We start from the raw sequence: 144,179 nt of genomic DNA on the forward strand, positions 1-144,179 counted from the left end.
CAAACAACTGCTTTATGATCAATTGCAGCAGTTCTGCGCAAATTAATTGTGTTAAAAAAATGGTCACTTTTTAAACACCACAATGTATTAAATAAATACAAATGCTGGGAACCAATTCTTTTTTACATTTCTTTAATATTTTGTTCTATTCAGCTACACAAGCATCCTCTTTAAACTACTAAGAATTGTGCTATAAATGTGACTTTACCCGATTCTTATGTACACCTTAGTAATTTATTGATATGCCGCACAATGTCCTCCTTTTTGGTGCTATAGAAATGGCCACCCTAACTGCAGAGCCGCCATCTTGTCCTCTATGGACTACAACCTGGAGTGCATCGAATTCTCCAGCTGAGTGAGGCGCTCATTCATGTCGGCAGTATGTTGGGCAAGCTGACGAGACAGTCCGCTGATAGCAATCAGCAGTTTCTTCTCGTCAGTCTGCGGGCTGGCCGAAAGTTGTGGACTAAGAGCAGTTGGAGGCGAGTTGAACGCGAGACGTCGTGCAGCCATTGTTCACGTAACAACAAAATACAAACACGGTAACTGGAGATGAAGCTCTTCTGAGTATAGTAACACAAACATGTCTGCTAATATGCAGGTCTCGCGAGAAGTCGTAGTGCACAAAAGCTCACACGTGATTGGACGATGGGGCCGAAGGCTCATCAGGCTCCTCCAATCACATACGACGTCATTGTTATACGGAAGGACTCGCGAGAAGAGCTCGCGTCGCTCCTTTCTGGAAGGTGGCAGTAATGCACCTATAAATTGTTTGCAATTGCAATTGTTTGTCTCCATAAGATTGAATTTGAGCAGGTGGACATTAGAGATAATAAATGCAACAACAAGTTTTTGAATCAATATTCTATAAATAATATGTACCCAGGAAGAACAAAAAGCACAGCTCTCTTACAAAATTTTAAGAAATCTATGATAGTCAAAATTAGGACAAATTATTTGAAATTCCCAATTCCTCCTAAATATAAAGAATTACAATTTAAAATAATAAATAACATATATCCTTCAAATGAGTTTTTAAGAGAGAGATTTAAGTTTAATGTTGAGAATTGTGGCTTTTGTACAACTCAATTGGAAACAACTAAACATCTTTTTTATGAATGTAAAGAAGTATTAAACTTATGGGATCAACTTCGAACCTTTCTGTCTTCTAAAACAATAAATTTAGATTTTATTTCCTGGCAAAACATTTAATTCGGTTTATCCATTAAAGAAAAAAAAATTTGGAATTTTTAATTAATATTCTAATAATTGTAACAAAGTATTATATCCATAAATGTCGCTATGCAAAATGCTCCCTCTCAATCTCTGCTCTCAAAAATGAACTTTCCCTTTTCAAAAGATGTCTGAGAAAGATGCAGAATTTAAATGCAATTAAATTGTTTGAGTTAATTGAAGAATTTCAGTTGGTAGTCCCCACTGATTAATTTACTTTAACTACTATTATTATTTTATTTATTTTTATTTATTTTATTTTATACTTTTTTCCAGCCTGTGCATTTAATTTTATTTTTCAAAAGCAGGAGTTGTGATATTTCTTCTTGTATTGAAATATTTGTTATTGACTTGTTATTTGAGATTGTTATTGTTTTCTTATATATTCAATAACAAAAAAAAAAAAAAAAGTGGAAATCTAAAAAAAAAAATTAACCATTACAGCCAACTGATTCTGATTAAAACTAATTTTTGAAGTAAATTATTTTGTGTATTTTTTTTTTTTACATAACATTTGCATACACAGTAATCTAGCGTACTTTAATTAAATAAATCAATTCAAGCTAAAATGTAAGAGTCTATAATTAGGCTATACTGAGCCTGATCTATTTCTACCATCTATTTGGGGGATATTTATTGCCACACTTTGGGCCACTTAAAACCAATTTAGCATGCTGACCTATGTCCTTATGACCACAGTGTACCAATCTTCTGATGGCTACTTCCAACAGGATAATGCGCCATGTTATAAAGTGAATCATCTCAGAATCATTTCTTGAAACTTTTCCACTTAAGTAATTGTGAATTGAGCATATTGACAGACAACATTTTATTTTTTTATCTTAAATGCAAATTTAAAAAAAAATTATTACAGCTCTAAATGTATTGCTCTGTCAGCTAAAGATCTGTTTTGGTCTCTATACTTTAATTAAATAAATCAATTCAAGCTAAAATGTAAGAGGCTATACTGAGCCTGATCTCTTTGTATCAGAGATTTTCTTACCCAAATGCAGATTTTCAGAGATTTTCTTACCCAAATGCAAACCAGGGTTGCAGGGGGGGGGTAAAACCCCCCCTGCAACCCTGGTTTGCATTTGTATAGCTCACAGCATGTTCATTTACATGTTAAAGCCTCCCCTAGAATTCCATGGGGGGGAGGCATGGGGGGAACACTGCCTAAGAAATTCCACGTCAATTTCTGACAATTTACGGGAGTTTTCGTCGAAGCCTGCAAATTGCCGTAAACTGCCGCTAACCTGAAGTTCCACGACAATCTACAGTGCCGTATATTGACGAAAATCCCACTTTTCATGCAGTGTTTGTCAGTGAAACTGAGTGCTCCCACATCACATCTCTTCCTTCAGGGTGCCCATCTACTACATTAAGATCCAAAATTCTGAGACTGAAGTCAGAATTTTGAGAAGAAAGTCAGATTTCTAAGAAAAAAGTCAGAATTCTGAGATTAAAGTCAGAATTCTGCCTTTTTTCCCATATTAAACTGAAATAATATTTAAAAGTCAATTTTATTTTTTTCCAGTGGCTCTAATCCTCTTCAATAATCATTACTTGTGATCATATAAAAACTAATAAATTAGCCTATTGCTATATTAACTCGGATTTGTAGGTATTTTTTGTAGATTTTAGCTTGATGCGCAATGTTCTGTCAATTACTGTGTTCAGAAAATTTTGTCCTATTTAAAGCTTATTCCCAATTGCAAAATTAGCTCATTGATTGCTTCATAAAAAATAAAAATAAAAAGACCACTTAAAAAAAAAAAATCCTTCCCACCAATGCCATTATTCTTTCCCTCTGTCTCTCTCTACTCCGTCCCATGTGTGTGTACATTACTCCCTCCTCTTCTTGGATCGCAGCCTCCGAGCGTGTGAGAAGCTCTGCTTCTGTCCCAGTCTGCCAGCAGTCATCTCTGGACACTGGCTCAAATTGATGGCGACCACCCCGCTCAGCTGCACAGACCGAAGACCACTCAGGAGGCTCCGCTCCACGAGCGACATCCCGTATCTGGTTGAAGCCAGAAGATCCTTTAATCTGCGGACAGGTAGGATCACTCTGCCACTCTGCGCTCTGATCCTCAGTGTTAGATTTCCACGCCAGATGTCGCGGTGTCTGGACTGGGATGCATATTATTGTATTTTTACGCGTGGAAAAAAAATGACCGCATGTTGTTTTCCTTCTGGACTAATACAGCTACATAACAGTTATACAGTGAGGTTTATTCCTCCAGAAATTATCAATGGACAGTGACGCTCTTTAATCAGAGGGGATAGTGTGACTGAAATGTTACGCAACTTTGAGGACCCACAGTAAAAAAAATCAACAATTAAAAAAAATACTTATTTTTATTCTTAAAAACGTGTTTGTGGGTATTTCTGATATTACCATCACTGTTGCTGAATGCACTTACATAATAGGAAGAGGCGCTCCAACGTGGCCTGCAGTGGCTCAGACTCTTATGGTGCATAAATCTGGATTGGACAGGCGGCTTATTAATGTTTTTGTTTTAGTCATTCATCACAGCTGTCAACATTTCCCACATTATAATTAGAATTTTCAAGCTGCAACAAAGATAACGTGATGAATATCTGTCTCCATCATCCATGTGTATTGTATCCTCTGTTACCATGGTGACTTGGCATTTCATGCTGACTGAGTCCACAGCATTCAAGATCTTTTGCACTACACTGTAATTAGGACACATGCTGCATCCAACAGTCTGTTTGAGATCTCATGATGGTCTTTCCAGCGATTTACTCTACAGCACTATGGATTTTTCTTTGACTGAACTGAAAGTGTATTTTCTTGTCATCATCACATTGTGATGATCAGCGCCTATGATGCTTCTTTTATGTGAGCTTCTTAAATGCAGTGTATTCTTCATGCAGAAGTAGCTTGACAGGCTGAATTGGTAGCAGTACTATACAAAATGGCTTGGATTTTCACAGCATATTTAAAGAACAACGTTCAAGTCTTGCCACATATTGTCTTGATATAGAAAGTAAATCTTCACAACCTTGAGCATCTCTGTTACTCTTTGGTGATTATCTTGTATTCAGCTCCATCTTTTTTCCGATTAACCCTGGCTAATTTAGGTTTAGAGTGAGTTATCCATGGTGGGTTACCTGTAACTACGGCTGAAACATTTAAAGATTAATCATGATTAATCGATTATTGAAATAATTGTCAACTAATTTAGTAGTTTAGTCATTAAATTGAGTATAGTGACTAAAACATGCCTTTAGTGGAGAGAGCAAACACCCTTACATCAGAAATTATACCAAAACTGTTAAGAAAAAAGAAATCTTGCATTTAAGATAAAAACAACAACAACAACAAAAAAATGTTGGTACAGTTGGTAACATAACTACCAATTGTGCTGTCAAAAATCCTCCCACCTGAGCAGTCATTCTATGCAGCCCATCCAGAGCCAACATGGGAGTTTTGGCTGCTTATCAGTTTGCCCAACCTGTAATTTTATCCGAATGTTCACAGATGTGTCAACGTCTTTCTATTTTCAAAAATGGATCAAACAGCTCTTTATAAAATATTTAAAGCTCAGAAGATTATGTTATAATCTGTCTGAACTCTATGATGTTTTCCTGTCAGGTGTATGCACTACTCCATGTTGCTATTACATAAAACCGTGAATAAAGCCCTAAAGATTTGTTTGTAAGATACCATATGTTGTATATTGAGTGTTATTCTTTCAAAAGGATGAAATAGGATTTATGTTTATACAAAATACTGTATTTGCTACAATAATACAGAGGACTGTAGTAAATAATTTGAAATGCTGAGAAAAGAAACTAAATAATTAGGAAATTATTTCTTATCTGGTTTACTCTTATATCTTATTAGACGAACAAAGAAAATGTAGAAGTACATTAACCTATAGTTCTGGTACCGCTTTTTATTTACCAACAGTTTTTCAGCTGTTTCAAAGCTTTTGTGACTGCTATCCATGCCCAGGAATCGGTTAAAAAGATTTGTGCATTCTTGATCAATGAATGAAAGGATGCTTCAAAGCTTACTGTGCTGATGCCAGAGAGTGTTTTGCCTGCGGGGAAACACTGCTGTTGACTACAACAGACTGTCATTTGTCTCTGGGTTCCTGTTTTTGTTCCAGTTTTGTTCATGCTCCACAACTAGCTCATGCAAAAGCGGGAGGATGGTACGGGGGCGATTTGTACAACAGCTCAGTTGACTCACTTCCACCTGAAGAAGTGGAGCAGGATTTAGCATGCTTATTGCCAAGGTAACCAAAAGTCAAGTGGTTGTGGCGAGGTGCTTAAAAAATATAAGTAACATAGGCTGCTAGGGATGCAAGCAAAACAAAAAACATTTGATTTCACCTTTGAGCAATTGCTTTAGTTCCTGCTGATCTCTATTTCTTTAACACTGATCTGAAACCAGAATATTTATCTGCACAACTGACAAAAATAATGACCTTCATAAAGGATTTAAAGGTGAATCACATCTTTTATACAGTAGCTCAGTTATTACTTTTTGTTATTACATTACTGTGGAATACTGCAGTATTCTTGTTTGGAAAATTGGTAAAACCCCAGTGCATTTCTAATTAAATAGAAGAGCATGTATATTTATTGGAATGGCCTGTTTAGAGTCAAAACTGAACTAATTTCTTCAATAGTTAACCAGACTAGCACACAGACACATAGATATACAAAAGGGTAATATGATCATTTAGAGCACAGCTTGGAAGAATGGTGTTATCTACCATAAAACATAAAAGGCCAAAGATGACGATGAATAAACGACCAATTTAACATAATTTGATTGCAGTCAGCAGTGCTTATTACAAAGCTTTATATCATTAAAGAGCCCACACACCAATAAACGCACAGCAGCTGAGAACCTAAACTCTTTGTAAAGCTTGCCAGAGGTTTTAGATCTTTATTTTTTATAGAAAATAAAAGTGATATGGACATGACCTATAGTCAATTTACATTGTGTTGAATATGAAAATGTACTTAAATCTTAATTTCCCGTCAGTGTACTGCAGATGAGATACATCCTGATGCAACATTTCTTTTACTGGGTGAGATTGAGTGGTTTTATTTATCAACCTGTCAAAAGCTTATCTCACCAGCTGTGCTGTGTATTCCCTGCCTGCAGACTCGTGCTTTATATTTAAACCTCAACAAAGGACTCAGCAAAAAGTCTTAACAGTTTTTCTAGGCTCTCAAACGTTAATGTTAAAGTTTTTTAATTCAATTTAAAAACCCTTTATTGAGGCCAAAGACAAATTAAATGTTTTTGTAACTCATAAGGGTTTTTTGTTTTTTTTCCAACGAGTTGTCGTAGATGTTAATGCTTGCAGGTTTGTCTAATGCTGGATCTGGAGAAGCCTCTTACAGAAGACACTGTTGTTGGTCAACAGTCTTCTGAAGAGAAGATACTAAAGGTTGGCCATAATGTAATTCATTTTATGAAGATCAATTCTTTGTAAAATCATCTCCAGAGGTTCTACAGGAGTTCCCAGAACAGAGCCTGCCTTTATTAGATTAGTTGATTTTCTTTGTTGCCAGAAGAGTCCACTACCTGCGCAAAATACTAATAGCATCTTGCTACAAACACTGAAGGACCTAAACTGCTCTGTCCCTTTATGTAGATGGATTTACATTTAGAAAGTGAGGTATGTTATTTACTCTTTGCATGACACTGCTAATAAAAAGTATGTTTTTTGAAAAAACTTTAAAACTAAGTTATCCGTTTTAGCAAATGAACTCTATTTAGTAGGTTGTTCAGGTGAACTAGTTTTTTGTACTTCTCCAACGATGTTAACACCGTCTTCCTTGTTTTGTTAACATTCAGGATCAGATTACTGTTTGCACACCATGCCACCAGTTCCCTGTATTCAGCTTTTTTCTCTTATACACCAACAGAGCAGGTACAGAGGAAAGGACTCGGTCTTTTACAGGAAGTCAGAGGTGAACAGAGTAAAAAGGGAAATGTGAGAATACTTCCCAGTTCATAGTGCTCCTGTGCTTCCCACTACCTGATTAAATAAGTGACCCTTTAGCCTTATAAACAGTGTGTGTGTCAGGTAGACCTTGATCCAGGTGATTGTTGAGGCCTGAACCTGATTGTTTTGGAGATTTTGATAAAGAAAGTCAAGCTGAATTATGTTAAATACACTTGAGAAATCATAGAAGATGGTTCCCACAGTGCTGTCTGCTTTGTCTAAATAAAAGTTGATTTGTTGAAGCAGGTGTTTGATGACACCTTCCACCTTCAACACTAAGGTGAGAAGCAAACTACAGGGGGTGCTGATAGATGTGTGTTTGCCTGCAAAGGTAGACCAGGAGTCCTCTAGGACCACCATGATGCTGGATGTCAGGGAAGGAGGACTTTATAGTCATTGAGTACTGTTGGTGGCTGATTTTGCTTTGGTACTGGAACAAATCTTTTCAGAACTACCAAAAACATCACTGTTTGTTAATACCAGAATAATAAAACAGACATTTATGTTTCTGACTAGTGAGACAAAGTTAAAGGTTCAAAACCCTTCCCCTAAATTCTTTTAAACTGTATAACTTTTGTCCAACATTTTGGGTATCTTCACTCAAGCTTCTCCCAATACTTTGCTACCATTTTGGTTCAGTCCTTCTGACAGAGTCAATTAATCTTCCAAAGTCTGCTTTGTAGACCAACGTTTTTGCACATATTTTTAGTTCGGCCCACAAATTTTCTCTGGACCTAAAAAATATGCACACGCACAACCCTGAGAGGGAACGCCTATTAAACACGTGCAAGAGCATGCACAAGCCCATTTTTCTTTGTGCACGCTCTGTTTAAAAGTGGTTTTTCTCATAGCTCACACAAACTTACTGTGTCCGATTGTCCACCCTAACCCCTAAATGCCTCAATCACTATATAGAGCGTGGACTATGTTCTGGACTTTATATTGAAATCAGTTAACTTACTGTTCGGACAGATCATAACTGCTTTTTGATCCCCGTTGCTCACGTAACTCCTCCTCTACTAAGCGGTGCTTGCGCCATGTAGCGACAGCCTATAGTGACAGTGACCCGCTGTGACATCAAATCCCATACTGCCTTGCAAGGAGAGCTCTCCGCACAAAACATTCCGGGATATATCTGCCTCTGCTAAGGCCTTTTTTTTTCTTCTCATACATTTCGTAGACACTTTTTCTCCTATGACCCTCAGCCATTTTCAAAGAACCGCAGTGAGAAAGGTGAGCTTCAATGACTGTCTGAAACCATAGCTCACCACAGATAAACTCCAGAAAGTGCGCATGGTCAGAAAAAGGTAGCTAATGGAACGAGCACGTAGGATGGCCTTATGTAAACATATCACCGGAATTATTGACAATTAGGAGGACCACTTATTTAGATGATCCACCCGGGACATAAAAGATCGTCCTCTATACCTTGTGAAGATTTAACACAAAAGTATTCTGTTGTCTGGGACAGTAAACCCATCTTATCTAGAACAGCATGATGGGTGAACATTTATATGCTGTATACAGCTAAATATATTTGTTTGAATAGAGAAACATGGCACCTATAGGCCTCTGGAAGTGAACTGAAGGAATCAGATTTGAGGAGGTCCATAATTCTCTACCTGACATTTTGGGAAAATTTGTATGGATTTTACCAATAATGTTACACAAGAAACAGTTTAGAAGTTTAACTTTAAAGAAACATACAAAGTCCAAAAATGATTTTCTGAAGTTTTCCAAATTATGTAAATATCAGTATGAATATCTACAATTTGAAAAGTGTTACAAACTGTTTATTTTATTTATTTATTTTGAAAATATATCACAAAAAAAAAATCATCTTTGAGCAAGTATAGTGTTAAACTGTTGTTTAATTAAACAAAAGAATAAAGTAAAAATATTTATTGAAGGAATATATTTTATTCATTAGATTAGATTATATTCATTAGATTTTTTTGTGGCAGGGCAGGAGCTGTATATCCAGAGGCTTTGAGTCTAAAATGCATGTTAATAGTCTCTAGATTAGTCCGTCCCATGTTAAAATAATTCAGGATAGGTAGACCTGGTAGATATGACATTACACAATAAAAAACACAATCAAAAACATGATGAAAGCACCATTGTATATTTAAAAAAGACAACATTTAGAAACTATATAAAAAATCTACAAGTATTAAAGCACATGAAATGACAAAACAATATACAGTATACAGAAAAAATATATATATTGGATATTACCTCTGAAAATGACTTAAAAGTAAAATGCTCTAAAGAGACATGGAAAAGACACTTGGCCTTTGTATTTTAGCTAGCTTGTAGCTCTATTTTATCCTGAATAATTAAAGGTACCATGTTGAGTGTCTGTTTGTTTATGTACCAGCTGTGCAAAACATCTGGAACATGACTGGGTAAGTGTCAGAAGCCAGTGCTCCCTCTTGTATAATATTCTAATATGCTAAGCTGAATACAATAAAGAAAAGTTGTGGCCCAGACTTTTCACCACTGGAGCAATAGTAGAATTGAAGCATGAATTCAAACAGATACACCTGGAATCTATTGCACATTTTGTGTTGCAGCCACAACAAGCAGCAAGAAAAGAAAAAAAAAACATTTTATTCAACACCCACCTCTCACTCTTTCTCTGGCTCTGTCACTGTTTCACCACAGAATGAATTTGGCTGCCAGAAAGAAAACAATCAATACAAAACAGATGCATGTTTCATAGCACTGTGTATCAAACAAGTCAAGCTTATTTATGTAGCACATTTCAGGAACAAGACAATTGAAAGTGTTTTACTTGAATGGAACGCAAGAAAAATGGAAAAAGAAGTTCATGTTTTTGCAGATGCTCTTTGAGAAAAAATTTTGCCTTGCATATTCTCAGTTTAAAAATAAATCTGTAAAGTCTCTCTATGAAGATGACATACTGTATATAGTAAGGCTGGAGTCCAAGTCTTTCTCATACAGCTTTCTGACACTCGCTTTTTCATTTCTGACTGGTGGAGTGCTCCTCCACAGAGACTCGTTTTTTCCCAGAAAAAGCCTTCATTTTAAATGTATGGATAGAATCAATGAATGTTTCCTCTAGCTCATCTGCTGGAAGTAGAAGTAGAAGAGAGTCAGCATCTATAAAGATACATTTTCTTTTGGTGTCTCTTTGGCTAATGGAGTCATTGATGCTTTTAAATGTCCTTGGAAATGTTTGATGTTTAATGTTTAGATCAAGAATTTCTGATTAGTGTGCTAGAGAGGAGATATTTAGATTTATAAGGGTTTTACCTATTTGTCACGCCACTGTATGCTATTTACAAAACTGGTCAACAAAGTTTCCATAATTAGAAGTGAGGTATTTGTACACACATATGTAACCACTTAGAAATCATGAAGGGGTCTTTAATTGTCATCGTACGTACATGTCCACTGTTAGAGACATAATCTAAAAAAATTAAAATCCATAAATCGCAATGTATGATTTTTTAACTATTTATGTTTAAGATACAGCTCCAAATAATAATTTGAACACCTGCCTATCAGCTTCACTGCAAAAAAAATTGAAATCTACATAAGTCATTTTTTCTTAAAAAAAGGTGCATTAATTATTTAATTGAGGAGGAAAGTGAGACATTTTGCCAATGGAACGAGACAATTCACATTTAAAATAAGGAAAAACAATTGCATTGTCTTATTTCAAGTGCATATTATCTGATTATCTTATTCTAAGAGTGAAAATACTCATCCCATTGGCAAACTATCTGATTTACATACTCAAAATAAGGGTAAATACACTTAGTTTAAGAAATTTTTACTAATTTCTAGATCATTTTTGCAGTGTAGAATTCTGAACCTCAAAGACCTTTTAGTCTGCCTTCAAAATCAAATTAACTCTATTGATCATCTTAAATTAGAAGCATTTGTTTGAGGTCATTAGCAGCATAAAGTCACCTGTCCAGCCCATACAAACAGTAAGAATCCAACTAGAATACAACAGTGAAAAACTGATGGAAACATTTGACCTCTGTAATTGCAAACAAAGGCTACTTTACCAAAAATTTAAGTTGATTTTCTCGTATGTTTGAGTACTTAAAATGTTCAAATATTTTTTTTCACTATGTCTCACAGTGGACATACACATACGATGACAATTTCAGACCCCTCCATGATTTCTTAGTGGGAGAACTTGCAAAATATAAGGGTGTTCAAATACTTATTTTCTTCACTGTATCACTTCTCAGTTTAACTCTAGAATTTCTGTTTTGTTTCACATCAGAACTCCCGAAAAAGCAACTAACTGGCAATAATAAAGATGATCATATGAGGGACAGAAAGCACAGAAACCCTGCATCCAGCATCCATACTTGGCCGCAAATAGATCTTCTTGTACTGAAGCATCCTGAGTTTAAATAAAACATGTGGGGAAATCAGAGTGGAAAATAGCAGCACTACAGCAAGGAGCCTCACTACTCACAATTACAATCAACAGTCAGTGCCACCTGGCCAGAACATCAACCAACATCCGTAGCAAGGTTCTTTAAGCTGAGAGGTTGTTTAGTACAAGTTTGGAAAGGTTTTTGGCTGTGATGTGCTCTTAAAACTGAAGAGATATAAATGTGTTTTCTGAATGCATTCAAAAGCAGAAGAAAGCAGCATATTTATAGAAGCTATGAATGCACACCGAGTCAAAAAAAGGACAAAAAACCCTTTGAAAAGCTGCGAGAGAAGATAACATAATTCCTAAATGCTGCTCTTATAGAATTTAAAGCAACATGCATTTCATTTACTTAGGTGCAAAAACAATGAATGCCTTATGGATGGTAATAGTCTGACTGATAATTTCAGTAAGGGTAAAATAGATATTCTGTTTGCACAAGAATCTTGTACATCAGGCTGAGGTGATGAATGTTTAAAGACAGGCATTAGTTGCAGGTGTCACCAGTGCAGTCCCCATGGTGCAGCAACTCTTTAGGACCATTCTGCTGAGTAAGTGCCTTCACAGCTTCAGACTCCCCTCAATGCTGCTGCAAAACCTGAGACAAGTTCAATTGAAGCTGCACTGCACCATTCAGCACTCCCTCCAAACTGTACCATAAATTTTAGGATACACTTTAGCAGCAGCCTTATTTTTATGTGTATTGGGACAATGAACAATTTATAATATTCAAGGCAAAGGATGGATGATAGTTATAGTATCTGTATAGCCTACCACTAGCAAGAAATTCTTTAAGATAAAAGAATCTATTTTCTTTTCTGGTCAAATGTTATAAATCAAACCAGCTTGGATAATTGTGTGAAAAGTTTACATGCACTATTTATAGTTATTGCTAAATCAATGTTAAATTTAACAGAGCATTTAAATTAGTTTCTTGAGGACTAGGATCGTACCTTAAAAAAGCACAAAAATTGGAATTAGCTTCTAAATTTTTAATTTGTGTGAATTTTTTATTAAAGGTTTTCTCAAATTCACACAGAAGTTATTGATAATATATAAACAAATTTCAAGGACATTCCCGGTTACCTCTGTGAACAAGCTTATTCTGCAGCCTGTTTTTGGTTTATTTATTAAACACATGAAGAAATGGAGGGGCAAAAAAGCATGGATCGGCTGGTTCAGTCCCAAACAATGGCCTATACAAATGTGTCTCTGGTATCACACAAGAAACATCTCATGATGGGTAAATGTAAAGAGCTCTCTCAAGACCTTTGCAACCTTATTGTTGCAAATCATAATGATGGCATTGGTTACAGAATGATTTCTAAACTTCTGAATGTTCCAGTGAGCACTGTTGGGGCCATAATTCTGAAGTGGAAAGAACATCCTTTCACCGTAAACCGACCATGACCAAGTGCTCCTCGCAAGATTTCTGACAGAGGAGTGAAAAGAATTATCAGAAGAGTTTTCTAGGAGCTGAAGGCAACTTGTGGATAGTTTCATAAGGACTTGGAATGAGCAAGTACAATTGTTTCACAGAAACAATAACTAATGCATTCAACTGGCATGGCCTGTATGCATGCTCACCACACAAAATTCTGTTGCCAAAGAAAAAGCATGTTGAAGCACTGTTGAAGTTTGCTGCACAAAATTTAGAAAAGCCTGCAAAAAACTGGAAGAATATAGTCTGGCCAGATAAGACAAAAAATTAGATTCTTTGGATGCCAAAATACACACCATGTTTGGAGGTGAGATGCCATGGCACATCCCCCCAAAAACGCCTTACCAACAGTGAAGTTTGGAGGTGGGAACTGGTGGGAATCATGGTGTGGGACTGTTTTTCAGCATATGGTACTGGCAAACTTCAATTAATTGAAGGAAGGATGAATGGAAAAATGTACAGCGACATCCTTTATACAAATCTGCTGCCATCGACCATACCTAGTGGGCTGATGCAGAGACAACAACTTGATCCTGGACATGGAGAAGATGAAGGAGTATTATTATTATTATCATTCAAATCATTGTCAACTTCAGGAAGAACCAGTGTTCTTCAGATAAGCATACCCAGTCAGATCAGCATACCCATAATAATATGTATGCGTATGCATGCACAAAGGGACATTTAAACAACTTCTATTACATTTGTAGATCAGTATGACAATCAGACAGGTTAGCTGCTACATGAGGGAGTGTAGTAATGAACACAGAAAACGAGGCTGTAGATTCTGTTTACCTCAGACTATAACTTTTTGTTTATTACATCACGTATACATAAACTAGCATATATGACTTTCTATATGCTTTTCTGGTAAGTATGTGTGTTTACCTTCAACTACAACTTTTTGTTTATCATATCACGCATGAATAAATAAAGTAGCCTTGCAGACTTCCTTCCACTTATAGTGTCAGACATATGCAAATCTGACATCTTGCGCATGCATATTGACTATGGGTATGCTGGTCTGATGGGGTATGCTGATCTGACAGAACACCGGCCTAATCACGCTCCACTGCTCATGTACAGCGCAATTGTAGAGGTTGTCAGCAGCACCAAATTCCTGGGGGTACACATTACGGACAACCTCACCTGGACTGTAAACACCACCTCACTGGTCAAAAGGGCACAAAAGCATATGTACTTCCTGCGGAGGATGATGAGAGCCCACCTGCCCCCACCCATCCTCACAACCTTATACAGAAGCACCATAGATGGCGTTCTGACCAGCTATGTCACTGTATGGTGTGGAGGCTGCATCGCCTCAGACTGGAAGACCGTGAGAAGAAAGGTGAGGACAGCAGAGAGGATCATTGGGGCTCCTCTTCCTTCCATTCAGGACATTTCATCCCAGCGTGTCCCGAGCCTGTAACATCCCATCTCACCTATGAGGTGGGATGGGTTATCTCAGGAAAGGAGTAGTGCTCACAATCACAGATTTAAACTGGTTTGTGAACAATATTAGGGGGAAATGCCACGGAGCTTTGTTTTCCAAGTTTGAAGACATTTTGCTTCCCAACCAGGAAAGTTTTTTCAATTCAAAATGGGCATTTTCAATTTTGAATTTACATTTTTAATTTAAAAAGCTTCCTGGAAGTAAAGCAAAACATCTGCAAACTTGGAAAACAATGTTCATTGTTTTTTTTTTGTAATGACTTATACCTGGATGACTGAAAATTTTTACCAGCTTAGAGGGAAATGGTTATATCTTGTATGCAGAAAAAGCTTTTGATCTTTAAGTTCATCTCATTGAAAATGGGAGCAAAACCTAAAGTGTTGCGTTTATAATTTTGTTGACTGTATAATCTACTGCTATGAATTTTAAAGCAAATGTTAGTAATAATCCAAGTAATTCACAAAAAGCAGAATGGGACAGACAATAAGCTAAATAATGATTCAATCATATGAGGATTAACTAAATTGGACTAATTGGAACGTTGTGTTCAGAGAGATAATGACCTCATCACCTAAAAACGCCATGCCCAAAGTGAAGTTCAACAATATGAATAAAATGGTGCTGGAAAAAAAATTCTAAATATTAAAAAAAAAATATTAAAATTCCCAGAAAACAGTCCAAAATCACAGCTGTGCAAAAAAAAAAAATGATTGGATTGGTCCAGTCTATCATCTCCTTTGTCAAAAAGAACATAAAAGCCAATCGTACATATGCCAAAAAAAACAGCTTGATGATTGCTAAGACTTTTGGCAAAATATTTAGAGGACTGTAGATAAGGGTCAGTTTCAGCCTTTGGTTTTGCAGGAGGTCAATAATCATTTTTATCAAAGCAGCCTTTATTTTTATTATTTATATATAAATAAAACTGTGACAATAGAACAGCATACAGGTAACAGGCTCTGATATAGATTAAAGCTCTAATATATTAATATCTCCAGGACTTGGAATCGGGTTATGAGCACCATAATTGGATGAAGGAGGGTGTTACAGTACTAGAATATGTATTAGAACTTGTTGTAGTAAGAATTGAAATTATGGAAATACATTGCAGGAACCACAGGTCATTTGTAATTTAAGAGAAAAAAATAGATCATGCAATTTTGCCTGTGTTATGAAAGAGACATTAGCTTTAACAACAGTAGAACAAAATGAGGTCATAGGAGCTCTGAATTTTTGTTCCTCCCATTAATGTGTTTTTATTGGGCAGAATAAACTCCAGTTTATTCTGCCCAATAATTTCAGAAACGGAAGCAGCTCTGCAGATAGAGACAAAAAAGACCCGTTCAGATGAATAGGGCAGTTCTTTCATCAATACAAGCTTGCAGGAGGTTGCTTTCATTTTCAGCACTTTTTTGGACTCTGATTTTCGCTTGCCCCCTGTCAAGTACTGTGATTGCATGAAGATTTGCTTGCCTGGTTGCAACCTGTTTGGAAGGCTTTAGTAGCAGAGAAATAAGAAGGCAGAAGTGTTCAGTTCTATTTCATTGCACCTAACATCAACTGTACTCTTATAACAGAAATGCTATTTTCCTCATGTGCAAGTCAAGCTGCTGTCTGTGACTCTTAATCAGCCTACCATAAACTGTCTATCCGAGTTAAATCAATGAAAGCATAAAAGCTTATCTTTAAAATGCCGAAACACTATACAGATGAAGGCATTAACATAGACATTTTTAGAATAAAGTAAAATAATATGCACATTTTTAAGAGAGAAAAAACTTAGCAACCACTTTAAAGTAGCACGTTAAAAGAAAATTGGCAAACTCTTGTGGTTTACATGGAAGATTTTTGTTTCATAAAAAAAATAAAAAAAAGTTTTGTATAGTAAACTGGTTGCATGTTTTATTTTAGGCAACCCACTAAATTTAACAATCAAACAATGGAAGATAGATCTTTATGAACAGACTTGTGGCACTCAACCTTGACGTGGCTTAAGTAAGGAAAACTCTGAGGGGAGTCAACCCAAGAAAGGTCCCAGGCTCCAATAACATACCTGGGCAGATATACAAGAAGTGTGCAGATCAGCTGGCTGGTGTCCTCACAGACATTTTCCATACCTCGCTGGACCAAACCATAGTACTGTACCAGCATGCTTTACCATCACTCCGGTCTGCCACCATCACTCTGGTGCCAAAGAAAGCTCAGGCCACCTAATTCAATGACTACTGGCCTGTCAAACTGACTCCTATCATGATGAAGTGCTTTGAAAGGCTGGTTAAAGAACACATCATCTCCAGTCTCCCCCCCAAACATTCGAGCTGTTCCAGTTCCCCTACCGACGGAACCGCTCCACTGAGGACGCCATCTCTGCTGCTCTTCACCTGAGCCTGGCACACCTGGAGGAGAAGAACACCCACTTGCGGATGCTGTTCCTGCACTTCAGTTCAGCTTTCAACACCATCATCCCACAGCATCTGATGGGCAAACTGGAACAGCTGGGCTTCAGTACACCCCTCTGCAATTGGCTGTTAGACTTCCTCATCAACAGACCTCAGTCAGTCTGGGTTGGACAGAACACCTCTGATGTCATCAGTCTAAGCACAGGTTCCCCTCAGGGCTGCGTCCTGAGCCCCCTGCTGTTCACTCTGATGACACACGACTCGGTCCCCAGGTTCACCTCCAATCACATTGTGAAGTTTGCAGATGACACCACGGTGGTGGGCCTCATCAGAGATGACAACGATCTGGACTACAGAGAGGAGGTGGAGCAGCTGGTGGACTGGTGCAGAGATAACAGCCTGATCCTGAACTTGGAGAAGACAAAGGAGATCATCTTGGACTTCAGGAAGAACCGGCCTAACCACACTCGACTGTTCATCAACAGCTCAGCTGTAGAGGTGGTCAGTAGCACCAAATTACTGGGGGTGTACTTCACAGACAACCTCAACCGGACTGTAAACACCAACTGACTGGTCAAAAGGGCATAGAAGAGCATGTATTTCCTGAGGAGGATGAGGAGAGCCCACCTGCCCCAATCCATCCTCACCACCACAGAAGCACCATAGAGAGCGTTCTGACCAGCGATCTCACTGTGTGGTGTGGAGACTGCAGTGCTTCAGACTGGAAGAACGTGAGAAGAGTAGTGAGAACTGTGGAGAAGATCATCAGGGCTCCTCTCTCCCCCATAAAAGTCATCCCTGTGCTGCGTGTCCCGAGCCCCTAACATTATAAATGACACCTCACACCCCCACCAGGGAGTGTTCTCCCTGCTGCCCTCTGGGAAGAGGCTTCTGATGCAGGTCCAGCAGATTCCAAAACACCTTCTCACCCACTGCCATTAGACAGCTGACTGTTGAATAAAATTGAAAAAAAAAACAAAAAAAAAACTGAATGTTGGAAAATGTAAATCATGGGTCAGTGTTATGTTTACATCTGATCACCACTTTACATTTTATCACTGCTGCCCTTTAAGAAATGGAAATGTCTTGAGAGCTGTACTGAACGAAATGTTGTTTTGTATACACCCTGTCTGTCCAAAATGACAATAAAGTGTCCAGGTCTAATAGCAAAATGGATGCAAACATAGGTGCAACACTGCTCTCTAGTGGGCGTACTTTTTTATCACTTCCTCTACAAAGAGGGGTTATTAATCACACATACAGTACACACAGTATATCACTTGCATGTGATATTGACAATTAACTTCTATTCATATTACATTCATTTCTATGACCTAATTCAGACCTTTACCTGTACCCTAACCATTATTAACACAAACCTAACCTTAAATATAACCTAAACTTAATTTACATTATAGTCCTAAACCTAACCTCCACTCCAAGATCAGAACTTGTCCTGATGGGGGCCAGTCCTTGATCCTCTCAAATACTTAAAAGTCCCCAAAATGTAGCATGTTTTTGGGAAATTGTCGTCACGGAAACATGGCCATATTTGAGCTGTTTTTGATACTCACATAGGAAAATCAATTAACTTAATACTCTTTACTATTAAGATATGCAACTTAAAACATAAGAAAATGTCTGCTTTGCACAGTATGTATAAGGCGGTTAATACTAAGCATTTCTTAGTCAACAAAGTTTTCCTCTCTTCTTTTAAAAGTTTTGATTGATATGTAAATTTTTGTACCAACTGCAGAATCCCAAAGTAACAACTTCTGTGTGTAATTCCAGAAGCACTTTTCTTTTTTAGTGTGTTTAAAAAAGCACACACTCCCAACATTTGCATATATCTACACACATCCAAATAAAAACCCTTTAACAAATAGATCAGCATTTTTCAGAGCATGCTCAAGCAAAACTACATACCTATATATTATGTTTATTATTCTTCTTAGCGTGTTTTATATTTTCAATAGGTGCTTTTAACTTATGTGTGCCTTCAAAGCTGTGAGACTGCAAAATTGTTTTGTGGCATCATGATAACAATTTAGATTTTTGATTAGTTTGCGGCAATGTGATTATTAATCATTCATCACACCTAACTATGGGTAACATTTCTTGGAGGGACAAAATATTTTCTTTTTTTTATAAAAATCTTTTGCACAACCTTTAAAAAAAAAAGATTGATTCATATCTTATGAGAGACATTTCTAGCACATGATGAGATCTTTCATCGTAGGCAGAAAAGGTGTCAATTATGAGCACAGCTCTCAAGACAGAGATGCAAAGAACTGTGATAGACTCACAAATCTTAGCTTTACGTAACATGTTTAACAACAAACACCCTTTAATCACTCACATTTAAACATTACCAAAATCAATGTAACTGATTTTTTTTCTATATATATTTCCCAATGCCTCCATTAGCCAAATAGACATCACAAGAAAACTAATTTTTAGATGGTGCTACTGAAACTTTTAACCTCATGTAGTCTTCTACTTTCAGTAAATGAGTTAGTAAAAAAAAAACTTGCATTCTAAAATTTCAGACGCCATTGATTCCATTGCTAGAATTAAAATGAAGGCTGTTTTAGGGAATTGCTCCGCCATTCAGAAGTCAAAAAAGGTAGTACTGAAAAGCTAAAAGCAGGTGATGAAAGACTAGAATCCAGGTTCACTATAATGTTTGTAAAAAGAGACTTAGCAGATATGTACGGTGGACAACAAAAAAAATAAAGGGAGTTTTCTCTGAGATCTCATTCTTTTTGAGATCCTCAGCAGAAACAATCATTATTTTCATGCGTTATTTACCAAAGTTGACAGATTAACGAACCCTCCTGTGTCTGTCGCATCAATATTCCACCAAATAAACTACAAAAGACTAGAAAGAAATTATACACTAACAAAGATATTTTTCCTGTTGTCTTTATATTTTACCTACAGTACATTTATTGTCAAGAAGATCTTGCCTTTTATAATGCCTGACTTGACTTAAATCATAAATATTTCTATTATATGATGGCCCTTAAAACAGCAAATATCAAAATGCTGTTGATAATTGAATAAGCTGCTACTGCAAAACTACAGGTCTGTCTCACCTACCCTCCATCAGTCAAATTATTGAATAAAGCTATGCTCCAGCAATTTAAACCTTCCTAATAATTCAGTTCAATTCAGTTTATCTATATAGTGCCAATTCACAATACGTCATCTCAAGCACTTTACAGTTCAACACATCATATAGTCAAATTGATTCAAAGTTTTCTATCTAATTAAAACCAGTTTATTGCATCGACTCATTAACTCGAAGGCTATCCCTCACACTTAGCATGCTAATAATGACCAGCCACTTTATCTTGTCTTCCAGTCATGCCTCCACACATCCATAGACTGCACTTTTTAATGTGTTGAATGATTTCTGCATAAATAAAGATTGTGGAAGTGCTGGTATTTTTGGACCTTACTGCAGTATAAAATACGCTGATCACTCCCTTCTATCAGAGCACCTGGAGAACTGGGCTGGCCTTTCTGATGCAGCATTTAATTAGTTTAAACCCTACTTGAATGATAGGGTCTTATTTTGTGTAAGTAGTTCATGTACCTGGCATCAGAGACCGAAATAAACACATACATTAATCCGAAAGGGGGGACCAACTTAGGGCCCCTCTTTTTCAATATCTACATCCCACTACCTTAAATTAAAACAAACAACTGAAAAAGTTACCATAACTATACAGCCAGCACACAGCTCTACATTACAATGTCACCAGTTGACTAAACCACTCTAATTATTATGGATTTGCCAAGATTTCCTTCAGCTGAATACAAACAATACTGTGTACGGGCTTTTTCTTTCTGGACCTGGAGTCTCTATTTTATCTTGAGCTGTATGTGTAGGTATTGCTGCACCTCCTGGCACAACATGATAAAGGGTTTAAGAAAACAGTAATAATTTCAGAGGGCCCTGCATTATAGATAATCCCACTATATGATAACGGAGGCTATTATATTTAAATTACAGTTCTATAAAGATAAGCATTTTATCAAAATTTTAAGTTAAATAAAATTTAGAATATTAAATAATATAAGAATATTATTTAATATTCTTAAATAAGCAGCGGTCAAACAGCATGTAAAAAAGACAGCTTGATTGTAAATTAGGTACTTGTGTGTGTTTTAGTTCTTTGCTAACATTTGTAGAGAGCAATCTAAAAATATAAAAAGGGGTTGATTACTGAAAAATAACTAATTTCAGCTTTTGTTTCATACATGAGTTTTCTGAAACATATAGAATGTTGCTTTTATAGATTAACTGTTATTCATTGTCAGAATGTTATGTAGTATTCATGTTTAATTACTTTTCCCCTGCACATTCCAATATTTTTCACTTAGATAAAAATTTAAACCTTAAATATTTCAGATGCAATTTTCCTATATTTTAGAATAAAATAGAAAAGAAAATCTCATTATTGTTCCACAATGGGGAAATTTTGGTGTTTACAGCAGCAAAAAGATTATAGAAACACAAATGAAGACCATAGAAAAATTTATAAGAATAACAAAATAGTGAAGAGTAAAAAAAAACAATAAAATACTATACTGTTTTATTTTCTATGAATACTATATAACATAAATGTCCATAAATGGCAAAATATCTGTCCATAGATAATGTTTTTTGACATTTCTAAAATATCAGCCAAACAGATTGGTGCAATCGTCCAACAAAGGTCATGCATTGCTTGATAAATATGAACCGAAGCCACTAGAGGGCGCCATTGCAGTAGTCAGAGCATATATGATGCTGATCAGCACCACAGCCGGTAGAACCTTTCTGCACCATTTAACACTCTTTTTTTGTGTGTCCTTTTTTAAATTATTTTTCTAGCATTTTTATTAGCTATGAAGTATTTAGTCATGAATTACATTTTCAGTTTATTGTTTCTTACAATAAAACATGCACAGATGTGAATATTGGAAAGTGACAATCACTTGACAATCTTTCATTGAATTATATAAAATTAAAATATATTTTTTAAGCAAAAAATAACTTTATGTAAAAGTGAAGAAGTTGCTTGAGTTTATTTAAAGAAAATAAATATATATATACATTTTTACCAAGACCAAAGCAGAAAAACAAGAGAGAACCATACCCGAAAATAAAATATAAACGGCCATCTGTTTATAGCATTGGGGAACTGTAGTCACGGAATATTCTGCACAGTTTCTAACAGTTAGTGATTGTATTTTATATTTTTTTCTGTTGGTGGCAGTGGTGGAGCTGATCAATGTTCACGACTAAGAAAGTCAAGAGAGAGCTTTGCTAACATTTGTAGAGAGCAATCTAAAAATATAAAAAGGGGTTGATTACTGAAAAATTAGTTTTTTTCTGCTTTTGTTGCATACATGAGTTTTCTGAAACATATAGAAAGTTGCTTTTATAGATTAACTGTTATTCATTGTCAGAATGTTGTGTAGTATTCATGTTTAATTACTTTTTCCCTGCACATTCCAATATTTTTCACTTAGATAAAAATTTAAACCTTAAATATTTCAGATGCAATTTTCCTATATTTTAGAATAAAATAGAAAAGAAAATATTTTTTAAGCAAAAAATAACTTTATGTAAAAGTGAAGAAGTTGCTTGAGTTTATTTAAAGAATATATATATATATACATTTTTACCTAGACCAAAGCAGAAAAACAAGAGAGAACCATACCCGAAAATAAAATATAAACGGCCATCTGTTTATAACATTGGGGAACTGTAGTCACGGAATATTCTGCACAGTTTCTAACAGTTAGTGATTGTATTTTATATTTTTTTCTGTTGGTGGCAGTGGTGGAGCTGATCAATGTTCACAATGACTAAGAAAGTCAAGAGAGAGCTTTGAGAAAAAAAGAGCTCAATTTGCATCTCCTGGTTATTTGTTATCTTCCTTAAACTTCTGTTTAGTTCATTTACGAATTCTAACAGTGACGGGAAGGTTCACCGTCAAAACACTGAAAATGATAATTTTCTATTTACAGAAAATAAACTTTGTGTCACTCTTGCACTGTTATTCAATATAATTTAAAAACATCATAGAAATTAGATACCTTCTTAAATTGAGTTTAAATAACAATAATTTAGAGCCCAAGTAACAGATGGGAAGAGACAGAGAGAAAACTTGGCGAATGGCAACAGCAGATTCTCTAGTGACAGGCTGCTCTGTTGGAAGTTGTAAGATTGTTTTACCAAAGACCTATACCATAGCCATGGAAACCAGTTAAATCTGGAACCCTCAAAAATGAAACCAACCAAGAAGTAAATTTAGATTAGTTTTGATCAGTCTCAATAAGTCTCGTTTTAGAGTAAAGCAAACTAACAAACAAACATGTTTGAAAGAATCAATAGAAAACAACGTTGTGAGGTAGCGAACCTTTATGTTGGTAAGATAGCTTTAGCAATAGTTTGTTGGGGGCTTTTAGTGAGCTTTCTATTAGAGTATACATAGATTGCAATACACTAATTACCATTTTTAATTATTTGGTTGTGATGAATCTTAACAGCAATGTGGAATCAGAGGGAGTTCAGTGCCATAAGCTTCCAATTATTTCATGAAGCAAGGTGGTTCCAATGAAACCACAGAGGTACCCGTGTAAATGTCTGATAAATGGCATTTATATTCTCTTTCACAGTGTTATTTATGTGTTCACAAGACATTGTGGTTTCTACAGTGATTTTGGTTTTTGGTGCTTTTATTTTGAAGCGCACTGTCTTCTTCTTCTTCTACTGTTTTTGTGACGTTAAACTTCCTGCCATTGTCGTTACTATGCCGCGCCCACACATGATGAAAGAAACGGTAAAACTTTAAAAGTATATTATATTTATCGTGAAGTGGTGGTAGATTATCCGCCAGGTGTCTGAGGTGTGGCCACAGTAATGCTGTTTCCTTCGTTGGGACATAAGACTTGTCCACTGGGATAAAGTCACGGCTGTAGGCCTGCTGTAGTTGGATGTGGTTCTTGGAGTGTAGTCCTCGACTGTGATGTAGGTCTCCTAATTGGATATGACTGTCCATCAGCACTAGCTCCTCTTGAAGTTATCATTGGTGACAGAAATGAACCGTTTGCACAGAGATCAGAACTAGGATGGAGTATCATAGGCTCATCAAACCCCCACCTAGATAGACAGGGAAGTCAGAGATTTGTGCATCGGCTCACAGTAAAAGAACTGCCAATTCCAGCAGCGACAGATGTTCTAAAAGCCCTAGAAGCATACTTCACTGAGCGAACTTATGAAGATAAATATGTGTCCCAGAATGATGTTCATTACATACAGTTCCTCAGTGACAACATCACGCAGAAGAAAGACGGACATTATGAGATGCCCCTCCCATTCAAGGGCAACAGCCCACCAAACCTACCAAACAACAAAAGGCTAGCCACAGTTCGCCTGCAGTGTCTTAAGAAGAAATTAAAGACCAATAAACAATATTATGATCAATACAAAACATTCATGGAAGAAACTATTAACAAAGGTGATGCAGAGCCTGCCCCTACAACAGCTGAGGGAGAAACAGAGTGGTACCTTCCGCATCATGGCATCTATCATCCCAGAAAACCAGACAAGCTGAGAGTTGTATTCGACTGTTCAGCCAAATTCCATGGTGTTTCTCTAAACAACACTCTACTAACTGGGCCTGATCTTATCAATCCTCTGGTAGGAGTTCTTTGCCGCTTCAGAAAGGAAGCTGTAGCGATCATCTGTGACATCGAAAGAATGTTTTATCAGTTCTCCGTCACTCCTTTATCCCGGAATTATCTGAAATTCCTCTGGTGGAAAGATGGAGATTTGGAGAAGGAACCACAGGAATACAGGATGGCAGTTCATCTCTTCGGAGCCGCCTCATCTCCAGGATGTGCCAATTTTTGCTTGAAACATTTGGCACGACAACACAAATCTACCTATCCACTGGCATCAACATTTGTGGAGAAAAACTTTTATGTTGATGATGGGCTAGTTAGCGTCCCATCAGTCAAAGAGGCCAAGAAGCTGATCATTGAGTCACAGGAGTTGTGCAAAAGAGGAGGTCTTCGCCTTCATAAATTCAACTCAAATGAGGAAGCAGCTCTCGCCTGCTTAGATCCCTCAGAAAGAGCAGCAAACATCGAATCTCTAGGACTGGATCCAACCCTATCTGAGCGTGCGCTCGGTATTCAATGGTCAATTAAGACTGACACCTTCAACTTTAACATCAGCGTGAAAGATCAGCCTTCAACCCGAGGTGGCTGCCTGTCTGTCATCGCTTCTGTTTATGATCCATTAGGATTCATCGCTCCATTCAACCTAACCGGAAAGCGTATCCTTCAAGAGCTGTGTCACAGAGGCATTGGATGGGATGATCCACTCCCAGAAGATATGAGGCCACGGTGGGAGGAGTGGATAAATGGTCTTCACAAGTTGAAAGAAGTTTCAATTCCGAGATGCTACCACCCATATGACTTCCATAACATTGTCAGGGTAGAGTTGCACCATTTTTCAGATGCCAGCTGCGTGGGATACGGTGCCTGTTCTTACCTCAGGTACAAAAATGATCAGGATGAAGTCTATTGCAGTCTTGTGTTGGCGAAAGCAAGGGTTGCACCCTCAAAGGTCACAAGTATCCCGAGACTAGAACTCGCGGCAGCTGTGGTTTCTACAAAGGTCAGTGTCATGTTAAAGAGTGAACTTGACATAAAGATTGATGAAGAGGTTTTTTGGACAGATTCACAAGTTGTGCTTGGATATATCAACAATGATGCTCGTAGATTCCACATATTTGTTGCAAACCGAGTTCAGCTGATAAGGGATAACAGTGATCCCAGTCAGTGGCACTATGTGGACACCGCGGAAAACCCGGCTGATCATGCATCTCGAGGTCTTCGTGCTTCAGACATCCATTCAAGAAACTGGCTGCGAGGACCGAAGTTTCTCTGGGAGCGTGAATTACATCTAACACCCAGCTCTCCAACAGAATTACTTGTTGGTGACCCTGAAGTGAAGACAATTCAGGTGCTTGCAACGGAAGCCAAAAGCTGTAGCGACATCCTCAGGCGTCTGAGTCAGTTTTCTTCCTGGACAACAATTCTTAAGGTGGTTGCAAGAATCAAGAGGTTGGGTTCTAAACAGAAACAACACAGTGAGCATGTTACTGTTAAGGAGCGTGAGAAGGCTGCCGACGAAGTGATTAAGATGGTACAGCAGCAAGCCTTCCCCCGTGAGATAAAGATGCTTCAGGGAGAAAAACACCTTCCAAACTCAAGTTCTCTTTTCCGTCTCGACCCCATCTGGTCTGAAGGAGTCCTCCGTGTTGGTGGGAGATTGAAACAGTCAACGCTATGTCACAAAGTCAAGCATCCGGTCATCTTACCAAACAACAGCCACATCACCAAGCTTATTGTGTCTCATTTCCACGCTAAAATATGCCATCAGGGTCGAAGCCAGACTTTAATGGAACTTCGGGCCAATGGATTTTGGGTAATTGGTGGGAGCAAGTTGGTTGCTAAGCTGATACACACTTGTGTGTTTTGTAGAAAACTTCGAAGACCGACAGAAAGGCAGCAAATGGGCGAGCTTCCTAAGGAACGTGTCGAAGCCTCAGCACCTTTCACTTATAGCGGCATGGACTGTTTCGGCCCTTTCATTGTAAAGAAAACCCGCAAAGAATACAAAAGATATGGCTTAATCTTCACTTGTCTATACTCTAGAGCTGTTCATATTGAAATGCTCGAAGATTTGTCAACAGACTCATTCATCAATTCATTGAGATGCTTCATCAGCCTGAGAGGAGCTGTTCAACAACTACATTGTGACCAAGGCTTCAATTTTGTTGGCGCCAGAAATGAGCTTAAGGAAGCACTTAAACAATGTGACACCAAGCTATTGGAAATCTTCCTGACTGAGCAGCACTGTGAGTTTGTCTTCAATGCCCCCTCTGACAGTCACGCAGGCGGCGTCTGGGAACGCCAGATCAGAACCGTTAGAAATGTGCTGAACGCCACCTTGGCACAGTGCCCAGGTCGACTTGATGATGCCTCTCTCAGGACACTGCTATATGAGGCCATGGCTATTGTCAACAGCCGCCCATTAGCAGTAGATGGCATCAATGATCCTCATGCACTGGAGCCTATAACACCAAATCATCTCATTATAATGAAATCTAAAGTTTCTCTTCCTCCCCCTGGAGTATTTGTCAAAGAGGACCTGTATGCAACAAAGAGATGGAGAAGAGTTCAGTATCTTATCGAACAGTTTTGGAGCCGCTGGAAAAGGGAGTATCTGTTGAACATATCCATGAGACAGAAATGGCACTTACCTCAGCGCAACCTCAAAGTGAATGACATTGTCATTATTAAAGACGAAAACCTTCCTAGAAGTCAGTGGCAACTTGGACGAGTGATTGAGACTGTTCAAAGTAGCGACGGCCTAGTTCGTCGAGTCAAAGTGCAAGTTGGGGAGAGGAAATCTCATAAAAAGAAACAAGATCCTCCCTCTAAGCCCACAGTTATTGAGAGACCGATCAAAAAACTGGTGCTGCTTCTTGAAAACTGAATAGAAAGCAGCAATTGACAACACTGCACACTGCTTTATTAAGCATGATACTATAAGAAATCCTGTACAATCAATTTAACCTTTGCTTATTGTTCATTCATTGTACTAGGATTTGATGGGAGTGTAAATGTCTGATAAATGGCATTTATATTCTCTTTCACAGTGTTATTTATGTGTTCACAAGACATTGTGGTTTCTACAGTGATTTTGGTTTTTGGTGCTTTTATTTTGAAGCGCACTGTCTTCTTTTTCTTCTACTGTTTTTGTGACGTTAAACTTCCTGCCATTGTCGTTACTATGCCGCGCCCACACATGATGAGAGAAACGGTAAAACTTTAAAAGTATATTATATTTATCGTGTTCATCTGTTTGAATCCTGTAAAGTAATATTTGCATTGTGATTTCATGTATTATTTTTTGTATTTTTCGTACCTTTTATTCGTAAGAGCTTTGAGCTGTGAGAGCGTTACTAGCTAGAGAGCATGCTAGCGGATGGAAGCTACATTGATTAGCCCCCTTGGAGAGCGGAATGAGGTATGAAAAGATTGAACATGATTTATGTGTGTTATTTGTGAAACTACAGAGAAGCATTTTGTATTTCTTCTGTTTTTTCTCTAGTTTTCACGGTGTTCAAGGTGTAATGCATGGTGCTCGTTGAGGAAAAAACGAAATAAACCGACACCCGTTTGAAACTCTCTGCGTCTTATCAATAAATCCGAGGGGCCGCTACAACCCGCACCCCATCTTGGACAAGAAATATCATAGCCGGTTCTCCTCAGGTAACAAAGAATACTAAATGTTTATAAAATAAAAATAACTTTCTGGTCAAACTTGTGAGAAATATCATCAACCTACAGTAGATCTAGTCCAAGTACTGAACCCATCCAAAATGATGCACTGTACCAGCATATAGACTAACCTGACATTGGCTTAGTTTAATTTTTAACCACAAATCCTCCTGGACTACTCCATGACACCAAATTAATCTTTGATAATTTCCCTGTGTACTCATCTTTATGATGTGACTGTTCAATTCTTAATAGTTCAGTCAGATATTTTTGACTATGATTACCACAGTTCATAACAGCTATCAGGAGGTGTCTTATTTTCTATCATGTATCTTTACCAAAGTGTAGGACATGAAGATAGCTGAAGGAGAAATCCAGGGTTAAAAGTTTGGCTCAGGGACCCAAAGTAATTCTGAGTCCAAAGGGAATTTCTTACCCCCAAAAGTTTTTAAAATTGACCCAGCAAAAAGTGAAGGAAAAGGAGCAGCATTTAGAGTGAGGGGTTGAGTTTTGAACCAACAACTTCATATAGCTTATCCAGGGCATAAATTCCCTGCTTTCTATCCACAAGGCCACCATCTAAGAACTATTACTGCTAACAAATCTAGTTACCAAACTATGAGGTGTAGTGACTTGATAGGAATTAGGAATCTTCCCTACCTTTCCATACAGATGCCAAGGTAGGGTGGAGGTTAGTGTTGGAGCCAAATGCAAAGATGAAGAGGCAGAGATGAGTTTTGCTGATTTAATGAAGATGGCAACAGAAACACAAATCCAGGACAAAATACAGAAAACCAAAAACCAGGAGACGCCAGGGAAAAACATACATGTATATTTATATACACAACCAACGATATGGATACCCTTTCTGCTCATTAACACTTTCCTGTAGATAACAGGAAAGTGTTTTAACAGCTTACTGTTTAGAAAGGTACATATTTTTTGGTTATAAAAAACTAAAAAAAAATCTCCCTCTATATCATTACCAGTAGAGGATTTGTATAAAGCAGGTTTATCCTTCACAAAGGGCATCAGCTGAGAACATCTGATTAAATCTGACTGATGTGCTGGAGCAGTAGTTACGGCTGGCTGACACAGCGGTGACATAAGGACACAGCTTCATGCTATTATTGTTCTTAACAGCTAACGGATTAACACTTTTCATCTGTTTTTTTTAAAGGTCTATCTGATAAAAAATGAAAATTAAAGCTCCAGTTACACTACATAAAGAGCATGGTTAATGAAAAGAATTCAGTTTCAGTAACTGTTTGCAAAGCAATGCACATATTTGAGGTTCAAAATACATGGGGTCTCTACATTGCTCCACCTGCCAAGAAGTACGCTGTTGGATCAGTGATTTGGATACTCTAAAGTCTGAGTGTATGAATGCATGAATGTCTGTCCTGTGTGTCAGTGTGCCTTGTTGGTGACTGGTGACCTGGTGGGCGTGTACACCACCTTACATCCAATGACTGCTGACAACCCTTGCATAAACTGGTGGAGATAATAGATCAATAGTTAATGGAAACCCTCTGGTTCAATAATTGCCCAAAAAATAAATAAATAAAACACATTCAGAGATTTTGTAACCTTTTGATAGCTTCGAGTTTATGTTTATATGTTTGGGCTTAAAACATGATTCCTTTCATTTTATTTATTTTTTAATTAGGTCTATCAAAGTGTAGCAGTCTGACTTTGCATCATGTAGTAGGCAAGTGAAGTTTGTAAGGCAAGCACTGCACTTTGCATTGGGATGGGAGAAGATGTGTCTGCCTCTACTCCATTTTAAAAAGAGTTGATGTACTTCTGGAATAAGATGGGGCTCTCTGCGGAAACATCAAAGACTCCTCCTCCCCTGAAAAACCCCACATTATTTCTCATCACTGCTTTGCAAGAAATGTGGTTAGATATACTCTGGGGTCCTCTATCTTTTACATTATTATGGGTTGATAAACAAGTCCATTTTACATGCAATTATTACAGAATCTACACAAATAACTGGGGATCAAATTTTTGGGTACTTGAATAAAAAAAACGATGATTTAAAGAGAATGTTATATAATGTTATAAATGTTAATTACATTATTTTACTTCTTTGATTTTTAGCCTTTATTCCTCAATTCATATTTGCTGTCCTTGGCATGGCTTAGCATGAAAGGTTGTAGGCAGGCCTCAGATCATTGATCATGCAGTAACATGTGTGAAAATGAAAATGCTTCAAATTAAAAAAATAAAATAAAATACTTATTCACATAGTATTTGATGTCTGTCTTTGGCTCTTGTTGCATCAGAGTTTATAAAAGATTTCTTCATAATTCTTTTTCTGATTTCGACACTCCATAGCAAATCATATCAGTGCTGATGTACCGGAGTTGTTTCACTTTGGGCAATTCAGCTATTTCTAAAAGGAAATTTAACCATTGCTGGTAATAAAAAAAACTCTGCAGTTTTGTTCTCAAGCCCTTCTGCTTCAAACATCATCCTGGGATTTATCATAGCAGATACCTATTTATTTACATTCAAATATGTTTTCCATTTCCATGGGGATCTCATAGTTTGCTGTAGAGAAATTGAGTTATGTGACTCAAAATATAAAAAATTATAGATAGATTATAGTTGTCTGTGGGGCAAACTATATTTAATGGACATTAGATCTGATATGAAATCTTCATAAAATTATATTTATTTGATTTTGTCATGATGCGTGGTTGGTTTGCTAGCCCAAGGATGCAGAACTCCACAGACTCAGAGGCAGGATCAAAGTTCAATATTTATTATTTGGCTCTGGTCTCCCACCAGGGAGGCAGAGGGCACAGAAAGCAGGTTAACTCAGGGATCAAAAACTAACTCAAAAACTCACTGGTTCGCTGGTTCAGACAGGCAGAGTTCAACAGAGTCCCTGTGTCAGAAACGGGCATAGCATGAGGAAGCTATGACCGTACAGGGCACACATGGCTTGGGAGTAGAAGGCTTGGAAACAATGGCTAACACATGGCTGTGGGTAACACAGGCTACGATCCGGCCACGAGTGAAGCTGTCACACAGCTTATATGGGGAGAGGTTAATGAGCAGAGCTGATGGGAAACAGCTGTGCGCTGAGAACCAGCTCCCAGGAGAGGATCCATGGCGCCCTCTGGTGGGCAAACCTCTGGATCCCAACAGAAACAGAAGCCCAGAAGAAGGGATACAAACAGAAACAGAAGCTACAGAATGGGATCCACACTGCCCTCTGGAGGGCAACCCATGGATCCCAACAGATTTACATTTATTTTAACATTTTAGCTCATTACAATCAAGCAAAGATATTTTGATGATGGATATAATGTACAGGTTAATAATGGTGGGTCTAGAAAATTTTACTTAGAGGAGCAAAGGATGGTTGAAATTTCTCTTTTATAACTTTTAGGTATGGGCATAGGGAGAAAAATAAATGTTCTACAAAATAAATGAATAAATACAAAATATAAGTTCAGGAAATGAACATTATCATAACGGAATGATTGCAGCCATCACTTAAACACAGTGACTTGTAAAAGTATTCAGCCTCCGTGAACTTTCTGACCTTTTTTACACATTTCCAGCTACAATCATAAAGATAGAAATTTGTAATGTTTTGTGAAGATTCAACAAAAATTGGGACACAATCATGAAGTTGAACAAAATGTGTTGGCTATTTTAAATTTAAAGCCATATGGAAGTGTTATTTAAATGTCAAATCATTCTGGCTTAAACATGTATATAAATGTACTCTTTATCGACTATATTGTCCCAAAATTAGGAAAATTTCTATTTGAAAAAAAAATCCTGTCTTAAAATCTGTGTTTTTTTTCTGTTATCTTATGCAGGCCAGTTAGCTATACGTCAGCTTGATCACCTAAATTCGGCCAATCATATATCAATGGTCATCTGTCAATCAAATTATTTCGGTCATAGCATCTGGATTAATATGTCACAGCTAATATACGCAACGGTTGAAATAAGAAATAAGAATCTTTTACTTTATCATTGAGTTACGTCCCAGTGTTCACGGGGATGGACGTCTGTGTCTTCGGCAGGTGTAGAGCTAACATAACTCGCAGTGTTGCGAGGCAAGGGCTCAAACATGTACGGTTGTAAGCCTTCTACACCAAATGAAGCTGCTGCCGCCCTGGTGTCGTCTTCCACAACATCTTCGTCCCAACTTTCCTCCTCTAAATAAAAAATTTATGACCGAGGAGCCTCATCCACAACCTCTGACACAAAACTCTCCTCTTGCATGTTTGGGCTGTCCATAGAGTTCCTTGACAGTGTCGTTACTAAGTCACCAATTTAGTGCTACTTGGTAAATGTTAAATGTAATTTAACATTGGGAATCTTATAGGACTAAGTTGCTAACTGGTTGGCAAGATGATTCCGATAAACCAGCCACAATCAAACTTGCTTACAAAAACCTTCCACCACAACAATCCCACCCTCTTGATAAAGGACCATTTGTATTCACTTTATTCACCCGTGTAAAGTCGTGAACCACCCGGGAGAATTCGGAAATGCAATGGTTGGAAAGGCTGATTCCCTTCGACTTTAATCAAAACTTGGGTGCCAAACTATTCAGTCTCCCTGAGTTAATATTTTGTAGCACCACCACTGCGATTACAGCTGCAAGTCGCTTGGAGTATGTGTATGTCAGTTTTCTACACCAAGAGATTTAAATTTTTCCCCATTCTTCCTTGCTAAACAGCTCAATCTTCGTGAGGCTGGATGGAGAGTGTTTGTGAACAGCAGTTTTCAGTTCTTCACTCAGATTCTCAATTGGATTCAGGTCTGGACTTTGGCCAGGCCATTCTGACACCTAGATATGTCTATTTGTGAGCTATTCCATTTTTACATTTTGCTTTATATTTTGGATCATTGTCTTGTTGGAAGAGAACTCTACGTTTCAGTCTCAGGTCTTTGCAGACTTCAGGAGGTTTTCTTCCAGAACGCTCCTGTATTTGGCTCCACCCACCTTCCTTTTCATTTGAACCATGCACCCTTTCCCTGCTGAAGAAAAGCAGGCCCAAACCAAGACTGTCAATACCATGTTTGAAAGTGGGGATGGTGTGTTCAGGGTGATGAGCTGTGTTGCTTTTACACTAAACATAACGTTTTGCATAATTGGCAAAAGTTGGACATTGGTTTCATCTGACCAGAGCACCTTCATCCACATTTTTGCTTTGAAGTTTAAACTTCACAACATTATCTCAGACCTGCCTAGTGTGTTCCATGTTATTCCTGATTCTCTCTGCACTCCAAACAGATCTCTGAGACAATCACAGAACAGGTGGATTTATACTGACACACAGGTGGATTCTATTTATCATTGTAAGGCACAGAGCCAAAAAAACCCCCCGTCAGAGTAGCACAGGTAATTCTGAGGAAAAAATGGTAACAGATTTATTTACAACAAAATATATGAACTCTAAATATAAATCTGGGCGCAAAAAGAAAATGAGGTCAACAAAACCAAACTTAACACAAGCAACTTATCTATTAATTGACTTTAAAAAAACACACAAAGGGAACTTATATACTGGCTGATTAGGTCATTTTGACACAAGAGGGAACATTCATACATTTACCTAAACAAAACTACAACATAAAGTCCAAGCTAATCTATACAATACAAAATCAGCAACCTCAGAGAAAATTACGGTATTTAAATAATTAAACTCTCCAACTTTGATTACAACAAAAACATACCAAAATGGAAAAACGTAAAGGTATATTCAATGATGTTCTTCTTCTGGGTGGATCATCTACATAAGTGGTCCTCCTAATCGTCAATCATTCTGGTGATATGCTTACGTTCGGCCCGTCCTATGTGCTTGTCCCCATTTTCTCTTGCTAGTGGTAAGTCTAACATAGTGGAAAAAATTGTAAATCTTTGTTTGGAAAGTATATACCTGACCTATACCTGACTAAGGTTTATACCTTTAAACCTTCTTCTAAAATACGTGTAAGAGTCTAGTTAAGTCTCACTGCCACTGAGATTCTTTGCAGCTGGGACTCTTGCTTCACTATCCCAGCCAAGCCCACATGGCAGCCTCCCAGGGACTGGCAACTCAAAATAAAAGTATTAGTTTAAAATAAACCATACAAGCAAAATGTAGTAAATTATTCAACCAAATGTGTGCACCCAAATAGTTAACCAATTCCAAATCACAAGTAAAAAAAATAATCAAAATCAATATGGTTAACAAGTATAAAATGCTACATTTAAATAAAAAGAATTACCAGACCATTTATTGTTGGGCCGCGCATGCTGCCATTACAATCATCATCAGTCATTTAGGTCAACATTGCATTGTTCAGAAATCCTCACTGAACTTTTGGAGAGAGTTTGCTGCACTGAGAGTAAAGGGGCCGATAAATTTTGCACGCCCAACTCTTCACTTTATTTGTTAAAAAGGTTTAAAACCGTACTTTTGCATGACACTATTTGATAAATTGTTTGATTTAAAGGCTGCAAGGGGCTTTTGGGCAAACAAATGACATGCATATTAGTACAATAAAAGTACAGAGGCCACTGGGGGGGTTTTAAAGCAGGGGGGCTGTTGCCCCCTTGCGATTTGCATCTGTATAAATATTGTATTGTTTTCACATTATATAACGAAACAACTTTTATATGATGCTGTCCAACAACAACAAAATGATACATAATGTTTGAGTACATTAAGTACAAAGGATTTTAATATCAGTACAAAATGGAAACAGGTTGAGGCTAAACATGTGGTTACAAAATAGGGGGCAGGCAGGGTCGACTGTACAATTGTGTGGATTGTATTTATTAAGGGAGGTTTTCATCAATGTACAATTACAAGGTAAAACATGATATACACTAGAGCAGAAAAAGAGGTTTACAGAAAAAACATAGACTCTGAAAGCAGTTCTAATTGCAATATTTTTTTATTCCGATACTAGCTGCCTTAAAAAGTTAAAAGCAATGTAAATTTAAGATGATTTTCCTCTGTTTTTTATGTAGTGCTGATGTATGCCAACCAGTGAGTCTGCTCTGTTTATTTAAAGGAAAAGTCTGGTCACATTCAGAATTCAAACTTCTGAAAGTACTTTAATTATGAAATTATTACATACTGTTCAATAAATGATAAGTGCTTTTAATTAAGATTAATTTCATTTGTATGTGCTTTACTGTAGACATCCATGTTTGTCAAAGTGCACTACTGCCACCAACTTTGTGATGTCACAGTGTGGTATCGCCTCTTGAGCAAGTCCCAGTGCTGTATCTTGTTTTTCTCACTACGCGCTATTATCCACGATGGTGACAACCAGTGCACTATACAAAGCAGAGAGTAACGATTTAATGACTTGTTTTTTCTCTGGCCAGAAGTTGGTGGAAAATCCTCCCTCTTCAAGTTGGCAATCCAACAACGAACCAGTGGTGGATCATGAATTGGAAAGATGAAATAACAAATTTTTTTTCACTTTTACCCGATGTATTACAACCAAGTGCTATGCACGCAGGCATTGTCACTTTTATAGCTCTCGTGAATTTCAATGGTGAAGTCCTCTCGAAAAATCTTAAATAATTGTTGTTGATTGCAGGTGTGTCTAGTAGTTCCCTTTGATTTTGCTTATAAAGCGGGGAGAATGGCCTTCGGCTTACCGCACAGTGACGTCACTGCCGGATGATGTCAGAAGTGACATCATCGTTTTACTATATTTGGGCAAAAATGGCCATGCCCGCCACGAAAAAATATTGTTTTATTTTTTTACTGATTAACACTAAATTCATTAAATCATCGCTAACGTATTACTTGTAGGTATATTAGCGTTATATTTATTTTTGATGCCAGCACATATAGGGATTAAAGGAAATTAAATTGCAGATAATATTGCTAAGGAAGCATCACAAAATAAAACCATTGATATGATGATTAAGTTAAGTAAGAAAGAAATTAAAAGTATCATTAAACAAAGGATGAAGGAAAGGTGGCAAAAACAATGGGAAAAAGAAAGGAGAGTAAGATGGTTTTATAGGATTCAACGGAAAGTCTGAGAAATGAGGATAGCAGAAGGAAGCAGAACAGAGGAAACAGTTAATTCAAGACTTGGATTTGGACATACAGGATTAAATAATACACCATTCAAAATAGGGAAACATATGTCAGGCAAATGTGAATATTGTGGACAAGACGAAACAGTAGAATATGTAGTGATGTGTTTTAAGAAGCATGAAGAAGAAAGAAAGAATTTGGTTAGAGACCTAATTAAGGAGAAAGTTACATTTAATTAGATAGATATTCTGCAGAAAAACTGAAACAAAAGTTATCAATGCTTATTTAAATATTTAATAATAACAGGAATAATTAGGAGGATTTAGTATTTGTAAAGTAATATTATAGATATATATATATATAGATAAATAAATTTAAGTATGAATAGAGCCATTCTGATCCACACTCCTCACCAGTTGGTGGCGGTAATGCACACCGAAAAGTTGTTTGCTAACCGCCATTAAACGCAACAAGACAAGACAAGACTTTTAGGTATAAATAATTACCCATTGGTTATTCCTTGCTGACTGGACTTTTCCTTTAATCTTACTGTGAAGTGTTGTTATGGACTCTGTTCTTAGAGAGCCACCTTTATTTCGAACCCATTGTGTTGGATAAAACAATAGGCCTATTTCTGCTGCTGACTTAATACTGATTTCTTGCAGACAATATCTTAAGTGCAGACTTAATAGAATTGAAAATAAACATTATGCATAGCGGCTCGGCGTTCTGTACACAGGGGCGGAGCTAGATGGGGGGCTAGAGGTGGTCATGGCCACCCTTAGCCAATCATTGGCCACCCCAACCATTTTTTCCCTCTAATACAGACGGTGGAAGCAGTAATACTCTCAACTGGAGTATTCAAAACATACATTTTTTTTTTAGATTAATTATACACATCAATATACTAACATTAAAGATGATAAGTACAGAATTCATGCTCTTTTCAGAACTAGATTTTGTGTTATATGTGGTAAAGAGGAAAAATATGTGTCTCTGCCAGTCATCAAGGAGTCTTCAGTGAAAACAAAGATAAATAAGAATTTTAATAAAAACTTTTATGTAGATATTAGTGATTGTAAATGTAAATTTTATGCAGAATGTCTTTAATACATGTAGGTAAGTAATGACAATGGAAAAGATTTATGCCCAAGAACTTAAACTGGAATTTTATCCACTATACCTTTTATCTAGAAATTATGGATGTTTAAATATATTTGTTAGCAAAGGCAGTGGCGCAAAAACTGGGTATGCAGTGCATGCAACGCATAGGGGCGCTGCACTTGAGGGGGCGTCAAAAAATCCCTCTAGAAAATAATTTTTTCTAGTTGTCATTTTCTATATTTAACAGCATAAAATGATCAATAACAGAGAGACAGCACTGATTATGCGCCCCCTTTACCTCCCCTCCTGTCGCATTCCCTTCCCACACAGGTGGCTTGTGCACACGCCCCTAAGAGGCGCACTCAGGCAAGTTTTTTTTTTTTTTTATCCTCGACTACCACTCGTAGTGCACACTTAACAGCAAGATGAAGCGCCAGAAAAAACAACTATCCGGGGCGCAAAACAGAAAAAGAAAATGGGAGAAGGATAAAGTTGTTGGCGGGATGAAAAAAAGTCTTTCAATGTGGTTGAAAGACAGTAGGTAAGTTCTGTCAGTGTATCAACAACAGGACAGGAGGGTTGTAAATATTCAGGTTAGATAAAGCAAGCCTGATACGGAGTCGTCCCATATTTGGCTGGTAAATGTTGCCTCCCCTTTTGAAGCGATAAGGAAAGCGATTTGTTCCGTATTTCTAGGAATATCTGATACATAACTGTAACACACACATATCCACACACTAAGTGTAAGAATGACCGAAATAAAACTTGTGAAATATTAACACAGGAAAGCTAAAATGTCGTGTCCAGTGCCCAGCTATGGTCCAACGCTTAGCCCTCTATGCTGCAATTTATTCACTCATATGTATATTTCTTATTAGTGATTTTTTTTTATTAAAGATGAGTTGTACAAGTTTATGTGTGTATCAGACACATTAATCCAGTGTCATTATAGCCTTAGACTCAAGAAGGTCGGTGACCCATGTTACCAACTTTTTGGGCAGGGGGACACTTGAGTTTAAATGTTTTATTCGGTATTCAGTATCACTACAGTGGTGTTGTGGTGTATCTGATAAGTCAGATCAGATGCAGTATCCAGTCAGTAACTGCTATCCAACAAGAAGATCATTCAAATTTAAAGATTAATTTTTATTGTGGTTTGACTGCTGTATTTTTAACCCTACTTAACATAAAATTAATTTAATTCAGCTGTGCGCCGTGTGGGGCGCCGATTATGTGTTTTCGCATCCACCTCAAAAATATGTAGTTGCGCCCCTGAGCAAAGGCTGTAGGAAAGTATAGTTTGTTTTTATTTAGAAAATACGGATGTTTTGCTCGTTCATTTTCCTGTTGGAAAAGTGTAGATTGACCCTGTGTTGGCCCCCCCTCAGTGTACATTGCTTATTGCCTGGCCACCCTTATAGAAATGTTCTGGCTACGCCTCTGTCTGTACAACAGATGGAAAGGAAGCAACTTTTGCTCTGTGCGCGCGGGGTTGTTAAAGGAGCGCACTGCGCAGCCAATCAGCTGCAGCCATTGCTCAGCTCTGTTAATCGTGGATTAGCCACAACCGACTGCAGTCCACAGCACAAGGAGGAAGATAGTCACTGCCACTCACTACTCAGCCTCTCCATTATTATTAGCTCCCTGTCTGCAGCTGCGACTTTGCGCAACTGAATCTACCCAAGAGCACAATACGGATCTCAGGTAAAAAAAAAAAAAAAAAGGTTTAGAATAGCAGCAGGAAAATAAGATGGACCCATTCGCTAAGGAGTAGTTCAGGTAGGATTCATAAGATGGCCCTTTAAATTGAAACCCCGCATCTTGGAAACATCGCTCCGATTTTATTTTATTTTTTCCTTTCCGCTCCATATGTTCAAGACGGTCAATTATCCGGCGGTGGATCCCGCGTCCACCATCATGCACGGCGCCTGGCTTTCCACCGGGTGCCGAGAAAGCATGCCCGTGGCGGTGGAGAAACCCAAGAAAAAGGCGTTCAGCCTGGTCAAAATAATGTCCCTGACTAACAAGAAGGACCACGGACAGAATGCGCACCAGCAGCAGCAGCACCACCACAACAACAACATGCCGTTCACCATCCACTGTCACATCGGGAAGGAAATCAAGCACATTTGCAGCAACTGCAGCCGTGGAAACAACACGCAAGACGGTGGGTAGGATGTGTGACTGCGCCCTTAGCTGGCCGGGTAGGGTGGCTGTGCGCCTCAAGGCTCTGGAAGGGCGTTTGGTAGCAGATCTGTCACCGTGCTGAGCTCTAAAACAATTAACTGCATCATTTTGGGTGGTCTGTGAATAGAGTTATTGTAAAACACACCCGGTTGAACTAATCTTGGTTTGAAAAATCTTTTTTATGTTTTACTCTGTGATGCCATCCCTGTGGCATGCAGCCTTTACAGCGTGTTTGCTTCAAGCCTTTGCCAATTCAAAGTAAATGGATCATCACTCAGCCATCTTGGTAAACAAGTGTCTTTGATTAAAAGTTGGCCTAATGTAGGGATCTAACAGGAGTAGGATGTAGATAGCAGTCTTAAAGTGAGAGAAAATGCTGTGGTCACTTATAATCAGTCTTGGTAGGAACTCAGGTCTTTTTTTTAAAGTCCTAAATATATCATCATTTTCCTTTGATTCTTGCAAAGTGAGTCCCTGTCTCATCTGCCAGGATTTTAAGTAGATTGGAACATTTCCCCATCACCGAGATGGTTTTCTGTTTAAGATGTTCCAGTTTGTTTGTTTATTTAAAGAGACCTTTTCGTTGAATAACAAACAGAATGAACATTTTCATTACTTCAAACTGATTTCAGAACTACTCTAACAGCCTTTTAAGCTGTTTGATTTAAAGGAAAGCTCTATGTTCAAATCTATAATAATAATAATAATAATAATAATAATTGAACTTTATTGATCTAACATTGGAGAAATTCACTCTCTGCATTTAACCCATCCCCTTTGGGGAGCATTGGGCACCCGGTTAGCAGTGTGCGGTTAAGGGTCTTGCTCAGAGACCCAGAGTGGCAGTCTGTGGGAGTGGAGCTCAAACTCCGAACCTCAGGATTCCAAGCTCTATGGCCTAACAACTAGGCCACCACTCCCATAAAATCTTTAAGCTTTCTCTCTCCGATTCCTTTCTGAGAAGATATCACTAAGACAAACACTTTAATAACAGAATATGTTTCAAGTATTAAATTACTATGCAACATGACAACAGATTTTGACAGAAATTGTTATCATGCCCAGAGGAATTACATTTCTACTGTCAAACCTTGTCAAGTCCTTAAAGCTCACATCATTACATCATCCACGTTTGTCCATCAGGAGACTTCACTGGCTCTGGCCACATCAAGATATTACACTCTGTTCTTAAGGACATCCTAAATGCACAGAGACAGAACTATCTGTTAAGAATGATCCACTCTGTCTGTATGCTCCCATTTCCTTCCTGAATCTTTGTGACGTACATAATGAAGATGATTACTTTTTATCCTGACCAATTAACTGACCTAATTAGACAAACTGCTTGGGAAAACATTCGCTGTAACATGTAGCAGGCAGGTAATATTGGGGTTTAACAAGCACATACATGAATAATGAAAATAATCCTAACAGATGTGCCAAGCCATCCTTTGGGGTGTCTATAAAGTTTCTAAAAATATGGCATACCCGTCACGTGAGTGTTTGAAGTTACGCTGCTTCGAGTTGTTTTCTTTTTGCCTTTAGACCTTTATTAAAGGAAATGCAAAAATCAGCAGCGATTATGAAGTTATTTATAGACTGCCAGACAGGGAAGATTGCATTCAAGTACCAATCTGTTGGACAAATGTGTGCTCTGCTTTACTGTCGCCTCATTTATCCAGTTGTCCCTTTTCCTCAGGGAAGAGGCTGCCTTGTAAAGTGATTATTTCTGTTTTGGCAAATAGTCTTTTATGTTGGGATTAACTAAAAGGATGTCACGGATTGAAATCGGATCCTACTAGAGGTCATCTTGACTTTTAATATTATTATGGCTGTATCTTTTTAGGACATTAATATTTTGTTATGAATAGATCACAGAATCATATTGCAATTAAAGCCATAACTAGATCATCTTATTCAGCAGCCCAATCCTCTTGCATTGTAAAAATCAATCAATAGTACACAACTTTATGCAAAATGGTATATACCAAAAGAACATTTAAAGGTGGAATACTAATAAAGACTGGATATTTTATATTTTCCTTTTTAAATAAATAAATAAATAAATAAAAAACTTCTATCTTCATATGCTGATATATTGCCATTTAAAAACACCATATCAATCTCTTTTACTAATGAAATATTGCTATATGTCATCGCTATGCTACGAAATCCCCCAAAAATTCACAAAATTTTGCCATATTTTTATATGTTGATATATTGACACGGTATCGATCTATTTTACTAGCAAAATCTCACAAGAATTTGCAAAATATCACGAGAGTTTGTAACAGAGCGATGAAATTTCACAAGATTTTGAAAATAAAATAGATCGATACCGCGTTTTTAAAAATCAATTTGATATCAGCATATGAAAATATATTTGAGAATATTATTTTTGAAAGTGTCAGAAATGGATAACAAAACTGCTATTTTCAATGACTACTTATTTTTGTCCAGCTTTAACATCAGTATCGATATCGGTTATCGGCTACATGAGTTTTAAAATATCGGCATATCGGATATCGGCCAAAATCCCAATATCGTGCATCCCTAATTTAAACATAAGCATTTCCTTTAAAAAGGTATTTTCTATGTGTATATATTCACTTTAGGGCTGCAACTAATGTTTAATTTGCAAATCTATTAATCTGTTGATTGTTTTTTCAATTAATAAGTGGATAGCCAAAGGTTCCTTAAACAATATTTTTTTACTAAATTAACCTGGTGAAACCAAAACTTTTCCACTTGAGTTCTGGATTGAACATATTGACAGACGAAAAAGTTGTTTATCTTAAATGCAAAATGTTAACATATTTTTTTTTACAGTTTGGATATAATTACTGCTTTATATGGATTGCTCTGTTAGCTATGTTTTTCAGTCTCTATACTCTACTTAATGATTAATCGATTTCTGAAATAGTTGGCGATTATTTAAATAATCGATTAAATCGATTATTTCAGCCCCAATTCAATTTATACAATTTCTCACCAGACAACCAAGATAGATGAAAATACTAATGCCTGATTTTATAAAAAACAATTTTGTTAAAGATGAATAAAACCAAGCACTACGGAGATCTCATTATTCTACAGTACCCCTTGACTGAGTTTAAGCCAATCAAAAATACCTTGCAAAAGAAAGCTTTGTTAAATAACAACCATATGTAATTTCAGGGAACTTAATAGGATTGGCCAGGACAAATTTTTGTTTTTTAATATATGTATTGTTTTATTAAGCAAAAAGTCTAATTTGTGGATAAGCAGTTGCATATCATCCCCATCACACCAAAATAAAGGCAATTTTGTAAAGCAATCAAAGAGGGGTTATTTTTGAATGTTACCCCAACCTTATAGACATGACAGAAAATCTAGAAAAATGTAATCCGTTGATACCAAAACAGACGTTGCATGTCAAATTCTATATGATGCAAAAAAAAACAAAAAACTATGCCTTAGCCAACCCCCACAGCGGAAAAATTGTGGGAGCAGCATCATGCTGCGTCGATGAATTTGTCCCATAGGGACAGGAGAAGTTGGTCAAAGTTTATGCATGAGCTAAGGTTTAAAGTAGGGTAATCCTGTTAGAACACAGTAGGCATGCAGCAACAGTGGAGAGGAAAACTCATTTTAACAGGAAGAAAACAGCAGAACCAGGCTTAGTGTGAGTGTTTTTCTCTGGCGGCTGACTGTGAGTTTCAGGAGATTGTCAGACACACAAAAGTGACTTTGAATTGAAAAGAAGGCGCTTTAGTAAATCAGCTCTAGGCCAGGTTTCAGGCCACAAGGGTGATGGAGAGCAAATTTAGTTAGTTGCAATATAAGCTGCACCAGTAGCCAACTGTACAATTTGTATTTAAAGGAATAGTACACCCAAAACATGATTAGCCTTCATTTTCTACTCACCCCATGCTGAACAACACTCTGGAGTACTTTTTTGATATCTCAAATGCATCTGGAGATCTGGGAGGCTTCTTGCTGTCTGCTGACATTCAAATAATGGAGGTCTATGGTGCCTGAGACAGAAATGTCCATAAAAGTCCACAAAAAACGTGTCAATATTCCTCAATACTGCTCGTCCAATGTATTCCAAGTGTTCTGAGTGGGTAGCATCCAGAATTTACTCGAAACGAAGTCATTTAGAATGTTTTTAGAGCATAAACAGTAGTGTATAGGATTTCCTGAAAGCGCGCACATGTGCGTTCACGAGCCTACCACACTTATAGTATACCACACTCAACGTAGAATAGATGAAGTGAAGGAAAGAGTTGCCTTTGGAGATTAGAAAGAAAATGATAGACAAGCATGTTAAAGGTAAAGGCTATAAGAACATTTCCAAGCAGTTTAATTTTCCTGTAACTACAACTGGACATATTATCCAGAAATCTATGGTACAGGGGACTGGAGCATCCCATGATGTGGCCACAGGAAGATAATTGATAAATCAAATAGACGGTTTTATGTATGGTAAAAAAAAGACCTCACAAAAATTCAGAAGAGATTAAAGATAAACTCCAAGCTCAAGGGACAACAGTGTCAGATTGGGCCATCCAGTATTGTTTGAGATAAAATGGACTTAATGGGACCAAGTAGGACACCAAAGTTAAAAAACAATTCATTTAAAAAAAGTGGAATTTGCCAAACTACATGTTAACAAGCCACACATAATGTTCTATCAACAAATGATTTATAACTTTTTAACTTTTTACCTTGGCACATCAGCTCTTTGTTCACAGATGGGGGAACAATGAAGCATATCAGGAAAAGCACAACGTTGCTACTATGAAACATGAAGGAGGCTCTGTTATGTTTTTGGGCTACTTTGTTTCATCTGGTACATTGTGTCTCGGCAGTGTACAATCAAGACCATCAAGGGATTGCTGAGATAAATGTTCTGCCCAGTGTGAGAAAACTTGGTCTTGTTGCAACTTAGTCATGGTTCTTGCAACAGGATCATGACCCCAAAACACAGAGCTAAAAACAACCTATGAATGGATAAGAGGAGAACATTGGACCATTCTGAAGTGATCTTCATGGGTCCTAACCTCAATCCTATTGAGCCTTTTTGAAAGGAGCTGAAACTTGGCTTTTGGAAAAGGGCGCCTTCAAACCTGAGACATTTGGAGCAGTTTGCTCATTAGGACTGGACCAGAATACCTGCTGAGAGGAGCAGAACTCTCACTGACAGTTACAGGAATCATTTGATGCAGTGATTACCTCAAAAGGTTGTGCAAAAAAATATTAAGCTAAGGTTACCATTATTTTTGTCCAGAACTATTTATTGAGTTTTTCTGTTTTGAATCATTTGATTGAAGCATTAATTAAAAGCAATGTCTGATTTATTTATTTTTTTATTATTACTTTTGTCAGGTTCAAGTTATTTCTGTGTGGGTTTTTACTTAATTAAATGAGGGGTTGTTTGTCTATGTCTATAGCTCAGGGTAACCAAAGTTACTAGAACTATTAGCTTTATCAAAAAGGACAGTTTTAAGGCCATTCTTTAAAGAAGACAGGCTGTCTTCCTCGCAGACTAAAACTGAAAGTTAGTTTCACAGAAGAGGATCTTGGTAAATAAAATATCTGACATCCATTCTACTTTGGGAAATTCTAGGAACTAATTGTAAACCTGCAGTTTGCTGTTTTTACAACATAAGGAAGACTCAGATCTCTGATATAAGATGGAGCTTGGTTATTTAGGGCTTTATGTATGATGATGATTTGGTTCATTTCCACTGTGAAGCGGCACAAATTTTTGAGACCTCTGATTGGTGTAACTGTGTGTCGTTACCACCACAGTGAATAATGACCTTACTCGATTTAAAATTGTAAATGGCCTGTACTTAGCATCTTTTCAAGTCGGGGAACTCCAAATTGCTTTACAATACAATCTAAATATGTTTATATAGGATTAGAATATATTTTGCAGAGTAAAGAGAATAAAGATCAAATAAAGAATGTTTAAAATTGCGCACAGATCACCAAATGCAGCATCAGATGAGGACCTGTCACAATACAAATAAGCCTAAACATCAAGCCAGGGTTCAATAGAATGGTTTAGATTGAAACATATCCTTCTTAGAATTACCTGTGAAGGATGCTATATTTCTGGGTGGATCATTAAGGTAAGTGGTCCTCCTATTTGTCAATCATTCTGGTGATATGTTTACCGTATTTTCACGACCATAAGGCGCACCGGACTAAAAGGCGCACTCTCAGTTATGTGTCCCATTTCTGTATTTAACACACACATAAGGCGCACCGGACTAAAAGGCGCACTCTCAGTTATGTGTCCCATTTCTGTATTTAACACACACATAAGGCGCACCGGACTATAGGGCGCGTTTTTTATATACAGGTGCATGTCCTCTACTACCTTTAAATACCTCTACTGCGTATTTAAAAATACAGCGGGGGCAAAACTGAGTATGACTGTGCTTTATTCATGTATTTATTACAAAGTATTAATCAAACCTGGCAGCTGGCCGTGAGACAGACCAACATCGCAGATGACACAGTGCTGTGGTCACTCCTAAATTAACTTAAAATCCTGAAACCTGCTGACGGAATATGTTCGCTTTTATTGCCGGTATCCTGGTGCCTGCAGCTAAAATTATTTAGATGAAAAACACCTGCCAGCAGCCGCGGTGAACCCCAGGCTGCCCAGCCTACAGGCTGCTGATGAAGAGATTTCTGCTGTCAGCGCACCGCTGGTATGTGGGGGTCTGAGCGCCTCCGACAGAAATAGATAATCTGGATGAACTGACTGCAATTATTAAGTTTTCAGGTGGACTTTCTCACTTAAAAACATATTAAAACTACTTTATTCCCACTGATCACAGCAAATATAGCTGCAAGATTTAGATTATTTAGATGAAAAAACACCTGCCAGCCACCGCGATGAAAAGGAGGAGACGCGCCGGGGCTGCTGTTGAATTAAGTTTTCAGGGAGAAAAATACAGCGGGAGCAAAACTGAATATGATTGTGCTTTATTCATGTATTTATTACAAAGTATTAATCAAACCCATCAAAGTCATCATCCTCTGTTTCTGAATAAAACAGCTGCGCTAAATCAGACATGCCAGTTTCCCCTTCTTCGCTGTCAGTCACTTTCCGTGCAGCGCGGCTCCTCAGAAATAATGCCGGCTTTTGCGAAAGCTTGAACAACAGAGCCAGCAGACACTTTAGTCCAAGCATCTACAATCCATCCGCAAACTGGCGTAATCTGCCCGGCGCTGCCTTCTTATCCTGAAACTGTGGTCTCCGTCTGTCATCCATCGCTCCCACGCCGCTCGCAGCCTTACTTCGAACGGCTGCTTCACACCGATGTCGAGCGGTTGAAGTTCCTTTGTCAGACCCCCGGGATAACGGCGAGCACAGCGTTCATTTGATTCACCTTTTTTCACATCGGCTGTGAGATGGGCACGCAGCGATGGTGATGCGTGGAAAAAACCACCTAGTCTTCTCACATACACCTGCCTCAGCCAAGCATCCATCCAGCCTTTTCCATTTGCGTTAATATCATATGTCATCAGAGCGCTGTCTGTCTCGCTGGCAGCTCCCAGATCAGCTTCTCTGATTGGTTGATGCGGCGCGTCCAGCAGCAAAACTTCAATTTTTCCATCTCGAGCAGCAGAAGCGCGGCGCTTCAGATGCTTAAACGCTCCCGACGTGCTGCACCAAAATGCGCTGCGGGACCTTTTGCTGCACCTATATGCGCGTCAACCATTGACTTTGCATGTAAACTCGCTGCTTCTGCTGCACCTGCTGGGTCCGGTTCACACCGATGTCGAGCAGCGTTAATTTGTTTCCCCATGTTTTTCACATCAGCTGTGAGATGGGCACGCATGGAGTTACATATTAACAGCGATGGTGAGGGGTGGAAAAAAAACACCTGGTCTCCTTACATTCAGCCACTCTTTCATCATCTCCTCAATGAGGTGGTCTCAAAAGTCGCAGTTACAACACACATAAGGCACACCGCACCATAGGGCGCACCGCACATTTTGAGGGAAAAAAAAGACGTTTAAGTGCGCCTTATAGTCGTGAAAATACGGTACATAAGGCCGTCTTACGTGCTCGTCCCCATTTTCAATTACCGGTGGTGAGTCTGATATAGTGGAAAAATTGGAAATCTTTTGGAAAGTAAGCTTTTATGAGCGACGCAAACAGCAACTTTTAAACAGAGCGTGCATAAGGAGAAATTGGCTTGTGCACGCTCTTGCATGCAATTAATAGACGTTTTCTCTCTGGAGTGGGTACAGGGTTGTGCATGTGCTTTTTTTTTGTTAAATTGGAGAGGGTGCGTCTTTTCAAGAATTCGTGAAAATCTTCCATTATACCTTTTAATGCAAGTGGAAATCTATGGCAACAGTTAAAAGGAGTGGTAAAAAGTGGTCACTAGATGTCCAAAACTGTTAGACGTACTCTGTATAACTACAGAGAAAGGCAATTCTGTTTTATTTAAACTATTTAAAGGTAATGCATTTTTGAGTTTTTGGACATCTGTTAGTAAAAAAAAAAAATTACAATCCAAGGGTCAGGAGGTTGTAATGAGGATGCTGTATGTATGTTATCATGTCCATCTCACCTGTATCTTATCGGGGGTTTTTTTTTGTCTTGCTAAAATATTAGTTTCTTTAGTCTCATTAATTTGGGGGTTTGTAATTTTTTGCAGTTGCATCATTTTTTCTGTGTAACAGTTTGTGTTGGGACAAAATGCCGTTCATTCTTTTGCGTTTGATGTAAGACGGTTTAAAGTCGGTAGGCTGGGCATCGTGAATATTTCATGAAGAGCTGAAAAATTCCCTCGGTAATGAGTTGCTTGTCAGTCTGCTTAGTGTGTTTTTCCTCTTCTTTTTTCTGAGACACATCAATTGCTTGGAACGGGGTGCAGCCTCAAACTGTTTATACTCTGAGTGCGTTCTGCATAATGATATCTGACGTGCAGGTTTGTTTATGCCCTTTGTTCAGTCTCATTAAGTTACTACAGATTTCAAGAGGCCACTTGGCATGCATCTCTTACTGCTTGGAACTTTCAAAAAGCAAAATCATTTGTTTCTTTCAATTCCAGGTTTTTTGTTTGCACAACAGTTTAGCAGAACGCCACTCATTAATTCATTAATTTGTTTAATCATTTATTTACAGCTGAGGAAGTAGAGCGGCTGTCTGCCATGCGTTCAGAGTCCCTGGTCTCTGGCACACACACTCCGCCCATCCGTCATCGGAGCAAGTTTGCAACTCTTGGAAGACTCCTCAAGCCCTGGAAGTGGAGAAAGAAGAAGAGTGAAAAGTTCAAGCAGACATCTGCAGGTAAGTTTATTTATTTTTTCTTTCTAATTTAATAAAAAAAATGTTATTTCTACTGGATATTCTTTTATTTTTATATGTATTTTCTTATTTTGAGGTCCTCTTTAAAATGCAGCCCAGCTATATTCCGGCCTTAGTTGTGTCTGTGTGTATTTTTATTGCCAAACACATCCTGAATGCTGTAAATGTATTTTTTCAGACTGTACTTCCTAGTCTGGACAATGAACTCTTGCCTTTAGAGAGGCTGAGCAACTGATCTAATTCCAGGCTGAACAGGACAAGCTGTTCCGATTCTGTGATGCAAAATTTACGGTTCCCCAAAGTGAGTTTGCTGAGTAATTTGGCCTCAAGCTAATTAGATCATCTTCTCCTTATAATAACAGCTTTGATTTTCATTTCATGCCTTTCTCCCAAACAGTATTTCACCTTTTGGTCCACTCTACTTTCCCCCTAAACATTTGGCTAGATAACCCTTTTCATTGGCCAACACTTTTTTTTTAATCTGAATTGTTGAGCGTTCAGCTTGACAAAAATGAGCTGAACAAAAGCATTGGACAGCTTTAAATGCTTCTATTTGATGTTTTACCGTATTACACTAGAGAGAGTGCATGGGATAACAGTGTTGGAGTTACTGTAAATCCTTTCTTTGGTACATTTATGCATGCTCTATGATAAGAGCATCTCTCTTTTGTGGTGAAGGACAATAATCAAGAACTAAGCAACAAAAGATGCTTTTTATCCCTGGTGTTAATACACAGCAGAGCTGAGAGAAATGGCTCTTTTCATGTTTTTGTCATCCACTTGTTTTGTTTGCATAATGCTGCAGTCCCCAAATAATTTTGGTGCCTCTATTGTTCACATTGAATCCTCTTTCAAAGGCAGTTATAACCTGCCATGTCTAACTCCACTGCCTCAAAGTAAAGTTTTGGGTTTTTTTTGTGATAATTGGTCTCCCAAGTAGCTCCCAAAGCTCAGGCAGCTGCTAAGGCTGTGGTAGAGTTGTTGTGCTTCAACAGGGACAATACCCTGGCACATCGGTTTTAGACTGAAACATGAAACAAACTCTTAACCCCCCCGGCCCCACGTTGAATGGGATGTGACTCTTTTGCTTCCAGCAAGAAGTGGGCCCAGTGCTGCCTCTTGTTGCTATAGAAAGAATCCTACAAACTTCATTAAACTTACAAGAGATTTTCCAAAAACCTACTCGATACATTCCTGACATTTTACTACATTTTATCCTGGAATCATCCCTATGAGACTTTCTCCAAACATAGAGAATACTTTCTCTGAACTTACTAGTCTTAAATGCACCCAGTAACATCTGAGGAAGTTCAAGAATTAAACCAACAGATGGACATGGGGAAGGAAATGGTGCAGAAATTTCAGAAATTTTTTAGGGATTGTAAAGGCGTCTGCCGTTTAGGGGGCGTTCCACCAAAAGAGATTCTCAAAGTATGATGGCATAGAGTAAAAAAAAAAAAAAAAAAAGGAGCAAACAAAAAGCAAAAGCATTTAATTTAAAATGTTGAACATTATCTGAATAGTTTTCATACCTACTGCGGGTAAAATGATCTAACATTTTGTCAAGGTTTTATTGACATTTCTTATGCCCGAGTTAACAGTAAAAGAATTGACAAGTGCTAATGCATATCTTAGCCTTATAGTTTATTGAAATTCATGCAAGGAATGTAATGCATAAACTTCTAAACCTGAAAGTTTTGCAGAGCAGAAAAAAAAAAAAAAAATGGCACCTTGGTTTTCTAACAGTTATGAATATTTTGTCCCAACCAGAGTTTCTAACAGGATAGCTAAGTTAACGTGTTTAAGAAAATTATTATAATGTTTTGACATTTGGTTGGCTTTGTATCACCCAAAACAACTTTTCTAAACATTTACTGTATCATACTAGACACTGATTGCCTCGGTTCAATAAAAAAATATTTATTGCCTTCTCCTGATGTTCAATCTGCACTATCCTGCAGTTGTAGGAGATCGTGTGCGGATAAAAGTTTGAGATGAAATCTCCTATTTCAGAACCTGAGGGCTTAACGCTACAGTTTAATAACTAGTGCCTATAGCCAGTGCTTCCTAACCCTGGTCCACAGGGGACACCTGTCCTGCATGCTTTAGGTGAATCCTTGGTGCACCAGAAAAGAATGGATGAATAACAGGTTTCTGCAGCACATGATTGCAATGGAGGAGCCCTAACTTGAATCAGGTGTGCTGGAACAGAGGCATTTCTAAACCATTCGGGACACGGTTCCCTGAGGACCAGGGTTGGGAACCACTGGCCTAGGCTATGTGCAGCAGAGAAGGAACCCCTCCAGCTCCTGTCTCACTCACACAGCTCAACTTCTATACTACTACATATAGCCACTAAAGCTCAACCAATGCAGGCTTTTTAAGTTCAGTGGTAACACCAATGTATTTTTTTTTTATTGACCTCAGTCTTGCTGATACCTAAATTGTTTTTGTCTTCACGTTTGCCCTTGTAAACATAACTGTATATTAGAATTCCTGCTTGAACAGAGAGTGAACTAGCAGCCGCCTATGCAGATGTTAGTGTGGATAATTGGATGTTGAGCTCTATAGAGGATTATAAATGTGGCATGATATTAAGTTGATGAATTCCAGCATGGAGGGATCACAATCCTCACCTCAGGACAGATGAAGGAAGGGCCCAACTGTTGCTCCTGTGATCATGTCGCCTTGTAGCGGTTTGTAGAGTTTTCTCAGCAAGCTTGTATCAGGAATAGATCTAAGCCTTCAGATAACAGGCAGCTGGTTCGTCTGATGTTATCTCGGCTTCTTATTTTTAATCTCATTAGCAGATGAACAGCAAACACCAGGGGCAATGTTGTGCTGGCTTTAATAATACATGTGAATATCAATGACATATTTCATATGTTCAGTCTAATAATGTAACTATATGTATGTCGAAAAGAATGGCAGGTCTTCTGGAGGTGCAGAAGCTTTGCTTAGACAGAACTTATCAAGATTAGCGCTTTAGCTCCCTGTTGATAAAATACTCCATAAAAGTTTTAATGCAGTTTTTGTACCGCTTACTTTGAGCTACTCAGCCTCAGGGTTGGTAAAATATGTTCTATCTGGGTCACTTCACAGTGGAATATCCTTGCCTTTTTTTCCCTTTATTCTAAAAATCCAAGTGCAGCACTTAAATCAATAGAGAGGAGGTTGGATTTTGCGGCTGCATTTATTATGCTCTCAATAGAGTCTCCTCAGTAAGTGTCTTTTCTGCTCTCCGTAGAACAGATTTGATTTTCCAGTCTGTTTGACCTGTACACCGATTGAGTAATGGCATCCAGATTACCTTTTTTTTTTATGGTCGAAATATAAAGCTTTGATGCTGTTTGTTTCATTTTTTTTATCAGTTTTTTCATTTAGTTCAGTAGTTTACAATATCTTCCATTATTCTCCCTTTAAACCTTCAAAGTTTAGAAGCACATGGTTCATATCATTGCTTGAGGTGACATGGATGCACATCTGTAGTTTGTTTTTTAATGCAGACTGAACACACTGCTTCCTTCAGTGACTTGATTATAGAATGTACAGCCATCAGGTTTTCAGTACAAGACCTGATGATTTTTGAATCAAAATTATTTTTCCATTTTAATTATAACAGTATATTATGTAAAACATTCTGAGGAGATACAATAATTGATTTGAACCTCACTCTCAGGTGGGGCTGGGCATGTGTCTACTTCAATTTTACCAACTGTATCTTATCCTTCCTAAATGCACATGGTCTGTTTGTCCGATCTGAATGAGCGTTTGTGTTAATTATATTGCACATCCCTTGCCCATGACTGCTATGTTAGGAAATCTTTAACAATTGTTTTTAATTAAATAGGAAAAGAACAATTGTTTGCACCATTACACTCCAATTTATTTAATTTTCTACCTGCCCTTGGTTTACCCTAATTTGGTAATCTGCTCAGGTTTTTGCTTGGTTTTTCAATTAGTTTGCACTTATGGAAATGGGGGAAGTCTAATTTGCAGTTAAGGCATTTCTTTGGTACAATTTTGGTTGCTAATCTGGATTACCCCATTCTCTAATTGTAATGTAAGCTTGGATATCAGACATGTATATGTAAAGGAGTGAGTTTGAAAATGTGTCTAGCCCCTGAAACTGCAAAGCGGGACCCTGGCTCTCACAATAATGCATCATGTTGTTGTATAAAAAGAAAAATAGTCAAGTGGGGTCTGCAGAGGTTTACATGAATTCTTCATCCAGCGGTGCCATATGAAGGAGTTTGCCCAGAAACCGGTGGGTTGTCGGTTCAAGCCCTGGCTCCAGCGTACAGTGTCCTTGTGTCTTTGGGCAAGACACTTCACTTGATTGCCTCCTGATGGTGGTCGGAGGCACTGGAGGCAACAGTATACGGCAGCCTCACTTCTGTCAGTGAGCTGCAGGGCAGCTGTGGCTACAATGTAGCTTGCCATCATCAGTGTGTGAGTGAATGGGTGAATGACTGCATATGGTGTAAAGCGCTTTGGTCAAATCCTCTGGCTTGTGAAAGCGCTATATAAGTACCGTATTTTCACGACTATAAGGCGCACTTAAACGTCTTTTTTTTCCCTCAAAATGTGCGGTGCGCCCTATGTGTGTTGTAACTGCGACTTTTGAGACCACCTCATTGAGGAGATGATGAAAGAGTGGCTGAATGTAAGGAGACCAGGTGTTTTTTTTCCACCCCTCACCATCGCTGTTAATATGTAACTCCATGCGTTCCCATCTCACAGCTGATGTGAAAAACATGGGGAAACAAATTAACGCTGTGCTCGCTGTTCAACCGCTCGACATCGGTGTGAACCGGACCCAGCAGGTGCAGCAGAAGCAGCGAGTTTACATGCAAAGTCAATGGTTGACGCGCATATAGGTGCAGCAAAAGGTCCCGCAGCGCGTTTTGGTGCAGCACGTCGGGAGCGTTTAAGCATCTGACGCACCGCCAACGTGGTGCTGCTGCTCGACATGGAAAAATTTAAGTTTTGCTGCTGGACGCGCCGCATCAACCAATCAGAGAAGCTGATCTGGGAGCTGCCAGCGAGACAGTACAGCGCTCTGATGACATATGATATTAACGCAAATGAAAAGGCTGGATCGATGAGGAGATGATGAAAGGCAGGTGTATCTGAGAAGACTAGGTGTTTTTTTCCACGCATCACCATTGCTGCGTCACCTGCGTGCCCATCTCACAGCCGATGTGAAAAAAAGATGAATCAAATGAACGCTGTGCTCGCCGTTATCCCGGGGGTCTGACAAAGGAGCTTCCACCGCTCGACATCGGTTTGAAGCGGCCGTTCACAGTAAGGCTGCGAGCGGCGTGGGAGCGATGGATGACCGACAGAGACCACAGTTTCAGGATAAGAAGGCAGCGCCGGGCAGATTACGCCACCGTTTGCGGATGGATTGTAGATGCTTGGACTAAAGTGTCTGCTGGCTCTGTTGTTCAAGCTTTCGCAAAAGCCGGCATTATTTCTGAGGAGCTGCGCTGCACGGAAAGTGACTCTGACAGCGCAGAAGGGGAAACTGGCATGTCTGATTTAGCGCAGCTGTTTTATTCAGAAACAGAGGATGATGACTTTGATGGGTTTGATTAATACTTTGTAATAAATACATGAATAAAGCACAATCATACTCAGTTTTGCTCCCGTTGTATTTTTCTCCCTGAAAACTTAATTCAACAGCAGCCCCGGCGCGTCTCCTCCTCTTCATCGCGGTGGCTGGCAGGTGTTTTTTCATCTAAATAATCTAAATCTTGCAGCTATATTTGCTGTGATCAGTGGGAATAAAGTAGTTTTAATATGTTTTTAAGTGAGAAAGTCCACCTGAAAACTTAATAATTGCAGTCAGTTCATCCAGATTATCTATTTCTGTCGGAGGCGCTCAGACCCCCACATACCAGCGGTGCGCCGACAGGAGAAATCCTTTCGTTCACCGCGGCTGCTGGCAGGTGTTTTTTCATCTAAATAATCTAAATCTTGCAGCTATATTTGCTGTGATCAGTGGGAATACAGTAGTTTTAATATGTTTTTAAGTGAGAAAGTCCACCTGAAAACTTAATAATTGCAGTCAGTTCATCCAGATTATCTATTTCTGTCGGAGGCGCTCAGACCCCCACATACCAGCGGTGCGCTGACAGCAGAAATCTCTTCATCAGCAGCCTGTAGGCTGGGCAGCCTGGGGTTCACCGCGGCTGCTGGCAGGTGTTTTTCATCTAAATAATTTTAGCTGCAGGCACCAGGATACCGGCAATAAAAGCGAACATATTCCGTCAGCAGGTTTCAGGATTTTAAGTTAATTTAGGAGTGATCACAGCGCTGTGTCATCTGCGATGTTGGTCTGTCTCACGGCCAGCTGCCAGGTTTGATTAATACTTTGTAATAAATACATGAATAAAGCACAGTCATACTCAGTTTTGCCCCCGCTGTATTTTTAAATACGCAGTAGAGGTATTTAAAGGTAGTACAGGACTTGTACCTGTATATAAAAAACGCGCCCTATAGTCCGGTGCGCCTTATGTGTGTGTTAAATACAGAAATGGGACACATAACTGAGAGTGCGCCTTTTAGTCCGGTGCGCCTTATGGTCGTGAAAATACGGTAAAGACTATTTACCATTTCTGGATTATTTAGTGCCAACCTAGAGGATGGGCTTATTGTAATTCTAGTTTGATGTTCACTCTAAAAAAGTTAATACATTACAAAAATACAAAGAGAAATTATGTTGCGATAAAACATATTTCTTTTATTGTTTTGTTTTATATACTCAGGTTATAGGTGTTTATAGCTGTAGGCTGGAAGGATCTTCTGTAGTGGTCTGTCTTGGACCGGATCTGGAGAAGCCTCTTAACGAAGACACTAAGCTGTTGTTTGGCAGTCTTTTAAAAAGGATGCTCACTGTTGTTCATAATGTTCTTTACTTTATGAGGAATTCTTATTTGTTAAATAATCCCCAGAGGTTCCAGAGAAGTTCCTAGAACCCTTTGTTTTAATTTGAGGTTGGTGGCTCTCAACGTGTTCTTATGCTTTTAGACAACTATTTTGTAAACCTCTTCATACTGATTGATGGGACTGAGCAGATTTAAACTTTTCCATTTCATTGTTTTGATTCCAGTTTCTTTTGATTCTGGTGTCCAAGTTTTTAAACAGTAAGGGGGGGGGGGGGGGGGGGGGCGGTTGCTAACCAGAATCAATTCTGGGTGATGTTGATTTCTTGATGTTTAATTATGACAATAATAAGTGAAGCCTTATTTGGACTGGATAGCTTTTCTTTTTCCTAATGAACAAAATAAGTATTTTAAATGTAATATTTGCCTACTGATTCTATCTTTCTAATAGTATAATTGGTTTGATCTGAAAAATGTAATTTAAAAAAAGCTTAAATTAAAGTAACCTTAAACATGGGTAAATATTTTTTTGGCCAGAGTTTATTTTTTTTCTTTTAAATAGGAGAATATTGAGGGTATAGTGGAAGATGTTATTTTTCCCAGGTGAATCACCAAAATAAGGGGTCCTCCTAATTGTCAATCGTTCTGGTAATATGTTTACGGTCGTCGTACATGCTTGTCCCCATTTTCACTTACCAGTGGTGAGTCTGACATAGTGGGAAAATTAAAAATCTTTTTTGGAAATTAAGCTTGTATGAGCGATGTAAACGGCAACTTTTAAACTGAGCGTGCACAAGGAGAAATGTGCTCGTGCACAGGCTCGCACCTGTTTAATAAGCGTTCTCGCTCCGGAGCAGGTACAAGGTTGTGCATGTGCTTTTTTCTTTTTAAAGTGGAAACGGCGGGTCTTAATACAAAAATGTGAAAATCCTCCACTATACCTTTAAGGGAACACATCTGTTCCCTTGCTAAATTCGGTCTCTGCAGTGTTTTGATAAAGCAGTTCAGTCAAGTTACTGCTTCCCCGTCAGTCTAAAAATATGCTGTGTTGATTCTGGGTCAACTCTTTGATAACACTTTTTACTATCCCCCTAAATATTTGCTTCCCATGTGGGGCATAATCAATGTTTAATGTGGCTGCTTACAGGAAAATCTTAAAGCATCTGCAAAAAGGCACAATTTATTTAAACTTACATGGTTTGTTTTTGTTTAATTTTATTTACAACCAATGATTTTCCTTAAAAAAAAAAAAAAAAAAAAAAAAAAAAACAGGGAATAATTTAACTTTTATGTAAAAACTAATTTAAGGATTGGACCCAATCTAACACTGAATATGTTTGAAAACTTTTATGTACAAAAGGATGTTTGACATCTTTTTAGTTTTGATTCATTTCTAGTGCAGCATATTGTGCCGTTGCCATAAAATAGCAGGCAGAGTTACTACTCTTGGATCAAAAAGCACAGATGGCAGAAGCTGTGATCCTTCTCAGAAGCTGAAGCCAAAGTACATAGGCCTAGCGGGAGTCCTCTGTACACAGCGTTACACATCCTCATTTCTCATTCTCACCTGGTTCCTATGCAGGGATAGATGTGGTAATAATCAGCTCAGGTACCCAACAGGAGAAGAGCTACATTTTTTTAGGCCTATAAGCAAATCAGAGATGTACGGATCAGAACTTAGTGGCCCAGTCCCATATTTTTATTTGTTTTTCTGCAAATTATGGTTCTGTTTGAGAACTACAATTTTGGAAGGTATAAGAAAAACATTACCTGTTATCTTTTAGTTGGCCATTCTTGCCATGACTGATAATTTATTTATATTTTGTACAGAACTGGAATTACTGCATGGGTGTGAGAGACGAGTTACTGTAAAAACTGGTTTGCTAATATTATAAAACAAAGACAATATTATTATTGTGGAGTTTACATTTTTTTAATCTGCTTTTAAGCCTGATCAAACCAGATGTGCCTCAATAAGTCATAAAAACAAAGCTTCTACTTCTTAACCATTTAGAGAGAACAATATGTTTCTCTGTAAAGTTAATGTAGCCCTACAAAAGTTTCATCAGAGCTTGCAGAGTGGGGTTTTTTTAATTTTTGATTTATGGTTTACTGATTGGATGTGGTGCACATATTTTATTTTGTTAAAGTTTTGTGCATTTTTGGGGGTTTAAGCTTAGCTTCAAGAAATTGTATTTGAAATGCAGTTTAAAAAAAGAAAGTGGTTTGTACAGTAATTGTTGTATTGAAAGCACCACATGCACATTTTCCTTTAGTGTAATTCTTTTTTTCCATTAGGTTTCATTACTTTGTCTAAAAGTCCAATTGTCTATTTTTTTGTTCTTTCTAAAAATGTCACATTTTGTTACCACTTGTCAATCCTGATATAAAATTGTTGGTATGTATTTTAGGTATGTTTGTTGGCTCTGGTTCACTGAATTGGATTGTGCTACTGATGGTGTGATAAACCATCATATTACTGATCCCTGGTGGCCAGGTCAAATCTATTTTTCTGCCTGCTAAGCTCCTTAAAAGCACGGTAAAGCATACTGTGTTACCATGACAACCACAAATGGTGAGCTGCAGTTCATCTTTCTAGACACATCTAATACAGTTCTCTGAAATGCACTGGTTTTTATTTTGCTCAACATGTGTATGCAAACCAATTAAAAAAAAACTTGCTCTATTTCCACATCATATATATTTTATTTTTAAACAACAGAACCCAGATGTTTGATGTTGCAGTGTTCCTGCATGTGCTTCATGATAGAAACCTCAAACATATTTTAATTTAAATTTGAGTGCAAGCATGTTGTGATTTATTTATCAATTTATTTTTTTATGAGCGGATTTTTGAAATTCCTCAATTTGACACAGTTGGAACTTCAGTATGTAACTATTTAAAGAGAATATTTTGATCAGAATGAACTGTATGCAAGTAATCCAACCTATGTAATAGGTAAGGTAAGGCCTGTTTCCTTCTGATGGTGGGAGTTGTCAAATACACAAGTTAAACTGAACTAACACATAAAAGATAATGATGCTATGGATAGCGGGGTATACAAAGATCTTTAACCAACCTCTCCTTTATACTCCCAGCTTTGGAGAGGAAAATGTCCTTGCGACAGAGCAGAGATGAACTCATCAAAAGAGGGGTTCTGAAGGAGATCTTTGAAAAAGGTGAGCTGAATGCTAAACAACCTGATCTATTTATTTACTGTTTCATAAGTCCCTACTCTCTGATTTTTCTTTTTGAAATATTTGACATGGGGCATCAGAAAATATCATCTTTACTGGTTGAAGTTTTATCGAAACTCTGAAGCTTCTATAAGAAAAAGTCTGTATCTGAGTCATGCTAATTCTGTGCTACAGGGCTTTAAGAAAACAGTTGGCAAGGCTCTACAAGTCCCCATGCTCCTGCCAAAATGTGGAAAGTGATGATAAGGAAATTGTCTTTTTTTATATGTAATAAGAGTTAGAAATTAATTCCAATTTCATGCTGTAGTGCAGTGTCATCACATTGAGGCTACAGAGGGAGTACAACCAGATTTCTTCCATAGAACTTGCCTGAAAATCCTTGTGAGAGATTAATGCACAAACCTCTAAACAACAAATTCTTTCAATCCTACATTTGGAGACCAGAGAATAGTCACCATATATCGATTTAACTGACTCCCCGGCAAAGCTTTATGATCTTAGATGTTTATATTATTAAAAAATTCAGGTGGCTGGTTAGCTGCATCCCAATAAATAAGAATACCATCAAGAAGTTGACTTCTGTCAATAATTCTATTAGAGAAAGTTGGTGATCAGGCATTCATTATACACTTTATTCTATATTTGATTTTATCAGTTTGTTTATTTTTGTTCATTTAATTGTCTGTCAAAGCTGATGAAAACCCAGGCAGGCACACCAATGTTGGTGTAGATTTATCATCCTATAAAAGTATTTCCAAATACGCTACATCAGCATGTCATACTTGGGCAATGTTTCTTGGCATACATTTTAGAATCATTGTAGTATGATGTCGAAGTAATTATCCTGTAGCTTTACTGGGCTGTTGGGGAAACCCTGGTGACTTTCTTCTCTGCATTGTTGGATCTGGACTCTTTCGTCTTCTTAACATACTCCCTAGTGGCGTGGGACATTTTTTATTTATTTATTTTTTTTTATTTGGCCACTAATGGCTGACTTCTGACCATTTTAGCCCATCCCCACTGTTAATTTCTATCACAATTTGTGTTGAAAACCATAGCATACAATTTCCTTTATTTCCCAGGTTCTATCTGGGCAGTGGCATTTCTAGACCAAATTCACCAGGAGGGCAAGGGTGTGGCCAGAGTTGTTGTTATTTTTTTTTTTATTGGTGGGGGTGAACAAAAAGGAGGCTGCGATTGATGTATTGAGTGAGACACAGATTCAAAGAGTCACTTGTGAATCTGTAGACTCCAGTGAAAGCAAATAAAACGTAGGGGTGCAGTGATTTATAGGTCATGGTCTTTTCTAATTTTGGGAGTTCTGTGATAAGCAGATAATAAGATGTAAAACTGATTGTAACTAAACTTTAGCTCTATATTGTAAAGCACTATCTTTTGCAGTTAAAGTAAGCTTTTATGGTTTTACAGATTTTTCTCTTAAAATAAAATGAGATTAAAACATTCATTTCAGGCTATCCTGAATCACCCTATCTCCAAGGCAGTACCCCCACCCTTCAGAGGGGGTAGAGCTGGTCCACTGTTTCATGGCCAGGACGAAAACCACACATTTCCTTCTGAAGCCGAGGTTCGACAACCAGCCAAACTCTACTTTCAAGCCCCCTGGCATAGGCCTACCTGGGAGACTGAGAAGTGTTATCCCTCTATAGTTTGAGCACACTCTCCGTTCCCCTCTCTTATGCAGTGTAACCACCACGCCGATCCAGTCTGGCAATCCAGGAGCACTGTCCCCAAACTCCACCTGATGTTGAACGTGTTTTAGCCATGGCAGCCTGACAACATCCAGAGCTCTAAGCTACTCGGGCGAATCTTGTCCATCCTTGAAGCCTTGCCAGCATAGAGTCTTTTGATCACGTCATTGACTTCAGCCTGGGCGAAGAGCAAAACCAGCCCTGTTTACCCAGTCTCTGTCTTGGTCTGGCTGGGTCCTGTAAGGAGGAACCCAACCACCAGGCACTTGCCAATAAACCCCAACTCCAGGCCTGGCTCCAGGGTAGGGTCCCAGCTCTGCCATACTGGGCGATGTCACGTGCCTCAATTTCTTAGTCTTCATACGGGCTTTTTAAACTTTCTTTGTCTGACCTGTCACCCAGAGCCAGTCTGCCTTAGGAGTCCCTATCAGGAACTTTAAAGCCCCCAACAACATAGCCTCTGGGACCATCCGGGCACTGAAACCTCTTGACTACGTTAAGGTGGTGGTTCAACCCGGGGCTCACTGAGATAAGTCTGCTGGACCAGCACCTACTGATAGCTTGGCACTGCAAATAATCATTGACTGTAAAGTTTTACACAATTGGGAAGACAATTGTTTAACCATTTACGACCAATTTTTTTTACAATCCATACATGCAGTACTTGTCAACAACCCTAGTTTCCTTACCAGTAACTGCACCTTATCCCTTCTTGGATGTATATGATGAGGCCTGCAAAATCTGTGGCCTCCTCCTTGATTAGTTGCACAGTATACTGAAACTATAGTGATATTGTATTTGATAAACCAGATCCTAAAATGCAGATATAATATAATGTATGTCAAGATGAGAGAAAAAAAAGGGAGAAGAGTAAAAAATGGGAAAGAGGACAAACATTGTCATTGTATTTAACTGAATCATTTTAGCTATTTGGTAGCATAATGGCACTAATTATTTCTGCCACTTTTAATTTTTTTGGCCTACTTTCATGCTCTTTTTTTTCACAGAGATTTTTTTGGTTGCAATCCATTTATAAGCCAAATTCATAAAAAAAAATTATAAATGAATAAACACTCATATTATTAAACTTTCACTTAGATGAATTATACAGTTGTATTCTAATAACTTTAGATGTAACCCCCAATGTGACCCCCAAAACTAAAACATCAGTAAATACTTTTTGGAGACTTTTTTTTTTTTTTTTTAACCAGACATTGGGGCCAATGTGTTGTTTTGCTGCATTGAATGTTTTGGTTTTAATGAGTATCGTTGCTTGTTATGATCTTGTCTTTCTCTTAGCTACTGTTGAATTCCGATCCTCCATGGATGGCGGTATTTGTCCTCAGGAACCCTCCATAAAGTCATCTATGGTCCTGCCCACCAAGAAATCTGTATCTTTTCCAAGTGATCATCAGGAGACTCCAGCCAAACCCCCACTTTACCACAAGCAGCCACCTGCCCTGCCTCCAAAGCCTTTCACTAGGATCTCAAACCATAGCACAGGTCAGTCATTTGTTTTCTTTTGAATTTTCTTCTTTAGCTTTAAGCTTGCCTCATCATCTAAGCCTCAGTCAGGCTCATGAACTGTTTTTCATGAGCCTGACTGCTTATTCCTAATGCTGTACCTGCGTTGCCACACATGCTCATAGGATTATAGTAGTCTCATTAAAGTCCCCTGCGGTTAGCTCAGCTGGGTGCTCTCTGTCAATGACAAGCTGTTGGTGTAGGGAGGAGCTATTATTCTGGCCTAATTCCTACCCCTCTGCACTGACGTTGATAGTCATGTGCCATCATTATTAACCATTGTTAATCCAACTATGCTGGACATCTCAAATAATGTGATGTAGCTATATTCCCAATTCCTTATTTTCTCTTTCTCTTTTCTTTCTTCTCAAGATTCTTGCCAGCCAATGAAGTTGCCCTGCATGCCCGGAGCAAAGCACTCCCCACCCTTGCCTCCTAAGAAAGTGATGATCTGTGTGCCTCCAGGCGGGCTCGACTCCTCGCCGTCTCCGTCCCCCATTCCCCTCAACTCGCTCCCGCCAAAGTGTGCACCTCCACAGGGTTTACCACCTCACCACGGATCGCTGCTGCCCTCCCAGTTTATCGGGCTTTCCCAGCTCCACCAAAACCACGGCCACCCTTTCCAGCTCCAGTACGGCGGCCTTCATGCCCCCAGCCGCATCATAGAGGAGCTCAATAAAACCCTGGCACTATCCATCCAGCGGTTTGAAAGGTTAGTTTCTGCCTTGTTAAATCTGGGGGGGCTACAGATTAGGAGTGAACTTCTATTTGGCCTCCTATGCATAACCTGTTTTATCTTAGTTGGATTTGGCTGAAAGTGTGTTTAGTTACAGATGATTTCAAACTAAAGGTCAATGGAAGAATATCTTCGAGTTCCAGAAAAAAAAGTTTAAGTTTTTTCTGCTTTTTCTGTTTTTGTGTATTTATTCCTGTTTGCTAGCTCTGATTTAAGTGGTAACTTTTTTCTAAAGTATACTCAGTTTTCATTGAGGTCTCATCCTGTCAGCTCTGTTGTGCCGTTGCACAGGTCTAAATCAGCACACAGCCTCTCAGGGCACCCTGACCTGTTTTTTTGTTTTGTTTTTTTTTCCAAGTGAAATTTGTGTGCATGTGTGGGCACCAACACATGGAGTAGGCGTCCCTCCAGCAGTTTGGCCTGACATAACATGACCAGCTGCTCTTGACGAGAGCCGAGTTTCTTCTCCTTTTTTTTTTTTTTTTTTGGAGAAGAGGGACACAGTAGTAGATTGGAAATTATGTAACCTCTTGCATTAGGATCTCTTTTGCACTGGAGCTGTTTAGGCAGGGATAAGGAAGTAATGCTCCTGACAGAGCTCACAATTAGTCTGAAAGCTGGGAGTGGTTGCATAACAGTGGCTCATCATAAGAAGCTTCAACCAGACTGTTTATTAATCATTCTGTCAAATGTGCAGCTGGTTAACCTGAGATGCCTCCACAAATTGGGGGGGGGGGGGGGGGGAATGTATTTTTTAGGCTTTGTTTTCAGCTTGTTTTCATTGTCCCCTTTGTATTGGATTGGATATTACAGATATATGTGTTTGTTTGAAAATTGGCTATTTGCCTCATCAACCTCAGGGCTCCTGCTCTCTGGAAATGTTTTGGATACAATTTGAGCTTTTGTCGGCCCTGTCCAAACGTTATTTCCCATATTACCATCTGATTGATCTGCAGGTTAATTTCTTTGTCTTTCACCATATAGGTCAGTTTGTTTATTCTTCTGTTTTCATCTTGGATTATTTGTTGGTCTGTTCATAAATTTTTTTGGGCTCTCCATTCATTGTTTTTTTTTTTTAACCCTCTCTCCATGTATTTTTTTTCTTTTATCAGTCTTGTTGTTTGTCCGTCCATATAACCATCATTTACCACTCATTCATCTTTTTGTACTGCTGCCTATCCGACTGTCTGATGATCCATCCTTTTTTTCGTTTGTTCATCTATTTGTCACACTCATCTGTCATAGATGTTGGTTTTTTTCTCTGCCTTTTTCTTTTCTTCTATCAGCATGTTTACCCATCCATTTCTTTCTATCTGTCTATTTGTTTGTCTGAGTTTGTCTGTCTTCCCATTTCACCATCTGTCTGTCAATTTGATTGAACAGCCTTGTCAGCAATAATCATATATGTGCTGTATGTCCGTTGTGATATAGCAGTAGAATGATGGGGTAACAAGAACCAATGTATTTCAAAAGGATTTTAGATCGTTTATTGAGGATACTCCAGCAATGGATCTGAAATAAATGAATAAAAGCAAAATTAAAGGCTTACATTTTTAAAAAGTCCAGTATTTTGATAATTTAACCAAAGACTGATGACAGAAAAAAACTTAACTAAAGCAACACCAACTGGTTTACTCCTGAAAGGAAAAAATAAGTAATAAAATCTCTATTTTTCTATCTATAGCTGTGCACTACTGGGCAGTGTTCAGTGTGCTCCCCTGGACAGGAGAGAAGTGCCATCGGTGATAATAGACTACGACGACGACAAGGAAAACTTGCCTAGCGAGTCGGATTATGAAGACCTGCCCAGCATGTATAAGGACGAGGAGGATGATGTGGATGATGATGAGGAGGACGATGAAGATGATGACTCCTTATTTACAAGTGAGGGGACCTGGTGTTTTATATAAAATCTGTATACATATTCAACTAGGACTCGCATTTAAAGTAATTTGTTTTTTTTTATTAAAGGTACCCTGGCTAAGAAGGTGCTACGAAAAGATTCACTGGCCATCAAGCTAAGCAATCGTCCATCGAAAAGAGAGTTGGAGGAGAAAAACATTTTGCCTATGCAGACAGATGAAGAGAGGCTAGAATCACGCCAGCAGATAGGCACCAAACTCACAAGGTGAGATGTGGCTTACCTAAATATAACCATGCTACCACAATAACTTTTTTTTTAAACAAATCAAATGAGGGGCAAAAACAATGGCTGATTTCAGCTGAAGCTGGCATTTTGTGTCACGTTACGTGCAGCTCTATCCAAAATGGATGTCTTTTTTTTTCACATTCTATTTTCATCCATTTTTTTTTTTATCGTCTTCCCCTCTGAACATTTGATAAGGATACATGCTTTATCTCGTTAAGAAGTCTCTGAAAATGGAGCTGACCTAATTTCAGTGATGCATCCTCCCTCCCCTTTTTTTTTCTCCTTCTCTTGTCTTCTCTCCAGTGTGCTTTCACTATCTCTCTCCTCTTTCCTCCTGCTGCCTGACTTCCTCCCTCGCTCACTGAATCACCACAGTGATGCATGTGCCAAACTAGCTCCACTCCAGTTTTTCACAACAGTGCCATAAAAACCTTTTTTTCTTTTCTTCCAAAAACCAGCAATTTTACACCAGCATGATGCTGAAACTGGATCTACACATTGCACAAATGAGTATTTATATATGGAGTTCTTAAATCAGTGGTTCCCAAAGTGTGGGCTTCCCGCGCCCCCCCTTGCAGGGGGGGCGCGGGAAGCGGTATGGATGAATGAAGAAAAAAAAGAAGAAAAAAACAGCGCTTGCTTGACTGAGCATAATGGACAGTTGTGACACTGCAACCCAGATTTGAGAAGATCTACAGCAAAAAGCAGGCTCACTACAGCCACTGAAAAGATGGGAGGATTAAAGTACAAAGAAAAAACTCTCAGGGAGCTGTTCAATGTTTTCACTCCATTTTGCACAGAGGCTTTTTTAATGTATAGATGAAAGCAGAGTTAAATATTGTTACAAATAAAAAAAAAGAAATATGTTTAAAATAACACAGACAACAAATAATCCTCTTCTAATCTACAGTATAGAAATATAAAAAAAATACAGTTACACAAAAGTATTCCACTGTAAAGATGGTGTGTAGTTTGTTTTGTTGCAACCTGAAGTGTGAAATAAACTTCAGTGGAGTTTGAAAACAAAATATGTGTATAGATTTATTATATCTGGTTGAACGATGTGTGTGCCAAGTTTCATCTTTTTTTTTTTTTTGGGGGGGGGGGGGGTGTTGATGGGGGGGCGTGGAAATTTTATTGTAATCCAAAGGGGGGCCCAGAAGAAAATCTTTGGGAACCACTGTCTTAAATGATGATTTGATTGTTTGGTCCTTGGCAGGTTGTATTCATCATGTCCAGAGGCTTCAATGTCAGGGTCTACAATCATTTATTAGACTGAGGAATGTGTTTAAAGCAACTGAACGAGTTTACCTAATTGAAAGGCTATTAGGTGTACACAGAAATGTGTCAGGAGGAACTGGTAAAAGTAGCTCTCTCCTTGGGATATTGTCTTATTGGCAAATCCATACTTTCCAACCTGTTCTATTCTCTACCTTGAGGCCTATTTTCAAAGTAGATTTCTTTGCCTATAACTGTATCTTTCTGCAAGACTTGCCTAAGACATCCCCTGTGTGGCAGTAACATTAATGACTATGAAACTACAGTACGTGGGCAGAGAACGACAAGTTTTTTAATAAAGGGTGGTGCCAAGCACAGCAGATTAAAATCAGGAGAGTTTTCAGCAACAGGAGAAAGGAAATACATCTGTGCTTTTCCCCATTTTTTTCATTATCGCCATATTTATACAACTAGATGAGGTGTGTCTGCAAAGACTTGTCTATAAATGTTCTGATTTAAGTTGAAGACTTGAATGTGACTGGAAAGGATTCAGCTACCCAATGATTTAAATGTTCTCGTACTTGCATTATTTTGCATTCTTTTTTTCAACCAAAGTAAGATTGTTGACACAAAAGAAAAAAGGAAAACTATTACCAACATCTTCTCTATTTTATGTTCATTAATAACGGCTGATGAGGATAATGACGTTCCAGGAGGAGGTATATCACCGTCACACAGGATTACTTTACTGAATAAAGAGCTAAAGACCACTAAACAAAAGCTAAGCATAACAAAGGAAAACTGTCTGAGTCATCCAACCTAAACATGCAACTTCTTCAAAGCTTGATTGCTGAACTGTCTGCTCTATTCGGTCTAAAAATCAGGAGCAACTACATGATGCAATGGCGTTTCTTTGGACCAATATGAAAGAGAGTATTCCTGACATCTTGCACTTTTTTTTTTTATTTTTTTTTATTTATTTTTTTAGAAAGTCCAATAAAGCATTTGTTTGATTTTTAAAGGTGTTTTAACCTGATTCGACCTATGCTGGATTAAAGCAAGGACACCGTCTGGCTCTTTCTGAATTTAAGTACTGCATTGCGTTGATGGATTATAGATTTAGTGAGGTAGTATTCATAGCAGGGTGACACTATAAGGTATGCCTCTGTTGAGCTTTCATTAAGTATGACATTTAATCTTAAATGGTGTCATTTAAAGAACTCTATTTAGAAAACATTTGGAAAGTCAAAAGCTGAAGTACTGAGGTTAGTCGTTCTCAGTTTTAGAAGAGGTCTCTGAATTCCAACTAGTTAACTTTCTTGGAATTTACTGTGTCAATAAATGGGACAAATATAAGGTAGAGAAAGTTGCCAAGTTTTCCTGAACTGCACATAATGTAGCCCTTATCTACAATGTGTCAGGTTGTTGTTGACTTTGCTTTATTTGTTAGTATGAGTTTTGTAGAGGTCTCATTCCACATGATCATAAAGTGTTTAACTGAAGTTAGACTGCTGAAACGTATATATTTTGTGTTTTAGGAAACCATAATTTCACCCTGAAATGTGACATTTTATGAGATTCACATTTTGATCATAGTCAGCTCAATCAGCTAAAAACTGGAAAAACAACAATCATGCACATTAGTCACCTAAATCATGTAAGCAGGGTTTCAGTGACTAATGGGTACCTAAATGTTTATACACAACTATGTTCCTGTTATGAAAAGGTAAATATGTTGCAGAGAGGGAATGCAGGACTATGAAAAACAGTCATAATCAGAAAAAAACCCTCAATTGTGTACATCTGCAAATGTCCAGGCTTCTGTTGGCATTTCTAGAGATTTTTTCCCCTCCAGAACTATACAGAGAGAGAAAATAACAAAAGCAGTGTGAGAAAGTTAGGATTTCTGCTTGTTTGAGACCAGCATAGGATCCGTTTTTTTTTTAAATATTAAGTTTTAAGAAAGACATGAACCAAGGTTCTCCATCAGGGCCCTTTTTAACTTTTTCACATTTTCTTAGGTGACCACAAGCTTTAGGATTTGACATGAAAGAAACTTTTGTGTGCTTCACAGATCTAAATCCAAATTTCTTTTAAAAAAAATTTTGCATGCCATAACTCAATCATGGGTTGAAGCTATCTGTCAACAAAGATTTTGCCTACTATTTAAAGACTCAGAATTATGGGCGCTCCGAATAATATTTATAGAGTGCTTTACATAGTTGGACTATCTTTAAAAGTAAAAGATTTAAAATGATGAAAAATGATTAAAAAAGATTAAAAAGAAAGAAATAAAACAGTTTCATGGTTCAGTGAATCGAGGGAGAAAATCCCTGTTTTTTTAGGATGCGCACTAAGTCTCTTTGCAGACTTTTTTGATCATCTTTTTTTATATATATGTATATATATATATATATATATATATATACATGCCATATTGTTTAAATTGTCTTTTTTGGGGTTAAAGTATAAAGATTATCTGCATTAATTTCCACCCCCCTGCATAGATATATTTGTTCTTTTATTAATATTATTCTACTGTTATTTCAAATCGTCCAAGTATGATCTGTCATTCTACCAATGTATGTGAAAACAATAACTTACTTTCAGAAAGACTTAAAGATGCAAAAACTGTGGCCGCAGTTGAGTTTCCATTTCTAATAACTGCTTTGCATGTAGTAAATGCTTACATTTTCCTATCCCCCTCTCATTAATTAGTGCCGTTTGGTCGTTAGAATATGATCTGCATACTAATGAAGGCAAACAGGCAAAGCTACTTTTGCACTCAGCGTCTGCTGAACTGAAAAAAAAAAAAACGAAACAAATTAATTTTTCCCCTCTTTGAAGATCTGCTCTGTGTGTACAAAAACTTTTACTCATGTTTTATGAGACGCAGACCTTCTGAACAACGAGCCCTGGGCCTTCTCACAGATTCTCAGCTGGATTCTACTGTTGACTTTTTATTGTACAGTTGGAAGGTTAACCTTCAACTCCAGTGTTAAATGCATTCAGTTTTCACATTCATTCTTGGCAGCTTATCTGTCCTTAATAAACATCCATCCCCACAGCATCATGCTACCACCAAGCTTTCATTATTAAAATGGTCTGTCTATGCCAGGCTGTTGCAGCAGTGGTGACCTGCTCTGTGGGAATCATAATACTTTTATGGCATGTTTCAATGCTACCTTCCTAGCATCTCACCCTTAAAGACCAGATGTGTGTATGGTCACAGCGGTTACCTTGTTAAAAGATCCCCCCACCTGAGCTCTTACCTTCTGCAGCTCTTCCAGAGTTCCCATTGTCCTCTTGGTTTGTAGTTGATATTTTCCTTGAACCTGCTGTAAGATTAGGTGAGCTAACTTTCTCTGTAGATTTTCAACTTAAACCCCTCCAGTTTCAGATGATGAGCATGACTGTGGTCACTCATGCAGGGTGACAGACCCTCTATATTAAACACATGTGTTTCAAAGCCATCTAATTGTCTTTTCATAATATTTTCTATAGTTGAATCGTTGATTAATCTCTGCTTAATATTTAAATGTCATGATTAAATGGCAATTGCAAAGAGACTAAAACCTTTTGCCTTTTTAGCTGTTGGTTGCCGGACCTTTTGCATAGGCTAATGTTCTGACAGTGTATGTGTTTCTCATCAGGCGCTTGAGCCAGAGACCCACAGCAGAGGAGCTAGAACAAAGGAACATCCTCAAACGTAAGTGTTTTCCAATTTTCACTCAAAAATGTTATAGTTTCCAAAAAGTTACCGTTTCATGACATTGACATTTATTGTAGCTGTTGGTTCTGTGTTTTTTCAGTCATTGCATCAATTTGACATAGTTATTATATGACATACATTTGCCACTTGGTCTCTCCTTGGTCAGTGGTTTTCTGTGACGCAGCCATGCAGCAGGGCTCCCTGAGAAACCATGTCTACAGAGGCTTGTGCCTTAGTTTAGGCATGCACACTATCAGAGAGAAGCAGGTCTGTTGCCTGGGTCTTTGCAGCTTTCACATCAAAGACTGGCTTAGCAGCAGTTCCTGCTTTCCCAGAGGCTCCTGCCTGATAGGCAGAGCACAGAAGAAAAGCACAAATGAGTGATAAATCCATCTCTCCTTCAAACACCAAGAAAGATTTTTTTTTTCTCTCTCCTTTTTTGTATGTGGCCAGAATACAAAACTGCAAGCAGCAGTACATACAGGTTGAGCTGTTGCTGATGTCTGACCGGTGGAAATCTAGGATGATTCCTTATAGTTTTCTCAACAGAACCTAGAGTTCTACAATCTAGAATCTTACAATCTAGAGATCTGGTTAATTATCTACAGTTTAAAGCACTGCTAATGGGTGAATCACTTGATTCTTGAAATGGCACCTGAATCGCCTAGGGAGAACTTGGAAAGAACCTGATTGCTGTTTCCCCATAGCCATAGTGAACTGCAGCAAATGATGATTGAAACAGCTTAAAGCATTTTGAAGTCCTTTCTCCAGTTTAGTTTGGATCTAATGAGTTACATTATGCAAATAATGTTTGTATCTCTTCAATGATTTATTATAATTCCAAAAAGTGTTGATGATTTGCATGCGACTGCCCCCAAAGTAAACCAGCTCATCTTTTCGTTTTCTGCAGCCCGCAATGAGCAGGAGGAAATGGAAGAAAAGAGGGAAATAAAAAGGAGGCTGACACGAAAGGTGAGTCCAAAATAGCTCTGAAGGTGCAAACTCGCGCTGTTCAGACCACTGAGGGGGACAAATGAAAGGCCAGGGTAAACAAACACTGGAACAGTAAAAAAAAATAAATAAATCTCGTCTTTCACAGGGCCTAAAATGTGTGTGGTGTTTTTTTTTTTTTTTTTTGTAATTGTTTATTCAACAGGAGATGAATGTCCTTTTTGCCCTTGCTCCTTCAGCATGTTTTCTTCCAAATCATTTGATCTCATGGGGAGGTGTTGTTCCCCTCAGTGTCAATAAAAAAGTAGCACTTTCTGCTCACATGCAGCTTGTGATTAAAACAAAATCTCACATCTGTTCTCAAACTGAGGCGAGTGGATTAAAGGCAAAACAGATTAAAGATATATTAATTGATAAGCATTTTATAAACGAAGCAAAGCGTGTTGGTTTCCAAACATGATTTTCTATTAATTAGATGTGTGCACTGTAAAAAGAAAATATTTGAACTGAGTCTATATGATATTTCATTTGCACATCATTTTAGTTTTAGAATTATTTTGTGTATAACAGAAAATAAAAATTTTAAGAGGAAACCAAACAATAAAAATCTGCAAACAAGGCTTGAAGGACAAAAAAAAAAAACTGATGTAAAAAGTCTGCTCCTTCTGGAGCACTTAAATGAGGGGAAAGTGAAAGGTAAGGGTAAAAGAGTACGGTGCCCATTGAGCATGGCCAAAGTTAACCTGGCAGGCATGCAAAAGGCTGTGTTTGCAGGTTACTGACTGCAGTGGAACATAGTAGTGGTTGCATCATTTATTTATTTATTTTTTTACCAATAGAGGCTGAATTGATGCAAACATTTTTAAAGGCAATGGAATAGAGCAGGGGTGTCCAACTCAAATCTTCAGGGGCAGGTATCATGTGACTTTGAAATAGGTCACTTGTCCTACACACATTAATCTAATGGCTAAACTTCCTCACTAGCAGCATTTAACCTCTGCTAATGAGCTTATACTCGAGTTAGGTTCCATGACACCAACCATCAAGGATTAAAGTTTGAGACCCCTGGAAAAGACAAAAATGCCAACATGACCATATTGATAGACTTAAATTGCCTACAGCTCTTACCGTCGCCCAGGCCAACACATTGTTCAACAAATTAATACCCAATCCTAAGATGATTCCACTAGAGAGACATTTATTTTCTAAAAAAAAAAAATTACAGCTTTCTTTTCTGTGTTTAGATCCCCTTAGAATAGATCTATTCTTAATGATCGGTTTTATATAAAGTTTGCCTGAATTTGTTTTTTTTTTTTCTATGTATAATCTTTTTTTTTTGCTGGCCTGAGACTTTAAAATCAAAAAATATTTTACATTTGCAGTAATTTATCGTAACAAACAATAAATGGCTGATATTTATTCCTCCAAATTAAGCTATTACTTTGCTCTGTTCATTTGGTTGAGAGGAATTTGGTTTTCTTTTTAAAAAGTGTAATTTCTACTTTTATTTGAAAATTATTTTACCCAGTATTTTTCTTCTTTTTTTTTTTCTAAAATAGATTTTTAAAACATGGTGCACAGTATCAGAAATGTGTAGCTCTCGTTCCGATGCCTTTATATCCACAGCCATTGTCTAACATGCTTGCACTGAATACACCTAATGTTAAAGCTTTCCTTTTGCCTGCTTGATTGTATACAAATTTGGAAGTCTATCTAATCGAACAGCTTTAAGTGGATTTACTTGTTTTTTCTTTACTGTTTCATAAGCTTTTCTTCTTTTCCTGTTCCAGCTGAGCCAGAGGCCCACTGTAGAGGAGCTGAGACAAGCCAAAATTCTTATCAGATTCAGTGACTATGTAGAGGTTTCAGATGCACAGGACTACGACCGGCGAGCAGACAAGCCCTGGACCCGGCTCACAGCAGCTGATAAGGCTAGTATTTGACTGTTTTAAATATAATGATATAGTCTCTTGTGTCGAAATGTCTCTTTTTCTGTTTAAATGTAAGTAAAGCCATGCAATTTCTGCTACATATGAAGTAGCTTTTATCACAGAGGAGACACACTGCAAACAATGGGAATCTAAATAAATAATTTTTTTAAATCAGTGCATTTTTTCTTGAATTGAGGAGGTAAGTGAGACACTCTACCAATGGAACAAGACAATTTATTTTTAAAATAAGAAAAATATAATTGCATTGTCTTATTTCAAATGCATGTTATCTTATTATCTTATTTAAGGAGAAAATATACTCCTTCCATTGGCAAAACATCTTATTTCCCTACTCAAATTAAGGGTAAATACACTAAATTTAAGAAATGTTTATTTCTAGATTGTTTTTGCATAGCATGACTCAGTAGGATTTCATGTTTCTCCTGTCTTGTAGTGTCATGTTCCACCTCAGCTGTTTTGTTACCGTTTGTGAGTAAACACCCTGAAGCGGTCCGGCTGCTGACACTGATCTACGCCGCTGACTTTTAATGAGAGGCAGTTTTGTGCTGAGCACATCATCTGCCTTCCTCCCTTTAGAGCACCCAAGGTCACACCTGAGGAACTCTTGTGAACATCAGAGGGAATCGGTGTTTTTATTACGCAACTAAGTCCCTTATATAAGAGACTAATTGGATAAACCCCGCCTCAGGACCACTAACCATGGCACCGTTCTGCTGTTGTTTTCCTGTCCTTTTTCTTTCATTGGGTAAATAATTGATTTTGTTCTGCTGTCCTCAGTACTTCCTCCTAAGGCTAGAGATGTCCCCTTGAGTCATGTTGAATAGTGAAAGCAATAACGTCACCTTGCTGTATTGCCGTCACACATAATATCTCGAAATTGGATGTAAAGCCCCCCTGGTGAACTGATTCATGTACCGAACATTTTCACTGTCGAAGATCTATTTCTTAAAGGCAGTGATTCACCAGACATTGACATGTGATACTGTAATATGGTGCACTGTGTGTGAGCTAGGCTCAAAACTCCTCGACAGGATGGGTTATCGGGTGGGGGTGATGGAGATTACATGATTGATAATGGTGTCCTCTACTGAAACCATCAAACTAATCCAAGCTTTTAATGATTTCTTTCATGCTGTGTCTAAGAACTACAGTTCCTAACTAGTAATTTTATTTTATGAAACTGATAGTAAAGTCAGAAAAAAACAATAATACTGAAAATGGATGCACAGTCACATGTTATTTAAGTATTTCCATTTTATATTAACACAGTTTAATGCTTTGCTCCAATGGATCCACCGTCTAAATACAAATCAGGATACAAATCATTCTCCATTTTAATTGGCAATCCTTGAGATCTGTCAAAACCCTTGAAATATTTGTTTGTAGTAGCATCACCTCATGCTAAAAAATGTATATCAACAATATACAGCTATTTACACCCTTAACAATTCTAATAAATAATAAAAAAAACTGCAATCATCAAATGTAATTGTACTTATTACTGTTTTAATGTAAAATTGATCAATATTAAGGTTTCTCAGTTCCCAAGTTTCTTTAACCACCCAACAAAGTAAGGACCGAAAAATAAGAAAGTCAGTTATTAAAGCTCACTATTTAACACTTGTGGCCAAAAGTACTGGTTCGATATTTTGTTCCAGTAAAAAATTTGCAATTTTTTTGTTTGTTTTTTTAGCCTTTGTTTGTTTACTGGTCATTAACTATCTGTATGTGAGGCTGAGGCTTCAAGCTAAAAAAAAAGGAAAATGGCAGCCCATTTACTGTAATAAATAAATAAATAAATAAATAAATAAATAAAATAAAACCTGTACAATAACATCATGGATGAAGAAAACACTTATAGAGCAGGCAAAACTGTTTTAAGTAAAAGCATTGATTCAAAGAAACATTCTGAAAAAAAGAAAAACAGTCTGTTGTAAAAACGTACAGTGCCTATTGGTGGTAGTTAAGATCATGAGGTCAAAGTCTAGATATAGTCTATTTTTGTTTTCATCCGTTGAAACAAACTGCTGACCTGCCTGTTTTTTTTAAATAGCTACTTTGAGTTTTTTGGGGGTTTTTTTCAGACTTTCTAATTTTTTTTTAAACCTTACCAGTGCAAAAAAATACATACTTTAGGTCTCCCTCTTTTATTAATGGTTTCCTTGCTGCATATTGTTGTGGTCTGCACAATGTAATCACACTTAGAATTGGTGCTGGCATAAATTTTTATTAATCAAGGTCATGGTTGGTGAAAAAACTCAATCAAAAGCAACTGGACTTTCTGAAGTTCTTTAAGATCTTTTAACATTTTTCAAGGGTCTTATTTAGTTTAGGACTCAAACTATGGATAAAGTACTTATTGCAGTGTCTGAAAGGGATCTAGGTTTCTTTCTATGAGTAAATCTGCAGACTTGATGATGCCTAAAAACCACAAACATTGGACCAGAAGAAGGCTCCCTATAAAATTAGGGCTTCATATTGAAGGGAAATGTGAAGGTCTTGTGATGTTAAAAGAGAACTCTGCAGTATTCTTCATGGCCTTGAGTGAAGACTGAATAATGCATGAAGTGGACAAAAATGCTGGAGTTTTTCTTCTTTTTTTTTCTTCTCTAGTGATGGTTCTCTCAATGTTTTTATTCCTTGTCTGCAGGCAGCAATCAGGAAAGAACTCAATGATTTTAAGAGCAATGAGATGGAAGTACATGAATCAAGTCGTCATTTAACCAGGTAAGGAGCAGGAGAAATGGTAAAAACGACGACACATGCCTTAGTCGTAGCTCACATCTCTTACTTAAGTTACTTGAAAAAAGGTTTAATTACGCTTGAACTTTTGTACAATTTTTCACATTTTAAAAACTTTAATGTCTTTTAAAAGGAACGACCAACACAAAGTAGTAGAAAGAAAAGAAAGTGTTGCACATTTTTATTCAGCCTTTTTCTTGTTCTAGTAAGAATATTCTAGCACCTGTTTGCTTCAGCGGCCATCCAGTTGCTAAGTAGTTTACCTGTGTGTAATTTATAATCAGGATTAGTTCAGCTGTTCTGTGATGGTTTGTTAAAGAATATTAGAGAATAAACAGAATCATTAAGATGAAGGAGAGTAGAAATGTGTTGTTTTTATTCAGCTATATCAGCAGCAGGTAGGGGAAGTTTGCTTCATATTAAGCAAAGAAACAACACAGATTTTAAAGATACTGTACTGTACTAGGGTTAAATGAATCTGCAATTAAAGGTATAGTGGTGGATTTACTGGAGGATAGCAGTAACTGTTATAGCCATGTATAACTGTGTCAGCGGTTTGGAGGGCAGCTTTGGAATAATGCTCCTTTGTGCACCGAGGATGCAGCAATATTTCAGTATCTCCAACCCCTATGCATAAAGCTGTTAAGCTGCACTGGAGAGTTCAACCAGTGTCCGACATAAATGTTCATTTGGAGCATTGGTTTGGTTGTTTTAATTGGATCCAGCCTTCCAATCCAGTTATTTCTTTTTGGTCGATATCATACACAGCAATTCAAATATTGATCTAATAACTTTAAGTCTATGTTTGCAACATGCATTATGTCATTATGCAGAGCATGCACAGCAGCTTGTGATGAGCAAACACAACACGGTGTTTTTATCAAGCCCAATACTTTGAGTCACATGGTAATAATACTGATAATAATAATACTGTTGATTTAACAGTTTTATTAGATAAGTATCAGCTGATATTGTCAGGTATTGTATCAGAATAAACTGGATCGGTCCATCTCTTGTATAACAACACCTAAGGTTTAGACATCGGGTTGAGTACAACTACAAACCTAAGAGAGCACAACTACAAACAGTCTACTGAAGCTAGTCCCTGAACAAGGAGAGCAATTAATCAGAAGCAGCCAAGAGATTAATGCTTCTCTGAAGGGGGTTAAGCAGTAAATACACCAAACGAGTAACTGCGCATAAGCAAAGCAAAGTGGCACAGCTTTCCATTTTAAACAGTAAAATTGTTTACACTGGATGTGTAATATACTTGTTCAATGCCCATATATATATATATATATATATATATATATATATATATATATATATATATATATATATATATATATAGGCAAAGCTTTTCTTAATTTGGGAGGAGTTTCTAATTTCAGATGGGTAAACGCTCCAGTTTGGGTTAGGAAGAAACAGAAATGCGACATCCGGTTTCACAGTTCACTTCAGGACAAGGTGCATCTTCTACTTGTTGCTTTTTCAACAACTTGATGCCCAATCCCTACAGTTATTAATGCCCAACCAGCAGACATTGGTAGTTCTAACATGCTATCTAAATATATATTATATTTCCCATCAGATTGGTCTATATGCTGATTTTTAGGTGATCATGTATTATAAGTTCATGACTTTAACACAGTACTAATTTAAGTAATTTAATTACCCATGTCACAAAAGCTCAGAGCCCCATTGCCAAACCTGTTTCTTTTGAGCGTTTTCTTTTGAGCGTAAATTTCAGTTTTCAAACATATGCTCTTATGCCACTTTGCTTTGCTCACACGCTGTTACGTATCCGGTGTATTTACCACTTTAGAGATTTACAGATCAGATGGGAGAATATGTTGATAGAGTTGTTTTTAAATGTACAATTAAAAAATCTGGCCTGTTTAAGAAGAAAGTAATTGTTCAAGGAAAACCAAAAGTCCCATGTGCAATTAATCAGAAGACATTTTGTTGACAGCAAATTTGCAGAATAAGGTATTCTCCCATACTGTATGTGTTTTTTCACCTTATAATCTATAAGACAAAGGTTGAAAATCACATTTTATTCCCACAACACCTCTTGCACTACTTTGTGTTTGTCTATGACATATAATCCTGATGAAAAATATTGAAGTTTGAATTCACAGTTCATGAAGTTGCATCGAGTTTAATCGAATTCTTTCTGTTTTGTCTTTTTCAAGGTTTCACCGACCATAATAGACCGCAACTGTCTCGAGCAATTTAGTCTGCTCCTCTGGAGATCCTTAAGTGCTGGACAGTAAAACAGGTGCCCTTCTCTTCAATAAGGCCATGTATTCTGAAATGCCTTTTCAGGATTTACACATCTGCGTCAGCACTGCACACCAAGATGCTGACAGCCACTGTCCAGTCCCTTATAGTAGCACAAAACAACTGTAGGTAATGCACATGGCCCCTGTTAGGGGCTCATTCAACTGTCTCTTAAACCTCTCTGCTGAGCTCTCAGGCTGGTGCTCAGTGGCGTGGAGACTGGACAGCAGAAGAGTCCTCGTTTGCAGTTGATGGAAACTTGCGCCAAACCTACTTGGCGTCATCAGTAACACCAGTTGACCTATCTAAGTGGAAATATTTTTAATCCCTTCCCACCTTTCAGGCTGTCCCTAGGAACTCTGTTTAGCTCTTGTAGACAACCCTATGAGGGTGGAGAGTTGATCATTCTGAGCTGATCATATCAGAAAAGGCTCCATCTTTACTATATCTGCTGGGATTTTAGAAAGAAACAAAAAGGAAAAGCTTCTATCCATTGAATCACGTGCAATTTCTTTTTTTTCTTTTGCTAGACTATAGCGCCCCCTGGAGTTCTGTGAATCATCTTTAGTCTTGATACTGCTCCTCCATATGCGCAATTCTAACTGTAACCAGCAATGCTGTCATCTAATTGCTAACTGTGAATTGGAGAGTCGGGAAAACTTACCAGACTCTCTCCTGATGTACATTTTGTTGATACTGAAGAAGGCAGGTTATGTTTAAGAATTGAAAATGTTAATGTTTAAGCTTTTTTTTTAATGTCTTATGCTTTTGCAGGTCACAGAAATTTTCTGGTTTTAGTGTGCAACACTCTTTTTGTTTTTGATTTGACAGTTTTTACATTTTCATTAGAGGCACTTATTTGTTATGGACACCTGATTTGAACTTTTTATGCATTCCAGCGCTTTGAAGAGAGTATTAAGTGATTGCTTGCCACATTTCTTTTTTATAGATTTTGTGTGTATTGTTTACTATTGTTTATTCTTGGCGAAACATGTGCATTCTATTATACACTTTAATTTTATATACATGTCTCACAAGCTTTTAACAATGTAATACCCTTTGTTTGGAAGGGGAGGAATCAGGTACATTTTGGCCCCAACATTTTTTTTTCTATGGCCATAAAATGGCTTTCTTCAGGGTCAGACGATTTGTTTACTTTCAAAGTTTGCCTCAGAGGGTTATATTTTACTGCATATTTTACTGAAAGAGCTGCTTAAAAAATCTGCCTCAATATCTAAATCTACAGATTTGGTCAAGGTGCAATGAAATTATTTCTCCTAATGCATCATGAATTCAAAGAGACAGGCTCTGCTTTTAGCATCTTTTGAAAAACCATTTTTAAGACCTTTTACTGCCTTGTACTATTAGAGTTTTTCCAGATGTGCAAGTTATTTTTTTTCTGATAACTGATCCCCAAACAGGTATTCCATCACACGTACTTTATGTGCATATTTTGTTGTTTTCTTTTATTCATTTATTTTCTTTACTCATTACTGTTTTACTTCGGAAGTTGCAAATGAACTTTCCTTTAGATAAAGAAATGCAGTAGAGATTAAAGGCTGTCCCTGCTATTATTCATCTGTCTGGAAGGGACCATGGGTTCTGCAGTATTTCAAAGATCTAAGCAATGTTTGATAACATTATATCCCAGAATAGGGGTATTGTTCACAATCTAGATCAGTCATCACACTCTTGTAACATGACCTGTTGTAGAACATAAGCTTGATTTTTATGAGGGCCTCTAATCACAGAAACTTCAAGACATATGCAGTGTTTGTTGTAAATTCTCTTTTTGGTTGACGTTAGCTTGACCCCCTTTAAAAAAAGAATTCCTCACAGCTTTAGAATAATGGATCATTATAGTAATAAACCCATTTTCATATTGTTGTTTATCATGACCGGAGTCAGTGGATCAAGCATGAGGATTAGCATTTTGCTGGAATCAAGGAATATGATATCAGCAATAATCGGTTTCCTTTAAAAAGTTGGCTGAACGACTGAAACTAGTCCTTTTTTTTATTTCTGAAATTAAAAATACCAAGTTAGGAACACATCATGCCAATAAAATTCTATTTCTGAATGCATTTAAACTGTTTGCTTTGTTTTTTTTAGAAGCCTCCTATTTTTGTCATTAAATGTATAATACAATCTATGCTAATTTTCAAATGGCAACTTGGTGCAGTAGTTAATATACTGCATTGATACCAATGTCTTCAAATGAGCTAAACTAGATGGACCAGATGCCAATTTTACAAAATCAAGATAAGGGATTAAGCCATGATTTTCTGCATAACCTGCCTTAATTAAGCCTTTACTCAGCTTCACAAAAACAGTAAAACATTAGTTTCCACGGTGATTTAGTGTGTGCAGCTAGCCTGCTCCAAACCCGGCTAAAAACGGGCTCACTTAATTCTGGTGCTCTCTGGTATCTCTTCAGTCACCTATGTGAAATCATTGACATTTGTCAGTGTTTCTGTTTTCTTTTCTGCATGTTCATCTGTTTTTAGCCTATGAAAAACCACAAATTCATATTATTTAGTCAAGTTTTTAATAATTTTAAAATTAAGATGGCCTATACTTTTATTAGCTTTATAATTTTCTATTTAAGTTTTGTGTGTTTAAAGACTGCTGTTTTATGATCAGTGGAAAGGCCTTTAGTAGACTTTGCATGTGTTGAATGGATTATAGAAATGTCTGATAAAGAAGCAAAGTTATCTTCCATAAGGTAGCTTCAAACACATGTCTTCCTTCACAATAGAATGCCCATGTTTGAATTTTTCCCAGCAATTACCTGCATGAGTATTATCGCTTTTCTGGCAATACACATACTCTGCTGTGCGAGATGCTGGTTCCTAATTTAGCACCACACCAAACTAATGGAGCCATGACTTTAACGTCTCATAGATGACCTGTGTTAGGCTTAGATTGTCTGCTAGTGATACACTAGCAGACAATTTAACATGTCCGGCACCATCATAAGGATAAAAAAAAATTGGAAACATCTTCGTAATCTTCCCCGGCCACAGAAGAACAAACTACATCAGGATTCTACAATAGTAACATTATTAGGCTACATGTCACAAAATAAACTTTGAAACAGGTTGGCTACTTTTTCTTTTTGATCCAGGATTCTATAATTGTATTGAAGCTGGGCTGCACACATTAAGATAAAATGCCCCTCTAGGGCACAGGAAGGTAATTTTGTCAACATAAAATCTAAATGAACAGGTAAAAGTCGGTGGCGATTCTCATTGAATACTGGCAAATTACATTTCATTAAATCATTGGTAAAATTAAAATTTTCAAACTTTATAAAACTTTATAAATTACATATGAGCTAAATTTTGCCTGATTTCAGGAGTATGTTGTGCATAAATCAGCTGTTATTCCACACTCGGACGCAATCTCCCCTCCTATCTGGAGCAGCAGGTCGGTCTCTATGAGAAACCCCTGTGGAGGTTTGACTCTTCATCTATTGAGGTAAGCAACAAGAAAGTGCAACCCTGATTGGATAATCAAATCAGGGCTGCACCAAACGTATTCCAAAATACGTTCGCTTACAGTGAGGCTAAACCTCTTAGGGGGTCCATGGACCAGGAGAGAGTTATCTTTGCTCTAGTAATTCTAGTTTTTTTAAATGAAAACTAATGGTGTTTAACAAAAAAATATATATAAATCATATCTGCAGCTTGATAAAGTTTTCATACCAAATGCCATTCTACATTTAGTCAGGAACCATTCCACAGTCCCCAACTTTTAAGTCAAATTCTCACTCCAATACCTAAAATAAAGACTCTTGAGCAATGCCAGAAATGTGCTATGATGGGTCCTTTCTAAAATAGTTCTGGCAGGAAGGGAGCAAGGACCAATTCGTTTAGCACATGAACCTGCTGATGTCCCTAACCAACTCCAGGAACAATTCGGTTGCCCACAAACATTTGCAACTGGATGTATATAGGCACAGCCCACCTCACAGAGTTTTAAAAAATATGCATTATTTCATATGTACTGAGTGTAAGACATGCAAATGTCCTCACCTTCACACGTTTTGGGTTTTATTGTGGAGAGCTACAGCTGGTCACTATATTTGTGTAACATGTTTTTTTTTAGTTCTTTTCCAGAAACCTGTCGTACTAATTTGACATGCAGAATTTATGTGTATGTAGTGATGTCTGTGAGGCTGAAAGCTGTCTGAATTAAGCAGCAGTCCTGAACTCCTTTTGTTTGGGGAGAATATTTTATCAAAATATAGTCTCCCCATATTTCTCTACCCTGGATGGTGTTCTCCAATTGACCCCAAAGGGATAGGAGCTAGGCATAGAAGCTACATTATTTGGATTAAGCTAAAGACTTAATCCATTACACCACTGAATGGAAGGACAAGGAAGTGATATAAATCCAGTCTAAGATTTTAACATGTTACTATTGTTAGAAAGCCCATGTTGTTTAGATGTTTTCCATTGGAATCTGTTAGTTTATATACATCAGATCAGCACAAGATAAGTAACCCTGTGCCTCTGCCGACTCCAGCTCCTCTTCCCATGGTTATTGCTCCACCTGCAGCCAACCAACCTCCTGCTCTGCCTCCTACAGCCGCAGCTCCACCCTCAGTAAATATTGCTCTGCCTCAAGTGCTTCATGCAGCCCTACCTACCACAGCCTCAGTTTTGCCACCGGTGATGGTGGCTACGCCTCCCACTCTCCACAGAGCTTAGCCCGTTTTGGCCCCAGCTCCTCCTGCAGTGAGTTTAGCTACACCTCTCAGTGTCCTAGCTCTGCATGCTGCAGCTCCACCTCCAGTTAATGTGGATCCACCTCCAGGACAATTTACAACTTCACCTCTTCATCCATCATTACAGTCAGCTCCTCCTTCACCTTTGCTTCCTGGTTTAGCACTGGTGAACTACAACCTAGTCCCTGCTCCATACTCAGTTTATTCAGTGCAATGTCAGCCGACTCAGTCAGCCTTCGCATATCCTGTCAAAACAGCGTCCTACCATTCAGCCTTGCCTCAATCCACTCCACAATTACCACAGGCAGTGGATGTTTCTCGGCTCTTCTCCCCTTCCTATGGCATTCCCAAACCTATGATTCCTTCCTTTGAAAGTGGCAAAGAAAGCAACTTTGCCTTACTGAAGATAGCGCTCAACAATCTTCTAAACAGCCACGTTCACCTGAATGAGCAGTACAAATATCAAGTGTTTCCTGGACATTTGAAGCTGCAGAGCACACTCCAACTGGCTAAATCCTTCATTGGATCCAAGGCTGTATACAGCAGCTATGCAGGCTCTAGAAGATAAGTATGGTAAACCACTTCAGCTCCTCCAATGTGAACTGCGTGCCATCCTAAATGCCCCAGCACTAAAGTTTGGTGACTGAATCATTTGATGTCTTTGCCCCATCTATCCAATCACTAGTACCGTAGGCATGCTTAGGACCCTGGAGGGTCAGAACAGCTATGAGCTGCTATGTGGATCTCATGTCGACCGACTACAGAGCAAAATACCTTCAAGCCACCGAGATGGGTTTGTGGAACACTGTCAGAACCAAGGTATGCTTAGGAAAGGTACTGACCAAACTTACACCTGACCTGATCTGAGTTCCTGGTTACAGATCAAATCCCAAGCTAAAAGCATAGCAGGTCGAGCTGCTTCAATTTACAAATGTGAAACATCCAATCTACTGAAGAAGGACCAACATCCCTTCAGCCGATTAAAAGAGAAGTCAACGATATTCCCCCTCACTGCCAGTGGACACCAAAGCCCCAAAGAACAAAGGTTCTCAAAGCCAAACCCCTCATCCAAGCCTAAAACATATTAGCGACAGTCCATCAGCATCAGCGTTGGTAACTTGGAACTGGTTTTCATAGCAGCCAGAAACATTTCTGTCATTTCTTTGCAAGATTATTCTGTTATCTGCCATTTGCCTGGTTGAGGCTCTTTATTTTTAACTGGTTTCACTGCAGTGGGGGATTCTTTAGGTTTTGTGTAGCCTGAACAGGTTCCGGGACTGCCCGGTATTCCGTTTAGAGCTCTTGTCCCTTGGGAACCTTGACAGCAGTGGATCGTTTGCGCTTCTCAAATCTTTCATTTTCTAGCTTTAAAGCTTCATTGACCCTCTCTATCAGTTCTTCTTCTGTTATGGTATTCATCTGTTTTGAGGCAGTAGCTGATACTTAATGCTGTCACTGAGCAACCCAGTTTCAAAGGTGCGGAGGAACTTGTGCTGAATTGTAGCCCTGCTGTACAGTTTATCAGTCTCCTCGTTTGCTGCTTACCATAACAGTTTCTCTTTGAGTTCGATGGCAAGGAACACAGAATTTAGAACAGTTTCTTTGGGTTCTTTGGAAATATTAAAGCTACAGTGTGTAATAATTACAGGGATATAAAGTCAGAAATTGAATATATTATACATAACTATGTTACTTATCATCACCTATGAGCTCAGCCTTTTAACCATAATATTTGCGTTGCCTTAGAATTCGTTATTTATAATTACATAGGAGCGGGTCTCGCAGCCATGGAGGCTGACATCTTTGCGCTACGGCAGCGCAGAGGCAACAAACTAGCGATTGTGAGATCGCCCATTACGCTCGAAAGTAACTACGGCAAGTTGAGAGAGATGAACTGAGACGGTACTGAACAATAGATGGCAGTATTATGCCTGAAAAGCGTTAAGTCTGCCTGAAACCAAAGAAGAAGAAGAAGCAGGTATACGGCGCTTCAGTAACAAGAAAGGTAAACAAGGCGGCAGGCGTGAGTGACTTTGCAAACTGTTTGGCCAAACATCAGACGAATGGAGGATCATGCCTACTCTGTATCACAACGAAAAGCGGCGGACACCGAACCCCCGTCATCTAAGAAGCGGAAACACGACGAGAATAAACGCAAGCGTGACAAAAAACGCGGATCAACATTGGCACGGCATTTACACGATGGAAGTCACTGATGGAGGAAAAAGGTTTTCAAAGTGACGCTCAAGTCGCCAGTTTTCTGTTGGACAGGTAATTAATCCTACACACACAATTGTCTTTTTATACACGTAATACCCCACCCCCACATCCCGTTTCAACCAAACTATTGTCAAGATGTCTGGTAGCATTACCTAGATAAGGCCACAGCTTCATAAAATTACCACAGCTGATAGTGGCGTGTGTGAGTGTGAGAGAGACAGATATATGAAGCTGCATATTAGCGAGCTACGGATATATACCTCGGTTACTTCTCTCCGGCTCCTTTGGAGATCTTCAAGCCTTTCCTCCACTGCTGTAGGCACCTCTCCCTCGGCTGGCCCTAGCTGCACGCCCACCCCGGCCTCTCTGCCCTCTTCCTCTCCCTCTTCCTCGCCTTGTAACCCCCGTGCCACAAACAAGACTTAGACTCTGTAAACGGGGAATATATATTCTTCCAGCGAACACAATCTCGCTGTTAAACTAATGACTACAATTACTTCGTCTGTTTATATCACCATGCAAAGCAGCTCACCAAAACGTCACAACGATGTAGAAAAAATAACGGGTATATTTATTATCTAAAGTCTACATGAAATCTGTACCCTACACAGACTAATGAAATACTATCTGTAAAATTATCTATGTAAACAAACCTCATCACTTGAGAAAGTAGGTGATGCGGACGTCGTGGAAGACATTTTGTCCCGTAACGCTCGCCGTACAGTTGGGGGGGAGAAGCGGTGGGGGGGGGGGATGTTCATGTTGCTGCAGTCTGCAGTCTGAGCGCTAGATGTCGCTGAAAATTACACACTGTAGCTTTAAGAAGATGATTGTAAAACTCAGTGCGGCTGTCAACCATGTAGTGTCTCTTTAATATGATGAGCAGTTTCTAAGTGTTAGTCCCCTTTTTATTTCCCACATGTCCCTTAGCAGCATTCCTGGACTAATGGTCCTAATTACGACTTCCACTATTTATTTATTTCATAGTGCCACATGTGCAAGATGTGTAATTTATTCAAACGTACCATATAATGCTTGTTTGTTAATATTACTTAGTGGCGAAGAACATAGACAGGGGTGGAATGTATACGCATACCCCGCAGAAAGTACAGTAAGCAAAAGAAGTATTTGAACAACCTGCTATTTTGTAAGCTCTCTACTTAGAAATCCTGTAGGGGTTGGAAATTTTCACTGTAGGTGCATGTCCACTGTGATAGACATAATCTAAAAAAAAAGTCCAGTAATCACATTGTAGGATTTTTTTAAACATTCATTTGTATGATACAGCTGTAAAAATGTATTTGAACACCTGAGAAAATCAATGTTAATATTTTGTAAAGTAGCCATTGTTTATTTATTATAGAGGTCCAACGTGTCCTGTAGTTTTTCACAAGGATTGCACACACTGCAGGAGGGATTTTGGCCCACTCCTCCACACAGATCTTCTCTAGATCAATCAAGTTTCTGGGCTGTCGCTGAGAAACACATAGTTTAAGCTCCCTCCAAAGATTCTCCTTTGGATTTACAGTAGGTCTGGACACTGGCTACAAAACATCAGAACCTTGATATGCTTCTTTCAGAGCCACTCGTTGGTTATCCTGGACCTGTGTTTTGGGGTTATTGTCATGTTGGAAGACCCAGCATGAACCCATCTTCAATGCGCTAACTGAGGGAAGGAGGTTGTTCCCCGAAATCTCGTAATACACGGCCCTGGTCATCCTCTCCTTAATACAGTGCAGTCACCCTGTCACATGTGCAGAAAAACACCCCCATACTTCACAGTAAGGATGGTGTTCTTACCCATCATTGTTCTTCCTCCAAACACAATCAAAAATTATTATTTTCGTCTCATCTGACCACATGAATTTCTTCCAAGAGTCCTCTGGATTATCCAAATGTTTATTGAAAAACTTAAGACGGGCCTTGACCTGTGCTGGTTTAAGCAGGGGAACCTCCTGTGTTATGCATGATTTCAATCCACAACATCTTGTGTATTAACTTTGGTAACCTTGGAAACTGTGGTCCCAGCTCTTTTCAGGTCATTGAACAACTCCTCCCTTGTAGATCTGGACTTAATTCTAACCTTTTTTAGGATCGTTGAGACCCCACAAGGTGAGATCTTGCTTGTAGCCCCAGTCAGCAGGAGATTGACAGTCATGCTTAGCTTCTTACATTTTGTAATGATTGCTCCAACAGTGGACCTTTTTTCACTAAACTTCTTTGCAATTTTCCCATAGCCCTTTCCAGCCTTATAGAAGTGTACTATTTTGTCTATACTGTCTTTGGTCAGAGTTGGTCTTGGCGATGTTAGTAGTTGGATTCTTACTGATTGTATCAGGTAGACAGGTATCGTTATGCAGCTAACGACCTCCAACAGGTGCATCTAAATTAGGATAATAAAAAGAGTGGAGGTGGACGTGAAGGGGACTGGTGGTCGTTTATGAAAACTTTTTTTGCCGGGTTGGTGGATGGAACAAACTTGCAAGTCAGGTAGATGAGGATGAGGAAGGCTGGTCAACATTCTCAAATGGGAAAAAGAGAGATAGAGGAGGTAAAAGGGGAGAAAAGTGGTTTGAGAATTGAGGAAATAAACTGGAATTAGAAGAAAGCAGTACAGATGAAGAAAGAGCTGTGCAAAGGAAGGTTGTCAGAGAAGAGAGAGAAATAAAATTTAACAACAGTCATTTGAGCCCCATTTTAATCTCCAGAGAAATATATAAATAAATTAAAACTTGCTGGTGATTTGCAAAAATGAGGAGCAAAAAAAACTAAGCATTTGATGTTGATCACCTAGGAAAAGGAGGGGGCGTAGGTAAATGTCAGAGGAGAGAATAAAACAGTGAAAGGAGTAATAACAGGAATGCCGCATTATCAGGATTTAGATCGATTAACCATTAACATTCTGTGTGGCAAGATAAACAAGATGTAGGCTACATTCACACAGCAGCCTGAAGTGACCCAAATCTGATTTTTTTTTTTTGCCCATATATGACCTGTATCTCATCTTTTCATGGCAGTCTGATCCAATTTTTTTTTTCAATGTGACCAGAACACTTGGCTGAGTTCTGAATCCTATTTGAATCTGATCTTTTCAAATGCGACCTGTGTGTCAACGGCCATATTGCATTCACCCGACCTGAATGTCATTAATACTCAACAAAGGTCCCTATTCTGCGTCTCGCTATGCAGAAGCCGTGGAAAAAAAACAAAAACCACAGTCTTTAATTTTAACCAACTTGAAAAGATTGAGTTTTTAAGGTTGGGAAAGATCGCTAGATGAGCTCCAGCACTACTCTCCATGTTTACTTCCGTAAACACAGAGCACACTTGCTTGTGAAGTCATTGCGTCCTCTACAGTGCATGTGGGACACTTAAGTTGTATGAATGCAGTTCACACAGGAGATCACATACAAGTCGCATATATTAGGTAATGTGAACATCCACCCAAAAGAATCACATTTACACCAAAATAGGAATTGAGCATTAAGGCCTGCAGTGTGAACGTGGCCATAAATATTTGGTGGAAAGCACGTCATTGCTGATGAAATATTCAGAGTCAGTTCTACCAGAAAGACTTAAAATATGTTACATGAGTTTCCCAGTTAGGCCATTTATTCGACCTCTTTTCAGGTGCTACAGGTGTCAGTGCTATGGCCATGTGGCTGCACTTTGCAAAAAAGATGTTCAAAATGCAGAGAACACAGAATCAAAGAGTGCAGGGAAAATGCTTAAAAAAGGTGCTGCTATTGTGGTAGCCAGCACGAAGTTAGCTATGAAGGATTGGATGTGAGAAAAAAAGCAGTGGAAATATGATGCGTTAAAACAACAAAAACTATGAGGTACGCAGAAACAGTGAGTGAGTTCAGGATAAAGGACAGGAGAAATGAATCATGCACAGAATCAGAATAAAGTAGAAAGAGAAGAAACTCATTCTATTCATAGCATATGTCATCAACTGCACAGACCAAGCCAAGCATAAGACAGAGAAAACCAGGATCATTGAAAAAGGAGCTGAAATAAGTCAGGGGGGGACAGGAGCATCAGGTAATATTTAGGATATCGTTATTCATAAATAGTATTAATATCAGATAAAGATGGGGAATATTCGATTAATATATTTAGGATATAAAGTAAAACAGGTAAATTCCCAAGCTAGAATACTGTCATTTTCTTCCACAATCCATAGCTGGTGGTAATTCATATTCAAGTTTTTTGCCAACTGCCATTAAACCTAAAAAAAAAAAAGAAAAGAACAGATTTTCAAGACAGACTAACGGGTCTTTGAGGGGCAGAATTCTTGCTGATAGACAGGTGTTTAAATAGTTGTATGCAGGTACATCATACAAATAAATAGTTTTTAAAAAATCATATATTGTAATTTCTGGATTTTTTTTTTTAGATTAAGTCTTTCACAATGGACATGCACCTATGATGACAATTTCAGACCCCCCATTATTTCTAAGTGGGAGAACTTGAAAAATAGCAGGGTTTTCAAATATGTATTTTCCTCACTGTATGTAATTGCACCCCTGATAAAATTGTATAGAAAAAAAAAAACACATTGATCTTCCTCTCCAAACGTCAAAATCTTTTTCTATTTTTTTATTTGGTTGGGACAGTGTATGTAAATGGACATACATGAAAGAAAAAACATCAATGTAAACACGGTAGATAAAAGCCAAATGGTAGGGTCCCAAATGGTAGGGTCACACATGAGTCAGTGACAGTTATGCAGATAAAACAATACCATATCAACCAAATTGAATATTCTCCACAATTGAACACTTTAGGCATTGCACATCGCCCATAATTGCACACTTCCTGCAAATTGCACATATCAAACATTGCACCGTATCCATAGTTGCAATGTTCTCATTACAATTAAATCCACACATTTAAATCATGTGCATGACAAACCTACTCACACTTCCACACACATACACAGAATTATATCCTGGTAGAAAAATAATTAAAATCAATATAAAATCTGATCACCTTATTGCAGTTTGCAATTAATTTAAATTGTTTAATTTAGATCTCTTGTGCTCATGTCTTAAAATATAAAGGATATTGGAGCTTGAATGGGGTAGCCAGATGGTTTGCAGCAGATGTAAAATTTCCCTTATTTTAAAATCCACAGACAGACTCAATCTATCGATCAATCGATCAATCAATAATCCCAAGAGTAGTTTTATACTACCCAGGCCAGGGATGCCATAAATCTGTGAAAGAGAACACAGATCAGGTGTGGCCAATCAGACTGTAACACTGCACATTGCCCATCCCTACTCTAAAAGGGGGAACAGGTTGGTCGCAGCATCATGCTGTATATATATTTTTCTTAAGAAGGGACACTGAAACCAGTCAGCGTTTATGGAGCCAAACCTTAAACTTTGAACTGATACAGTGTTGAGAACATATTAACTACCCTACATTTATTAAATTTTGTAAAAAAAAAAAAAAAAAAAAAAAAAAGAAACAGATTAATGATGATTTAATTATTTCGCTTCAATTAAACAAATTAAACCTAACAAATGAGTCGAAAATAAGGGGAAACAATAACTTCCTGTCAATGAGCAAAAGAATTTAGTGTTTTTTTTTTTTTTTTTTTTTTTTTTACTTTTTAAGAGAAAAACAATTGATCCTCCACTAGATGGCAACAAATACAACAAAACCACAGTGTATGCTACTCTGAGCCGTGGCCTTATGAAATGGCGTCCTGACGAGATGGTGCCGAAGTAGTTTCCCTCGCCACCACTAGTCGCAACAAATATAACCTGCAACTAAGTTTATTCTCATTTTGATTAATTCTGATACAAGAAAGTAAACAAGCTATTTCTTTAGCTGGAGGTTTAACACGAGTGTGTTTTTCATATATTTAGAGAGCATATACGGGCATATGAGTGTCCATTGTAACCGAAAACAGCATTCATGTAAAAAGCACTGGAAACTTTTGCGTACAGCTGAGTTACGCCAAATAATAGGCGCTATGTTTACGCCTTTCCTCGCTCCACCGCCCAGCTCAACGTTACTGGTGGAAGGGTTTACTGGAAAATGTAGTCTTTACGTCGTTTCCCTTTAGCGGGACACTTGTTGCGGCGAACTCATTTCCCAGAATTCAATGCGTTGTTGTTAGCGACCCCATCTTGTTCCCTCCTCATGAATATATATCAGCCAGTATATGCGTAGGAGGTCTTCCGACGCATATTTCATATGCTAGTACTGTACTTTAGGAGGCACGGTACAGTCACGTCTCCGCCCAGCTCTGCCCCCTTAGAGCCCTGTCTCTTCCCAGCGAATATACTCGGGTACAATGTTTTTTTTTTTTTTTTTTTTTGGAGCTACGGAGAGCACTTCGACGGGGGAAAGAAGACAAGAAGTAAATGACAACTAAGGGCATAACTTGGCAACGCCGCCTACTTGGTGGGCATTTATCACGCTGGGGGACATTTTAAGGCTTTTAAATGTAGGGGTTCTCAGGAATAACCCACTGCGCACCGCTATTTATTAAGAGTGGGGGTACTTTTCCTCTGCTAGCGATGGAAAGTGTGCAGGATGCACCGTCAGACGGAGGCGCAACGAAGTTAATGAAGAAGCCCGGCGGACCGCCAGTCGCCCGGGGGATACCAGCGGATGATGGCGGTGGACGGTCGGCGCCCTCCCGCGCTGAAACGAAGAACGGTCTGTCTCATTCCGCCTCCTTGCCGGCGACTAGTGCGTCAAACCGGGCCGCGGCGTCTAACGGCCGGGGCTCTTCCAGCAACTCCAGCTCCCTCCTGTTGAGACGGAGGCGCTTAAAGAGGAACCTCTCCGCCTCAGCTGCGGCAACAGCAGCAGTGACTACCGCCAGCTCAGCTGTCACCGCGAAGATGAGTTCGGCCCTGTCCACAGCGTCTCTTCACAGCCGGAGTCTGGATAGGAAGACTCTGCTGAAGCACCGGCTCAACCTGCAGCTGCAGCCCGCGGACCGCGAGTGGGTCAGAGCGGATCTGCACCGCGGCTGCATCCACGTCCACGACAGGCTGACCTCCTCATATCCCAGGCCGGTCCTATGCACTATGGACAACACAGCCGGCGAGGTGGCGCTCCGTTTGAGTAAACTCTGCACCAAGTCGAGCTGCGTTATACGCAATTTCTGTAAAGATAGCTCAAAGACTGACCAAAATGGCAACTGCAAAGTGAAATGCGACTTTAATGACGATCCATGTCAAACGAAAGATGGCTCACTACTAAAATCCAACCTGCAGACTTCTTTGGAATCCACAGAGGTGGGTGGGCATCCTGGTGACAGGTTAAGGCTGCTGCTTATGGAGAATGCAGATGACAGGGAGAAGCAACAGGAAGTTGATGGAAAACTTTTCACCCCAGAATCAGAGTCACAAGACAACATAACCTGCTCCCTATCAGATCTAAACTCCAATATGGACATCCCAAACGACGAGGATTCGGAGCACAGAAATGGGGTGGACAGCTATGGATTAAACTCTGGCTCAGATGTGGAGAGCAGTGCATTTGATGATCTAAGTTCAGGGGCCCGGCTTAGTGAGCACAGAGACTCCTTGAGTGATGACATGATCCTGGGAACAGAAGCATCCATCCTCAGCCCTTGTTTCGACAGTGCCACAGAGGGCAATGATATGTATGGAAGTTCATCAGATGAGCTGGAGCTTGACTGTCCAGTGTCTGGCTCAGACCTGGACCTAAACAACAGCATCTCAGATGGTACAGGAAGGTACAAGCAATGCAGGATGGGACATTTAAATGAGAGGACAAAAAATATAGGGCCTGCCAGCAGACATAACCCACACAGTTTGGGCAGCCTGCCGCCCAGCAGTAGCGCTGACTCCTTTTCAAGACTCTGCTCCACAGATATCATAGCTGACATTCAAGACTGTGGTCAAGGTGCTGTAAAACAGGAGATGACAGCACTCCAAAATGGAGATTCTAGTGATTCCAGTCCTACACTGTATGTTCAGCTGCACGGTGAGGCTGTGAGGAGGCTTGGTCCTGATGAGAGGCCCCTGCAGATACAGAATGAATTTCTGTTTAAGCTTGGATTTAAGGACCCTTGGAGAGTTCAAGAGGAAGGGCTCAACACAGAAATTGGCTCCCTGTTACGTTTTTATGCAGGTAACTTTTTTTTTTTCCAAGTCATGTTTTTGCTCATCTCAGAGGCCTATTGAGGATGATTGTTTTTTTTTTTTCTTAATGGTGTTTTTACTTGTATCACTCAAATGCAGGTGCACATTATGATGATTTCTCTTCACGGCTCAGGTTGGCATATTGCTTGATGGATTAACCTGACAATGATAATAATAAAGTCGACTTTGCGTTGTAAAAATGTAACAAGTGGGGTTGGGGTGAAAAGGTTGTTGGCACAAAGCTACCGTACTTTAGGGTCTTCCTCTGATTCCCCAGCTTATTTATTTTTTGGGTCTTCCGGCTTTAATTGTCTTCTTGCCCTGTAGCAGCCCACTTTGCTCCCATGGACATGCATGACACCGCCACAAAGCATTCAGCTCAACTTATGGTGCGCAGACATGAGGGGCCCTTTCCGGCTTTTGGCCCATTATCATCCTAATGAAAAGGCTGAATGCTTTTGTGGTTGGATGGAGAATAGCGGTGGGAGCGGTATGGCCTGGGAGGACCATAAACCCCCCTCTGTGGACTCTGTGAGTTTTAGTCATTGAGATGCTGCGCGGGGCCCTTCCCATTGGCATCCAGCATGGCTACTGTCACACTCACTGCCTGCCAAGTTGAGTTAACGTGCTTCCCCTCTAAAACTGAGGAAGATTCCCCCTCCTCCCAGCCACTTTCACCAATATTACAACTGTTTTGGGAAGAGGAGCTGGGTGGTGGAAATGTGCGAGTCTGGTGATGATGTTAGTTAAGCAGATGATGATCCTTAAATTTGACATATCCAGAGCTGTCAGCTCCAAATGTCTGTTTTTGAGTTAATTACCTTCAGTCTGTGCTGGTCGTCAAGATTTCGTGCTGGTTTACAGGAATATCTTCATTATGGCCTTGGTGCATGGTCACCAAAAAAAATGAATCTTATGGGCTCTGGTTGGAAGATCAAACAATTCAGCAGACAAAACAAGGCTAAATGCCCATTTGCCTCTACATCCCATGTGAGGCAGCTTAATAACGGTCACCTGAGTCAGCCTCCAGCTACACTGCACCTGGGAGAACAGCTCAAAACCCAGGCTGTTGTGTCTGTAAGTGGCCTAACTCCACAGCACATCTGAAAGGAAAATAAAATGGCCCTTCCTGTGAAGTGAAAGAAAGGGCTGATGCCCTTGTGACATTTTCATATGCAAGTAGCTCATGAACATGTACCATTTCTTATTGCAGCTAAAGCATGTAAGGAATGTACGCTGGCTTCTCTAGAATGTTAGGCACGTCTGCTGAGCAGGAATTGAAGGGGATTTTGGAGGCGGGGATGGAAGAAGGGAATAGTATGCAGGCCCATGTTTTGTTTGTTTTGAATAGTTCTGCACAGATACGGAAGAGACCGGCCTTGGCTGACAGCACAGCTAACACAACCGTAGGTCCCCTGTCACTCCAAAGGGCTTTTTTGTCTGCCGAGAGACCTGTGATACAGGAAGTCCAACATACAGAATTTGTGTTATTGCTCAGTAGTTCAACTACAGTGCTTTGCAGATTTTATTGGTACAAAAGATAAAGCTATTTGTAAGGCAGAATGCTGTTATGTTGCTGATATGAGTGACGTATAAAGCAGTCCTCATGATTAGGTCAGCAGTACAATGATTTGGAGAGCTTGTTAAATTAAGCAGTTGCCATGGTGCCTCCTGCCAGGTCATCTGGGCTATCCAAAGACCAGTTTTACTTAGAATAGGTCAGGGCATGCTTGGAATAAACGGATTCTCCAGAGGCCAGATGATAAAACACTTTGCCCCTCACACACACGCACACATGTACAGAAGGTTGGTCAGATCAAAGGGCTGCTGTCCTCTTTGGCAGGCCGATGAGGGATCCTTTCAGTACTGCCCACACAGGAGTCTCTTGTAATGCCTGGACAGCTTTATTATAGAAGAAAAAAAGTGAAAAAAATGTCAAAAGAAAGCTTAGATAAAATGAAAGACTTTGATTAATTCTAGACGGATTAACAATGCAACAACTGTATAGTCTGTTCTTCTTTAGATTTGATTATTTTTTCTTTTACTACTCTTTCAATATCTTTAAACTAAGACCAGATGCCATGTTTAGTAAGAGAGAAGTTGTGTAAAACAGGGTTTTACTATTGAAAGACAAAATGATTATTAAGTTGACAATATACGCTGGCTTTGGGATCTTTTTAGATTTTGCTGTCATTAAGAACTAAATTCTGTGTGTAAATCTTATAGAATGTAGAATTTAAGCAGTGCTCTGCTTTTCAAAAGGTTACCAACATGTAAATACATTTAAGGATGGTCCTTGATAGTAAAGGTTAGAATCTTATTATCCTGAAATCTTTGCCAATATACCTTTTCTAACCTTCATGTTATGTCTTCAAAGTATTCTTCCCCCCTCTCTTTTCAGATCCTTCAATCATTTGCCAACATACCTTGGGATTATTATGAATAACATTTAAAAAAGTAGGCGATTCGTTTTTTTTTATTGTCATTGAAACATCGTAAAGCAAAATTAGGTGCAGTTTTCCAGATAAAAATGCTCACATGTTCATTTATGAATTTATTTGAAGCAGCTGGATGATATCAAAAATTAAAACGCCTTATCAGCAGGATGGGGTCAGGGTTAATCAAGCCTAAAACTCTTTTAACTGGCTTTGGAATTCGACCAGAGTCATATAAATTTAATGAACAATGGCCTAGGCTGACCTAGAAACTTATCAGGTTTTAAATTCGCTGTGTACCAAAGCTGATGCCAAATTTGCAACGTGTCATATTTTTTTAGGCGGTCCCTATGCTGCTTTCACAGTTTACCAACAACTTAAGCTTGATTTGAATAATCAATTTGTAGCAGAAAGTGGTAAAGCAGAGTGAAAGTTCTCACGAATCTTCCTTTATGAGAGATAAGTTTGCTTTCTAACCACTAAGATCTGTTAATAGCTCTGAAACTTAATACTAAAAATATCAGGGGCCATACTTGTGAAGCCTGGTTTCTCCAAATAACATTTATAGTGCATTATTTTTATTACATAAAAAAATCATTTCAGTTGCCCTTGACTTGATATAAATAACACTTTAATACTTGTTGGCTCCCTGTTATTGAACCTCTTACTCAGCAAATCCTGACAATAACTCAAGTTTATTGCTTTGAGCCAACGGCAAACTCCACAGCAAACATTTCCAGGAGCATCTGGGTTAACTCCAAATGCATTTGTGAAAATACGAGTTTGATATCTAAGAGGAATCTAAACAGCATTTCTGTCAAGTTCTTCGCTGAAGGAACCAAGAAGAGATGAGCAGTAAACCTCTCCGTTTAAAATATACCTCCTTCTGTCTGTTACATGAAATGTCTGTTAAGGTTTTAGGTTTTGAATTAAGATGGAAATGATAACTGTAATAGATTTGCATCCCCAATGCCGTTTATGCATGTAAATTCAAAGCAATTCAGTTCCCTTCATATTTTATAGGTGTGTAACTTGAACACAAATTCAAGATATCTTTGCGTAACTGTAGCAAATAGTAATATTTAACTCCTTAACATCTTATTGATTATTTTAAAAAATGGAAACAAATGAGACTTACTTGTGATGATCTTGGTAAAATATCATCCCCCGACATACATATTTCCCTCCTTTGCTCTGGGTCTGTGTGAGGAAGCAGCAGCCAGTGGCGTGATGACTTAAAAAGTCTCTGGAGGGTTTAAAGGCTTAATGAAGCTCCCGGCTTTTTCCAGCAGCCTCTGTGGCAGCTATTAAGCGAAGAACCGTTCACTCGGTCTTGTCTTTGCCACGCTGCTCCATTTGTACAGTCAGTGTGCCAGATTGCTCCCACACTCACACTTTTTTGCTTTTCTACAAAAAGAATTGTCAAGAACTGCCTTCCACTGACATTCCCTCATTTTGCATACATTTGAACATTTTTGGTATGTGACAACTACTGACGGGTAACTTAACAAAATCTAATGTCCAGGTGTGACTTAAAACTAGATTGAATGGATTGGAATAATGAAGATGAATAATGAAAATAATGAAATGATGGCATCCTTTTGTATGTGAGAAACTCTGCAAAGCTCATTTGCTGAATTAAAGCAGCCTTAATAGTACCCAAATAGTATTTTACAGTCATTTTCTAATTGTGTAATAAGATGTCACAGTTTTTGGAGCTTAAGTCTAATTTTTGTACCCATGTCACTGTGTCTTAGTGAAAGGTTTTCTCTCAGGAAAAGGAAGCAGAAGAAGCATTATTTTGGAAGAATAAATCCACTTGATTCTTCATGAGGATCTTTGTATCTAATGTATCAGATTTGGAGAGTATAGCATTGTCAGCTTCTAGGTGTTAAAAATAGAGCTTTTTTTTTTTGTCCAATCTATATTCCCTTCATGGGTAATGCCCTGTCCCTGCTCTACTCCCAGACCAATTCTTCCTTCCTTTCTCAATTTCTAATATGATCGATCCATTTCCTTCTCTATATCTTTTTTCACATCTCCGCCTCTCTCAAATCATCTCAGATTCCATTTTAGTTTTTCACTGTCTGACTTTTTCCCTTGCTTATAGCTTTTTATTCAAAGATCTGCTGCTCATTCTCATCACACATTTTTTTCTAAAACGGTGATAAAGCTATAAAATAACTTACTCAGTAAAAAGGGTCCAAAAGGTATTGGAAGGCAACAGTACATTACTGTATTTCCACAAAATTATCTAGAATATTCTAATTTTATGTACTTGGATCAGAAAAACACTCATACTTTCTTCTGTTGCTAGAATAATACTGATACATGAACTACTATTAGTGCTGTCTGTGATATTCTTTTTTATGACATAGATATAGATATTAGCAAAAGATGCAATACCAAATATATTAATTTAAAATGTTCATTGCACTCAATATTAAGCCTTATTTTTATGCTCTTTGTGCACATGTATAGCAAAGTTATTTAAGCTAATTCGATTGTCAGGCCATCAGCTCCCGCAGCCAGTCTGTTACTTTACAGCCACCAGTAGTTTAAAATCAGCGCAGTTTTTATATACCTCTCAGACTTAAAGCCAAACTTACATAAAACATAAAACATATTTTCACATAAATTTTTAATTTGGTTTGCTTTTTATTTGGAAATGCTTTTAAGAAACTAACTTCAAACTTCAATAAAAATTCAATAACCATTGGAAATAAATGTATTACCTTTAAACTGCTATGACATTTTTTAAGCTGGCTAAAAAGCAAGTATTTATGGTTGGAAGATTACCTTTCTGTCCAGTTGAACCGGTTAGGTGATCATGGCTGCATATAAAATATAATCTGAGGTATTTTCATAATTACAGCGAATAGTGATTTAAATTCTTAGTTAAAATAAAAGTCAGCTGTAGTGAAAAAAAAATGCCTAAGCATTTAGAAAGTAGCAAGTGTTTCAGTAATGAATAAATCTGCCTTGTTTATAAGCCTTGTTTTCTTTTGGATAGCTCAAAAAAGGAGAGGCAGTTTTTAAGTATTTAAATTTTTGGTTTTAAAAATGGAAAAACGGTTAAAAAAAATATTTTTGTTTTAATTTTGCTGTCTAATTTTGAAACCGAAAAACCAAAGTGCGAGCCATACACGGATAGTTCATGCACTTTCCTGCGTACTCTCTACACACAGTGTTACATTTTTTAACTGTTAATGCAAAACCAGCAGAATATAGTTGATAAGCATAGATATCAATCAAATGAAAAGCTTCAATATGGAACATAACTGCATTCATGGTTATTTATGTTCTCAAGAGGATTGTATCCCCCACTTGCTTCAACCTAAGCATGCATGTTACTAAAATCTTGGCAAGAGGATCCTGAAAGCTGTGAAAGTTAGCTCGGAGGGGAAGAACCTTCCTTTGCCTCGTGGGAGAATCCTGACCTCTCAGCTGTCTGTCAAGCTGCCCTTGCCAGCTACTCCCCAAAACTTTCACATAGTTGTTGCCCATCAGCAAAGGCATTGAAAAGATTCCCTCTATGGTGAAGACCCACTTTCCTGGAGCTGTGCTTCAGCTGCAGTCCTGACTGCTTGCATGAGGCAGGATTAGAGGCATGCCAGCAGGGGCTCGCTATCCACAGCTTTGATCAGCAACAGCGCGCCTAATACCAGACAACATCTGCAACTCTCAGCATTAAAGAGGCCCAAAAATTCCGATTAGGGAACATGAGGCCTGCGAGCCTGCTTGTGAACAGGACAGAAGTGTGTCAGTTCCTGGATGGGAGGTTTTTAAATACCACCACTCCACTGGTGCTTATGTTGATTTGTTTTATAAAGCCGCAGCCTCTAGAGAGGCTCTTTGCGGTTTTGCATCTTTGTATTTTGATTTTCCTAACATTCCCTGAGCATCAGCAACAAACATATATATAAATGTACTTTCATTGTTTTGTACAGCTGTGTTAAATATTGAGTCATTGAAACCAAAAACAAAAAAAGTTCTTGTTTTCAGTCACAAACAAAAGACGAGTTATTTGGTTGAGCAAATATATTGTCAGTGAAGTGTGTGGAGACTGGCGCCAACTCTTTGTTTGCATCATCAGGATACAGCAAGATAAGCTGTGTTTGGGTGGCGCTTGGGTCATGTTCCTAATAAAGTTAGTATTGTTAGTGTGAGATGACCCAGTTTAAAGTTCATGTGTCTCAGAAAATGCTGAAGTAGAAGACTACTGCTTCCTCATTGGCCAGAGTGTAAGATAAAGGGTTTAAAAGGAGCTGGTGTAGAGCAGCCATATTCCCAGGAATGCAAATTTACATATTTAACAGCTGCAAAGGACTGAAGCACACTTTGCATCTTTAGGTTCTTACATAAATGGTTGCCATGTATATTTTTTATCATCTCTGATATGCAAACTTTATTTGATTAAGTCTCAAGAGAAATTTTGTTTAGATTCCTAAAATGTGGGGCAATGCAGTGTTGATACAAGGAAATGTTCTACATTTAAAAGCAGTTTATATAAAACCCTAATATGCTCTCCAAGACTAACATAGTTCCTGAAAATGTAAGTAGTGCACCTGAAGAGTGTGGCATTCTTTTAATGCTCCTTTTGGTGCTGCAGTTAGATAAGTCCTTTTGGCAACAGTGTTGTTCAGATGGTAACATAAGGGTATAAACTTGGTAGGTTCATGTATGTGGGTTTAGTTAAGGTTTTATTTTATTTTTAATGTTAGTCTGACTGTCTTCTGAGGTTACCATCCACAGGCATGTCCTCTGAGGACAGTTTATAAGCACCATTGAAATAAAAAAGCACACTATACACTAGGTGCATTTCCATCAGGTTTTTTTAGTGCTAATTTTGATTTATAGAATTTGAAAAGCCTGATGGAAATGACAGGTTTTGAAAAAACAACCTCAGAATTTTACACTTGCTGGAGGTTGGTTTTGCGAAAAAAGGGTTAATGGGAAAAATAGAAAACTGAAACACTTTTTCCGGATCAGTTCTGACGAACTCTTACCTCATGGCTTCTGATTATGTCTTCACAAATGTTCCTGTTAAGGAGAAAAATCGCCATTACTAGCTGACATGTTGACTTAAGAACTTGCCTGGACTTCCAGTTTATTACAGCAATGGGTGACGACGTAATGTGGGCAACGGTGCATGATAACAGTGTGGTTTGGTCATTTGGCTTCAAACTATATGGAAACACTGCAAATTCCATTATCTTTACTTCAAATTTTTAAAAGTTCACTTAAAATTCACGTTTCAGTTGGATGGAAATGCAGCTACTGTAGCTCTCTGTATTTTTCATGACCGGGAATATTTCCACATATCTGATTAGAGCAGCCTCTATCAGCCAGCTATCTGACAGAACAGCAACATAAGGGGGTTAGGCTGTGTTGGATACCTCAGGAGAAAAGTTAACTCACCTCTAAACCTACCAGGCATTTTTTTACAGGACTTTAAACCACACCTAATTATTATGTCTTGATATTTAAATTGGAATGGAGGACAATTATCTTTTTTTTTTTTTTTTGTTCACTTTTAAGAAAATCTAAATGGGTTCTTAGGCTCTGCTATAATACCTCATCACTTAATATTAAAGTTTGATAAATTACTTTTGGGGGCTACGAAATCAGCAAAACTAAAGTGAGATCACACTTTAATTCATCCAGTGGCTTTAAGCCAAATAAAACACTTTGCAGTTAATTAGCAAGTTGCAGCAAGCCAAATGTTTTCTTTCACAGCTTATTATTACAGAAGGAAAAAAAAGTCCCCCTTTTTAAGATTTAACATTTGATCATAAAACTGCTTATACAAAAAACAAACAAAAAAACCCCAACTTGTTAGTCTGTAGATTTGAAGAGTGAAAACATTTCATGTAATCAAGAATATAAGTGCTAAACGGCACAGGGTGGATCCAGTAAGTTGGCGTCTGCTTCAGTGTGTCTGAATCCTGGAGAGGTATGTTTCATCCAAAATACAGTGGAGAAAACACTCCTGCTGGTCTCAATCATTAACGTGGAAATTGGCTTGTCTCCCACTGCTGCTGTTTGATAATTACCCAAGTTCTGGAAAAAAAAGAAAGAAAAACTTACAGGCACCTGTTGTACCAGGAAGTATCCTGTCACTCTCCTTTACCATGTGATTCTCGGTGCACAAGCTAAGTCCTGCATGGTCCGGCCTCTAAATGCAGTTTTTTTTTTTTTTTTTTCATAAATACTGTTTTTTTTTCTTTTTCTTTTTTTTTCATAAATACTGTTTTTTTTTTCCACTTTTAAGGGAGGGGGGGGGGGGTGTTAAGCAGGGGCTCGCTGGTCTGTCTGGTTGAAAGCTTTCTTGTTCTGGATTTTCACTGTCACTCCATTTTACTCTTGCACCCCTTAGCCCCCCCACCTCTCCCTTAGTGCCACTTTGTTCACATGGCCCCTGCATGTGACACAAAGCTGTGCCAGAACACCCCGGATGCCCGTCTCAGCCCTCCGCTGTTCCAAGCCTTGTTCAATTTTAAACTAAACAAAAGGAAAGGGAAGAAGGGAGAAAGGAAAGAAGGAAAAAAGGGGAGCATGTTGGGCCGGGGGAATATGCAGCAACATCACAACCTCATTCATTCACTGGCTCTGTCCACTATGAATCATCAAGCAAGCAGGCCTCTCTCTTTCTCAGTCTCTCTCTTTTTGCTTTGTGAAAGTCCTTCTCTAGCTTCTGGTTGCTTCTGATTGTGGTCTTAACCACAGATCTGGGGTCTGATTACTTTGTAGCTCATCATTTGGTGGTATTTAAGAACAACTGCCTCTGGAGCTTCTTCATGCATTGACAGCTTCCTTCTTATTTAAAACAGATGTTTAAATATAACAGTTCAGAGGCTTAAAGAGATTTAGTTTTTCTCATTTCTTTGTACTCCACTTACCTTATTCACTTTGAGAGAAATTGGTCTGTTTGGCAGCTTAATGTCTGCAACATCTCTTAAGTCTCAGAAGGTAAAATAAAACATACATTGAAACATTGGAAAATAATGTGTAAAATCTGAAGCGGAACTCACAGTTTATTAGGGGTGGGTATTGCCAAAGAAGTCACGATTCGATTCGAATCACGATTCACAGGCCACGATGCGATTCTATCATGATGCATCACGATACTTGAATTATTGCGATGCATTGCAATATTTTCTCCTCCATGTTTTGTTTTTGAATGACTCGGCGCAGCATCCCGCAGCCGGAAATGCTTGTGACACAAGGCAAAGTGAGTCAACACATCCGCAGCGACATCTACTGGACTGGAAGTTGTGTTACACTTGTTTTTGGCTGATGTTCGCCAACCATTCATGCAATTTTATTTATGCATTTTTTTAAATTAATAATCGATACTTGGCGTCAAGAATCGATGCAGTAGATCACGAAAATTAGAATCACGATGCATCATCATGACGATTATTTTGCACACCCCTACAGTTTATAAGCGTGTACAACCAAGTTCTGCTGAAAAACAATAAACTTATAGTTTTCTCTATAATTCTATGTCACTTTTCTGTCAGATCTGCTGTTCTGTGGGTTTATGAGCATTTGTTCATGAACATCACTCTAAAAAAACATTGTTTTTTTTTAAGGTCTTACCGGCATTTCACCCAGGTTGAGATCTTTACTTTGACTGGGACATTGCAGAATTTAAAATTCCTTTCTCTTTTAGCAACCCTGACAGTTACTAACTAGTTGGTATAAAATGTTCGTGGGGGGTGGGGGGTTGTGTTCAGCACAAACAACAAGCTGACATCACAACAGGAGGAAGTAGAAAACATTTACAACTTTATTTCAGTTTCTTTACTGGAGTTTTTCCATAATCTGTTTATGCTGGTGATATTTATGAGATGTCTGTAGATGTTTACATTTGTGAACACTCGCCAGCAGGAGCTCACTTGACATGTTTTCTGTGTAGATCCGTCAGCATAGAAACAAGTATTACTACATGCTTCGTGCAGAGTTTCCACACATTTTCAGCAAATATTTTCTGCGTGCTCCGTGCAGAAATTCTGCATTTGTAACTACGCTGACCATGCGGAGAGGAAACCCCAAACGGACATAATTTGGTCGCACGGATCTCACTGGAGCGTCAAGCATAGAACAAGCATTGGGAGATATTCTTATCAGGAATGGGAAAGTGGGCGTGGCTTATATGCTAACAGCCTTTGAATGCGGCCAATTTTAGCGGGAACTACGGAAACTGATATGCCTGGTAGAAAATGTTTTTCTCTACAGACTCTAAGAAAGATGATTAATTTGATTACTAGGTGGCACTGTTTTGACAAAAAGTTCATTTTGGTGTATTTCTCTGCACCATTTTGCTACATACACATTTTCTCTATCCCTTTATGTTTGATAGATGTTGAAAACAATAGAACAGTTATGCTTAGTGCTACCTATTTTGCAATATACTCTGAACCTATTTTTGTTAACTCCTCCAAAGGATAAAGTTGTCTTAGTATGCTCCAAGTCCAATTGAAATTACATTTTTTTGTTGAAAAATGTCAAAAAGACAGGGACTTATCTTAACACTCGTAGTGTTTATGTGTCCCTAGTGTTCTGAAAATATTTTTTGAATTTTATCATTAATTAGATTTTCAATAAATTTCTATATTCCATTCTTTATCTGACTGTGACTGGCTGGATGTGCTCTCTTCATCCTCTGACATGGGAGCTGGCTCAGAGTTTGTGTGCCAGACGGGGCCGCCTTTTACAGTTCCCTTTTGTATCTCTGCTTCTGTCTTCTTGAACCCCTGTCGGCCTCGGCAGAGGGCCGCTCACTATGAGTTTGGTTCTGCTGGAGGTTTCTTCCTGCAAAAAGGGGAGTTTTTCCTCTCCACTGTCGCTACAAGCACGCTTAGTATGAGGGATTGCCTTTGAGTCAATGAGTCAACTGGTTTTCCTTAGATAGAAAACTTTGAATCAATTTGACTTTATGATCTGGTGAACTGTAAAGTGCTGTGAGATGACATGTGTTGTGAATTGGTGCTATATTAATAAACTGAATTAAATTATTTGGTTCTGTTCCATACAGAAGAATTACATTTTTTTTTATTTTCTTTTGAAGAAAAGAATGCATTTAGGGACATGTTGAAATCTTTTATAACTTTGCAGACATGACTGTTGTAAATAATATTTTGATAATATTTCTATAAACTATGTATTTTTAACAATGTTCTTAACTTTGATCAGGTACCACCAAAGTGACATTATTTTTGGTGTAAAAAAATCACAAGGCAGGGAGCTCTATGACTAATCATAGTGTTTCTTTGTTCAGAAAGCACTTAATGTAATAAATGTGGATTTTTCGCAGGGACGGGCTTAGAACCCGTTCATAATTGCTTGCAATTCTTCTTTTATTTTTTCATAATTTCTTCCTTTAAGCTTGTTTAGCAGAACATTTATCAATTAGTAAGGGGTAAAAGTGGATACATGCTTAGATGCATTAATGGGAATGGTCATATAACACCTTGATATCTGTTTGATTCCAAACTGTCACCTTTTTCTGTGAAAATGTGATTTATTCTTTAAATTGAAATGTTGCAGTCGATCAAATTGGAATCTGCAGTTCAGGCCTTTAAAAACATTTATTTTATTTTATATAGTTGTCTCTCCTTTTGGAGTTTATAAAGCTAATTTTTCCCCCACAGATGTTTCAACCAAAAGCATCAGATTATACCTGCCAGAAAATGTTATTCTTATTCCTACTGTATGATTTAGTGAAGAAAGTATTGCTGAGTAATAACTGGTGGGGGAAAAAAGTAGCACTAAATAGGATTCAATTATTTTATTGCTTTTATAACCTATAGACAATCATGATGCTGTTACAAAGAGCACATAAGCTTTGGCAGTACTTATATCAAATGGCACTGTTTCATGCCTGTATTCCTGTTTGTGAGGAAAACAAGTTCAGAAAAAAGCCTGAAGCAGGCTGCAGCATTCTGTTCATCCCACTGGTCCCACTCACTTCCTCACTCTGGATTTCTACAGTGTGGTATTTTCCTACTCATTCCTGTGCTATTCCATATAATACAGTTTTTGTTTTATTACAAACTAGGTATAGTTCTCTATGAAAACGTTGCTGTTGCATACTTAACTCAATCCCATTGTGCTAATAAAGACTATTTCCTTTGATTTGAAGCACACCAATGGCAGAATCTTCTGTCTTCATTCTGATCATTGTGTTACTCAAGATTACTTAGCTAAATTAACAGCTGTGCTGCGCTACAATATGGAATAAAAAAAGAACCCAATCAACAGTATTACATGCACTAACAAATACTAAATTAAACAGGAAACGTTGGCTTTCAGCTTTGACCTGCTTGTGACTCCATTGTTTCTGTTTATGTATTACAGCCTCAGTCTTTGAATTATTGTTGCATCAGGTAGACTGACAGATATGCACATGCTTAGATCCTATTTTGATCACAAAAAAACTAATTGGTGAGAGCAGCATTTAAATAGGCATACGTTTGACTGCTCATATTGTTTGTCTCAGAGTGTCAGCTCTGACGTACCCATAATTAGAGTTCATGTAGTTCAAGTCTCTAAATATTTCCTGTCTAAATTCTTTTAAATATTTGCATCCTGGGATTGACAGCATTAAAGTCTAATTACTGAATGTATAATTTACACCAATCAGAAAAGATCAGTTTTGCTCATTTTGATCGTTTTAAAAGATCTTATTCTAATTTCCATTCACATTGTTCCTTTAGGCAACCTGCTCATTAGGTTATTTAATTAACGATATCCAAAAAGGCCTAATTGAGGGTCCTGCTGTAATAGAGAGAGCATAATTAAGATAATCACTTCAACCTTTTAGATAACTTAACTTCCTCTCTTAACAGAATTCGTTTTTGAAAACAGTTTACTGTTAGAGGGTGAACTTTTGCTCTCTGACCACCTTAATATTTAGAGGCCAGGTGCAGTTTTTGTGGTTATAAAATGAAAAACAGGGAAAAAAGTTTTTTTTTTTTATGTTTACCTGTTATTTATACTTGAAGACAGTATTTTTAATTGGTAATAAATACAAATGTAAATAGCAAAATTACCATGCCAACAAATACAAAAATAATTATCAAATTATGTTGAAATAATCTGTCCCAGGAACTGACATTAAAGTTGTGTCCGTTTGCCATTTATCAAAAAAAAAAAAAAAATCAATCTGCAGTGTTGTTACACTTCCATACCATTTTGAGTTTTTTTTTTATATATATATATTATTTTATTTCCTTTAAATTAAAGTTTTCCCTGCATTTTTCTGTTTGTACATTTTCTAAAATGTATTATCTTCTAACTTATACCCTTATAATCTATATTCTTGGTCTTCTCTGATAAACCTGTGCAGGTAACATACTGATAGGATGGGAAAAAATTTAACAAAATACAGATAATATCCTTTGTACTATATTGGATTGGGCCCTATACCAGTGTCAAGTTCTCATACTCTCTCTGGACTTATACCATTTTCATTTTTGACAAAACTTTTATTAAAGAATATAGTGCTGTTTAGTTGAGCTGTCAAGAAGTTAATCCCCGACGCAGAAAAAAGACCTTTCGACTGCATCTCATCTGTAATGGATTCAGGTTAAAAGTCAGTATACAAAAAATATCTTCAACTCTTTGTTATAACTAAGCCTCTATTTAGCCATCGTATCAGTACGCAGTATCTGCAAGCACTAATATGTAAGCAGTGTTCTCCATTTAAAGTTGTCTGGTTTCTGTGCACTTAAAAAAGAAGAGCTACCATCCTTTGTACTATAATATAATTTACTTGATACACTTTGTGGAAATATGAGACAAAGGCTAGAGACATATGCATTAATCTTTAAATATGAGAAATATTGTTTATTTTGTTAGAAAGAACCTCCTTTATGTCTTTAAGCCATCAAAGGAAGTCAAAAGTAGCAGGAAGGGGCCAGATCAAAAAGTATGAATACAGATAATTTTATTATGTATTAAATATGAAACACAAAAGTGTCATGTGCATCCATGTTCTGTTGCCCACGAAGAGCAGAAAATCAACACTGCACTGACTCACCAATTAGCGATCTCATCTCACCTCTTTAGCCTCAGTATCAGGAGGAGGTGTTGTCAGCCTGTTTCTTATCACTGTTCTCCCGTCACCGATGCTCTCATGTTACATCCAGCCCTGATGTGCTTCCCAGGGTAGTAGGTCTAAACCTCTAATGGTTTAGGATAGTCCTTAAGATGACAATAGGCAATTCCAGCCTCATTCTATGTGTATTTAGGACCTGCTCTGAAGAATGAGGCACCCTGCTTTATTAATGTTATTTACTAAAGACAGGGTGCTGCTGAATACAGGGTGAAAGCAACTTCTCCGTGACAAACTGCAGAGGTTGAAGTGACACAGCGATGCTGCTGATGATCAACAGGTGTCCTGAGTGAAAAGATAATATGTGCTGGGGGAAGCTCTTAAATTCAAGAAGAATTGATAAAAGATCTTTAGTAGAATGATTTTTGTATTCGTCAACAGCTATTCCTCAAGTTCCAACCTCATTTTAATTAGATGTATCAATTATTTACTCAGGACTGGAATTGGATGATTTTCAGCTTGATCAACCCGACTGTTAACAGACATCAGAAACCTAAAGATTAATATTTTACAGATCGAGGACTGTGCAATAAATCAGCACCGTCTGGTCATTAAAATAACACTCTTCTACTGTTACTGAGTTAGGAAGACTCAAAGTTGACTATTTTTAGCAGCAGTGAATGTCAAAGGAATCAGAGATGTAAGAAGCTATTTTAAGGACAGTATTCTATACAGAATAAAAAAATATATGTCTACGATTCGGGGTGCAAGAGAGCAGAGGACTTTCTGCAGATAACGGGAAGGCTGATAAAAGGAGCCCTGTTTTATTTTACTTCTCATATATATATATATTTATTATTATTTTTTTTATTATATGTCTTTGTTCAGAGCAAATGCAAATCAAATGTGACATGCCTTGCCTGTGTCCTCACACTTGGTGATTAAAGTGGATACAGATTAAAAAATAAAATTCTCATAATCAATATACATTATAATATTTAATATTATAATGGGAAAGTGCATGTTAATGAATGAAAGATAAACATATGAGATTATAGCCAACACAAATTTATATCTCCAGTCTGTCAGTTCAATCTGAAAAACTCACACAAAGAGAAAAGACAATTAGGAGAAATGTATTGATACCAGGCCTGACACCCGTGGTGGAGTGGAGATGGATAAAGTGTGTCAGTCTGTAGACTGCTGGTTCGCGAGACAGTATGCTGAGCTATATGGGGAGATCCAGTGGGCTGCATGAGCTGATGCTAGAGCTTCAATCAGGACCTGGAATATTAAAGTCCAGTTGGATAAAACAGGTTGAGAGCACCTGTCCATGATGAGTAAGCATTAAACAACAGTGGAGAGGAAAAACTCCCCATTGGGAAGAAACCTCTGGCAGAACCAGGCTCAACATGGCGGTTTTCTGCCGGTGTCATCTGGATGAAGTCACAGCACATCCGCTGCCTGCCCAAAGGAGCAGACAAGTTCATATCTGAGGCCTTTTAAGATGAACTTTGGAAGCAGATTGGCTTTCGTGGAGGTGTGGTTCAAAGCTGATTGGCTGTGTCACAGGTGGATGTATGAAAAGCAAATGAGTTTCTTCAGTTGAACTTCCGCCTAGTCTCCATAAGGCAGAGCTACCCTCAACAGAAGAGTACATTACAGTAAAAGAAACAAAGATATTAAGATGATATTAAGATCAGAAAATGATAAAAATGCACCATTACTTGTGTGTAGGAAAGAAATGGCTTATAATTGTGCTCATAGGTTTACATACTGTGGTAGATTGATTATTTGGCACATTTTCAGAAATGTTTTTCACTCTTTTAAAAAGATTTTGTTGATTAGGCTATTTATTTCCTCCAGGGATTAAGTTGCCCCGTGATAAGGTAAACAGCCTTCAGTTCCTGTAAATACTCTGGCGTAAAGACTGCCCAGGTTTAGCGTCTTCCCAAAATGATATTGATGGCAGGAGAGCTGGCCACTCCAGAACCTTCACTTTGCCTTGCTGTTTCCAATGACAGGTCAACTTTGCAGTGTACTTTGAACCATTGTTTTGTTTAAAGGTCTAAGTGGGCTATTTCTGACCACATGCTGTATTTATCTTGCCATCAGCTCTGAGCAGTTTTTCTGTAGCTCACATATCCCCAAAACATCAAGGATCCACCCCGTGTTTAAAGGGAGGAATGTGTACCTTTCATCATAGGCCTCGTTGACCTCTCTCTAAATGTTTATGATTGCTGCAGCTTTGCGTACCGATGGATAGGCTATTGGCCCTATACAATATTTGTATAAATCATACATACTTATAAGAAAATTGGATAATTATGTGTGCAGGATGCTCCTTGTTATTTGTGTTTTCCATCTGGTCTCCTTATGGTATGACCCCATATGCTATACTGCAGTGTTACAACCTCATCAGCATAAAGTATAAACAGTGCAGATGTGTGCCACATATTCTAGTTTTAGAATCTCCCCACAGGCAGAGGCCATGACACATTGTCTTTGCTTTCTTTTGCATTCATTTCGGACTCATCTGACACAACACATCCTGCCTTTGCTTTAGCGTCATCCCCAAGCCTGTTTTCTAAGCCTGATTGTGTGTCCTTATAAGTTAGTGAGAGGAATGTTAAAATAAGGGCGAGCGCTGCATCATTCATGAATTTGTGCCACCCTGTGACTACAGTGGCCCATAGCTGTCAGCAGCGTATCCTTGAGCATGATGGCACAGGCTGTACGGAGGACACTCTGCAGAGCATGCTGTGGTGTGGAGTTTGTGGGAGGGGCCAGTGGCTGGGTGGGCCCATCTCGGGGGTGTGCATATAAAGAGGACATTGCATTGCATGACACACATGATCTTGTTCTTGCTTCTTTATGCCTTTTTTTCCCCGTAAAGATTTTTTTCCATCTGACAAGATAAGCTGTAGCTTGTATTTGTCTACAGAGGTCTGCAGCTTGTGCTGTGTTAAAATAACTCATCAATTTTTACCCTTAGGGAGCTCATTTCAAACTAAGTACACTTAAAATAAAGCACCTAAAGATACTTTGTTCTCATGCTCCAACCCTTTTGCCGTACTACAGTACTACAAACATGAACAGACAGACAGTTAAAACTTAACTTATGACTTGTGTGTTTTAGAGAGAGAGTAACGGACATATTACATAACTATGCTGTGGGTCTGCCGCCAGTTCAGTAGCACCCAACCGTAACTCAGTTCACTCGTGTCCAGGCCTAGTTCTACTTGTGTGTAAATATGCAATTTATACTTTTTTCCAATTCACGGCCTTAACATTTCTTACTGCTCTTTGTAAAGTAGCTTCTATCTATTTTTCTCTTTGTTAAGAACGGCTAATTATTCATTTTAGGAGTTGGCATGTGAATGATGAGACAGTTTGGTGGAAATTCCTCCTGTTCCTTATGCTGTGATAGAATATGTTGACGATAACTGCAAGTGACAGCTTCCGTAAAGGTTTTTCTGACCTGATTAAAACAAAAAAAAACAAAAAATGGATGACTGAAATTAGCTTCACCGGTTTGCTGCTTTTAAAAAAATTATTAACAGTAAACTATGTGATTTATTTTTTTCCCATCATTCAGTATAAATCAGGTTGTTCCGGGTAAGATACTCACATCATATCTGTGACCGAGGGCATCCTGCTAAACATCCACCATCACACAGGCTAGAAGATGCATTACAGGCCATCCTGATGGCCAGGATTGATATAATTTCAGTCAAGTAGTTGAAATAATATGGTAGATGTTGGTCTTATAGATCTATGTGACTTTGTGCGCATTTTTATCAGCGGAGGTTTTGTAAATAAAAGGCAATAAATTAATGAAATGAATGAAAAATAGTTCTGTCATTGTGTCCATCTCATATATTGTGTGAAATATTTCATCCTAACATAAACGTAAAACTCTACGTGATAAAACTGTGTATATTGGAATCAGAAAAGCAACAGCTCTGATTTTGCTGAAAACACAGCATTAATTATATCATTAATAATGTCTGTATCATGTATTTCATATTTTCCGGTGCTGAGCACAGCTAACCCAAATTTTGGCTTTGGTAAGTCAGGTTCAGCTAACTGAAATAACAGCTCAGCTACAGTCAAAGCAATAAACATATAAAGAACGATTTTGCAAATTGAAGCTGACCGTTATCAGCTGTCATACTGTCAAAAACCCTGAATGCACATGTAGAGCATGACGTTTGCACACATGCAGCGCTGCATGTTTCTTTTAAAATGAATAGTTGTTTAAATTCAGGATAAATTACTTAAATTGCAATTTTCGCAGCAGATGATGCAATTAACTATACTTTATTCCACTGTCCTTGCTTCTTAAAAACTAAACAGAAAAAGGGTGTGCTGGAAACCAGTCCTTTTCCCACTAGACCTCTTTCACAAATGTGCAATAATCATGACTTTAATTGGGTTCTTTCTCTATTATTGATAATATATTAATGTGTACACATGTCAGCTGAAAGTAGAGCCTTAAAAATCTTTGGCTCGTTGGACTGTAAAGGTTGCAGACCTCTGACTCTGGACACCAAGGTTATGACGGATAAAAGATGAGGCACCCTATGTTAATGTACCTAATGCTTTCGACTTTACTCTGCGACATTATTTAATTCTTTCACATTTTAGGTAAGGAAAATAGGTTGTAAACTAATCTTATTTGGAAGGAACATCTATCTTTGTTATACTTTATTAAGTATACTTTTGCTATCTTGTAATGACGGATCTATTAATGCATATACACCTTCAGAACCCCCAGCATGTATACTGTAAACACAACATGTTGTTAAGGGCCTTTCTTTTTTTTTCTGCATTGCTTACTTATTTATTTTGTTGCACACATTTCAGCAAACATGCTTGCTAATTCCCTTTAGGCCATTCTGCTGTTTATCAGCTTCTGTGATCGTAATCACATTTACTTCTAAGTATTCAATTAATTTCTAGCGAAGTCTCACACAAACAGGCTGTTTGAAGCATTTGCATCCTCTGTCTTACACACTCACATAAGCAACTGTTAAACAATCCCCAGAGCTCCTGTGTGAGCTCTGATTTAGCTGATCGGTGGGCCTGTGTTTTCCAGTACAGAGTTTCATAACAACAGTCATTACATAACGGCAGCAGGAGTGGAGATGCAGAGAGAAAGGCGGGAGAGGGGGACCTCACATCATTGTACGTCAGTGGACAGGCCATCTTAAGGGAAACCTTCCTGTTTTCACACATCTGTGCCAGATCCTATGTTCTCGTTTTAAAGCAATAGTGGTTCTTCCCTGTGCATGTGTTTTGAGAGTTTATTTTCTGTGGTTTTATGTTTCATCAACTTAGCGATAAATCATATAGAAGTCATTAAGCTGGATGGTGCTGCTGCAAAAGAATCCCTTCATTTCCTTGTCTTTAACACAATGTTTGATAGCTGAGAAATTTAATGCACCAGCATCTTGTGATACTTTATAGTTCTTCATTTATGCTGTCAGGCATATGGGTTCAGGCTGCTTACTGTATGTCATTTGCATTTGCTTCTGCTTTAGCTGATAAATTAAGATTTGCATCCGGTTAACATGTATCTAAGGGTGGAGCTTTTGCCCTTCAGCAAACAAAACTTAAATTTACAGGTGCTGGTCATAAAATTAGAATATCATGAAAAAGTAGATTGATTTCAGTAATTCCATTTAAAAAGTGAAACTTGTATATTATATTCATACATTACATACAAACTCATATATTTCAGATGTTTATTTTGTTTAATTTTGATGATTACAAATGACAACAAATGAAAATCTCAAATTCATCATATCAGAAAATTAGAATATTACTGAAGACCAATAAAAACAAAGGATTTATAGAAATGTTGGCCAACTGAAAAGTATGAACATGAAAAGTATGAGCATGTACAGCACTCAGTATTTAGTTGGGCCTCCTTTGGCCTGTATTACTGCAGCAATGCGGCGTGGCATGGAGTCGATCAGTCTGTGGCACTGCTCAGGTGTTATGATAGCCCAGGTTGCTCTAATAGTGGCTTTTAGCTCTTCTGAATTGTTGGGTCTGGTGTATTGCATCTTCTTCTTCACAATACCCCATAGATTTTCTATGGGGTTAAGGTCAGGAGAGTTTGCTGGCCAATTAAGAACAGGGATACCATGGTCCTTCAACCAGGTACTGGTAGCTTTGGCACTGTGTGCAGGTGCCAAGTCCTGTTGGAAAATGAAATCTGCATCTCCAAAAAGTTGGTCAGCTGCAGGAAGCATGAAGTGCTCTAAAACTTCCTGGTATGTGGCTGCGTTGACCCTGGACCTCAGAAAACACAATGGACCAACACCAGCAGATGACATGGCACCCCAAACCATCACTGACTGTGGAAACTTTACACTGGACTTCAAGCAACGTGGATGAAGTGCCTCTCTTCTTTTCCTCCAGACTCTGGGACCTTGATTTCCAAAGGAAATGCAAAATTTACTTTCATCAGAGAACATGACTTTGGACCACTCACCAGCAGTCCAGTCCTGTTTCTCTTTAGCCCAGGCAAGAGGCTTCTGACGCTGTCTGTGGTTCAAGAGTGGCTTGACACAAGGAATGCGACAGCAGAAACCCATGTCTTTCATACGTCTGTGTGTGGTGGTTCTTGAAGCACTCACTCAAACTGCAGTCCACTCTTTGTGAATCTCCCCCACATTTTTGAATGGGTTTTGTTTCACAATCCTCTCCAGGGTGCGGTTATCTCTCTTGCTTGTACACTTTTTTCGACCACATCTTTTCCTTCCCTTCGCCTCTCTATTAATGTGCTTGGACACTGAGCTCTGTGAACAGCCAGCCTCTTTAGCGATGACCTTTTGTGTCTTGCCCTCCTTGTGCAAGGTGTCGATGGTCGTCTTTTGGACAACTGTCAAGTCAGCAGTCTTCCCCATGATTGTGTAGCCTATAGAACTAGACTGAAAGACCATTTAAAGGCTTTTGCAGGTGGTTTGAGTTAATTAGCTGATTAGAGTGTGGCACCAGGGGCCATCAATTTTGAACCTTTTCACAATATTCTAATTTTCTGATATGATGAATTTGAGATTTTCATTTGTTGTCATTTGTAATCATCAAAATTAAACAAAATAAACATCTGAAATATATGAGTTTGTATGTAATGTATGAATATAATATACAAGTTTCACTTTTTAAATGGAATTACTGAAATCAATCTACTTTTTCATGATATTCTAATTTTATGACCAGCACCTGTATATCCTTTATCCATTTGTTTGTTCATAATTTCCTTCTCACCCTTCTAACTTTGCTTGGTTCTTTATTTAGGGTTTCTACATTCCATATATAAAGCTTGAAGACTGTAGAAATATTGGTCCTAATTCATTCTGCACTCTTTTATTTTAAAGTTATATTTAAAAAAATGTAATAAAAGTCAAACAATGTGTAGAATCCATGGCTATATAGCACCAGAGATAGCATCCTGTCTCCTGTGCTTATTCTCCCCACTGCCTCCTCTGTTTATAAGTAGTACTGTGATGACCTGAAAAATAGAACTGCATAATGCATTTAATAGCGGAGAGCTGTGTAGTTCCTTCTCCCCTGGGGCAAAGGGTAATAATAGTGGGATAGGGAAGATGCTACAGGCTGTGACCTCATTTGGATTCAGGATTTGTTTCACCGACCAGAGGATTTCTTTTGTGCATCAACTTGCGTCCGTGCGCTTGTTTCTGTGTAACGGTGTCCTTCGGTGTGACAGGATTGAAAGAGATGAGCTATCTGAATTTAATCATCCATCAAACTATTAATTGCCCGCTTCATCCCCTCTCTGGGGAAATAGACTCATGGTCAGAGGCAAACAGATAAATTTGCTCAGCATCTTGTCTCATTGCCCTAATCATTAATGCTTGGAGGAGGCGGGGCTGAGGGGTAGCACCCAGGCTGTGCCGCTAAGGCTGAAGGATACTCTGTCTCTCACAGACGACATCTGCATAAAGAGCACCGAGTGTTGCTCAGCTATTCCTCGAAGGATTCAAAGGACTCTTCAGTTCACTCTTGATAAATAAGTACTCTCACACAGACTCACTGTGACTTGTTCACTAATTACTCACTGTTAAAAACGCATGAAGTAGGGATAATGTAAACACACTACAACAGGAGTAAGTATATAATCTGCATGTTTGCAAAACAAACAGTTTAAAGCTGTTTAAAGTTGTTTTTATATTTACATCTCAAGTGAATTTGGATTCATTTTATCCGAGACAAATGCATCCGTTCTATGAAGTCTTGTGGAAGTGATGTTATATCAGTTTATGATTCAATTTCCCCCCCAAAAAAATGACTTTTATTTCCACCTTTTCTGGTCTTTACATTTATCAGCTCCATGTGTTTTGATCCATAATTCTAAGTAGTTTATATAAGACTCTCTCATAAGCTCCCTAAAGTGTGAGCGTGCTTGTGCAGGGTTGTTGATAACGTCTGTTGTGAACCCTTACGTCCCAAGCTAGCTATACATTTACATAAAACTTGATCAGAAACATTCTGGTCTCTTGCATGGCTTGTTTGCTACAAAGAACACTAACTACTTCTTTCTTTTTTTTCTTTACTTTTACAGGGAGTATTTGTTTCTAAGACCGTTTATTATTTTAATTAACCGTTTTTCAGCATGAAACAAAGCTACCGAAACGCACTTCATTGTGTCCTTGAACAGTATTTCGACTGCTGAAGATTTTAGTTTCAGTCTAACTTCCCGGTAGTCAAAATATTAAAAACCTCAGCCTTGTATTTTTTCAAACATAGAGGCAACAGTGCAGTCGAGCATATTTACGTCGAGCTCACCCCATGCAGGAACACACCGGTACCAGAGATGAAGATGTGCAAATGTGGCGTCACACTGCGATAATGGAGGAGCATTTCACTAAGTTACCATGCAAATGTTCCTCATCTTCTTATCACTTTTAGACAAAGTACAGCTTGATACATTTCACACATCAGCACATCCTCAGTCCCTGAGGGGGAGCTGCCCCCCTTTTGCTGCATTGACCTGTTTGTGTGAGACCGTATGTGAATTTATAAAGGGCTCTTGTATGTTTCACATCCTGCTAATTAATGAGCTCACATTTCAGCAATGAGGTATTTTTAAACTGTGATCCTGAAAATTTCTTTTTTTTTTTCTTTACATGTTTGGTGATTTTTAGTTGAAGACATGCTTCTGCCTGGAAGGTGCAGAGAGGTAAAATGTAATGCAGGGAAAGAAATGTGGAGCACTTTAGCTGAGTGCAGTGAGCGGCCTGTCACCCATGATGGCTTTTGCCACCTTCTTGCAAGGCTCGTCAACCCCTGCCAGGCAGCTGGCCTTGCATGGTCTGTCACTTTGGATCTGTGTAATCACCTCAAATCAACTAAAGGAGCAAAGAAGTAAATAAAGGACTGGCATACTCCAGTTTGTTAATAGCTGCTTTCTCTATTAACATCAGTCTTGTTATTCTTTTCTTTCTGAATCCAAAGCTGCACTTTATAATATAAGCTTATTCTTCCAACGCCTTCCACACCTATTATTTGGTGATAGATTTTCCTTTGTACTTTGTCCTCCATCAAAGAGATGCTAACGCTTATAATTTAGGCTTTCTGTCCACCATGTCACACATGTTTATACTGTATGTAGTTGGTTAATACTCTGTTGTGACGTATGTGGGTCATAGATGCCCTAAGGTATGGCGTGTCCAGTCCTGTAATGGAGGTGTGCTAACGTCAGGTTGCATTTAGCAGAGCACTGTGATTAATCAGGGGTGTATTCTTCTTGTTACATATAAGCTCCAAAGTACTGAAGTATTGCCTGGGTAAATTAAAGATAAATACATCAGTCTTGGATGTGCACTGATGATGTGCTACATCTTACTCTGTAGTAAACATCCAAAAGTCTTTTATTTTGGTTATATTTGATAAGCTACTCAGATTAGCTGCTGCTATACATCTGCATGCTCATGTTTTTACTTGTAAAGCCACGTACCATTGAGCTGTTGTGTACGTATCATTATGTTCAGCATTATTCATATCCCTTCACCTTTGTCACAAGTTTAAAATACAGACTTTGTCATATTGAATTGGAATCATATGTGAAAGAGTAACACAAAGTGAAGCCAAAGGAAAACATTGTTATTTTTTTCGACTGAAAGATTTTGTAGATGTGTCATAACATGTAATATGTATTCAGTCCTCTTGCGTTGAAACATTTCTCCAACCTACATCTGGAGAGCTCTTTTGAAAATAGCTAGATCTCAGGATTCTACTGGGCTGTTCTTAATGAATGATTTAAATAACGTGTCAAAATCCAATCCTCTTAACTCTGTGTCCTGCAGCCTTTAGATGTTCTCCTCTGGCTCAACACACTTAAATCAAATAATTAGGTCCTAAGTATGAACTTGAATGTATGCTGAGGAGACATTGCAAACATTGATTCAGGTCTGAATCAGGGACACATCAAAAAGTTATGGGGGAAAAAACAACAGTTTGTTTCCCCAGATCTAAATCATTATATTGTAGCTCTGGTTGTAGGTTTAGGTTTTGTTTGACTTTTGCAGCCTTTAATAAGTTTTCTTCTGTGAATGTCCTTCCATCTTATCATTTTTGACCATCTTCCTTATTTCCTCACCAATAGTTGATGGGTGAATGGTGATAAATGTTAATTTTTTGCACAAACCTTTTGGCATGAGGGCCAAAACGTTTAGATTATTTCTAACTCATTTTGTAAAATGTTTTCTGTTTCTCCTAAAGCAAACAGGTCTTTTTACAGTGTGACTTTATTTCTACACTGATTGTCTTATTGCAATAGTTTTGTAATTGCTTTCTTGTCAACAGATTGTAAGCTTTGGATATTTCCAACTCCCCTAGAGTTACCTTAGACCTTCTCTAATTAATGCAGTTTTCACTTTGCTGAAATGCTGTTTCCACACCTGTACCCTGTTCATTCTGTTTTTAAAGCTTGATTAAAAACAATGAAATTAGACTTTCTGAGATTTTTTTTTTATGAAAAAAAATCTCTAATTTTCTCCTAGCTTATAATTTTATTTGTGAAAATACACCGCAGCATGTGTTTGTATTGTGAAGAGGTGGAACAAGCCCAGAGGTGTGAATATTTCTCCAATGCTCTGTATGGATGAGAGAAGATCCAGCGTAATGTTGTTGTTTGCCTGCTGTTTGAACATAACTTTGCCATCTGATTGCAACCTCTTCATGATTGTTTGATTTGAAGGTCAGTTGTATAAGTCAGGTTTTTTGGGCCTCAGATAACTGATCATCTGTCTCTGCTGTTCAGGAATAGCGTTGAGTTTGACGCTATTCGACGCTCTGTGTCCTGCAACGCCGTTCCTGACATTTTTAATTGAAAAAGCTTCCTGGATGGGAAGCAAAATGTCTTCAAACTCGAAAACCAAGTCCAGTGGATTGCTTTTAATTTTTTTATTTGGAATAAGTTGTTTAATATTAAATATGTCATTTTATATTTCAATTAGGGATTGAGTGGTGAATTAGTCTTGCAGCAGGTGGCCATAAACCATCCACTCATCTCTGATGGAATAAAAACAAAAATCTAGAATTCAGTCTGAGCTAAATAGGGCCAAAATTGTCAAGCCACTTGTCCCCATTGTTTCTTACTGTCCCCTCACGGATAAAACACATTAAAATAACCAACATCTGAAATCTATTAACATGTAAATACCTTTATCAATTTGATTACATCTAAATTTTCAATCACAAAGAAATCCAGATTGGTAACGAGTAGATTTTTTTCCTCATTGATCTCGTTCATGTTTGTTGTGAAGCAGCAGGGGTGAACACCCGTCGTTATCGGATCCCAGTGTGGAAGGGAAGCCATCACTTCCTATGCCTGGGGGAAAGGAAGGAAACTATCTTTAGTTCCCTACACACGTAAACACACACTGTACGCCTGCTCCTTCATAGTGTAATTCTCAGAATAGATTGGCTCCTGCACTTGAACACACACACACAAGCATTCTCTTTGCAGGCCCTTTACTATTTTTACTTCTACTTCTTATGCATCCTTCATAGATTATGGGATGGCTGACTATCATGACTAACATCTTTGGCTCTCAAAATATTCCAAGCGTAGGTAGGCCTGTAGTCCATGAGTTCAGAATACAGCACATGTCTATTATAATTTCCTGCAGGATCACTATGCTGTTCTCCCGCTCACAGAGCAGGATTCCCACCTCTCCCACCATTTTCTCCAGGTTGCATTCCCACGGTCCGACTGTTTCAAGTATATCCCCTACCATCCCACGTCCATGTCAGATAGTTGTAGTGGTGTCTGAATGTGTGGTCACATGCAGAGGTGTTTGAAGAGGCCTAAGGGGCGTGTGTCTGCTGTCTTTTTGCATATGCTTGTGTGGGAGTGAGCATGCTCCAACAAAAGCCTAAAAATAGGAGGAATATGCCCATGTGACTTACTGAGGCTAAAAGCTTGTGAATAATTTGTCTAATGCAACACATTCTCTCTTCATAAGATCGGTCATGCAAATATGCTCCTGCTGGTAACCTCCGGCAGCCAGAAAGTTGGAAGGGGGGGTAACCAGTCTGTTCAGTTAACACAGTTGGGTTGTGTCTCTGTGTGAAAGAAGACATCACATAGATTCTCAGACAGAAGTCACTGTACATATATATAAACACACATGCCTATACAGTGGATATAAAAAGTCTAAACACCCCTGTTCAAATACCAGGTTTTGAGATTGAAAAACAATGACAGCAGAACAAATAATTTAACACTTAAAAAAAAAAACAATCTAGAAATATGTCAACATTTCTTAAATTACACTATATTGCCAAAAGTATTTGCTCACCCATCCAAATTATTGGAATCAGGTGTTCCAATCACTTCCATGGCCACAGGTGTATAAATTCAAGCACCTAGGCATGCAGACTGTTTTTACAAACATTTGTGAAAGAATGGGTCGCTCTCAGGAGCTCAGTGAATTCCAGCGTGGAACTGTGATAGGATGCCACCTGTGCAACAAATCCAGTCGTGAAATTTCCTCGCTCCTAAATATTCCACAGTCAACTGTCAGCTGTATTATAAGAAAATGGAAGTGTTTGGGAACGACAGCAACTCAGCCACGAAGTGGTAGGCCACGTAAACTGACGGAGCGGGGTCAGCGGATGCTGAAGCGCATAGTGCGAAGAGGTCGCCAACTTTCTGCAGAGTCAATCACTACAGACCTCCAAACTTCATGTGGCCTTCAGATTAGCTCAAGAACAGTGCGCAGAGAGCTTCATGGAATGGGTTTCCATGGTCGAGCAGCTGCATCCAAGCCATACATCACCAAGTGCAATGCAAAGCGTCGGATGCGGTGGTGTAAAGCACGCCGCCACTGGACTCTAGAGCAGTGGAGACGCGTTCTCTGGAGTGACGAATCGCGCTTCTCCATCTGGCAATCTGATGGACGGGTCTGGGTTTGGCGGTTGCCAGGAGAACGGTACTTGTCTGACTGCATTGTGCCAAGTGTAAAGTTTGGTGGAGGGGGGATTATGGTGTGGGGTTGTTTTTCAGGAGCTGGGCTTGGCCCCTTAGTTCCAGTGAAAGGAACTCTGAATGCTTCAGCATACCAAGACATTTTGGACAATTCCATGCTCCCAACTTTGTGGGAACAGTTTGGAGCTGGCCCCTTCCTCTTCCAACATGACTGTGCACCAGTGCACAAAGCAAGGTCCATAAAGACATGGATGACAGAGTCTGGTGTGGATGAACTTGACTGGCCTGCACAGAGTCCTGACCTCAACCCGATAGAACACCTTTGGGATGAATTAGAGCGGAGACTGAGAGCCAGGCCTTCTCGTCCAACATCAGTGTGCGACCTCACAAATGCGCTTCTGGAAGAATGGTCAAAAATTCCCATAAACACACTCCTAAACCTTGTGGACAGCCTTCCCAGAAGAGTTGAAGCTGTTCTAGCTGCAAAGGGTGGACCGACGTCATATTGAACCCTATGGATTAGGAACGGGATGTCACTTAAGCTCATATGTGAGTCAAGGCAGGTGAGCAAATACTTTTGGCAATATAGTGTAAGTGCATTTACCCTTAATTTAAACAGGTAAATGAAATTTATTTGCCAATGAAAATAGTATTTTTACTCTTAAAATAAGGTAATTGGATATTGTGAACTTGAAATAAGTCAATGCAGTTGTTTTTTCTTATTTTAAATGTAAATTGTCTTATTCAGTTGGCAAAGGGTCTCACTAACTTCCTCAATTCAAGAACAAATGTACACAACTGTACACAACTTAGTCGTTCACAAATGTTCACAACTTAGTTGTGCACAAATAAGTGCACAACTTTTTCCACCATTGATGTGACCTATAATCTGTATAATGCAGTAAAAAAAAGCTGAAACCTTTATTGAGGAAAAATCCAGACTAAAAATTTTAAAAGACCCTGGTTGCGTAAATCTGCACACCCTTAAACTAATACTTTGTGGGATTTTAGCGGTTAGGAGCCGATCAGCGTGGCACATCTTGTTGTAGCAATGTTTGCCCATTCTTCTTTGCAAAACTGCTCTAAAGCTGATAGATTTAAAGGGCATCTCCTGTGCACAGCCGTCTTCATATTAATCAGATGTTTGATGGGATTCATCTGTATACTCTCCTCCTGAGCCACTCTAAAGCCTCAGTCTTACTCCAGTGAGGCCATTCTTTAGCTGATTTAGATGTGTGCTTTGAGGTCAATGCTGTGCTGAAAGATGAAGGTTTTGTTCCAACACTGACTGGTATTTGGAAGGGTTTAGAATCCCCTCCACTCTAATAAGACCCCAAGTCCAGTTAAATAAAAATAGTTCCAAATCATGATGCTACCACCACCGTGCTTAGCTCTAATTGCAGTTTTCTTTTGGTGCTGAACACCAAACATATCTTTTGGAATTATGTCCAAAAAGTTTAACCTTCATTTTCCCAGGTGCGTTCCGGAGATTTCAGATGTCCTTTTGCAAAATTCAGTCGGGCGTAATAAGATAAGGCTTCCGTGATGCCATCCTACCACAGACATGGGCATACTACGGCCCCCGGGCCGTATACGGCCCGTTAGGCTTTTTAATCCGGCCCGCCGAACTTGTCCAAATTACCCTATTTTCACGACTGTAAGGCGCACATAAACGTCTTTTTTTTTCTTTTTCTTTTTTCCTCAAAATGTGCGGTGCGCCCTATGTGTGTTGTAACTGCGACTTTTGAGACCACGATGCAGAACTCCTCATCTCCTTATTGAGGAGATGATGAAAGCGTGGCTGAGGGAGGTGAATGTAAGAAGACCAGGTGTTTTTTTCCACTCATCACCATCTCTGGTAATCTGTGACTGCATGCGTGCCCATCTCACAGCTGATGTGAAAAACATGGTGAAACAAATGAATGCTGTGCTCGCTGTTATTCAACCGCTTGACATCGGTGTGAACCGGACCCAGCAGGTGCAGCAGAAGCAGCGAATTTACATGCAAAGTCAATGGTTGACGCGCGTATAGGCGCAGCAAAAGGTCCCGCAGCGCGTCGGGAGCGTTTATCTGACGCGCCGCAAACGCGCTGCTGCTGCTGGAGATGGAAAAATTGAAGTTTTGCTGCTGGAAGCGCCGCATCAACCAATCAGAGAAGCGGCCGTTCAAAGTAAGGCTGCGAGCGGCGTGGGAGCGATGGATGACAGACGGAGACCACAGTTTCAGGATAAGTGGAAGGCAGCGCCGGGCAAGTTACGCCACCGTTTGCGGATGGATTGTAGATGCTTGGACTACTATGTGTCTGCTGGCTCTGTTGTTCAAGCTTTCGCAAAAGCCGGCATTATTTCTGAGGAGCTGCGCTGCACGGAAAGTGACTCTGACAGCGCAGAAGGAGAAACTGGCATGTCTGATTTAGTGCAGCTGTTTAATTCAGAAACAGAGGATGATGACTTTGATGGGTTCGATTAATACTTTGTAATAAATACATTAATAAAGCACAATCATACTCAGTTTTGCTCCCGCTCTATTTTTCTACCTGAAAACTTAATTCAACAGCAGCCTCTGGTCTCCTCCTCCTCTTCAGCGCGGTGGCTGGCAGGTGTTTTTTCATCTAAATAATCTAAATCTTGCAGCTATATTTGCTGTGATCAGGGGGAATAAAGTAGTTTTAATATGTTTTTAAGTGAGAAAGTCCACCTGAAAACTTAATAATTGCAGTCAGTTCATCCAGATTATCTATTTCTGTCGGAGCCGCTCAGACCCCCACATACCAGCGGTGCACCGACAGTAGAAATCCCTCTAGGCCGGGCAGCCTCCGGGTTCACCTCGGCTGCTGGCAGGTGTTTTTCGTCTAAATAATTTAACTGCAGGCACCAGGATGCCGGTAATAAAAGCGAACATATTCCGTCGGCAGGTTTCAGGATTTTAAGTTAATTTAGGAGTGACCACAGCGCTGTGTCATCTGCGATATGTCTGTCTCACGGCCAGCTCCCAGGTTTGATTAATACTTTGTAATAAATACATGAATAAAGCACAGTCATACTCAGTTTTGCCCCCGCTGTATTTTTAAATACGCAGTAGAGCTATTTAAACGTAGTAGAGGACATGTACCTGTATATAAAAAACGCGCCCTATAATCCGGTGCGCCTTATGTGTGTGTTAAATACAGAAATGGGACACATAACTGAGACTGCGCCTGTTAGTACGGTGCACCTTATGGTCGTGAAAATACGGTGTCGTAAAAACCCATGGATGTGTAAAATCCTGATTCATTTCCCATTCCCCTCTAGACACACTTTCCAGCTGACATTAAACATGAGCGGACCAAAGAAAAGAAAAGTGGACACTGAGTGCCGAGTGTTTAAAAAGGAGTGGACAACAAAATATTTTTTTACTGATGTCCGATCAACGGCTGTATGTCTGATATGCCAAGAAACGGTTGCAGTTTTTAAAGAGTACAATATCAGCCGTCACTTTGCCACAAAGCATGCTAACTGCGGTAGCAAGCTGTCAACACAAGAACGGGCGGCTACTGCTCAGAGGTTGGCAGCTAATTTACAGACTCAGCAGAATTTTTTTCACCGACAAACTGCGATCCAGGAGTCAAGTACCAAGGCAAGTTTTTTGCTGGCATTCAAGTTAGCAAAGGCTAGCAAGCCTTTATCCGTAGGCGAGTTTTTGAAAGAATGCATGGTAGACACAGCAGATCTCTTGTGTCCGGAAAGCAAAGGCAAGTTTGAAAAAATCAGCTTGTCACGCAGGACAGTGACTCGGCGTGTGGAACTGATTGACGAACATATAGTCAGCGAGTTAAACAAAAAAGCGGAGTCCTTTAATTTATTTTCACTAGCACTGGATGAAAGCAACGACATGAAAGACACTGCTCAGCTCCTAATTTTTATCCGAGGGATAAATGACAGTTTTGAGATAACGGAGGAGCTTTTGAGCATGGAATCGCTGAAGGGGAAAACACGAGGAGAGGACTTATATGAACAGGTGTCTGCTGTCATCGAGAGAATGAAGATGCCTTGGAGTAAGCTTGCCGGTGTCACCACGGATGGATCGCCAAATTTAACTGGAAAAAACGTCGGGTTGCTGAGGAGAATCCAAGATAAAGTGAAAGAAGAAAACCCTGACCAGGATGTTATTTTTCTTCACTGCATCCTTCATCAAGAATCTCTGTGTAAGTCTGTATTGCAGCTTAATCATGTTGTGGATCCAGTTGTAAAACTTGTTAACTTCATACGAGCAAGGGGACTTAATCACCGTCAGTTCATTGCGTTCCTAGAGGAAACTGATGCGGATCACCAGGACTTACTTTACCACTCTCGTGTCCGCTGGTTAAGTTTGGGGAAAGTGTGCCAGCGAGTGTGGGAGCTCAAAGAGGAGATTTGTTCGTTTTTGGAGCTAATGGGGAAATCCAACGAATTCCCTGAGCTGAGCGATGAGGACTGGCTTTGTGACTTTGCGTTTGCTGTGGACATATTGTCACACATGAATGAGCTGAACGTTAAGCTGCAGGGGAAAGATCAGTTTGTGCACGATATGTACACAAATGTGAGAGCCTTCAAATCCAAGCTGATTTTATTCTCCAGGCAAATGTCAAACAAATCTTTCGCTCATTTTCCCACACTGGCCATGCAGAAGGCCACCCGAAACGTGAAGAAATACTGCAAATTACTGGACGACCTGCACAGAGAATTCTCCCGTCGGTTCACTGATTTTGAAAAAATTGAAAAGTCACTTCAGCTGGTGTCCTGTCCCCTGTCACAAGACCCCGAAACAGCACCGCATGAGCTGCAATTGGAACTGATCGATCTTCAGTCTGACTCCATCTCAAAAGAGAAGTTCCGATCTCTTAAACTGAATGACTTTTACGCTTCACTTAACGAAGCCACATTTCCAAACCTCCGGAGGACGGCACAGAAGATGCTGGCATTGTTTGGCTCGACCTACGTGTGTGAGCAGACTTTCAGCGTCATGAACATCAACAAAGCCCGTTACAGATCCCGGTTAACTGACCAACACCTCAGATCTATTCTGAGAATTGCCACAACGAAACTAACTCCAGACTTTGATGCACTGGCAAAAAAAGGAGAACAACAACACTGTTCTCACTGAAATGTGAGTTTTTCTTCTTTGTCATAAAAAAATAGCAACTTAAAGACCCCTTCCTTTTGTTGGGTAATAATATGTTCTGAATGTTGAAAGTGATTCCATTGATTTTTTTTTTTCCACTAAATGTTGAGTTCTTTAAATCTGCACCTTCAATTGTCTGTTTTTTTATACATTTCAATCCCCAGGTTTAATAAATTACATTGCTTGTCCAAATGCTTCTGGCCCGGCCCTTCTGTCAAATTTTAGAACCCATTCTGGCCCTCAAGTCAAAAAGTTTGCCCACCCCTGGCCCAGACATATGAAGAAGAGGAGAGATTGTTGTCACATATTCTACATAATCAGTCTGTGCCAGAAATTCCTGCAGTTCCTTCAGTGTGGCTGAAGCCTCCCTGACTAGTTTTCTTCTCAACTTATCATTAATTTAAGACAGACTTCCTGTTCTTGGTAGTAGCCCTGTTTAGCCATATTTTCTTTCTTTGAGGTCCGTGTTCCATGGTATATTTAATTCCTTAGGATTTCCTTTGTTGCTTCACCCAACTGATATCTTTAAATAATAAAATCCATCTGATGCTTTGGAAACTCTATACATCTTTTCCAAAGCAAAAACAAACAATGGCTTGTTGAAAATGCAAACTTAGACTTACAGAAATAAACTTACACCTTTACCTTTGTATGCACATTATGATTGCACCAACAGCCAGCTGCTTTACGGGTTTGACTTGGTGTTTGAAGTGGGTGGTGATAATAAAGTCCCATCAAAGAGAGATTAAAACCAGCAGTTTCATTCTCTGCCTTCACACTCCATTTGGTATAGATGTTCAGTTAATTGATTTGGAGATCAACGGTAGAAAAAATGGGAATTGGGACACAAATTTTGGTTTATTTTAGGTATAAAAGAAAACTGCTCATATCCAGGCACTGGCATTCTTTGGTTTCTCACAATAATATGCAGTATTAGATTTAAAGATTGTGTTTACACATTTATGTCTTATAAATATCCATTATAATTAGTCCCATTGTTTTATTGCCGGCTCTCACTTCCTGCCAAAAAGTACAGTTTTATTGCTGAGGTATAAAAACATCCTATAAAGATTTGCTTTATGATTTTAGTTGTTGATGTTGGCGTTGCCACAACACAGAAGTTTGCTGCTATGTTTTCTGCTAAGGCTAGATTGCAGGATGTTGTCATATAAACTGATAGATGTGTTGGTATTATAACTTACTTTCGAAGCGACAACCTTCCAGTGACATAGCTACTTAAAACTTTGTGCTAATTTCTGTATATTGAGCTGTTTATTCTATATAGTTAAGCATATATTTTTGCCTACTGTGGTAAAAAAAAAAAGCTTTGCTTTGTTTAAAAAAAAATGGATCTTTTCTTACTGTACATTCTAATAAACGTGAAATTCAAAGTACAGCAAACTATCATAAAACTACAATTTAGGTGTGAATTACATGATATAAAGCCACCAGAGTTTGCACTAACCTACTGGATTGCTTTAACCCTGCAGTTGGCATATGAAAGACCTGATTTATTTTCACCAACTAGAGTGCATGCAAGTTCACACATGCTCATGCTACCAACTCTTGCTTCTCAAACCTTCACCTCTGCTTCCCTCTGTTTAGAGTAAATTGAAATGTGTGCAAACGATGAGCTTGTGTACTGCAAAACGGACCAAAGTCTTTAGTAATGTTAATCTGTGAAGAGCATCCTGGAGATAATCTTCCTAAACATCCAGATGAAAGTAGGCTGAATGAGAAACTGTACGGGGGGGGGGGGGGGGGGGGGGTCCTTTCTTTTTGCAGAGGTGGAGGTAGACAGAAAGCAGATGGATGTTTAGACAGGATGATAACACAGCCCTAGCTGACAGAACACCTGATAAGCAGCCTGACTGTCAGGTTTGGCAGGGTTATGGTGGCAAGACGGAACGGGATAAAAATCCAAAGTAGTCAGACTGATTAAATTTTGTTTTGGAGAAATAAAGCCCTTTTTCTCTGTTGGCTTTGGGAAGCTGTATCAAATACTAGACAATAAAAACAGCAATCAATATTTTGTAAAACATTTTCAGTGAGTTATATTTATTTAAGTTTGGCAACTTATCAACTATGGTCAGTTAACAGCTGTGTTATCTATGGGCAAAGAGCTGCTTTGCTTTTGACATTACCCCAAAAAAACATAGACCCACCAGATATCTGAGCTAAGATATATATTATATTTCCATGTATAAAGTTGGCTGGTAGCTTTTTATAGTTGTATCCATTTCCATAAATGAAATAATTAATGTGTAAAAAGAAAAAAATAGCCACTCTAGGGACTCAAAGGAGTCCCTATAGTGGCAAATTTGACTTCTGCTGAGCACAGAGTTTGAGGAGATCTCAAGTCATTGTTTCACCCGTAAGGTTTTAAGTGAGCACAGTAAAAAAGCTGGCGAGAGTATGTACATGTACAGGGCACAGCATCTCTCAGGCCGCTGAGTCTATGACTGCATTTAGTTTCCCCACAACAGTACATTGTTTGGCCTAAATAGTAACTTTGGTTTAATAATAAACAAAGGAAAGGTAAAATACGGATATACCTTAATGGAGCACTTGCTTCAGACACGGAAAAAGAAAATCATCAAATTCAAAGGTAATGACTGTCAATATATATAGCATTTGGTCACTTAATGTGGTCACCGGACATGAGCAGCCATTTAGTAGGGAGTAGACTCTGCTGGTAGAGAATCCAATTTCATAGTTTTGCTCCTTCAAGGTGATCTGGTTGTTTATTCCCTGCTTGGGATATTTTTCCCATCAATAGCATTTGCTGTACTGTGACGTCTTCTTTTACCATTTGGTTGTTCCTACCTTTAAATACAACATTCCAATAGCTTTTTAATTCACTCACTTTTCGAGCTTAAATGATCTATTCACCCTTTTTTCTGCAACCACTTAAAAGCCACAGATCTATATTCTTGGTAAACTGCTGCTTTCTGTGTAATTTTTGTAAAATCTTGTCTGTCTAATGTACAATAATATAAATTCTTATGATACTGAGGTTGCGGATCACATGCAATCCTCCATGCATGCACTTGTCAATACAAAGAATTGTCAAAATTAGCTTTTAGAATTACTTTTCTGGTTTGAAAAATAATACATAGGATGATTCTGATTTATTGATGTTATATACATTCAGTATTTTTCATAAAAAGAATATTAGTATCAGATATGTCTTTTAAATACATTTTAAATTACTCTTAATTTGACAGTTCGAGCTTATGCTGTCCATGTTTACAAATTAATTTTACTATATATTGTTTATTTCTCTACAGGGAAGCCTCAAAGTATCGAGAGCTCAGAACGGGTGCAGCTCTCAGGGACGTACAACGTCCGGAAAGGGAAGCTCCAGCTGCCAGTCAACCGCTGGACCAGACGGCAGGTCATCCTGTGCGGCACCTGCCTCATCGTCTCATCCGTGAAGGAGAGCCAGATTGGGAAGATGCACATTTTGCCACTCATAGGGGGGAAGGTATGTAAAGGCAACATGGCACCAGAAACATGACACACGTCTGCATCTTATTCTCTTCTTATCTAGCTGATGAGAACCATCTTTATTTTAACCTCTTTATAATGAAAGCATGATGTCATATTTATGCTGTCCGTTTTTGCATAAATTCAGTCCGAGTGTTGCTGGTTCCAGCTGTATGTTTTCATCATTCAGCTGGGTTGTGTTTTTCCTTTCTAATCTTGAGTCCTAATACACTTAATCTTCTGTGAGATAATGCTCAATAAACCGAGCTTCATTTATTTATTGCCTAATATGTTAACCTGCAAAATAAGCTCCTGGGGTTTTAAGGAAAAGCATTATCTCCTTTTATGTCTGACACAAAGAACACTCAATCCCCGCACCACACCCTGTTTCTAAACATTTCACACTCAACACGTGACTGCATTTATTTATGCTCTGAGTTTGTGTGCTGGTGTTCTATTCAGACTCCATAACAGATCGGTCATTCATTCACAAAGGATATCCCATGTTCAAGCGTGACCGTGCCTTTTTTTCAGAAGTCATTTATCACATACATTTGTTGTTGCCTCTGTCACGCACATGTTTGTAACAGATGACTGCATGCCGTGCATATTTTAAAAACATTTCTGGTCGCTGAATTTATCTACCTAGCAGCCGTTCTGTGTTTCTATTGCCTTATTATAGGTCATTTCAAATTAGTTACCCTGTCGTAGTTTCGTTTCCTTTTCTTTTATTAATTCTATTACATAAATGTCCCTTTTGTGTGGTCAGAGAGGTTGAAAATGTTATGTCCCTCTCATGTTTACCTTGACTACAGGTGGAGGAGGTGAAGAAGCACAATCATTGTTTGGCCTTCAGCTCGGCAGGGCCTCAAAGTCAAACCTACTATGTCAGTTTTGACAACTTCACAGAGCACCTGCGCTGGCACAGACATGCTGCCAAGGTACGGAGTGTGTGAGAGAGCTGGAAAAGGAAAGAGCAACAAAAGCATATGTGTCCTCTGCACTACAGAAACATCAGGTCCATGCTATATCAGTGCATGTTCAGCTGACACCCACACCAGTCCAACTGTTGAGCACCCAAATGGATATTAAGCAGGAGACGAGGTTGCAGGCAAACCATTTTGAACCCATCCACAGAAATTCCTGTGGTTTTGTTGCTTAATTGAGTCTGATTCCTTTAAAAAAGGATCAAATACATTCTCTTTCCAAAAATAAGAGTTACCCAGTAGCTTTAACAAAGCAAATGGGTGAGAAACTGATTTTGGATAATTAGTGCATGGATAAATATACTTTGGTTTCCACAGTTTTTAACTGATGCAGAAAAAGCTTTTTATATCCTAATATATATCCTATTATCTGCTTGTTTTTAAACCCCGACTTGAATACACCCATGGTCAGGAAGAGGTCTTCGGTAAACTGGACTAAACTATCTCTAATCTGGGTTATAATTATGTGGTACTTCCCAATTAAGGAACTTCCAATTAAGTTGATCACTGAATCAAAATTAAATAGATTTACCAGTTTGCAAAAGGTTTTTCATAGCTTTTAAAGTGTCCTATTCGTGGTGTATAAACTACTCATCTCTTGGTGCCCTCTCACACGAAATCCCAACTCGGGTCGCTTTCTCTCCCGTCTCTCATTTGAACTCAAGTAGGACATAGCCAGAAAACCTCTTTTCTAAATATTAACAGGGACATGCATGTCACCGGCACCCAGAGGGCCTCTCAGAATAGACGCTTGGATAGAGACAGTACGTGCCTCAGTGACGACTAAAAAGCTGCAGGCAATCTCCACTCTTAAAGACTCGACTTTACAGAGTGTTTAGTTTATTTTTTAAGATGACAGGCATTTAATTTGACCTTTTTAAAAAGAGCTTTCTTCTTATACAATTTTAGTTATTACAACAAGAAAAAAGGAACATTACTACCACTCTGCAATCAGTTTGAGTTAAACGAGATCAGGTGCTTACAAACTTGGAACACTTTCTCAGATTTTTCTCTCCTTTTTTAAAATTAACCCTGAATGATATTTGACTCCTAACATCAGCATACATACAGCACATTATGTACAGGATTATTAAAGCAAGGTGTGATGGCAGTGATACTGTGCATCTTTGCTTGGTCCTCACACTCACTTCTCTCCTCTATAATTTCTTCTAGATGGTGTCCCAGAGAATCAACTCTGTTGATTTGTCCTGCTGCAGTCTGGAACTTCTTCCCCCCAACCTCTTTTACAGCCACGACCTCACCCACCTAAACCTTAAACACAATTTCCTGCCTGCGGACCATCGCCTTCACCAGCTGCAAAGGTATAATGCTATGACAGAGCTACAGGAAAAAACACCTGCGACTAAACATCAAAGGGTGGGAGTTCTGGAAAATGAAAGGGTTGTTTCTTTGTTTTGCTTGTACACAGTTCTGAAAAAGGCTGTTTTATGCAGATTAAACCTGTGTTTGAGACTAAATAATAATTCAGAGTCTTGCTAAATCAGCCAGACTATGGACCAGCAGGAAAACTACAATAAATCTGCTAGAAATCTGGAAATGAGCATCTGATATATAGTCACAGACTACATTCCAAAAGACCTCACGCATTGTTGACGAATGTTGCTGTTCTAATTCTGGCCTCAGATGTTTGTTAGAGAACATTAGTGAATGAACCGCATCATTAACACTGAAGAGTAAAGAAGAAAGGTCAAGAATAAAGCGGAGAGGTTTAAGCTAAGGTTAGGTTATAAAACAATATCCATTATTATGAAGTATCGTTTTAGTTCCGCGTCTTAAATTTAAAGGAGGGTGGAACAACTGCTTATCTGTAGGTGATGGTTAGATGTCCGCATGAAGAACGAGCATTAATCAGAGAGACACTGAAGGTAAAGAGGAGCTGCAGAGATCAGAAGCAAGATTTAAGTCTAGATATCCAAAGGTTGTTGAGATGTACCACCAAAGCTTTTCTCCTATAATTTCAGGTTAAGGTTTTTTTACAAAGTATTGACAGGCGTGGCCTGAACCTAAAGGGATGTCACAATTTTCCATGATTTTTTTTTAAAGGATACAATATTTAATATTTTTGCTTCTTATCGCTTTTAGAATGAATATTATGTATCTGTCCCTGAAAATTAACTTTATGTATAACCTGACAAATGTGGAGAAGTTAGAAGTTAGAGGGGGGCTAAAGGCATGCAACATACTATAAGATAAGATTTAAAGATTGATTTGACCCAATCAAATGGGTTTTGAATTCAGTGTTTTAGCTGAGATGAACTCGGTTACAGGTGAGGTTTAGGAAATATAGGGATAGGTCCTGTGCAACAGGAAGTCAATCATAGAAAAACCTGAGACACAATACACTGGTACTTCTGGCTTCACCGAAAACTGCTGGATATGGTGGTCTCATTTGGTCTTGTCTGGGTTTCTCCTGCATACAAGCCATCGACCCGAGCTGGCTAGGACAACAGCCATTGGCACACAAGCTAGCCAGGGTTATGCGAAGGTTGGCCGAATGAGACCAGAAGGATAGATGTCTCTGCAGGGAAGCTTTTAATGTGCCTCAGTTGTCTAACACTTTCTCTCTGTGGACACCATCTGCTGCATGCTTGTCATGGTCCCAGATTAAAGACAACAGGGAAGACACAGGATATAGTGTGTGTGTGTGTGTGTAACCATATATAATACAGCGATGCACTGTTATTCTTGTCACTGTGACTCTGCAATGCATGCGTGTAAAATATAGAGTCCTTAGAGGAAAAGTCGCCTGCCTGTAACTTTTAGCTGCAGGCTACAGATTTAGGGTCAGTGCATGCAAAGGTATGATGAAGTATGACATTTTTATGTTCTCTGTTGTTTTTATTTTATTTTATTTTTAGCTTCCCTAATGAATTCTGTGTTTGCCAAGCTGTACATGTGTAAGCTGACACACTTTCCTGCCTTCCTGATAAATGGGGTCAAATTTTTTGTGAGTCCCTGCCACAGTAATATTATTTTGACTCATCTTTATTTTTTAATCTCCAGGGTAATGACTGATGTTAGGAGGATGACATTGGAGGGAAAACAACCAGTTTTAACTAAGCGCACAGGATGCACAGCTCCCCTGCTGGTCAAGGGAGATAGCATCCATTTTGCTTTGCCAAATCTAAGTAGGCTCATCCGCTTTTGACCCAGTATGACAAAAATCAGGTCAATAATGGGAAAGAGAAGAATAGTTTGGCTGAATGTAAAAGAAATGTTGACATTAAAATTCTGCAGTTACTTATAAAGAAGCTTTGTTTTTTGACGTGACTATAGTTTGAGGTATTTCTTTGTTAATATAAATACACCACCAACTTTCTCTTTTATATAATTTGGGGCTACAACCCTTTGTGGTTTCTGAATATTTCTCTCCTATTACACAGGTGGTATTTTTAAATGTGCAACTTTGTTTGAGAATGATGTCAACACTCTGAGGAGGGACAGATGTTTTGCATACAGTTGAACCTTGCTCTCTTTATTTCCATATAGATTATTGCAACAAAACTTTATGAGCAGCACACATGAGAGCTCATTAAGTGCTACTGTAGTTAGTCCAAATTTATACACATGGAGGATGATTGGATTTATTCCTCTCCATTTTAGGGGACCAGAGGAAACAGTAAAATGTTAATATAGTTATTATTTTCCTGAATGGTCATAGCAGTAACTTTAAGCGGCCATCAATGGAAACTGGAACTCAGTCTTTTTTATTTAGTGAATGTACTAAGTTGTCCCCAAAAGAAGAAAAAGAAAAAGCCTTTTTGAAGTGAATGTGAAGTGTTTTAAAATAGATTTAGAGAAAACAATGTGATTTACTAAAATAGAAACTTTCTTTGCTAGAGAGCGAGACTTAATGCAGATAAGAGGAAGGCGGAGCGAAGTACAGCAGGGTTACTGTTGTCCTTTTCAGCCTCTCTATTATAAAACATGATGGGTTAACCTCTTATGCTACGTTCAGACCGCACTCTACAGAAGTAGCAGAATCAGCTAGTTTACGTGCAAAGTCAAAGGTTGACGCGCATCAAGGCGCAGCAAAAGGTCCTGCAGCACGTTTTGAGCAGCTGAAGCAATGTGTCATGAGTTTCGGAGCATCTGACGCGCTTCAGAAGTAGCAAGTAATGTAGTTGGACTTTCTCTCTTAAAAACATATTAAAACTCCTTTTTGCCCGCTGATCACAGCAAATATAGCAAATCCGCTCTCTGCCACTGAACACAGGAGCAGCAGAAGCACCAGACGCATCTGGACACACTTTACTGGACTTTTGATCTTAATGTGGACACTCATCAAACATGAAGCAGCAGAAGCTCTTATGCTGCTTCCAGTGCTTGCGGCCTGAATGTGACATTATTCATTGAAATAAGCCGAGCGACTCTCGATTCCATCCGCCATTGTTACAGGCAAAGAAAGGATAAGGTAGCTCTGCCAACATGCATCAGACCCACTTTTCGACCACGCAGCTAGAGCAGCAAAGATGCTTCAGCTGCACATCAGAACTAAACTTGTACAAGCATAAAAAACGAAGCAGCATGCACATTTTTGCTGCTTCTGCTGTGTGTGGTTTGTGTGTTAGCATTAGAAATCTCAGTTAAGGTTATGTTTAATATTTTGTAGAAAATTGTTAACAATAGTAATGCTAATCACACCATTTGTTAATATACCAGTAACATGGTTTGCTCAGATCAACATGTTAAGTCCTTGGAAGGCCCCTATGTTTTAGTTAGAAAGAAATCCAATTTGAATCACATCAGTATTTGCAGGTTGAAACTTTGCAAAAAGTGGAAATTGGAATTCAGCACTAATGTTCTGATCAGTGCATCTGTGTTATTTGTGCATTTAGGGAACACAAAGCAACAGTACTGTAGCACCAATGTAAAATGTAATCCTTGTTCACCTCACAAATAATCCCTCTCATCAGAGATCTTAGATTTGCTCTTCTTTAGATGGTTTTGTTCTATTCAGCTGCTAAATGCTGCACAGTGTTCATCAGCTGCATGCCTATTTTGTCGGTTTGCCGTTGTTGAGCTTGGCTGACTTTACCAGGGGTTTATCAGAGATTTATCCAAAATACAGCAGCTGCTCAAAAAGCTATAAATTGACTTCTTGGCTGGACTTTTAAAACAATGAGCTGTCTTTTTTTTCATGGCATTTATCAGCTTTTTGTCTGCCTTTGTTTATTTTCAGGCAAGCTTAATCACGCAATAGTACTCCAGTAACTTTACATCTATTTTTCAGTTTTGGCAGATTGTATTAATTAGTTTGATCGAAACTAAAGTAGCACATCTAATAAATTAGTGGGATATGTGTGATAGATCTAAGAAACATCAGATGCCTTTTATTACGTTCCCAGGAGACTGTCATAAACCTTCTATGCTGAAAAATGACCTCTGCCTACAGCAACATGTGGCCATCAGGAACATCTGAAGCACTTGTAAATGTCCAAATCTTATTAGGAGCCAGAGTGCTACTACTGTGTTTCTATCCAGGTTTCCAAACTTTTAGAACATTGGAAAAAAAGAAAATGGAGATGAGACATGTTTCCATTCATTGGAGCAAGTTAACCAGCAATGCAAAGCAAAAAATGTCATCATATGATTATGTTATGTTGGCTGTAATAAATAGGAAGTGAAGTTTGGCAAACTAGTGTGGACCATGGATTATTAATGAAACACAGTTTTAATTAATTTGTTGTAAACAGGCAATTTGTGCTTACTTTATGATCTCAGCTAGTATTAGTGATGTTACATACCATCCAGAGACGTAAAGACAGAAATGTACCATAACTCCTAAAAGGACAACAGACAGAGTGAAACAATCATTGGAGCTAAATGTTTGCTGCTTTAGAACTTAGTTGACATATAAGTTTCCATCTCCTCTATAGCTAATTAGCTTTTTTTTAACCTCTCAAGACCTTAAATGGGGGTAATAACTCAGAATACATAAAATTCCACCGGTAAAATCTTTACCAGCAGGTGAAGCCATTGCTCGCAGCTCCAAGGTGACACCAAAAGTTCCATACCCCACAGCTCTGGAACTGTCGTAGCTAGAGGATTGAAATTTTCTGCATTTGTGGTTAACATGATGCAGAACAAATATAATACAATAAAACCTGCTTTTTCTCAAGAATGTCTTTACTACTGCTGTTCAAAAAAGACCTATAATTTCCGAGAATAAAAGAAAAAACAACTTTGAGTCATGTTTGAACTGATGCAGGTTGGTCTGTGTTCTAGTCCAGGCATCCCTAAACTCGGTCCTCAAGGCCCGCTGTCCTGCAGGTTTTAGAGGTTTCCTTGCTCCAGCACAGCTGATTTTAATTGAAAGCTGATTAATAGGCATTTGGTCTACTGAAATCATTATAATCAGCTGTGCTAAAGCAGGGAAACCTCTAAAACCTGCAGGACAGCGGGCCTCGAGGACCGAGGTTGGGGATGCCTGTTCTAGTCAACCAATTCTAATTTATATATTAGGAAACTAGAGGGTGTTAGCTTTCAAATAATGTACAATTGTATAATTGCACATTATTTGGGCTTACAGTTCCTAAGTTATTTGCTTTTCCATTTGGGTAGACAAAATAGGCGAGGATTACCCAAAATGAGTTGAATGTTAAGAGATTAATAAGTCAAAAACCACCTAAGGAGAGCTTAAAAACTTTTTTATAAAATTACATAAGTTTATTCAAATTTAGTTGTTTCCATCAAGCTCTTCTAATGGGATGTTTTAAAATGTGCATAAATGAAACCCTGAGGGAAACATGTCTTATGGTTGGCTGTTCCCTGTTCTGTGCAAATCTGATAAGTTTATATTACTTTTTTCACTCTGACATAAAGGTCTCTCTGTGGTGTAATGAATTAAGTCTTTAACTTTAATGCGGGGGGCTCTGGTTCAAATACCAGTTATTTACAGGATGTTATTTGGAACAAAAAACTTTACTTCTTTTGTGTTATTGTCACACATCTTATCGGTCCTTTTACAGAACAAACATGGCTGGGCCAAAGAGGACCTGACAACAAGTCAAGATTAAATATACAAACATTTTGAAGACTGGATAAAATGTTGACTAATGTACAAAGGACTTTTGCCAATGACTTAGAAGGTGCCTGCATACATACCTTATCTTGCTTATTTTAGTTGTACTATGAGAACAGCCAGATACCCATTCATCAAAGGCTGAAAAGATTAAACATTTATGGTGATCAGCGAAAAGAACGTCAAGTGTGTTTGTGCCTATAAGCACCTGTTCATGGGCGCAGAGCGGAGGTGAGGAATCACCAAGGCTAGAGTGTTAATTTCAATATAAGAGCATACAAACTCTTCCGGAAAGGTGATGGTAAACTCAACATATCCTGATGGTGTCCCACCATCAGTCGGCCCTCAATTTAAACAAAGGGAGGTCTATTTTAGAAGAGGTTCGTGGAGTTAGCTTAATTTGAGATCCAATAAAGGATTTTTTCAGTTCAACATACAGCACTTGGTGTATATCGATACTCAGTGCAGGCAGCTCTTCTCAAAAACTCGCTTATGTAACCTGAGAGGGTCGAATCTATCGCTGAATGAATCGTGACCCAAAGCACGGCCTCAAACATGAGAGCTAACTAAGCTAAAAGTTGTTGTTAGACAACAAAGCAGATTTAGCCCTTATCATATCAGACTTTAAGTTCTCTGATTTAGTATTTAATCTAGATGGATGAATTTGGCGTTGTCATTACTTATCAACCTGCTGCTCCAATACGCTCTGCTAGCTACAGTGGCTGATGCATGCTAACACCATGTAAATACAAAGTTTAACACCAAATTAAAAAAAAATCCTTCATAATCAAAACTCAGACTAGAAAACACAGAATTGAGAATAACACATAAAAGCAAAAAACCCATGCCGATGATAATATTGCAAAGGAAAAGAGAAAATAGAGAGGAATAAAGGGCAAATGTACTGCACACATACTCATACTAGAAATTAATAAATAATGCTAAAAAAACAAACAACCAAAGCTCATGCAAAGGAAGAATGCTGCAAGTGGCCAAATAACTGCAAGTGAAGAAAAGCTGTGAACCAGCAATGCATAACGGAGATGCTCCAAAACACTAGGGGGAGAAAAATCTTAATCTGTTTTCTTTTTTTTTTCTGTTTTTTCTAGACTGCAATATCCTAACCTTCCTTTAGGGGAGAGTTCACTTTGTAGATCATGACTGTGAGAAAAACACTTGAAACTCTAGAAATGTAAAGCTCTGACCTACTAATGCAACTTTTTGCCCTTTCTAGATTTCTTTTTCTTTAAGAACTATTCACCTTAAGGCCTATACATGTTTCTACAGAACAGAGAGATTAGCTCTCTCTCGCAGAAGGACACTGCAGCCCTGGTTTGGGAGTAAGTGCAGCTTGTCCTTGACTCATCATCCAGACAGAACTTTTTTTGTGTCTGTACTGTAAAACAAAAGCTGCACTATGAGGGACCTTAAAGGGTTTTTCAATAGTTGGAACTAAAAATTCTTTTGAAGTATGAAATACACAACCAGAGTGAAACTTGTTATTTTTATCACCACCTCAAATAAATAAATAAAAAATCTCTGTTCTTGAGGAGCATTTAGGAAGAGGATGTGTGCTGTGTATTGAACTATTTTCAAGTTATATTCGTCTCTTGTAGGTTTGGGTCATGATGTCCTGCACAGATGGTAAAAGGATTCATTTTTACTGGTTACTGCTTAATTGTAAAAAAAAAATCCCAATTTGCCCTCAGCAGCTCCACTAATCTGTTTCAGTAGCTCCAATTTCTTCTTTGGTCTCTTGTAGCCCAAGCATGAGTTTATAAAGATTCTTCAATTTTTTTGCTGTATCGTCTTGCTTGTTGATAACTGATAGAACGATAGAATAGATTAAAGTGGTAAATTATTAAAGTAGCCGGCAAACGGTGCGACAAGTTGCCTTGTTCGAATTAATATTTTTGAAAGGACACCTCTCTAGATCTGTCATTATCCTTACATACAGAAAAAGAGCTAAGTTCCTTAATCAGTTAGAAAAATACAACTCATTGTATATGTAAACATACCAATATGCTGCAGATATTTCTATCATATTTGACTTTTCTCACACAGTCCATCCTTATGCTGCATTTCAAGAGAAAAGTGGGTTAATATAAGAATTGGATACTTTTTTCTCTTCAAACTTCTGTAAATAATTTAAATTTGGAGCAGAGCTGACATTGTGCTGTGTTTCGGAGAGCAGTGTCTGTAAATGTAGAAGGTAGAGGGAAAACCTCCCTGATGATCACAGGTGTTGGAACGATCTAAGCTGACACAATGGAGCAGACAGAGGAAGAGTGAGTATAGGGCCCCTCTCAGAGCTTTGAAGTGACTGATTTAGTGATTACCAGATATTTTCAACATAATCTACAACAGATTCAAGCAGGAATACTTGGTCGTCTAACATTCTTTGGTTCTTTATCTCAGTTGTCATAATCTATGATTAATGTGTTTCTGAGTCCTGTTTTACAAGGTTTGAAAATGAAATCACCTGATATTCTCAGCACAGCAGTAGCTTTAGAAAGTAAAACAAATGTGTTGTTTTGTGTTCGTGTGATAAAGGAACATTGCACAAAGTTCACGTTGGTTTTTAGTCTCCTTTGTTTTATCACTGAGGGCCCAGCTCCTGTAAAGGTTGGTGGCTCACGATTGGAGGACGCGCTGAATGCCACTGGTCCCTTATGTTTGATTAAATAACATACACACTTATGCCCTGTTTGTTTCGTCAACAATTCAATGTGAAGCATTAGAACCACTCAGTCTGTGGTTGTGTTAAATTTTAACATGTGGCGGGGGGGGGGGGTATGTTGGGTTTTGCTATTTATAAATAGGTTATATCCTGTTGTATTATTAATCTCTACAAATACTAAGTGAGTTCTTGAATTACATTCTGTCGTCTCTACTTCTCCAGGTTTTCTCGCCTTCGCAGCCTTAACCTCTCCAACAACCACCTTGGTCAGTTCCCGCTGACCATCTGTGACATCCCTACTCTGACAGAAGTCAACCTCAGCTGTAACTACCTGGACTCTGTCCCCAGCTCCGTGGGTGCCATGAGCAAGTAAGAAATGACTGCAACTTACACACAATCAACTAGAAAAAAATAATTTTTTTTTTTTGTTAATGTGTACATTTTGAAAAATCTGAATTTTAAGTACTGTCAGGGGGTTAATATACTCCTGCCTTGTTTTAATTATTCTTTTCTTTTTATTTGTTTACCTTCCCCTCTTTTCTGTTAGTTACTTTAGATACACTTTTTTGCCTCAATGTCAAAGTTTGCATAGGCAAAGCTGAGTTCCCATGCATAATAAGCATGCACTTAGCATTTTGTTAACCCAATGGTAAAGATTTCTCTAATTTCTTTTGATCTACTTTTTATTTATTTATTTTTTCTTTTCTGTCTACGCAAAACCCATCTTTGTATTGTTTTCATTGAATTCACTTTAATCTTGACCTGATCAGTGGGTGATAACACAATTTATCCTTTCTACTCTGATGCATGTTTCAGTTTGTGACCTAACTTTTTAATAATTTATGAGTTTGACCTGCACAGTTTCTGATAATCTCATTAGCGCTGTTGGTAATCGAATGAAAATAGTAAATTATGTTAATTTTATCACATAGGTATACCTCTCATTGTAAAATACTTTATAGCTTATTATATTTTTATTAGGATTTTATCTGGTAGACCATTAAAAAGTAACACACAGTTGAGCCATACAAGAAAAGCTTCCATGTTTTTTTTTATTTCTTCCAAATTAAAATAAGCAAAAATGTGGCTTGCGTTTATACTCCTGCCTCATCTATTTTATCTACCTTATAAATAGGGTTCTGTGTGTTTTTAGTATAACTCCATTGCCGAGAAGGCCAGATTAACGGGTGACCAGTATCATTAAACCCAAGAAATACACCAAAGAGAAGTGTCAAATGTTTACAGCAGTGTTATCTTATAATACAATATAACCAGCTTTGAACGTTTTGCAGTGATCATTCCTTTTCCTGAATACAGAAAGTTTGACCTTAAATGATCTCATCTGCAATTAGATAATTAACTAGAAACTCACCAGAGATGCTAACTTTAGATTACCAACATAGAACCAAGTTGAGGGAATGTTTTCTGTCATTTCTGAACTCCAGACATTTGGTTTTTATGCAAACATGGCAAGAAGAACGCCATTAAAAAGAAATTTAGGAATTTCGGTTTAGTAACAAGAATTCCTGTTTGATAACAGGCCACACAGAGGACAGATCAAACATGTGAAAGAAGGAGCTGAGACAGACAGCCAGGAAGGAAATGATTGAGAATTTAACATATTCATGTTTTAAAATCAACCAAAGTCCAGATGTTTACAGGTGCTGGTCATAAAATTAGAATATCATGAAAAAGTAGATTGATTTCAGTAATTCCATTTAAAAAGTGAAACTTGTATATTATATTCATACATTACATACAAACTCATATATTTCAGATGTTTATTTTGTTTAATTTTGATGATTACAAATGACAACAAATGAAAATCTCAAATTCATCATATCAGAAAATTAGAATATTACTGAAGACCAATAAAAACAAAGGATTTATAGAAATGTTGGCCAACTGAAAAGTATGAACATGAAAAGTATGAGCATGTACAGCACTCAGTATTTAGTTGGGCCTCCTTTGGCCAGTATTACTGCAGCAATGCGGCGTGGCATGGAGTCGATCAGTCTGTGGCACTGCTCAGGTGTTATGATAGCCCAGGTTGCTCTAATAGTGGCTTTTAGCTCTTCTGAATTGTTGGGTCTGGTGTATTGCATCTTCTTCTTCACAATACCCCATAGATTTTCTATGGGGTTAAGGTCAGGAGAGTTTGCTGGCCAATTAAGAACAGGGATACCATGGTCCTTCAACCAGGTACTGGTAGCTTTGGCACTGTGTGCAGGTGCCAAGTCCTGTTGGGAAATGAAATCTGCATCTCCAAAAAGTTGGTCAGCTGCAGGAAGCATGAAGTGCTCTAAAACTTCCTGGTATGTGGCTGCGTTGACCCTGGACCTCAGAAAACACAATGGACCAACACCAGCAGATGACATGGCACCCCAAACCATCACTGACTGTGGAAACTTTACACTGGACTTCAAGCAACGTGGATGAAGTGCCTCTCTTCTTTTCCTCCAGACTCTGGGACCTTGATTTCCAAAGGAAATGCAAAATTTACTTTCATCAGAGAACATGACTTTGGACCACTCACCAGCAGTCCAGTCCTGTTTCTCTTTAGACGCTTCTGACGCTGTCTGTGGTTCAAGAGTGGCTTGACACAAGGAATGCGACAGCAGAAACCCATGTCTTTCATACGTCTGTGTGTGGTGGTTCTTGAAGCACTCACTCCAGCTGCAGTCCACTCTTTGTGAATCTCCCCCACATTTTTGAAGGGGTTTTGTTTCACAATCCTCTCCAGGGTGCGGTTATCTCTCTTGCTTGTACACTTTTTTCGACCACATCTTTTCCTTCCCTTCGCCTCTCTATTAATGTGCTTGGACACTGAGCTCTGTGAACAGCCAGCCTCTTTAGCGATGACCTTTTGTGTCTTGCCCTCCTTGTGCAAGGTGTCGATGGTCGTCTTTTGGACAACTGTCAAGTCAGCAGTCTTCCCCATGATTGTGTAGCCTATAGAACTAGACTGAAAGACCATTTAAAGGCTTTTGCAGGTGGTTTGAGTTAATTAGCTGATTAGAGTGTGGCACCAGGGGCCATCAATTTTGAACCTTTTCACAATATTCTAATTTTCTGATATGATGAATTTGAGATTTTCATTTGTTGTCATTTGTAATCATCAAAATTAAACAAAATAAACATCTGAAATATATGAGTTTGTATGTAATGTATGAATATAATATACAAGTTTCACTTTTTAAATGGAATTACTGAAATCAATCTACTTTTTCATGATATTCTAATTTTATGACCAGCACCTGTATACTCTAAAGAATCTGTGGTCACATTTAAATAAATGATCTGATGTAAAGGCCAATTTTTTCTAAAACGTTTGGGTAAAATATCTTTTCCAAAAGTACAAGCTGACATAAGATTTGTAATTGCAGAAATATGTGGTCCAACAGGGCTTTAACTCAGGAAAGCTTGAAAGAAATGCATGCCATACTTAAGTTTTAGCTCAAAACCGTACATCCTTTTCCTTTCAGTTGACCATTTTACACTACTTGGTGGTGTTTTTAGTCTGTCAGATAAAATCCTATTAGACAGAGGATTAAAAAAGTTCTGGGGTTACTTTTTATGACAGTCTTAAGTCTGGCCTCACTTGAAGCTAAAAGTAGTGCTATGCTAGGGTATGGAATGGTAAAGATGAGAAGGTAATCTGCAGGACAGATCTGGTATGCCTGTAAATTCCTGAAGTGACCAGTAGGGTACCTATTCTGCTACTGCCATCTACAGGACATTAAAAGAA

General features: G+C 38.5%; 2 protein-coding genes across 5 annotated transcripts in view; both read left to right on the forward strand.

Annotated features, from left to right (window-relative positions):
- The first annotated feature begins 3,086 nt into the window (after nucleotides 1-3,086).
- Nucleotides 3,087-79,205, forward strand: LOC119795709 (phosphatase and actin regulator 1-like). 4 transcript variants are annotated; one of them, XM_038303868.1, is made up of 13 exons: nucleotides 39,007-39,231; nucleotides 39,331-39,619; nucleotides 48,785-48,949; nucleotides 58,957-59,037; nucleotides 62,064-62,267; nucleotides 62,661-63,000; nucleotides 64,709-64,908; nucleotides 64,996-65,152; nucleotides 70,045-70,100; nucleotides 71,014-71,075; nucleotides 72,845-72,985; nucleotides 75,657-75,733; nucleotides 77,944-79,205. In XM_038303868.1, exons 2-13 carry the CDS (start codon nucleotides 39,370-39,372, stop codon nucleotides 77,957-77,959), a joined length of 1,749 nt encoding a protein of 582 aa, XP_038159796.1. In that variant the 5' UTR covers nucleotides 39,007-39,231; nucleotides 39,331-39,369; the 3' UTR covers nucleotides 77,960-79,205. The 4 variants fall into 4 exon arrangements, with proteins under 4 accessions (XP_038159798.1, XP_038159796.1, XP_038159795.1 ...); XM_038303870.1 differs by lacking the exons at nucleotides 39,007-39,231; nucleotides 39,331-39,619 and adding an exon at nucleotides 3,087-3,290; XM_038303867.1 differs by having other exon boundaries at nucleotides 39,007-39,619.
- An 11,947-nt stretch (nucleotides 79,206-91,152) lies between these two features.
- The window catches only part of phlpp1 (PH domain and leucine rich repeat protein phosphatase 1), a 64,927-nt gene continuing 11,900 nt past the window's right edge, over nucleotides 91,153-144,179 (forward strand). Inside the window, exons 1-5 of the mRNA XM_038303738.1 lie at nucleotides 91,153-93,113; nucleotides 129,522-129,718; nucleotides 130,536-130,661; nucleotides 131,880-132,028; nucleotides 140,654-140,800. Of these exons, the coding sequence (XP_038159666.1) occupies nucleotides 91,523-93,113; nucleotides 129,522-129,718; nucleotides 130,536-130,661; nucleotides 131,880-132,028; nucleotides 140,654-140,800 (2,210 nt within the window). The 5' untranslated portion in view covers nucleotides 91,153-91,522. The remainder of the gene's footprint in view (nucleotides 93,114-129,521; nucleotides 129,719-130,535; nucleotides 130,662-131,879; nucleotides 132,029-140,653; nucleotides 140,801-144,179) is intronic.

Source organism: Cyprinodon tularosa, unplaced genomic scaffold, assembly GCF_016077235.1.
Source record: "Cyprinodon tularosa strain WSP-4 unplaced genomic scaffold, ASM1607723v1 ctg52, whole genome shotgun sequence".
NCBI classification, from domain to species: domain Eukaryota; kingdom Metazoa; phylum Chordata; class Actinopteri; order Cyprinodontiformes; family Cyprinodontidae; genus Cyprinodon; species Cyprinodon tularosa.

Coding starts and splice junctions, on each gene's coding strand:
- LOC119795709 (XM_038303867.1), top strand. CDS start 39,322: ATGTTCAAGACGGTCAATTATCCGGCGGTGGATCCCGCGTCCACCATC. Junction 62,268..62,660: donor GATCTCAAACCATAGCACAG/GTCAGTCATTTG, acceptor TTTCTTCTCAAG/ATTCTTGCCAGCCAATGAAG. Junction 72,986..75,656: donor GGCTCACAGCAGCTGATAAG/GCTAGTATTTGA, acceptor CCTTGTCTGCAG/GCAGCAATCAGGAAAGAACT.